Genomic DNA, 137,736 nt, shown 5'->3' on the forward strand with positions numbered 1-137,736 from the left:
AATAGATAACCAACAAAGACCTACTCTGTATCACAGGGAACTATACTTAATATTTTGTAATAACCTGTAAGTGAAAAGAATCTGAAATATATTAATAGGTACATATACAACTGAATCACTTTGCTGTACAGCTGAAACACAACATTGTAAATCAAATATACTTCAATTAAAAATAGTAATAAAAATAAAAAAAGAATTCAAATGACCCCCCACCACAAGACTGAAATAGACATGAAACTGAAGGTTGACTCACAACTTAGGCATTAATTTCTTCTATTAAAGTAGAGGTTCATGTGGGTAACCCTCTGAAAAGAACCACTCAGCATCAGTAACTCAGAAGAGGTTACAATCACTTTGCGGGAGAACTGGTCGAGGCCTTTGTTCTGGTTCTGATTAACCAGTGGAACTTCCTAGCTCTACCCGTCTTAACTTAAATAGCCCAATGACCTCCTCCAGGGCTGACAACCCACAACCCAGAGGGAACATGGAGAGCCGGCTTCTGCCTAGTGCGCAGACTCCACGTTAGCCACGCCCCGCCCTTTCCTCAACTCTTCCAGCAGGGGGCGAAGGGGGACGGTTCGGCCTGGGCCCGCCCCCCGGGGGCAGGGACGGGGGAGGCGGCGCGGAAACTTGGCGGCGGCTTTCCGGGCGCGGTGACTCGGGAAGGGGGAGGCGCAGGAGAGGCCGCTCCTCAGTCCAGACGCGGCCGCTCGCTTCTCCGAGCCCCGCGCGCTCCCCCCGGGCTCGCGCTCTGTGAGGGGGCGCGCCCGCGCGGACTCGCGCGCCCGGCGCCGCCCACTCCCCTCCCCGCGGCCGCCCCTCCCTCCGCCGGACGGCCGGCTGCGGCGGCGGCGGCGGCGGCGGCCGGGAGAGGCCCCTCCTTCACGCCCTCCTTCCCTCACTTGCAGCAGAGCGGAGCCGGCGGACGCGGCTGGGCCCTGACCCTCTCCCGGGCCATGGCCGGCAACGTGAAAAAGAGCTCTGGGGCCGGGGGCGGCGGCGGCTCCGGGGGCTCCGGCGGCCTGATCGGGCTCATGAAGGACGCCTTCCAGCCGCACCACCACCACCACCACCACCTCAGCCCCCACCCGCCGGGGACCGTGGACAAGAAGATGGTGGAGAAGTGCTGGAAGCTCATGGACAAGGTGAAAGGCCCTGCGGAGCACCCGCGGGAACAGGGGTGGGCGTGGGCGGAGGGGCTGAGGGAGGGGAAGGAAGGGACGGAGGAAGCTGGGGGAGGGGACGGGTCGTGCAAGGCTGGGGAGGCGAGGAGCCGGGGTGACGGGGCCGAGGGCTGGGGGGTGTGCGGGTAGGGAGGAGATCAGGAGGACGGGGGTCGGCGGAGGGGGAAGGGCTGCGGTTGGGAGTCGGGGGGAACGTTGAGGTGGTGTGTTTGGGGTTGCGAGACAAAGATGGGGTGGGGGCTGGGGGAGGTTAACTGGGGAGCCACCGGGGCGGAAGTCTAGTGGGGCTGCAGAGTTTGGGGCTCTGCGCAGGATGTAGGGATGTGGGTCACGGAATTGGCCCCGGGAGATAGGAGGGAGGGGGCGGTGAGGAAGAGCGCTTGATTTACCGGCTGGGACTGAGCTGGACGGGCTCTAATTAGGGAATTGGGTTTTACGGGCTCTGATGGAGAGACCTGGGGTCCTGACAACTCCGCGGGCAGACTGCTCTGGGTGAGCGTACAATTGTTTTTTTTTTTTTCTTCCCTTCTTCTCATTAAGATGTGACAGAGATAAAAGAAATGGGAATATTTAAATGGACCGAGGAAGGAACTTTCCTCCACATCTAGCGCTGGCTCAAGTTTTTCTCTTCCAAAACATTGGATGGGATCCATTGCTGGTGCTGAGATATGCACTGATTAAACCACAAGTTCTGGTTATAACCTTTATCTTCGGAGAGATACGTTGACCGAGTGGGTTAAGCAGCAGATTCTGACTCCTTCCAGAACTTCCTCCTCACACACACTCTTTGTGTTGGGTTCTACTTTTTTTGTTAATGATCCTGACTCCTTATTACAGAACCTGACTTTAAAATTGTTAGATGAGCTGCTTTACTTTTTTTTTTTTAGCAAGTGTGAAAAATAACTTCACTTTAAGCTTGGCATTTGACAGAATTTTACTTCCTTATAGTATGTCCGTATAATGAAAGGTAGTAGTTAGTCCCAAGCTTAACGGTTTGTTCCAGAGCATTCAGTTTTTCCTTTCTGTTTTTCAACATTTATCAGTAACTGATTTTTGCAAAATTCATTCTGCAGATGAAAGATGGTTAGAAGGATCAGGCGTATATTGTAAGAGAATGGTGTTATTTCCTCCACAGTAAAATTGGTTTTCTTTGGTTCCTCTCTGAGCCTAGGTTCCTCTTCTGTAAAGTTTTTCATGGATTGCTTTGGACTAGAAACAGCTAATAAAAGTGATTATGAAGCACTTGGCAGATATAAATGTGCTGTAGAAATACTTAATAAGTCCTGTGTGAATTAGCACTCCTGTAGTGCATATCAGTGGCTTCAGAAGCTACTTTTTCAGGGCTGGTTTTTCTCATGTTAAGCAATTGGTATTGTAATTACTGTTACAATGCTAATTTCATTCTTAGAAATTGCAGTAAAACCATTACAGAAAGATAGGCAGTTAAGGGAATTTTAAGTGCATTGATACTTTAAAAAAATACATTGAATATATTCAAAATCTGAAGATTGTAGGTTTGCATTTTGGGGATTTAGAGTTGACTTAAAAAGTTTCTCCTGAAATTTGCATTTCTAATTAGTTTCTCATTTGAGACACATGTATCAACCTGCAATGTATCAAGATTATATTGATTAGAGACCTCTCCTTAAAAATAAAACTTTTTGTCAAACTCTAGAGTCTCTGTAATGTAGTCCTTAAAATGGTTGCCCCGACCCCTTAAGCCTTAACTCCATCTTTTTAAAGAGTGTGTAGTATGATTTCTTCTGCAGAATGTTTAATTATTTGGGAAGAATAAAGACCTCTGTTTTGAGTCAAAGGCTTTTCAGGTTTTGATAGTTGAAGGAAAGTAGGTTTCTACCTTTTCCATTCTAGTGTAGGAAGAGCGGTGGTTTTATTCTTGTGTTGAATGTTTTGAAAGATGATTCGAAAGTCTGTGCCCTGTATCACATGTTACTGGTTGTGCTGAAATGAAAGCTTCGTTCTTCTTTCTGATGTGTTAATCCGGTAGATTTATTCTGCTTTCCAGATTTTCTGAATACCTGTAATGTTGTTAGAGTGTGCTCTTTTACTCTTGATGTTTTGAGCATAAATGTTCTCTCTTTTCACTTTATTGTTGACAGTCTTAATGTATCACTAACCCTTCTTGACTTCATGTCGTATAATACAAGTGATGAAGAACTTCGTGTTAAATCCACAAATGTCCCACTCATTTATTGAATTTAGCTCTAAGTCACCATCTCTTACCTGTTTTAACCTTGTCATTAAAGCTAGGTGAATATTATTCCAGCATATTATTAATCAGCTTATTGATTTAGTACTGGAAACTGTCTCCTCTCCTCCGTATTTGATATACATGGATGGAGAAGTTGGCCTGAGTCATGGGTTCTGGTCAATGTAGGTTCAATTTACTATTCCATTGCAAAACTTGAACTCATTGTTGGAAAAATGCTTGTGCTAGGATGCTTGTTATTAAACAGAAGATGTGGTTCAGTCTCTATAGTTTTTTTTTTTCCCTTGCCACCCCAGTATATTGTAATTGATATTTGTGAAGCTACCCGTATGTGAAGAAAGTGGCTAGTAAGGAAATAGACAGCTGGCTAGGGGGTAGAGAAAGCAATCATATAATTGCCTTAAATGTAAATATCAAGTATTTAATTTAGTGAGAGACTCAAAATCAAAATTCCATTGTGAGATAGAGTGGGAGTTGACAAACTTTCTGTCATGGAACAGATAGTAAATACTTTAAGCATTGCTGGCCACCTATGCAGTTCTGTATTCTTGGCTGCTGTTGTCTTTACAGCTCTTTCAAAATGTGAAAGCCATTCTTATCTTGCAGGTATACAGAAAAATCCTTCACGCTTTAGTTTGTCCACCGCTGAAGTAGAGCATCATGCTGGCAGTATTTTAGGTCCCTGCTGTGTTTTTATTTTAAATTAGCTTACGTTAGTAAAACCTCGAGGTATTGATTTATTTAATGGAATATAATTTATTGGAAAAATGCTTTCCTTTAAATCATAGGTTTGAAAAAGCTTTCTAAAAAGATAATCCTTCTACTACTTACCTTTTCCGGCTTGCTGTAAAAAAAAAGCACCTTAAGTAACTTCTTGTATTTTGGAAGTAAAATGCACGTAACAGAATTTATGAATCCGTATGTTTCATTGGATTGCTTTCTCCCTTCCTTTTTACCTTTCCCCTATGTTTGCATGCTCACTAAATCCCAAGGATAGCACTACGTGTAAATTCTTGCATTCCAGGAGATTCCATTATAGTGATAAGTGACTAAGTAAGGATGTTCAGTGTGATACGGGATCTCTTAAGTTTAAACATCACGTACAGGGACTTCACTGGTGGTCCAGTGGTTAAGACTCTGCACTGCAAGTGCAGGGGGCATGAGTTCAATCCCTCGTTAGGGAACTAAGATCCCACATGCCACTCAGTTTGGCCAAAAGACTTAAAAAAAAAAAAAAAAGCACATATTTCTTCTCTATCCTAACCTCTCAAGATGTAAATATCACGAGGACAACAGCTGTGATCTCTTTATCTCCTGCAGTCTCTAATCACGAGGTCTTACACAATAGTAAGTGCATTTGTAAATATTTGTTAAATGAAATTGCTTTGTGTGTCCCCAAAGGAAAACTGAAAGGAAGAGGTATAGAAGTGGTAATCATTATTAATTACATTAATTTCTTTCACTGGTTCTTTGGCAGTATCATTCCTCTTTTTTGGGTACTTAGCTTTGAAGAGGTTATGTTACTTAGTTAATAGGGAGCTTGACTTAGAATCCAGGATTACCTACCTCCTAAGGCTTAGCTGGGGCTTGTACCTTGGAAGGAAAGCTATGACAAAACTAGACAGCCTGTTAAAAAGCAGAGACATCACTTTGCCAACAAATGTCTGTACAGTCAAAGTTTTTCCAGTAGTCAAAGTATGGATATGAGAGTTGGACCATAAAGAAGGCTGAGCACCAAAGAATTGATGCTTTTTTGAACTGTGGTGTTGGAGAAGAGTCTGGAGAGTCCCTTGGACAGCATGGAGATCAAACCAGTCAATCCTAAAGGAAATCAACCCTGAATATTCATTGGAAGGACTGTTGCTGAAGCTGAAACTCTCAATACTTTGGCCACCTGATATGAAGAGCTGACTCATTGGAAAAAAGACTCTGATCCTGGGAAAGATTGAGGGCAGGAGAAGGGGAAGACAGAAGATGAGATGGTTGGATGGAATCACCGGCTCAGTGGACATGAGTTTGAGCAGACTCGGGGAGACCGTGATGGACAGGGAAGTCTGGCATGCTGCAGTTCATGGGGTCACAAAGAGTCAGACACAGCTTAGCAACTGAACAAGGCTTAGTTATTTCCTCCATACAGTAAGTTCTCAGATATACAACAGTCTTGATAATGAAAGTCATTTTTCAGAAAGTGACCTGTGTAGGTATACAACAGCAATCCTCATGCACACTTTCACACCACCATTCACACACAAAGTAGATATTTTCTTAAATGATATTAACATGATGTTTAACTAGTACCATTAAAAGAAGTATCTACTTTTAAGTTAAAGATTTGTGTCTTTTCAAATTTTGTGTACTGGTTACTTTGCATGGTTATTGTGGCGGCTTCTACATGTTATTTTTCCACGATACTTAATTCATGTTATCTGTGGTAGCATTTATCACTTTTTATTTCATCTGTCTCTTCCTCCACTAGATCTCTTCAAGATCAAGGCTTTGTCTTAACTTCAGTGCCTGTGTCTAATATATGGTATTATACTTGCTGAATGAAGCGCAGACATTTTAATAAAGTAAAATGAGATTGAAACATGCTCCCTTATTTTCTGTGTGATTAATTAGGGGGATAAGGTAGGGAATTTTTTTGGGGGGGAGTGTTGAATTAAAATAACATTTGCTAAAAGTAGTTTTTACCTTCTTTTGGTTATAAAAGTGATACATAGTCATTGTAAAAAAAGATGGTGCTGTTTTCAAACCTGTTAAGAACTCCCCCAATGAATGTAATATTCTCCCTTAATTCTTGTGAAAGGTGAGCTCACTGAGCATTTCATGTGGTTCATGATAGAAATTTTGAAGGGTTTAGGCTGGGGAAGAAGATAATCTGCTCTGTTCATTTTGTGGCTTTGGTTGAAGTTTTTGGTGACTCTTGCTATAATGAAACCTGTTTTTCATATGTTAGCTGTATATACATGGGCAAGTTGGTTCCCCAAGTCTACTTTCAGTGGAGTTCATGTTACAGTCAACCATATGAGAATGTCCACTCATGACTAACCTAGAGCATTCAAAGAAAAATGAACTAAGTATTAAAAGAAAAATGGTCTAAGTATTTGTTTGAAAACTGAGCCTAAATTTCATTCACATTTTCCAGTGAAGTTATTAATTCTGATCTCCATTAGGTTTGTTGGAAGAGGGGTATTACAACAAGCAAGTCATTGTGAAATGTTTTCATGATTAGCACATTTTGTGCTGGAAGGAAATAGGTGGGAGTAGTCAACCAGGAGCACTGGAAGCCAGCCTCAGCTCTGTCCCCACAATGTTCCTTCCTGCAGCAGCTTCCAAAAGGAGGCGGGGAAAGGGGTGATGGCATTCATGGTGCACACCCATGGGGAGTCAAGCCCTAGGAGATGGAATGTCACTACTATAGAAGCTCCTTAATCAGCAGTGACTTAGGGTCTCCCCTATGCAACTTCCAGGACGGGTGGCAGGTCTTACTCAGCGGTGTCCACTACCTCGGGCGCCTCCTCACAGCCACTCCTGACCTTCCCTGTGGCTCTGGGATCAGCCATGAGGAAATCTTAAAATGAGGCCAACCCGCTGCTCCTTCAGTGAGGGGGACGGGATCCTAATTCCTGCCTCCTTTCTTAGCCCTGGGCTTCCCTGGTGGCTCAGTCAGTAAAGAGTCTGCCTATGATACGGGAGACCTGGGTTAGAACGTGGGTTGGGAAGATCCCCTGGAGAAGGAAATGGCAACCAACTCCAGTATTCTTGCCCGGAGAAACCTATCTGAATAGCAGTATACAAATATAGCACTCTTTGTGAGAAACAGTTTATGGATCATAAAATATATAGAACAAAATGTAAGCCTACCTTTACTCTCCTACCCCTAAACTACTGTTCTCTCTAGAGGTAACCACTGTCTACTACTTGGGGTCCATCCCTCCAGTTCCTTTTTCTAAACGGCTCTGAACAAGTTGTTGCCTTCTTAGCATTTAGTCGCGAAGACTGACAGCTACTAATTCCTTATATTGTGGAGCAGTTTACAATTTCACATCTGCTGATACAGTAAAAATTTCAAAATAATGTGTCTTATGAGATCGAAACAAGATTCAGAGAAATTAAGTAAGATAAGCCACCCAACTCATAGTTTTGTTTTTTAATGTGGATCTTGAACTGGTGTTCAGACTCTTAAGTGAGTTTTATAAACCAGTGCTTCTCAGACTTTAACATAAATTCAGATCTGTGGATCTTGTCTGAATAGGTCTGAGGTGGGGCCTTAAACTCTGTGTTGCTGACATGGATCATACTTCAAGAAGCAAGGCCTCTTCCACAGTTACTTTTATTTTAGATAAGTTTGACAAATTTTATTAAAAACAAGTGGAGTATCTTATTTATGTTTAAGATATTATGTTCTTAAATTTGATAAGTGGTATATATAATGTTTTTAATACATATAAAATACATTGTTAAGCAAAAGTGGGATTTTTAAACAAAAGTGCTTCTAGAATGAAAAGATTATCTATGTTGATACAACATGTAGGTCTCCTTGAATTCTTTTAAGTTTTATTTAAGATTTTATAATATGGATATGTTATAAATCATAGTGATAGTCTTCTAGGTTGTTTCTGATTTTTAATATTAGAAACAGTGTTACAGTGACAATCTATTATGCAGTTTCTAGGTATTCTTCAGAATAAACTTCTAGAAATGAAATGTACTGGGTCAAGGGAATCATACATTAAACTTTGAAAAGTATGTATTGGCACATTGCCTTCCAAAAAATCTGCTTTCATCCGCAATCCTTGTCTAGTTTGTTGATTTAAATATGGTAGCTGATTCCTAGTTCCTTTAGGTGAAAATTGTGCTGGCACCTTTCCACATCACATTTTCATTGAACTTCTTGCTGGGTGCTAGGGAGTTAAGAATGAGCCAATGCTCACATTTACAAACTAGAGATATAACTGAAGTTATACTGGCTGAGGAATCCCAGCCCTGCTCCCTATACCCCACACCATGGGAACCATCAGGCAAATCTTTACCTAATCCTTGAGACCAGAAAGGGAATTGGAACTGGGGAGGTGCTTTAGACCAAACTGGAAACTCTATAATATCCTAATTCACAGTTGTGCTCTAATTAGGGTCTGACATCCAAAAATGATGCTAAAATAATTTAATCTCTAGTTCATGCTAAGTATTTGGTTTTGAAGTTGCATTGATAAGTCTGGGGAGAGAATTATTTTTTCCTTTTAAAGACAGAATCCATATATAAAAACTGCACAGATAAGCTGTAAGCAGATGTCAGTTGTTTAATTTCCTATTGACTGTATTTTTGTCCTGTGATTAATGTGATAAATGAAAATAATGAGATTGGTAATTAGTTGTAAGTGGCAGAGTGTTTTTAATAAATAGTGTTGGGTGGTATTTGAGAAGTTCAGTTCAGTCGCTCAGTCTTGTCCGACTCTTTGCGACCCCATGAATCGCAGCACGCCAGGCCTCTCTGTCCATCACCAACTCCCGGAGTTCACCCAAACTCATGTGCATTGAGTCAGTGATGTCATCCAGCCATTCCATCCTCTGTCGTCCCCTTCTCCTCCTGCCCCCAATCCCTCCCAGCATCAGGGTCTTTACCAATGAGTCAGCTCTTCGTATGGGGTGGCCAAAGTATTGGAGTTTCAGCCTCAGCATCAGATGGACTGGTTGGATCTCCTTGCAGTCCAAAGGACTCACAAGAGTCTTCTCCAACACCACAGTTCAAAAGCATCAATTCTTTGGCACTCAGCTTTCTTCACAGTCCAACTTTCACATCCATACATGACCACTGGAAAAACCTTAGCCTTGACTAGATGGACTTTGGTGGCAAAGTAGTGTCTCTGCTTTTGAATATGCTATCTAGGTTGGTCATAAGTTTCCTTCCAAGGAGTAAGCGTGTTTTAATTTCATGGCTGCAGTCACCATCTGCAGTGATTTTGGGTCCCCCCAAAATAAAGTCTGCCACTGTTTCCACTGTTTCCCCATTTATTTGCCATGAAGTGATGGGACCAGATGCCATGATCTTAGTTTTCTGAATGTTGAGCTTTAAGCCAACTTTTTCACTCTCCTCTTTCACTTTCATCAAGAGGCTTTAGAGTTCCTCTTCACTTTCTGCCCAACACTTCTCAAATCTATTTCTGCTTTATTGACTATGCCAAAGCCTTTGACTGTGTGGATCACAATAAACTGTGGAAAATTCTGAAAGAGATGGGAATACCAAACCACCTGACCTGCCTCTTGAGAAACCTGTATGCAGGTCAGGCAGCAACAGTTAGAACTGGACATGGAACAACAGACTGGTTCCAAATAGGAAAAGGAGTATGTCAAGGCTGTATATTGTCACCCTGCTTATTTAACTTATGTGCAGAGTACATCATGCAAAATGCCCAGTTAGATGAAGCACAAGCTGGAATCAAGATTGCTGGGAGAAATATCAACAACCCAGATATGCAGATGACACCACTCTTATGGCAGAAAATGAAGAACTAAAGAGCCTCTTGATGAAAGTGAAAGAGGAGAGTGAAAAAGTTGGTTTAAAGCTCAACATTCAGAAAACTAAGATCAAGGCATCTGGTCCCATCACTTCATGGCAAATAAATGGGGAAACAGTGGAAACAGTGGCAGACTTTATTTTGGGGGGATCCAAAATCACTGCAGATGGTGACTGCAGCCATGAAATTAAAACACGCTTACTCCTTGGAAGGAAACTTATGACCAACCTAGATAGCATATTCAAAAGCAGAGACATTACTTTGCCAACAAAGGTCCATCTAGTCAAGGCTATGGTTTTTCCAGTGGTCATGTATGGATGTGAAAGTTGGACTGTGAAGAAAGCTGATGTGAAGAATTGATGCTTTTGAACTGTGGTGTTGGAGAAGACTCTTGAGAGTCCCTTGGACTGCAAAGAGATCCAGCCAGTCCATTCTGAAGGAGATCAGTCCTGGGTGTTCTTTGGAAGGACTGATGCTAAAGTGAAACTCCAATACTTTGGCCACCTCATGCAAAGAGTTGACTCATTGGAAAGGACTCTGATGCTGGGAGGGCTTGGGGACAGGAGGAGAAGGGGACGACAGAGGATGGGATGGCTGGATGGCATCACTGACTCGATGGATATGAGTTTGGGTGAACTCTGGGAGTTGGTGATGGACAGGGAGGCCTGGCGTGCTGCGATTCATGAGGTTGCAAAGAGTCGGACACGACTGAGCGACTGAACTGAACTGAACTGAACTGGGTAGTAGTTATAGTTCAGGTCCCTGAATGGGTTTTGATAAATCAATAATGGATAATAGTAGTTAGAAGTAAAAGCCTTTTTTTCCTTGAGGCTATTACTAGTGATGATATGTTTCTCTTAAAAAATATGGGTTTCTGATTTCTCTTTGAAAAAAGTCAGGAGTTGTTTTCACTTAAATACTTCACTGTGTAGTTACACTTGTAAAACTTAAAATCTCTTTTAAGTTTCTAAGTTGATTAGTTTCTAAAATTTGAAGCTTTAAGAAGACTTTAAGAAATTAATTGATCTAATTTAATTTGTAGAAGGAGAGAGTCCCAGAAAGATGAGTAACCTGCTCAAGGTCACATAGCCAGTTAATGTCAGTCACCAGACTAGGACCCAGGTCTCTTGGCTCCTAGTCCTTTCTGCTGTACTTCCTGTTCTCTTGAGCAACTGATTCTTTAAAACTGTAATCAAATTTTCTGTGTTTTATGTATAGTTCACCATACTGAATACTTGCTTTTGAAGCAAAGTGGTTATTTTAATCATGCTTTTTATCATACGAAAAAGTTTGAAATGAAAAATGCTTCCATGGATAAGTTAAGGTTACAGAGATAAAAAAAATACTTAATCATTCATAGTCTATAAGTTATACTAAAACTATAAGCTTATAGTTTTCTGCCTAACTAGAAATTTAATTCCTTAGTGTTGTAGAAGATTCTGTGTTCAGAATAGAATTAGGCAATTTCCAACCATAATTTATTCCTATTTATTGTAATCATAGCACTTTCCAAATTTTTTTTGGTTGACTGTTGAGCCCTTGGCAGAAGCAAAGGGAGGTGTTAGGCCAGTGAGGAAGCTATTATGAATGGAGTATATGGCGGCTGTACAAGTATATTGTTGGTTTCCCGGAGCTGAGTGTGTTTCTTTTTGACATTGTTCTGAGTGATGCTGTAAACGTACAGGTAGAAGTAAACAAAAGGAAGCCATTTCTGCTATTCCAGGACTTGTAAAGCAAAATAAAATTAGTCAAATGGAGAATAGACAGGAAAATATCTTTCAGAAATTCTTTTGGTGAAGTTTTAAAGCTCAGAATGCTCATTTGTACTTTAGAGGTTAATGAAAACTAAGTGTTTAAAATTCTTTGCGACCCCATGGACTGTAGCCTACCAGGCTCCTCTGTCCATCCATGGGATTTTCCAGGCAAGAGTACTGGAGTGGGTTGCCATTTCCTTCTCCAGGGGGATCTTCTTGACCCAGGGATTAAACCCAGGTCTTCCACATTGTAGGCAGACGCCTTTAATGTCTGAGCCACCTTGTATCCCTAAGTAGTAAAGGCAGGTTCTTTTGGCTTTTGATGTTTGTTAACTATTGAGTTGAATTATTCACAAAGGCTTTGGGAAACTTTTCCCCTAGAGGCTCTAAATATTTAGGGAATTTTTTTTTGTGGAGATTTTAATATCAAAAAAGTTACTCAACCTATATACTTTCTTTATGGTCTGTGTTAGTGCTAAAGACTCAGAGTTGTCAGTGGAGTGCTGATTTTCCTGGTCATGTGATGATTTATCTTTGAAATATCTTGAGAAAAGCAGATATTTAATCTATAAATGATCTTTATGAGGTCACATTCTAAGGAGGGACTGGTAACATTCATGGGATGTACCATGGGATGGTGGTGGTTCAAAAATGTGAACTAATCAAGTGTTTAGGAGACATTTTAGACCTCATGATATTTTAAATCTGTTTGTTGTGAGGGGTAATATGGTTTTTCAGTTCATTGTCATTAACAGCATTTATTGTTTGCTTACTATAGGTTGGGCAGAACAATTTTAGTTTAGTTTTGTTATTGGAAGGAAGTATACCTTTTTTCCCAGAGGTATTAGGCAAATACTCCATTTTAGCCTGAATTCTTAATACGTTTGCTTTGAATTAGGGAGAATATAGGAGAAGACAATGGCAACCCACTCTGGAGAATCTCATGGACAGAGGAGCCTGGTAGGCTACAATCCATGGGGTCTCGAAAAGGCGGGCACGACTGAGTGACTTCACCTTCACTTTTCACTTTCATGCATTGGAGAAGGAAATGGCAACCCATTCCAGTGTTCTTGCCTGGAGAATCCCAGGGACAGAGGAGCCTGGTGGGCTGCTGTCTGTGGGGTCGCACAGTCGGACACAAAAGAAGTGACTTAGCAGCAGCAGGGAGAATATATGGGTTAGGGGTGTGTGGCCTTGGCTATAATAAATTTGGAGGGACCTCTGCTTGATTTGAACCTTTGTAGGAGTGGATACTGTAGCTTTGGCAGGTTGTTAGTCACGCTATTCTTGGGAGGCTTGCTGCCTTTTCTCTATCTTTTGGTTACGAAGTAGTCTGAGACCATACACGTTTAGAAGGCTACCTGCAGCATGGCCAGGATGGTAGGAATAATGGTGTCAGTTTCTGGGAGTTATCAAAAGGTTATGTGAGGTCTAACCTGTCTTCAATAGATAATTCCTGTGTAACCTGCAGATAAACCTGGTCAAGTTATATGGAAATGGGGAGGGGACGAGCCTTAAATGTCTGCTTTTTCTTTTTTGAAATTGTGCAGTCCCTTCATAAACACTTATTATGAGATGGGTATTATTGTCTTACAGGTAAAAACTGAGGCTCAGAGGTTAAGAAATTTACTGAAAATAAAAGACTGAAATAGGACATTCTGATGCGGCTATTTGGTATAATCTTGTTGTATTAAAACATTTCAATTCAACACATAAACACTTATATTTTAGGCTTTCTCTTACTGTCTCCTTTTTAATTCCCTGATGCTCCACATCTCTCTCTTAATGACCCTCTTTACCTTGCTCTTTACATTTTAGTCTCATTGACCTTTCTGTTCCTCAGATCCAAACCTCTTCCCACTCTAGGGCTGTTGGATTAGTTGTTCTCTCTGTTTGACCTACTCTTCTGCTGATTCTACATGACTGGCTCCTTCCTGTGATTTTAACTGAGCCTAAGTTCATCTTAGAGAAGCCTTCCCTACTCACTATGCCACAGTGTCATTCAGTATTTTCTTATTATTCTATTTTAATTATCTGCAAAGAAGCTGATATTTTTCTTATTGATTTCCTTTTGTTGTTTATTGCTTGACTCCTCTCAGATTCAGGATTATTGTATTTTCACTTCTATGTCCCAGTACCTGACATATTTGTTGAATGGGTACATTGAGAAAAATCAAAACCAGGTGCAACCTTCTTAAATATTTGTGTCTGTTTCAACCTGTCCTCACTCCCTTTCTTCCTGTTTTAGGGGAAGAAGGTGTCCCTTCTTTCTATGGTATTAGGTGTTTAGTGTTCCTAGCTGGGTTGTAGACCCCATTTAATTTATCTTCTTCTCTTCTGGCTCTTTATCCACGTGAAACACATTCCGTAGTCTCTGAAGATAAAACCTTCAGTCTTGGTCTCTTAGTCTCAATGTCACTCTCCCCTAACTCCTTCCGTGCACCAATTTAAGAACCTACCATTTTAATTTTTATTATAAATGTATATTCTCAGTCATAAATACCTGTCTTACAAATGAGATTTTGGAATGTAATACTTATAAATCAAAGACTACTTTTTAAAAATTAGTATGAGTTCATCACTCTGTTGCATTTCAAGTATGTTGTCTTCTGAGGTAGAGTCCTGTTTCTTGGCTGTGTTGTTCCCTTTTGGCTTGAAACCCTTAATAGGATGAGCCGCTTCCTAAAACACTGTTAAAATATTCATAAATCAGATATTTTTGTTGATTCAGCTTGTCTTTATTTGCTAGGCTTATATAGGGCTCTGTTTCAAAAGTACAGGAAATGATGTACAGAGGATAAAACATTTAGTTTAAAAATTTTCATATGCTCTTACATCATTTGAAGAACAATTACCAATTAAATTGGAATTTTGCAATTGTTCTAGATGGACCTAGTGATTCCAGAGTTGTTCATCGCAGTGATATTTGTAATAGTGAAGACTTAAAAACAATATTAATGTTAAAGTGGAGGGGATGGTTTAAGATGCAGTATGTCCATAGAGTACAATCATTTAGATGTCTTTAAAAAGTTTATATAAGCTTTTGGTGACACAAGAAAATAGGCATTTTAAAATATGAATTAAAGCATAGGAAGTCAGATTTCTTCTTGTACCAATGTTAGACTAGGTTGTTTGGAACCAAATAATGCTGCTGGCAACTAGAGAAACTAGAAGAGGTCAAAAAGCTATAAAGGCAATGAGGAATTAGAGGCCAGGATCTGGAAGATAAGGAAGGCTCTGAAAGGTAAGCCTGATTTTTGAGGCTGCCTTGCCCATGAGGTCATTGTTGATTCTGAAAGCAATAGGTGAAGAGGCCAAATAGAATTTTCAAAATGCTCATGTCATGGAGGACAAAAAACTGGAATTAGGGCCTGCCAAGGTGGAGGGAAACACTCTAGATTTGGGGGTCAAGTCCCTGAGGGCCTGAATTATAGGAGTAATTTACTTCTGTCTTTACAGGGAACTGAAGACTGAAACCCAGCTTTTTAATCTCAATTTTGGGTTAGATTAAGACGACCTGGAATTCCTCATGTCCCTAGCTAATCTGTTTGCTAGAAGCAAAAGTAAATCCTTTCTGGATAATATCATCCATAGCCTCAGATTATCTCTGTAATTTTTTATATACAGTGTTCAGTCCTCAATAAAAATTAGGAAGGCTTATGAAAAGGTAAACTACAATGAACAGGAAAGATTGATAATAGAAACATACAAGGGATACAGATATTTGAGCTATCAGTCATGGGTTTATATCTATGATAAATGTCCTAGAAGAATTGAAAGTAAAATTGATAATTTTGTCAGAGATCTGAAATGGTAAATAATGAAATAGAAATTCTAGAACTGAAAAGCAGAAGAACTGATTGTTAAGAACTCAGTGGTTGGGTTTAACAGCATAAAGCTGAAGGAAAAATTAGTGAAGTGGAACATAAGTCAGAAAAAAATCTAGACTGAAGCACTGAGAGACAAAAGGATGGAGAGTATGAGAGACATATGGAATACTGAGTAAAATTCTCATGCACAAGTACTTGAAATTGAGAAAGAGAATAAAGAGAATGAGGCAGAAGCTGTATTTGATGGGAAATTGGTTGAGAATTTTCCAAAACTGGTGAAAATGAAGTCATAAATTAAAGTGTTCTCAACACCGGGAAAAATCCAGAGTAAACTGCACTGAGGCACATTATTAGTAAAGCCCGAAGAAAAGAGAAATCTTATAAGCAACCACAGAATAAAAGACATTTTATATTCAAAGGTGCAGCAGTGAGACTGACAGCATGACTTTTCAACAGGAACAGTGGTATCCAGAAGGCATACCTCATTTTATTGCACTTAACAGATAATGCATGTTTTTATAAATTGAAGGTTTGTGGCAGCTCTGTGTTGTCAGTTGAAGATTAGCAATTTTTTAGTATACCTTAATATACATACCTTAATTTTTTAAAATTAAGGTATGTATATTATTTTAAAAGACACATTACTATTGGACACTTAATAGACTGCAGTATAATATAAAGATAGCTTATGTGCACTGGGGAACCAAAAATTTTGCGTGAGTTGCTTTATAGCAGTACTCCCTTCATTGCAGTGGTTTGATCTGGAAATGGTGGTATCTCCGAGGTATGCCTGTAGCTGAGGAGGATTTATAGTCCATAGCCTATACCCTAAAGGGCATAGGGTGTTCTTGAGGCTGAAGGAAAATGATTTCAGATGCAGTGAAGAGGATGAAGGGTGGTTATGTGGGTAAATATGAATGAATATTATCTGTATTAAAAAAATAGTAATGACTTATGAACTTGATATGCTATTTGGGATTAAAATGTATGATAGTAATAGCACATGACTTGAAAAGAGTAAATGGAGTTAGTGCTCCATGTCCCTTGCATTGTCTGGGAAGTGTAAAATACTACTTGATACAAGTTTTCATGAATCAGAGTGCATTTTATAATTACTAAGGTATTCATTTAAAGCGTAGCAGAAGAATATGTATTTGACAAGCTAATGGTGAAAAATGGGACAATAAACACGTAAACTAAATGAGGGCTAGAAAGGGGAGGTAAAGGAATGTGAAACAAGAGAGACACATTGGAAACAGTAAATTATTTTATTACTTACTATACTGTCAGAACTTATTAAGTGAACCATATGAAATTGGCAGTATTTGACCTGCAATAATAAGTTTCATAATTGAAGTGTAAACAGGTCAAATTAGTTAAAACCAAAGATTGTCAGGATGGATTAAAAGGAAGCCATTTATATTCTGCACAACAAAATCATGCCCTAAGTGTAAGAATACTTTTTTTTTTTTGGCGCACAGCTCAGCTTGCAGGATCTCAGTTCCCTGATCAGGGATTGAACCCAGGCCATGCAGTTGAAAGCCCAGAATCCTAACCACTAGCCCCCCATTTGTAGACTTTTTGATGATGGCTAGGAAATCCCATGGACGGAGGAGCCTGGTAGGCTACAGTCCATGGGGTCTCAAAGAGTCGGACACGACTGAGCGACTTCACTTTCACTTTTCACTTTCATGCATTGGAGAAGGAAATGGCAACCCACTCCAGTGTTCTTGCCTGGAGAATCCCAGGGACGGGGGAGCCTGGTGGGCTGCAGTCCATGGGGTCGCACAGAGTCGGACACGACTGACGCGACTTAGCAGCAGAGCAGTCTGACCGGTGTAAGGTGACCCCTCACTGTAGTTTTGATTTGCATTTTTCTACTAATTAATGATGTTGAGCATCTTTTCATGTATTTGGCCATTTGTATGTCTCCTTTGAAGATGTGTCTATTGAGATCTTCCTCTTATTTTTTGATTAGGTTTTTTGTTTTTTGAAATTGAACTGAATGAGCTGGTTTGTATATTTTGGAGATTAATCCCATGTCAGTTGCTTTGTTTGAGAACATTTTCTCCCATTCTGTGGGTTGTCTTTTGTTTTGTTTATGGTTATGATTTGTTTTTGTGTCTTAAGTAATACTTCCCCTTTGAGATCATAAAGTTCAGCAAATATTTTCCAAATTTTTTTCCTAAAATCTTCAAAGCTTTTTCTCTGCACAAAATCTTTAATTCACCGGAAATTTACTTCTTATGTAATGTGTAAGGGATATATTTTTTCCATATGGATAACCAGTTTTCCAGTAGTTTTTCTCTTTAATTGATTTGTGGGTTTGCTATTTTTTTGGCCATGCCTCAGGGCATGCAGGATCTTAGTTCCCTGACCAGGGAGAGGACCCGCCCCGGAAGTAGAAGTGCAGAGTCCTAACCACTGGATCACCAGGGAACTCCTCTTGGACTTATTTGTAATGCTGCTTCTGATACTGAATTTCTGTATGTGTGTGTCTCTGTTTGGTCTCTCTCCTTATTCATTTGGTCATTTATCTGTCTTTGGCCAATATCACATTATTTTAATTGTAAGATATGAAAGAGTCTTGATAGCCCATTGGGTAAATACCTCCTACTTCAAAATAGGCTTGACTGGTTTTCATTTCTTTTTATTCCATGTGAGTTTGGGATCAACTTGTTAAGTTCTGCGAAAAAGCTCTTTGGGGTTTTGATAGGACATGCCCTACATTTATATACTAACTTGGGGAAGAAGTGACATTTCCTTAAACATGATACAATTCTTCCTTAATTTCTGTTTTACGTTCTTCAGTAAAGTTTAATAATTTTCTTCATAAAAGTCTTGCAAATTGTTAGATGTATTCCTAGGAGCCTTAAAATTTTATTTAAGCCATTTAAAATGACGACAATTAAAATCTTGTTTTAAAATTATTTATAAAATATTTATGAATGCTGTTTTGGTTTATTGGTTTTGAATCCAGTAACCTGTTAGACTGTTTGTTTCTAATGGTTTGTCAGTTCTCCTTTATTTTAATCATGGACAGTTATATCAGCTGCAAATAAAATACATTTTATTTTTTTCTGTTACTTATATTTTTACCACCCATGTATGCATATCTCAACAATTTAATGGGATGTCTCTGTAACAGTAGTGTAATCATATATGTGTAGTGGTGTTAAGTCTAGTTTGTTTTCTGGTTTCTTTAGACCTGTTGTGAGAGGATCATCCATGTGGTAGTGTGGTGGTGGTGGTGTAGTCACTAAGTCGTGTCCAGCTCTTGCGACACCATGGACTGTAGCCTGCTAGGCTCTTCTGTCCTTGTCCAGGCAAGAATACTGGAGTGGGTTGCTATCTCCTTCTCCAATGTCGTAGTGTATTATTGCTAATAAATATACTACAGTTTATCCACTCTACTGCTGATGGACATTTGGGTTGTTGGTAGTTGTTAGTTGTTAAATATTTTTATATGTGTATCCTAGTATACCTTTCCAGGTGGAGATCTGCAGGTTGGTAGAGCATATGAATCTTTTAGCCTGACAATACAGTGCTGAACTGTTTTTCAAGGTGGTTTTATTAGCTTAGAGTCCCACCAGTAGTATTTGCAGGTCCTTGCTCCTTTCCAGTGATTAGCATTTCCAGTTTGGTGTGTGTAGTGGTAGTTAGCGTATGATTTTCATTTTAATGAAATTAAAATGATTAATAAGATCAAGGACCATTTCATATGTTTAGTGGTTATTTGGATATCTTCTTTTGTTCTTGTTCAAGTCTTTTGTTCATTTTGTATTAGGTTGTATCTGCCTTACTGATTTGTAGATGCTCTTTATATATTCTGGATATATATATATGTCTTAATATATACATATTATAAATATCTTCTCTGTTTCTGTACATGCGTTTTCACTCTTTCATGGTATCTAGAAGTTCTTTTAGAGTATAGTAGTCTTTAATATTTTCCTTTATTGCTAATGTATTTATGGTCCTGTTTCAGAATTTTTTCTCCATCATGAGGTAATGAAAGATAGTTTTCCTATCTTCTAAAGCTGCCTTTCACATTTGGGTCTAGATCCCATCTAGGTTTTTTGTTTTGTTTTGTCCTTTTTTTGAAGAGTGGATTCTTTTTATTTTCTTTATCTTAATTTTTGGCCATGCTGTATAGCACATGGGATCTTAGTTCCCTGGCCAGGGATCAAACCTGTGTCTCCTGCATTGGGAGTACAGAGTCTTAACCACTGGACCACCAGGGAAGTCCTTGATTTGTTTTGTTTATTATATAGTATAAGGTGAGGGTTTAGTTTGACTTTCTTTTCTTTCTGTGTGATTGTACCGCTACTGTTTTTGGAAAGATCATCACTCCATTGTGATAAGTCAAGAGTCTATATATGTGTGGGTCTATTTCTTTACTGAAATATACATTATTGTTCCGCTAATTTATGTTTTTCTCAGACACAGAAAAATCTATGTAAATGGAAAGTGCTAAATAAGAATAAGAATGAATACAAATTATTAACCATTATAACAAATATAAAATATACTAAACTCACAAGTCAAAAAGACAAAGATTGTTACATTGGATTAAAAAAATCTGACTATATGTTTTCTAAAAAGAGACCTACTTAAAGCTAAGAAGGCAAAAAAGTTTAAAAGAAGGTAAAATGAATTACCAGGCAAACATTCTGAGAGTCTTGCATTTAAATGGGAAGAAATGGTGTCTTGAAAGAGTTGGTTTCAACTCTCTGCTGGGTCCAAGAGTCTGTGCTCCTGTCCCCCAGTGGTCGTCAAAGCTCTAGGCCCCTACATTTCCAAGGTTTTCCTCCCAGGGCAGCCATGTTCTTATTTGTGCCTCTGGAAAATTTCTTTGTTCTGTTGTGGGATGAGCCATGCATTTCAAAGGAACTTGCTGTACTTCGTCTAGCGTTTTTTAGGCATGTGTGTGGGTGTCTCCCCCACCCCAATTGTTTAGGCTTCTGTGTGTTATCTGAACTGTTAAATACAGTTTTAAGAACCCACCCTTTCGGGGGACTGCTAAAAGTGATTGCCTGTAGGGGGGTGTTATGGATCATTTCTTATATTCTTGTGCATTTTTCGTATTTTTGCAAAAGAGCACATATTTTATAACTTTTTTAAATTTAAAAAAGGAAGTTGCCCATAAGATCCTCCAAGTAATAGTCCTTCTTTTCCATTTGTTGCAGGTGGTGCGGTTGTGTCAGAACCCAAAGCTGGCGCTAAAGAATAGCCCACCTTATATCTTAGACCTGCTGCCAGATACCTACCAGCATCTCCGCACTATCTTGTCAAGATATGAGGGGAAGATGGAGACACTTGGAGAAAATGAGTATTTTAGGGTGTTCATGGAGAATTTGATGAAGAAAACTAAGCAGACCATAAGCCTCTTCAAGGAGGGGAAAGAAAGAATGTATGAGGAGAATTCTCAGCCTAGGTAATGGAGAATACTACACAAATATTTATTCAGGTCTGTGACTGCCCAAATGGGTAACACATAGAAAGAGTTGAGTTGGCTTTAATTTTATGTCAACAGAAACAGAACGCCAAGTTAACATTTTGACTTAAAGCTGTGTTTTGTGTTAAAGATTGCCTTGGAGGGTAGTGATCCATCCCTAGCTCTGATCATTTATATACCTCTGAAAAGTGAGTGACTTACAGTCAGGAAGATGAGCTAGAGACAGGCGGTTTTTTAGAGATCCGGAAGTTTGTGGATAGGTGAGAGTTTGAAAGAAAGGAGTTGGAGTTGACAGTAAATAGTAAGGGGTCAGATTTGGACCATGAACTGTGGCCCGCCAGGCTCCTCTGTCCATGGGATTCTCCAGGCAAGAATACTGGAGTGGGTTGCCATGCCCTTCTCCAGGGGATCTTCCCCCATCTAGGGATCAAACCCGTGTCTCTTACATATGTCTCCTGCATTGGAAGGCGTGTTCTTTACCACAAGCTCCATCTGGGAAGCCTCATTTGCCTGAGCTGGTAGCATATTAAGTAAGGTTATAAATTGGGGATAATAGAAAAAAATTAGCTAGTAGTTTGGATAACTTAAAAAAAAAAAAAAAACCTAAGTGAAATGACATTTCCTTTATAGGTAAAGTAGATTTTCAAATAGAGAAGAGTAGAATACTTTTCAAATAGAATTGGCAAAATGCAGTTAATTCAATAAATATTTGAGGAACCATTAAATATTCTTTTGTAATTATTATATGCTAAAAACTGTATTGGCGGTTCCATATGTTATTGGCTTGGTTGTTGTAAATTACGTATTGGGAGAGAAATAGATTGATGGCATGTATCGTATAGTTGTGTTTTGTCCAATCGGAATTAAATATTAACTCACCTGGAACAAGTAATAAGATATAAATTCTGTTAGAACTTTTTAGGGAGTAACTTACTCTTGAGGAGTGACTTGAATTGGAAGGGACAATAATTTCTGAGGGCATTCAGTCAGTGTGCCAAGGAGTAATTTACTAAATGGTATCCTTGTAGCCTTTGATTCTGTTGGCTTAGATTCTGGGAACTTTCATCTCTCACTTAAAATTTTACCCACATCATTACTCATGTTAACTTTACTGTGACAAATGACTCAGGTTTGGTCTAGAGTATTAGAATTTTCTTCTTAAGAAGATTTCTGGTGACTGAATTCTATTTGTAGGAACTTTTATAACATCTAATTTATATGAAAATGACCTTTGTCTACTCAAATTATTTAAAATTTATGGTTTTTGTTAAAACCATGACTACTTAGACATTAATCAGTCGTTTTGTATTGCTAAATTAAAATAAAAGTAATTTTGGACTTTATTAAGTACCGTAACTTAAGAATAATTTTATTTATCATCCACAGTGTACTAGGTTCTAATTCTGGGAGGTGAAAAGAAGAGTTAAGCATTTAATTCTGATGTCATGTGATAAATGCTTTAATAAAAATATATACAAAATGCTTTGTGAACAGTTTTGCCTAGTGGCATCAGGGAATGTGGCACAGAGAAAGTATTATTTGAGCTAGATTTTGAAGGATCTTTTGAAGGAATTTTCTAGGCAGAGGAGTGAAGCAAAGGCCTTTAACACAGTGGCGTGAAAATGCAGGCTCTGTTTAAAGAACGTGAGCAGTCTGGTTTGGCTAGAACTAGGGGAGATAGATAAGCTGGAAATACAGGTTGGAGTCAGATTGTAAAGAGCTGTTTTTTGACCTCTAGAAGTTCTCCTGTTGATAACATGCTGCTATAGAAAAGGTTTTATTTATTTATTTTTTGAATTGTTGTTCAGTTGCTAAGTCATGTGCAACTCTTTGTAACCTCATGGACTGCAGCTTTTTTAAAATGATGAAACAAAAATTGTAGATTTTTCAATCTTTTTGGAGCACACTGAACATTGACATTTTATTTTTTTTAATTTTTATGACTGATAGTTCATCACTGAGAGGCAGGATAGTCTACTGGTTAAGAAGAGGATTAACTCAGTCTCTGTGGACTGCCTTAGTTTGAATCTTAACTTTTCCACTTACTTAGTGAGCGACTTCACTTTCACTTTTCACTTTGATGCATTGGAGAAGGAAATGGCAACCCACTCCAGTGTTCTTGCCTGGAGAATCTTGGATGGGGGAGCCTGGTGGGCTGCCGTCTATGGGGTCGCAAAGAGTCGGACACGACTGAGGTGACTTAGCAGCAGCAGTGTGATTCCTTGGTTTCCTCATCTGTAAAATGAGATAATGATGCAAGTTTTCTTGTGGGGAATTTGATAAGGAAATGTTGGTACTTAGAACAGTGAATTTTCTTGTTGGGAATTTGATAAGTAAATGTTTGATACTTAGAACAGTGATTGGCATATGGGTTAGCTCTTATTATATGAATCATCTTCATTACTTTTATTACTATAAACATAGATTGTTGAGTCAGGCTGTTTGTTATTAGTAAGCATAACCTAGTGGGACTAGTGATAAAGAACCCACCTGCTAGTGAAGGAGGTATAAGAAACAAGTGTTTGATCCCTAGATGGGGAAGATCCCCTGGATAAGGGCATGGCAACCCACTCCAATATTCTTGCCTGGAGAATCCCATGGACAGAGGAGCCTGGCGGGCTACAGTCCGTAGGGGTACAAAGAGTCAGACATGCCTGAAGTGACCTAGCAGGCACACAAACACGTAATGAAACGCATAAACCAGTTTGCTCTTACTACATGGCTTCACAAGATGCTTGTAAGTTCTTTTGCTTTTTTAAAAAAATCTTACTGTCAATATGTCTGTTGGTATCAATTTCATTTCCCCTGATATAAAGCTTTTAATCCACTATAGGCTTTGACCATACAACCAGGCTTGTACAAACTATATATAAAGTGGGAATAAATAAATTTGAGGTGAGAATACAATTTTTTTTAGTAAAGGAAAATATATGGATTTATGATCTTTGTGATCTGTATTTTGGTTGTTAGGAGGCTTTTTTCCTATGCAGTTTTAAAAATTGAGATAGAATTCATATACCATAAAATTCACCCTTTTAAAGTATATAATTTAGTAGTTTTTAGTGTGTTCACAAAGTTGTGCAACCGTCACTACCACTTAATTCCAGAACATTTTTATCTCCCCAAAAAGAAGCCTCATTTTCATTAGCAGCCACTCCCCATTCCCTACTCCTGCTTCTCCCCAGCCCTTGGTGATCAATAATATTTACTTTCTGTCTCTGTGGATTGCCTGTAATAGACATTTCATTTACATATGGCCTTTTTTGTCTAGCATCTTTGACTTAGCATGTTTTCCCATTCATCCATCTTATAGCATAGATCATTACTTCATTCCTTTTTATGGCAAAATTATATTTATATTGTATTTGTGTGTGTGTGTGTGCATTAAGTCATGTCCAACTCTGTGCGACTCCATGGGCCATAGTCCACCAGGCGCCTCTGTCCGTGGGATTTCCTAGGCAGGATTACTGGAGTGGGTTGCCATTTTCTTCCCCAAGGGTCTTCCTGACCTGGGGATCGAACTCGTGTTTTCTGGGTCTCCTGCATTGGTAGGCGGATTCTTTTCCACTGTGCTACCAGGGTATTTATATTGTATTGTAATTATATTTTATTGATATTATATTGACATTTTGATTACAGACATTTGGATGCTTTCTATTACTAATAATGCTGCTATGAACATTTATGCACAATTTTTTGCAAGACTATATGTTTTCAGTTCTATTGGATATATATCTAGGAGTGGAATTGCTGAGTCATATGGTAATTCTGTATTTAACATTTTGAGGAACCACCAAATTGTTTTCCACTTCAGCTGCACCATTTTACATTCCCCAAGCAATGTATAAGTGTTCCAACTTCTCACCAATACTTTTATTTTTTTTGTTATAGCCATCTTACTGGGTATGAAGTAGATACTCATTGTTTTGATTTTTGTTTCCCTAATAAGTAATAAAATGAGCAATCTTTTTATGTTTATTCTCTGCTTTTGTATGTTCTCTGGAAAAATGTCTATTTGAATCCTCTGCTTGTTTTTTTGACCTGGGTTACTTGGCATCCGGTTCTATCACTTCATGTCATGTAGAAGGGGAAAAAGTGGAAGCAGTGACAGATTTTATTTTCTTGGGCTTTAAAATCACTGCAGACGGTGACTGCAGCCATGAAATTAAAAGACATTTGCTCCTTGGAAGGAACGCTATGACAAACCTAGACAGAATATTAAAAAGCAGACATCACTTTGCCGACAAAGGTCCATTTACTGCTGCTGCTGCTAAGTCACGTCAGTCGTGTCTGACTCTGTGCGACCCCATGATGGCGGCCCACCAGGCTCCTGTCCCTGGGATTCTCCAGGCAAGCATACTGGAGTGGGTTGCCATTTCCTTCTCCAGTGCATGAAGTGAAAAGTGAAAGTGAAGTTGCTCAGTTGTGTCCGACTCTTTAGCCTACGAGGCTGTAGCCTACCAGGCTCCTCTGTCCATGAGATTTCCCAGGTAAGAGTAGTGGAGTGGGTTGCCATTGCCTTCTCCAAGGGTCCATCTAGTCAAAGCTATAGTTTTTCCAGTAGTCAGGTAATGATATGAGAGTTGGATCATAAAGAAGGCTTAGTGCCGAAGAATTGATGCTTTTGAACCGTGGTGCTGGAGAAGACTCTCGAGAGTCCCTTGAACAGCAGGGAGATCAAACTAGTCAATCCTAAAGGAAATCAACTCTGAATATTCATTGGAAGGACTGATGCTGAATCTCCAGTACTTTGGCCACCTGATGCAAAGAGCTTACTGTTTGGAAAAGACCCTGATGCTGGGAAAGATTGAAGGCAAAAGAAGAAGGGGGGATCAGAGGATGAGATGGTTAGCTAGCATCACTGACTCAGTGCACATGAATTTGAGCAAACTCTGGGAGATAGTGGAGGATAGGGGAGCCTGGTGTGCTGCAGTCAGTGGGATCGCAAAGAGTCAGACACGGCTTAAGGGCTGAACAACAACTTGTCTTTTTATTGTTGAGTTGTAAGAGTTCTTTACATATTCTGGATACTAGATTCTTATCAGATATATGATTTGTAAAACTTTATTCCTATTCTGTGGATCATCTTTTCACTTTCTTGGTAGTATAATTTGGTAGCCTTTCCCTTCTTCAGGGGATCTTCCCAACTCAGGGATTGAACCCAGGTCTCCCGCATTGCAGGCAGATTCTTTACCAGCTGAGCCACAAGAGAAGCCCAAGAGTACTAGAGTGGGTAGCCTTTCCCTTCTCCAGGGGATCTTCCTGGAGAATCAAACCCAGGAATCAAATTGAGGTCTCCTGCACTGCAAGCAAATTCTTTACCAACTGAGCTATCAGGGAAGCCCAGATTCTTATCAGATATATGATTTATAAAACTTTATTCCCATTCTGTGGGTCATCTTTTCACTTTCTTGATAGTATCATTTGAAGCAGAGAAGTGTTTTATTTATTTATTTGGTTGCTCCAGATCTTAGTTGCAGCACACAGGCTCTTAGCTGTGACATGTGGGATCTAGTACTCTGACCGGGGATCGAACCTGGGCCCCCTGGATTGGGAGTGCAGAGTCTTAGCCATTGGATCACCAGGGATGTCCCTGAAGCATGAAAGTTTTTAATTTTGATGAAGTGCAGTAATTTTTTTCTTTGGTTCCTGTGCTTTTGATTTCATAGCTAACAGCGAAAGTGACAGTGTTAGTTGCCCAGTTGTGTCCGACTCTTTGTGACCCCATGGACTGTACCTCTGTTCATGGAATTCTTCAGGCAAGAATACTGGAGTGGATTGCCATTCCCTTCTCCAGGGGGTCTTCCTAATGTAGGGATCAAACCCAGATCTCCTGCATTGCAGGCAGATTCTTTACTGTCTGAGCCACCAGGGAAGCTTCATAGCAAAGAAACCAGTACCTAATCCAAGATCATGAAGATTACAGTTATGATCATTTTGTGTTAATTTTTGTTTATGGTGTAAGGTAAGGGTCCAACTTAATTCTTTTGATTGTGGTCATCCAGTTTTTCCAGCACTATTTGTTGAAAAGACTGTCCTTTTCTCACTGAATGAAGTTGGCATCCGTGTTGAAAGTTAATTGACCATGTGTGTGAAGTTGTATTTCTGGGCTCTCTATTTTATTTCATTGGTCTATATGTCTATCCTTATGCCTTCCCTGGTGGCTCAGACAGTAAAGAATCTGTCTGCAATGTAGGAGACCTGGGTTTAGTCCCTGGGTTGGGAAGATCCCCTGGAGAAGGGCATGCCAACCAACTCCAGTATACTTGCCTGGAGAATTCCATCGGTAAAGGAGCCTGGTGGGCTCCAGTCTGTGGGGTTGCAAAAAGTCAAACACAACTGAGCAACTGACTTTAGCTTTCTGTATATATATCTTTATGCCAGTACTACATCATCTTAATTACTGTACCTTTGTAGTAAAGTTTTGAAATCAGAAAGTGTAAATCTTCCAATTTCGTCCTTTTTCTAAATTGTTTTGGCTTTTTGAAGTCCCTTGAGATTCTTATGAATTCTAGGATTAGCCTGCCAATTTCTACCAAAAGGGCAGCTGGAATTTTAATAGAAATTGCACAGGACCTTAGATCAGCGCAGGAATTACTGCTCTCCCAACAATACTAAGTCTTCGCAATCTATGAACGTGGGATGACTTCCCATTTATTTTGGGGTCTTTAATTTCTTTCAGCAGCATTTTGTTTTCAATGTACAAATCATTTACCTCTTTGGTTACATTTATTCCTAAGTACTTTACTCTTTCAGATGCTATTATATGCAATTGTTTTTTCTTAGTTTCATCTTTGGATTGTTCGTTGCTGCTGTGTAGAAAGAATATGGTTCAGTTTTGTGAAGTTTTGTGTTTGATTTTGAATCCTGTAACTTTGCAGAAATCACTTATTGGTTCTGGTAGTAGTGGTTTTCTTTTGCTTAATGGATTCTTTAGGATTGTCTACAAACAAGATCATGTCATGTGCAAATAGAGATAGTTTTACCTCTTCCTTTTCCATGGGGATGTTTTTAATTTCTTTTTCTTGCCGAATTACTTTAGCTAGAACTTCATGTGTTGGATAGAAATTATGCTGAATAGAAGTGGAGAGAACAGACATCCTTGTCTTGTTCCTGATATTAGGAGGAAAGCTTTTAGCCTTTTATCACTGGGTATGATGTTAACTGTGGGATTTTCATAGATGCCCTTTATCAGGTTGAGAAAGTTTCTATTTCTTTAATGGTTTTTTTTTTTTTAATCACAAAAAAATGTTCTAGACCTTTTATGATTTGCTCCTGGTTTTTCTTCTTGGGGAAGGAAAATTTCTGGACTCTTGAAATTCTAGAAAAAGTGAGTATCTTGAGTTGTGTTAAGGACAAGAATGCAGGCAAGCCCAAGGAGTAACTGAAATCAGGGTTGAGAATGCTGCCAGGACACTACCTGCATTCTCTCAATGCAGATTAATATCTGAATTGTAGGGAAATCTGGTCTCTGCCAGAGGCTTCCCAGGTGACTCAGTGGTAAAGAATCCACCTGCCGATGCAGGAGATGTGGGTTTGATCCCTGGGCTGGGAGGTCCCCTGGAGAAGAAAACGACAACCTACTCCAGTATTCTTGCCTGGGAAATCCCATGGACAGAAAGCCTGGCACGCTACAGTCCATGGGGTCACAAAGAATGAGACACAACTCAGTGACTGAGCAACAGCTGGCCTCTGATAAACCCAAGATGTACATCTTACAGGTTTCCACCATAGCAGAGCATCTGTGTCTTGATCCCCCTTTTGTTTTAGGCTTGGTATAGACCAATTGATTATCTATGGACCAATCAACTCTAAAAGAAAAACTTAGTTCTATGATTAATCAAACATGGGCAAAGTGTCACTTCTAAACAAGCCTGCTATGGCTTGGGGAACATATCTGTTCCCTCAAACCATGTACATGTGGGAATTTGTTCCCTGACTGGATGTTAAGGAGCTTATCCCTTAAATATTCTGTAGAAGAGTGTACATAAGTATCTCTGTATACAATACAGTTACTTCCTGTTTTTATTTTAGAGAGGATATTAGATGAATTAACCTTTCTGAAGACAAATTTGCCCTCATTCTTCTTAGACTTTGTAAAAAATGAATTAAGTGAAAACCATAAGCTGCTTTCTTGCCTTTTATCTTTAATTCTGGTTTTGCACCTGTTTTCCTTAGTGTGCAGGATGTTATAGTAGAAGCTGAGTGGGATTATATGGTGCAATTAATTTAAAAATTATCTTACAGTTTTGTCATTGTCTTATTGTAATCATTTTGGAAGTTAGATTAAACTTTTCTGTTGCATGTATATTATCTTTTTAGAGGTGGTTAAAACTGAAATTATAAAAATTTGGTGTTGTTATATTCAGCCAGGAAGAATTCAGAAATAGATAAAAGCTTATGTGCTAACCATTCATTAAAGAAAAAATAGTAATGAGTATTTTCTCTGTGGTAGACACTGCTCTAGGAGCACTGATAGAGCAATAAACAGAAGATAGTCCCTTTTCTCACGATGCTTATTGTGAAGAGTTGTACGTGACTTAATGATTGAACAACAAAATTATAACCTTATGTTCTGTCTCTTTACATTTGCTTCAAAAATATAACCACTGAACCAGTAATTGTTTGGTTTCTGGGTTATCCTCCAGTGGAAGAGTGGTGATTCACAAAGAAATGGCAGAATTTGTTACTGCTGTAGTTTTTCCCTAGTAGCCTGAAAATAGGTGTCAACAAGTATGGCAAATCCTATTGGTAGATAATGGTGGCTTAGATCTGTGTTGAGGAGTTTGGGCAGAACTTGAGGTGTTTTAAAGCTTGCATAACATGACTTGTAAATGCATTGGATTAGGTTTCTGGTTTGAGTACGTGGATGATGTAATGGGAAGCCATGGACAGGTATAAATAACAAGGGAAAGTCATGATCTGATTTTTATTTTACAGTGCTAGTATTGGCTGTTGTGTGGGAAATGGATTAGGCTTGTGGAGGTAGCAGTGATGAAAATAGAGGGAATAGGTTTCCAGATGAGATAAGTTAGATTAAGGATGAGAAAGTTGGAAGGAAGGAAAATAGAGTGGAGCTAGACTCAATAAGAATTGCTAATGGATTGGACAAGAGAATAGTGAGAAGAATGGGCAGGGAAGAATCAAGGATACTTTGTAGGTTTGTGGTCATTAACTCTGCCAACTGGTGGCAGCATTTACTAAAATGGAGAATTCAGAGTAGAGATGGGAAAAGTAAGTTGAGAGTAAGGGAAATTAAGAGTTCCATTTTGGACAACTTTAAGTTTGAAATATTCTCATGAGCCATCTAAGGTGATACATCAAGCAGGCAATTGCGTATATTAGAGTTTGGAGTTTAGAAGGAGAGATCTGGAATAGAGAGAGAATTTTGGTAATATTCAGAATAGTATTTAAAGTCAGGACATCTGGTTGGGGAGAGAAATCATCAAAGGAGACTTAAGAGGGGGCACAACTAAGGAAGAAAGTTAGAGAATAGATTAAAATAGCCAACACAGTAAAAAACAAAAACAAAAGAATTCTCTCTAAAATGGAACCCTGCTATGCTGTTGGTAGAACTGTAAATTGGTGCAGCCACTGTGGAAAATAGTATGGATATTCCTCAAAAAAAAAAAAAAAAAAAAAGGCAACTAAAAATAGAATTGCCGTATGATCCAGCAGTTCTACTCCTGGGTATTTATCCAGAGAAAACAATAATTCAAAAAAATAAATGCACCACTATGTTCATAACAGCACTATTCACAATAGCCAAGACATAGAAACAACCTGAATATCTTTGAACAGATAAATGGATAAAGAAGATTTGGAATACACACACACACACATGTACATACACATCATGGAATAGTACTTGGCCCTTAAAGAAGAATGAAATAATGCCATTTGCAGCAACATGGGTGGACCTAGAGATGATCCTATTAAGTGAAGTCAGTCAGATGAAGACAAATACTGTATGATACCACTTATATGTAGAATCTAAAATATGATGCAAGTGAACTTATCTATGAAACGAGACACTCACATTTATAGAGAACATACTTGTGGTTGCTGAAGGGAGGGAGGTGGGTGAGATTTGGGAGTCAGCAGATGCAAACTAGTATATATAGAATGGATAAACAGCAAGGTCCTACTATGTAGCATGGGGAACTATATTTAATACATTTAATATCCTGTGATAAACTGTAATGGAAAAGAATATAAAAAAGAATGTATATATATGTATGACTGAATCTCTTTGCTGTATGGCAGAAATTAATACAATGTTGTAAATAAACTATACTTCAGTTAAAAAAAAAAAATCCTTCCTTGCCCTCCTCAAATTCTCTCTAAATACAAAACTAGCAAAGGAAATAAGTAATCCATGAAAGAAGTGGATTGCAGGCAGATTCTTTGCTGCCTGAGCTACGAGGGAAGCCCTTCTATCAATTTGTTAGCGGTAAAAAATTTCCTTTTGGCCGGTAAAATCGGCAAAAGACAAAAAAAGGAAAATCTACTTATAACTAATGTTTCAAAGGAGGGGGTACAGGAATATGAGTATTCATACCTGGTTGTGGTAGAATGAAACTGGTTTAGCCTTTCTGGAGGGTGATTTATCAGAAAGAACAGAGAAGCGATTTGGGTTAAAATGCAGTTACGAAGCTATTCATTTAGATGCTGTATATAAAAGGGAAGAACTGGAGACAACCTAAATGTCCAACATAAGATAAATTACATACACAAGAGAAGATAAGGTGTGCTATGTAGACATAAAAGTTTCTGTCAATAAAGATTTTTGATAGGCAGTATATTAAAGAAATAGTAAAAATGTCAAAAGGTACACATTTCTAATTATAAGGTGAATAAGTCCTGTGGATATAATGTACAACATGATGACTATAATATTTTTATAAAGGAAAAGAGGCTACAGAATTGTATCTGTAACTAATAAGATCACATTTTTGTAAAATGTATTTAAGAAATATAGAAAAAACATGGAAGGAATGATACCAAAATATCAACAGTAGTTATTTCTAGATATTGGATTTAGAGGTAATTTTAGTTTTCTTTCTATTTATATCTTTTCTCAATTTTCTCCAACTAATATATAATCAACCAAATTATTTTTTGAAAGAAGAAAAAGACGTGATACTTCTTAGGTGACAACTTGGATTTACAAGGACAATCCTGAACTTCCCATTTCTTGTAGTAACATGATTGGTAGGTTCAATTGAGTTCAGTGAACCTAGTCAAAGTCCCAAGTTCTCAGCTCGAGAGGCTAGAGAACTGGACTCAAATGGACAGGGTGAAGTTTAATGAAGGTGAAGAGTCACATTTAGTTCTTAACACCATCCTGTACAACTATAATATGACAGCACTTGCAGACCAGTTAATCATAAATTACTGTGGTTAATTGTTAATATTGATAATAAGATCTTAAGAAATTCTAATGTAGGTGTTTGGCTGAATATTAGTGCCTAAAGTACTGTTTGTTTTAAAACAAATATCTGCATTGTCGTATAGAGCTATTGTTAATTGATATAGTTTTTTCCTCAAAGAATACCTCAAAGAACTTTCATGTATGTGGATTATATATCTATCAATATTTATCATATTCACTATTAAAACCAAGAAATTGAAAATATTTAAAATAACATTTAATAATAAGCCCATTACATATTAACATAAAATAGTTTTTAAACATGAAAACATTTTAATAGAAAAAAATTTTTTTTTCCCTTTTTTGGCCACATCACATGGCTTGTGGGATCTTAGTTCCCTGAGCAGCTACTGAACCTGTGCCACAGCAGTGAAAGCCTGGAATTCTAACCAGTAGGCAACCAAGGAAACTGACCACTAGTTCCTAAGGGAACTCCTTGGGAAATATTAAAAAAAATAAGTATCTTTCCATTTTCACAAATCTCTTAAACTGCCTCAGACAACATTTTGTACTTGGTTACATCAAAATTCATTGGTCTCTCTTGCATTTGGAATGAATCTTTTACCCATGCATCGTTTTATAGCATCATCCCTTGATCAGTTGGAAAATATTGGTTCACTAGGTTATGTAGATTTTCCAAGTGTTGACACATGACTCTATAATCACATTCATTAGTTAAACGTCATTAGAAAAGTTTCATTTGGAAGCTGTTAAGCTCATAGTGGAGGATGGGCAATCACTTGTTTTCCTTGAAGTGACAAGTCACTTTGCTTATTTTGGAGAAACTGCCAAATAGCCGAGTCTGAGTAACCATACTTTATCTATTAGTCATTCTTTGAAGCAAAAATGGTGTTCTATGCCATATGTGAAAATCCCACAGCTAACATTATACTCAGTGGTGAAAGACTGAAAGCTTTCCACTAACATCAGAAGGGATTTCCCTGGTGGTCCAGTGGCTAAGACTCCATGTTCCCAATGCAGGGGGCCCAAGTTCAATCCCTGGTCAGGGGACTAGATCCCACATACCACAATTAAGACCTGGCACAGCCAAATAAATTTTTTTTTTTTTCAAAAGAGAAATAAGACAAGGACGTCTGGTTTCACTGCTTCTATTCAACATGATTTCTGTTCAGCATATGAAGTTCTAGCCAGAGTGATTAGGCAAAATAAAAGAAATTAAAAGCACCCACATGGAAAAGGAAGAGGTAAAACTATCTCTGTTTGCTCGTGACATGATCTTGTTTGTAGAAAATCTTAAGGAATCCATTAAAAAAAGCCCACTACTACCAGAATCAATAAATGATATCTGCAAAGTTACAGGATTCAAGATCAAACACAAAACTGAATTATATTCTTTCTACACAGCAGCAATGAACAATCCAAAGATGAAACTAAGAAAAAACAATTCCAGATAATAGCATCAGAAAGAGTAAAGTACTTAGGAATAAATTTAACCAAAGAGGTGAAAGATTTGTACACTGAAAACAAAAAAATGCTGCTGAAAGAAATTAAAGAAGACCCAAATAAACAGACATGTCATGTTCATAGATTAGGAATGAGTCAGTATTGCTAAGATGTTAGTACTACCCACATTGATCTAAAGGTCCTGTGCAATTCCTGTTAAAATTCCAGCTGCCATTTTGGTAAAAATTGACAGGCTAATCCTAAAATTCATTAAAAGTCTTAAGGAACTTTAAAAAGCCAAAACAATTTAGAAAAAGGACAAAGGTGGAAAATTCACATTTCTTGATTTCAAAACTTTTACTACAAAGCTACAGTAATCAAGATGATATGGTACTGGCATAGGGATAGACATACAGACAAATGGAATAAAACAGAGAGCCCAGAAATACACCTTGATACATATGGCCAATTAATTTTCAACAAGGATGCCACGTCTTTTCAACGAATGGTGTTAGCAAAACTGGATAACCACAATTAAAAGGATGAAGTTAGACTTTCACTTTATATTACATATAAAAATTAGCTTTAAATGATCAAAGACCTAAATTAAATCGCTAAATACCAAACCCTTAAGACAGGTGAAGATCTTCATGATGTTGGATTGGGCAGTAATTTCTTGAGTTACAACACCAAAAGCACAGACCAAAAAAAAAAATTTGATCGGTTGGATTTTATCAAAATATAAAAGCTTTATCCATCAAAGGACACTAACAAGAGAATGAAAAGACAACCACCAACTGGGAGAAAATATTTGCAAAGCCTATATTACTATATTAGATAAGGGATTTAAATCCAGAGTATGTCAAGAACTCCTACAACTCAATAGAAACACACACACACAAATCCAGTTCAGAAATGAGTAAAAGATGTGAATAGACACTTCTCCCAAGAAGTTATGTAGTTGGCCAATAGTTGCATGAAAAGATCCTCCATGTCATTAAGAAAATGTGAATAAAAACCACAAGATACCACTTCACACTCTTTAGAATGGCTATTATGAAGAAAGTGAAACTAACAAAGTTGGTGAAGAGACATTGGAATCCTTTTCCATTTCTGGTGGAGATGTAAAATAGTGCAATCACTTTGTAAAGAATTTGGTGGTTCCTCAGAAAGTTGAAGTGGAATTACCATATGCTTTACTGATTCCGCTAAGTATCTACCCCCAAAGAATCAAAAGCAGGGACTTAGATATTTGTGCACCTGTGTTCATAGCAGCATTCTTCCTGATAGCCAAAAGGTAGAAACAACACAGGTGTCCCTCAGTAGATGAATGGACAAGCAATAGGTGATGTACTCATGTGATGGAATATTATCCAGCTATAAAAAGAAATGAAATTCTGATACATGCTACAACATGGCTGAAACTTAAAAGCATCGTATTAAGTGAAATAGATACAAAGAGACAAATATTGTAAGATTCTGCTTATATGAGGTATCTAGACTAGGCAAATTCATAGAGACAGAAAGTTAGAAACGAGGTTACCAGGAGGCTGGGCAGAGGGAGAGTAGGTAGTTATTGCTAACATTTCTGTTTGGAATGATGAAAAATTCTGGACATGGGTAGTGGTGATAGTTATACAACATTGTGGATGTACTTAATGCTACAGAATTGTACATTTAAAAATGGCTTGCAAAAGAAGATATTCCTCAAAAAAGCAACTTCTTCAACTAACTAAACATGGCACGAATGCTTTTTGTGAGGACAACTGTTATTACAGCGAGAATGCTTCTAGGGTACTTCTCATTTGGTCACACGTAGTATTTTTAAAAATATTCTCAATATTCAAAATCTAAAGAAATCAATGGTGTTTCCTGTTTCATCAAGGATATTCTGAAGTACAATTAGCACTTTTTAAAATTTTACTGCAAATCATGGTGATGAATACGGTGCCTCCGTGTGCAGTTCAGGGCTCCTGCCTTGATTCACCAGGACGCCAGCAAGACACAACTCACCATTGACTGTGTCTTCGGTGCAAGTGTCAACCCAGTGGAAAAGGTCAATCATGTCATGTCTTAAGTAGTAATATGGAAATAGTTTTGATGTTGCAAACTCTCTGAAAGGGTCTCAAAGACCCCGAGGGATTGCATAGCACACTTTGAGAACTAGTATATTGATATACAAGTTTTAAAAGTGCTACAGCCATGTTATAGAGAATTGAAAAGTAGTGCAAGGAAAAAGATAGTGATTCATGCTGCTGTTATTTTGATATAGTTTCTTTTAGTCTCTTAAAGAGTGACTTGATGTTATACTGTTCTAGTACTGTCTTATAATTCTGGAGCAAGGCAGGCTAATCTTAATCCTCTTTTATGTTTGAACCATTATACATTTCAAGGGAACAGAATATCAAGGCTGGTAAATAGACTTTAATTGCTGGTCCTATGGCTAGGGTGTAGCTGCTTAGATTGTTGTTTTGAGGAGTTCATTGGGTAAAGATTTATTAGAAATGTGGAATAGAAGTGTCTTTCTTGGACTTGGGAAAGAGATATGACATTGTCATAATTTGTTTTTTGTACTATTTTAGTCTAAAATTCGTAGTTTTAGAAAATCTTTATCTGATTTCTTCAGAAAAAAAATTTCCTTTTTTCCCCTTAGGGGACTCCATTTATATGTATATTTGGCTACTTGATGTCATCCCATAGGCCACTGTTCTTCATTTTTTCCCAGTGTTTTATTTTGAGGATTTTTCTATCACTGTGCTTTTGAGTTAATTAATCTTTTCTTCTGCAGTAGTTAATCTGCTGAGAGTCCCTTCCATTTTAGTTTACATGTCCAGAAGGTTACGTCTTTCATATCTTCAACATGTACAAGAACTTCTCTTCCTTTTTGTACAAATATAGTTTAAATAATTATTTCGATATTCTTGTCTGTTCTGTCATTGGTGTCACTCATGGATTTAATTCTGTTGATTTGTTTTTATCCTTACTTGCTTATTGCTTCATTTCATGTTTGCTGATTTTTGATTGGATGCTAGACATTGTTAATTTTACTGTGGTAGGTGCTCTATACTTCTGTATCCTTATAAATATTCTTGAGCTGTATTTTGGGATATAGCTGAATAGTTTGATCCTTTTAAACTTTGTTGCTGCTGCTGCTGCTAAGTTACTTCAGTCGTGTCCGACTCTGTGCGACCCCATAGATGGCAGCCCGTCAGGCTCCACCGTCCCTGGGATTCTCCAGGCAAGAACACTGGAGTGGGTTGCCATTTTCTTCTCCAATTTTAAACTTGGTTAGGCAAGGCCAGAATAACTTTAAAAAAAAATATTAACCTTTTAAAAATTGAAGTATAGTTAATTTTGTACAATGTTGTATTAATTTAAGAATATATCAGGTGTAATTTTATATATATATATATATATATATAGAGAGAGAGAGAGAGATTTCAGATTCTTTTCCATTTTAGATACTGAGTATAGTTCCTTGTGCTATACAGTAAGTCCTTGTCATTTCTTTTATGTATAGCAGTGTGTATATGTTAATCCCAGCCTTCTAATTTACCTGTGCTCCTCCATTATCTCCTTTGGTAACCATAAGTTTTTTCCTATGTCTCTGAGTCTATTTTTGTTTTGTAAAGAAATTCATTTGTATCATAAGTGATATATGATATTTGCTTGACTTCACTTAATAGTCTCTAGGTCTATCATATTGCTGCAAATGGCATTATTTTGTTCTTTTTTTAGCTGAGTAATATTCCATCTTGTGTGTGTGTATATACACAGATATAAAGGTGTTGTTCAGTTGCCCAGTTGTGTCCGACTCTTTGCAGCTCCATGGACTGCAGCGTGCCAGGCTTCCCTGTCCCTCACCATCTCCTGAAGTTTGCCCAAGTTCACGTCCATCGTATCAGTGATGCCACCCAGCCATCTCATCCTCTGACAACCTCTTTTTCTTCTGCCCTCAATCTTTCCTAGCATCAGGGACTTTTCCAGTGGGTCAGTTGTTCACATCAGATGACCAAAATACTGGAGCTTCAGCTTCAACGTCAGTCCTTCCAGTGAGTATCAGGGTTGATTTGCCTTAAGATTGACTGGGTTGATCTTGCTGTCCAGGGGACTTTCAGGAGTCTTCTCTAGCACCATAGTTTGAAGGCATTAATTCTTTGGCACTCTGCTTTCTTTATGGTCCAGCTCTCACGGCCATATGTGACCACTGGGAAGACCATAGCCTTGACTATATGGTTGGCAGAGTAATGTCTCTGCTTTTCAACATACTGTCTAGGTTTGTCATAGCTTTCTTGCCAAGAAGCAATCATTGATTTCATGGCTGCAGTCACTATCTGCAGTGATTTTAGAGCTCAAGAAGAGGAAATCTGTCACTATTTGCCATGACGTAATAGGGCCTGGTAGCTCAGCTGGTAAAGAATCTGCCTGCAGTGCAGGAGATCCCAGTTCAATTACTGGATCGGGAAGGTCCCCTGGAGGAGGGATAGGCTACCCACTCCAGTATTCTTGGGCTTCCCTGGTGACTCAGATGGTCAAGAATCCGCCTGCAATGCGAGAGACCTGTGTTTGATCTCTGGGTTGGAAAGATCTCCTGGAGGAGGGCTTGGCAACCTACTCCAGTATTCTTGCCTGGAGAAATGCAAGTCACAAAGAGTCGGACACAACTGAGAAACTAAGCATAGCACAATGGGGCCGGGTGCCGTGATCTTAGGTTTTTTTTTTTTTTTTTCAATCTTAGTTTTTTTTTTAATATTTAGTTTTAAGCTGGCTCTTGCACTCTCCTCCTTCACCCTCATCAAGAAGCTGTTTAGTTCGTCTTCACTTTCTGCCATTAGAATGGTATCATCTGCATATCTGAGGTTGTTGATGTTTCTGCCACCTATTTTGATTTCAGCTTGTAACTCATTCAGCCCAGCTCGTCTCATGGTGTGCTCAGCGTATACATTCAAACAAACAGGGTGACGGAAGATATATAATAGTCTGTAGGTCCATCATGTTGCTGCAAAAGGCATTATTTCATTCTTTTTTTTTTGCTGAGTAGTATTCCGTTTTTTGTGTGTACACACACACACATGCATACCACATCTTCTTCATCCATACACCTGTCGGTGGACGTTTAGGTTGCTTCCATGTCTTGGTTATTGTTAATAGTGTTGTTATGAACACTGGGGGCATGTATCTTCAAATTTAAGAGTTTTCTCCAGATAAATGAATCGCTTTTAATCTAGCTGCGTGCCAGAACTACCTGTACTCTCTGAATTACAAGATTCCTCCCGCCACCTCCTATGTGAGAACTGGGGCGTGTTCCTGTACTCCTTTCGTATGGGTCATCCCCAACCTCAGGTTGCCCTTTGCTTATCGGTGCTCAGCTGTGGATTTCCTGAGCTTGTGCTCTCTATGCATGTCTCTCCTTTCTTGTATTCTGTACTGAGAACTTCAGCTGCCGTGGTTTCCCCAGACTCAATTCTGTTTTCTCAACTAAAGAGATGGTCAGGTTCTGCCTGGGTCCCCCCTCCCAGTACTGAGACCTGGAAACTCCAGGCAGTAAGTGTAATCAGTCATAAGAGTTCACCTCCATTTGTTTCCCCTCTCTTAGGGATCACAGTCCTCTGTTGCATGATGTCCACAGTCTGGAAACCATTATTTTATATATTCTGTCCAGTTTCTTAGTTCTTTCAGAGAGGACATATCCAGTCTCTGCAAATTCCACCTTGGGTGAAAGTAAGAGTCTCAGTCTAAAATTTAATTTGGAGTTTGGGTTTTCCAAATTCAAATATCATTAACATTTATCATGTGATTGCTGTATGCCTGAAAAGTTCAATTGTGGTCTAATCTTTACTGACTCCCTATCTCACCACACTTATCAATTGGGCACTCTCTCTTTTATGTTGAACAAAAAGAGCATGACCTTTGCCTTTTCACTTTATAGATGTGGAAACCAAAGCTCAGAAGGTTAGACTATGTTACCCAAGTGTATGAAGTTATTAAGTGCCAGGGCCTTTTAAATTTAAGCTAGTCTCCCAAGCGTTTATTAAGAATTACTTTGGTTTTCTTGGTTTGAATTTAAAGGAATAATGATTGTGTGTTTCATTTCATATTACAGAAACGATCCCTTGGAGGCCATATTTCAAGTAGTATATGAGATGGTAAACTACATAAACTTGGGGAAGTTAAAACATTTTAATAGACCTGTCTTTTGAACAGGCAAATATTCAATATTGTGATTTACTACAGGATTAGGTATTCACATAGCAAGAGAATTTCACTCAGAATATTTCTAACAGAACATAGGCTTGATTATGCAGATAGAGAGGGAATATGAAGGTACCCTGGCCCTTGCCTCCCCTCAAAGAATCAGTGATGACTTTATAAGACCAGAGCAGTATAGAGAAGTAGGCAGTGAATGTTGAGTAGAATGTGTGAAAGCCTTTTGTAATCATTTTGCTCTAATAGTGCCAACCAACACTTGCTCTAAAACCATAATACTTGTGAAGTCTACAACTGCATTTAAATTAGGACATCTTAAAGAACAAGCTCAAAAGCTGGCTACAAGAATGTCTTTTTTGCCGGACTATAGTATACAAAGCAGCAAATGCTTGCTAGAGATACTTAGTAGTGTGAAAATGTTAGAAACATAGTAAACTTGAATCCTGGAAACATATATATATATATATATATATATAGTTTTACTTGCTGTTTATTGAACCTGAAGTGTATGTTTTGTTCAGAAAGCTTTTAACCCTATATATTAAATTTGTTAAAGAAATGGAATAAAAAACTCCCATTAGCATTTTTCTTTTCTCTTTGTTTAAGCCCTTCCCCTACTCCTTTTACATGCAAAACACTCATCCTGCTTAGCATCTAATAAAATATATCTAAATGATTTAAGGGAAATAGATGGGGAAACAGTGGAAACGGTGGCCAGTGGCAGACTTTGTTTTTTTGGGCTCCAAAATCACTGCAGATGGTGATTGCAGCCATGAAATTAAAAGATGCTTACTCCTTGGAAGAAAAGTTATGACCAACCTAGATAGCATATTCAAAAGCAGAGATATTACTTTGCCGACTAAGGTCCGTCTAGTCAAGGCTATGGTTTTTCCTGTGGTCATGTATGGATGTGAGAGTTGGACTGTGAAGAAGGCTGAGCGCCGAAGAATTGATGCTTTTGAACTGTGGTGTTGGAGAAGACTCTTCAGAGTCCTTGACTGCGAGGAGATCCAACCAGTCCATTCTGAAGGAGATTAGCCCTGGGATTTCTTTGGAAGGAATGATACTAAAGCTGAAACTCCAGTACTTTGGCCACCTTATGCGAAGAGTTGACTCATTGGCAAAGACTCTGATGCTGGGAGGGAGTGGGGGCAGGAGGAGAAGGGGACGACCGAGGATGAGATGGCTGGATGGCATCACCGACTCTATGGACGCGAGTCTGAGTGACCTCCGGGAGTTGGTGATGGACAAGGAGGCCTGGCGTGCTGAGATTGATGGGGTTGCAAAGAGTTGGACATGACTGAGCGACTGAACTGAACTGAAGTATTCAGAGTTACTATTTCTTAACTTGTTTCATTCTTATTCTTATGGTATTTTTCTTATTTACATTTAAAATAATTAGTTGAATGTTTTATTTACCCTGTAGCATTGAGCCAGATTGTAACGATCCCTTTTCTTCTATTCTTCTGATCTAACTTAAAAGGGCATGACTAAAAAGCCGCTTTTTAGTGGCTTTTTAGGAAAGGAAATCTTTCATCATTATTTCTGTTAACAGTGAGTTTGAACTGAGTTCTCTGTTTTCTTAAAAATAATTTTATTTATGTATGTATTTACGGCTGTGCTGGGTCTTCGTTGCTGCACGGGCGGGCTTTTCTCTAGTTGCAATGAGCGGACGCTGCTCTTAGTTGCAGTGTGTGGACTTAATGCAGTGGCTTCATTTGTTGCAGAACTCAGGCTCTCGGGCACGCGGGCTTCAGGAGTTAGGCACCCGGTCTCTGAGCATAGGTTCGGTAGTTGAGGCACATGGACTTACTAGTTGCTCTGTGGTGTGTGGGGTCTTCCCAGACCAGGGATTGAACCTGTCTCTCCTGTATTGGCAGGTGGATTCGTTACCACTGAGCCACCAGGGAAGCCCCAAGCTAAGTTCTCTTGACATGAAACATTGTGAAGGGCTCTTTAGGCCTGTATATGACTGAATATTACCTATTTTATTTTTTATTACTAGATTAAGGTTGCATAGATTTGATGAGTGATTAAGGCACTGCTTAATACCACAGGATCTAGGTATTTGATTTTTTAAAACTTAGAGATATACACTCATTGAAAAATTATGGGAGGGGGAAAATGTTAAGAGAAATGTCGTACATATACACTTCAAAATAGTAATAATAAATTTTATGTCATGTATATTTGTCATTACTTTTAAAAAAGAAGTGGCATGATTCAAAGGCTACTAAAATTTTCTTTATGCATATTGTGTGTTTCAAGTATTTTTTAAAATTAATTTATTTTAATTGGAGGCTAATTACTTTACAGTATTGTGTGGTTTTTGCCATACATCTACATGTATCAGCCACTGGTGCACATGTGTCCCCCAGTCCTGAACCCTCCTCCCACCTCCCTCCCCACCCCATTCCTCTGGGTTGTCCCAGAGCACCAGCTTTGGGTGCCCTGCTTCACGCATCAAATTTGCACTGGTCATCTGTTTTACATATGGTAATATACATGTTTCAGTGCTATTCTCTCAAATCTTTCCTCCTACACTTTCTCCCACATAATCCAAAAGTCTGTTCTTTACATCTGTGTCTCTTTTGCTGTCTTCATCAAGTATTTTTTTTTTTAATTTAGTTTAACTTTTGCTTTTTGGCCATGCGGTGCGGCATGTGAGATCTTGGTTCCCCAACCAAGGATCGAAACAGTCCCCCTGCATTGGCGCATAGAGTCTTAACCACTGGGCTGCCCCAGGAGTCCCAGCAAGCAGTTTTGAAATCTCGCTCTCAGTGCGTTCTAGGTGAACATCAGGCTTGAATTCATAGATGGAAGGATGAGCACATATTTTCTTGGTGTCTTGTGGAGAGAAGTGCTCAAGCACAGTTGGCTGTGTCTTGGGAGTGAGCTCCAGGAAAGGGGCTCAACCTCCTGCATTGTACCCCTGCACTCTATTTATGGGGGTCAATGTGATACGTGAGGTAAAAAGTATGTTTGGTGCCACCTCTTTATAGGAGTTGCTGAGAACCAGTTGCCTGGTAACTGGAGACTTTGGAGGTGGCGGTTCCTTGGGAAGATGTTAGGAGGAGCCCCTGGTCCTAGTTAAGCTCGTTGCCAAGCAATGCAGAAAGAGCAAGATGACCAGTCAGGGGTCAGATGCAGTAATCTGGGAGGGATGGTCGTTGTTTGTACTAAGGTAGTAACTGAACTGTGGTGGAAATAAAAAGTCACTGGATCGATAAAATAATTACATATATATACACACATACACACATTGCATATGAGTAGCTTATTCCTCTGTTTGCTATATGGGTTTACCACAATTTGTTTATCCATTGATGTACATTTTAGTTGTCTCCAGTTTTTGGCTACTATAAATGCAGCTAACAGGAAACATTCATGTCCAAGTCTTTGTGTGGATATGTATTTTAATTTCTTTGGAGCAAGTATTTAGGGTGATATGTGTATGTGTGTGTATATATATATATACACACACACATATATATATATATTTTTTAATAAGAGAAGCCTGCCACCTCTGTCCTTTTCTGACTCCATCCTACATACCCCCATACTTCCAAAGGGAGAAATTCCAAATCTTTTCAAAACGGTGTTTCAGTTTCTTTTAAACTTTTAGATGTTTATTTATTGAGATGTGACTGACATACAGCATTATGTAAGTTTAAGGTGTGCAGTATGCTGATTTGATAAAAGCTCCATTTCATTTTGATTATCCCATGTGAATGAATTAGCAGATAGGTCATTCTCAACAGTGTCCACGGCCTTATAGAGATATTCCCAAACCTATTTCCCTACTTGCTACCTCCTTCCCAAGTTTCCTGCTAGACAGGCCATAGTAATATCTTTCAGACATCTCACACTCAACATGTCTGAATACTGAATGTGTCCTCTTCATTAGCAAACCAGCTTCCTTTTCTAAGTTCCCTCGGTTAGGATTATATAGTGGTGACAGGCATTAGTTACGAGACTGACTCTCGGATTAATTTCTTTCAACCAAGGTTTCTTTCATCTATAAAATGGGGGTAAGAGCAGAATCTGTCTTAGAGGATTGTGTGTGAAAATTAATTAAATAATAAAAAATATAAAATGCCTGACACACAGTAAGCCCTTTAAAAATATTAGCTTTATTGTATATGTATGGCTGAGGCCCTTTGCAGTTCACATGAATCTACCACAACATTGTTCACTGGCTGTGAGAGAAAGTGAAAGTCGCTCAGTCCTCTAACTCTTTGCAACCCCATGGACTTCTCCAGACGTCCATGGACTTCTCCAGACCTGAATACTGGAGTGGGTAGCCGTTCCCTTCTCCAGGAGATCTTCCCAACCCAGGGATCAAACCCAGGTCTCCCACATTGCAGGGGGATTCTTTACCAGCTAAGCCACAAGGGAAGCCTGTTCATCGGCTATACTCCAATAAAAAAACAAAAAGTTTTTTAAAAAAGTATGAGCTTTATTAACATATTATTTTTAAGACCCTACTCTAGCTGCACAGGCTCAGTTTCATCATCTCTTCCCTCCTACTAATCATCTCATTTTCTTGGTTTTACTTCTGTAGTCTCTCTCACATCTGTCTTATTTTACTGCCCATTTTTTGGGCTCCCATTACCTTTCTACTGCAGTACTATCCTGATTGAGCTTGCTGCTTTTGTCATTTCCTCTCTGTTTCATCTTGTATACTGCCTTTCTTATGGCCTTGAAACAGATTCAGTGTCACCCCTCAGTTCCGAACCCTTAATGACTTCCTGCTGCATCTGTAATCTCTCTCATCTTGGCAATTAAATCTCTACATTTTGAGTCCTGCCTGTGTTACTCAGTTTTATCACATGCTGCCATGATTCTACATTCTAGCCCATGCTCAGTCGCTCAGTGGTGTCTTGACTCTTTGTGACCCCGTGTACGGTAGCCTGCCAGGCTCCTTAGTCCATGGAATTTTCCAGGCAAGAGTACTGGTGTGGGTTGCCATTTCCTTCTCCAGGGGATCTTCCTGACCCAGGGATCGAACCTGTGTCTCCTGCATTGCAGATGGATTCTTTATCCCTGAGCTACTGGGAAGCCCATGTCCATTTATTTGCTGGTCCCTGAACTTTTTTCTGCTGAGCCTTTGCTTTGGTCATTACCTTGACTTGGAATCCCTTGCCCTCCCACATTGTCTTTTGAAATCCCATCTATTCTTTAAAGTCCAAGAAGCCTTCTAAAACATACTAGTTTTAATTAATGGTTCTCCCACCCGTGCTCTTTTGACACTTTAGTCTACTTTACTCTAGTCCTCAGCAAAGTCTGCCTAAATGTGTGAGTTTGCTTTGATAACTGGTCAGGGCCAGGAAGACCTTCTTTCCTGTATTATTTGACGTTGTCTTTAACTATAGCTTTTTAATGAAACCATATTAAATTTTGTAAAATGCTGCTAATTAAATACTACTAACTAAAATACTAACACCAGAGTTGTACAGACAGAGATTCTTGAACTTGAGGAGAATTATTTTTCATGGAAAATACATTGCAGAAAATGGCAGTGATAAAGATTCTTATTTTGATGCCTCCACATAGAGGAGATTCAGTTAGATATAGAAAATTTCTTCTTTCCCAACTTTTGAGCAAAATCTTTAGTTGCTCTGTGTTTGTTCTGGGAAGCCATGTATTTGAAATGGAAATGGATGGCTGATAAATCATATACTCAGGAGTTAAATAATTAATGACAATTTGATATGCTTTTTATGTATTTGATTAGATTCTATTAGAGCTGTCTCTTCCTCGGTATATAATTTGTCTGTGTATCTGTATATTTTAAAGTTTTTTTCTTTTTAAGTTCACGGGATAAAACCTCTGAAGGTGCTTGGTAGTTTTTGTCACTTGTTGAGGGGTGTGAGAAGTTTTGGAGATTTCGGTATTATGTTACTGATGTATTTGTATATTCTTTAAGTCACTGATGTAGACAAATAGTGGGCTTCCCTGGTGGCTCAGACCGTAAAGAATCCGCCTGCAGTGCAAGAGATGAAAGTTTGATCCTTCGAGGGCATCTTCTCCAGGAAGACCCCTTGGAGAAGGGAATGGCTCCCCACTCTAGTATTCTTTCCTAAGAAATCCCATGGACAGGGGACCTGATGGGCTGCAGTCCACGGGATCACAAAAAGTCAGACACCGCTGAGCGATTAAGCACGCACACAGAGAAACAGTAATTGGTTCTCAGGGTTAATTTGCTTTTAGCTGCAGACAGATGCCCCAGTGTATGTAACGTACATGATTATCTTTCAGAATGTGGGTTGAGTAAATTCAGAGGTTATTTTGAAAGATAGGGAAGTCTGATTATATTCTTGACCTCTTTAGGAAATAATGATGATAGTACCTTAAGTTAATTTAACTTAGTGAACATTTGCTAAATGTTTCAGTGAGTTTTAAGCTGTTTTTGTCTTTTCCAAATGCACTAAAAACCAAAGATATTAACTTATAAACACTATGTTTTTATAGTGTGTGCTTTAATGAGAATATCACATTAATCATTTAAAAATAGTGATGAGTATAAGTGACCTGTTTTACATGAGTTAGGAAAGAAGGAATGTATCTGTGGGAAAAAATAATAAGTCTTTTCCAGTAGTAAGTGGAGAAGCATGGCAAATCCTTAGTGCCTTAACTCAGGTGGTCAAAGTTAATATCACCAGTGATGTCCTAGGACTTCATGTACCCTCCAGTATTATGTGATGAGATAGGCACCTCTGTGGTATTGTGACCACAAGGCTGATAACCCCAGTCAAAGCATGAGAAAAACATCGGCTAAATAGAAACTGAGACACATTCTACAAAATACATAACTGGTAACTCCTCAAAACAGTTTAAGATCATGAAAAATAAGGAATGACTGAAGAACTATTACAGACCAGGGGAGACTAAGATGTGTGGATAAATATAATGTAGTACCCTAGATTAGATCCCTGGATAGATAAGGACATTAATGGGAAAAGTAACTGGTAAACCCTGGATAAATTCTAGGGTTTAGTTAATAGCACTGTACTGATAGTTTCTTAGTTTTGACAGATGTACCACAGGAATATAAGATGGTACTATTATGGGAAACCATTGAATGAGGGGTATATGGGGGAATGCCTTGTACCATCTTTTCTGCTTTTCTGTAAATCTAAAATCCCACAATAAAAAGTTATTTAAAAAATAAGGAATATTTTTCAATCCTATAAGTTTATGGACTGTCTAAGTGCAAGGCAGTGTGCTCACTACTGCAGGGGATAGAGTGTATAAGACACCTTCACTGCGCCTGCCCTTAAGGAGTTGTCATCCTGTTGGGGAATAAGACACCTGATACACAGTGGAACATGGTGAAGCCAGTGCAAAGTATAAACAAGATGCTGTGAGGCACGGCAGGCGTGTGTCTGAGTTTGAAAGTAGACACTAAATGAAGACTGGGAATACATTTCTGAGAAGATAGCATTTAAAATGAATTTTGAATGGGCAAGATTTCTGTGACCATAGTCATTGGAAAGGAAATGATACATATCACACCAACAAGCCTGAGCTCTTGAATCACAGACCTGCTCTGTCACTAGCTCTGTGACCTGGACAGCTTATTTGATGTTACTAAAGTCTTTGTTTCTCCTTGTAAAATAGGATTAGTATTTCTGTTTCAAAGCATTATTATGAGAATTAAATGAGGTATACATATAGCTTAACAAAGTACCTGATGCATGAAAAAAGTGCAAGTGTTGGTTGCTCAGTCGTGTCTGACTCTCTGAGACCCTATAGACTGTAGCCTGCCAGGCTCCTTTGTCTGTGGAATTCTCCAGGCAAAAATACTGGAGTGGGTAGCCATTCCCTTCTCCAGGGGATCTTCCCAACCCAGGGATCGAATTCAGGTCCCCTGCGTTGCTGGCAGATTGTTTACTGCCTGAGCCCCCGGAAGAGCCTATCTGATACATAGTAAACTCTTAATGTTACTATGAGAAAGAGAGACATAGATTATTGATTTAACACCATCACCATAGGCCTGGGGCCTGGAAAATATAGAATGTTTTGGGAAATACTGAGTAGTGTATGTCTGGAAAAGTGAATCAGGACCATACTGTGCATGCTTAGACTTCTAAGCAGAGTAGCTTGAACATTTTTAGTAGTTATTGGTAAATCATTGAGGATTTTGGTATAGGGAGATTAAGGAGATTGAGTCTGTGTTTTAAGGTTGTAATAGAATTAGAGGGTCATGCTGGAGATTGTTTTGCAGGCCTGCTGCCTTTCCCTTTACCTGGTGAGTGAGATTAGTGTTTCTTCAGGTTTAAAACTATGAGATGGCTCCAAATGCTCTGAATAACACTGTCACCATGTAACTTGGGGGGTCTCAAAAGCATGACCATTAGTGTATTATCAAATACACTTAATATGTGTTAAGTAAAAAAGGTCACTGATATTTTTAGATATATTGGCTTAGTACTTTTTTTCAGTAGGTGATGGTTTTTGCTTCACCTCCCTCCTTTTTTTTTTTTTTTTTTAGCAGCTTAAGCAGATAAGAGTTAAACAGTACTTCATTGACTTCCTGTGAAGCTTTGCTGAAAGAAGTTCCGTTGTATCTATTTTTAAAGCTGATTACTGTGAGCAGAGGATGCTGCTATTGAGTTATAAATGTCATCTCAGTATGTTCTCACTCAGCGTTCTTTGGATGACACTGGTGTTTGCATATAAAGTTTTGGAGTTTAATGAATAGGAAAAGCAACACAGTTATCCCTGAAATGGTACCAGTAAATGAAATATTTAAAAGCATTGATCATGTCACTGTTAAGCAGTATGATTATTTCTCATCATCTGTATAGGTTTTACAGCTCACACCATGACTGAGTGGCAGAGGGAGTTATATTGTGACCTTATTTGGGAAATACTTGACTGCTCCAAAGTGGTATTGTATAATGGTGTGCAGCTTGTTTGTCAATCATTGTATTAAGTGTTAATCATTCTGAAATTTACTCCCTGGGAAGTATAGGATCATTGGGTCTACAGATACTATTAAAATAGATTATTGGGGTTTTCCCCACCAATGTTTTATTATAAAATTTTTCAGTCATACAGAAAAATTGGGAAAAATTTTTACAATAATTATATACCTATCACCTAGATGCTACAGTTACCTAAATTATTGTTTTCAAGAGGAAAGTTCCACTTTCTTTGCTTTTTAAAAATAAAAGTTTTGAGCTTTGAACCATTTTCACATGTGACAATATTTTCACTTAACTGGGATGATTTTTGATGTTATTTTTTCAGAAATGATAAAATTCTTTGAGTAAAATAATTCAGTACATATTCTAGAATTTAGTAGACCCCTAGTACTAGAGTAGACAACAATATTTTAATTTATCCCCATATACGGTTAGCTTTTTAAATTCCATAAGATGTAAGTTTATTGAATTTTTGCAGGCAGAAATAAAATGTACTTTTAAAAATTCTTGTTTCTTGACATTATTTCTAGCCCTCTGTCATATAAGGGTAAAGTGCTGGCTTTCTCTCATGACTTCTTCAATCTTATGCAGTTAAACTGCTGAAGTTAAGGTTTCTTTTCCAGTTTCAAATCAGTGATAATAACATACATTTATACATTTTTATAAGTGGAAAGATACCTTTGGGAGTAATTGGTTCCAGTTTCCTTATATTACATTTGAGTCAGTGGAGGCTCAGAAAGTTTAAATAACTGTTGCAGGACACAGTAAGTTAATGGGAGAACAGGAAGTACATTTTAGATTTCTGGTTGTCTTTTCCCCCTGTTTTTTGGCCATGCTACGCAGCATGTGGGATCTTAGTTCCCTGGCCAGAGACTGAACCTGTGCCTCCTGCAGCGAAACATGGCGTCCTAGCCACTTGACGGCCAGCGAAGTCCCTAGTCGTCTTGACTATTATCATATATATTTTCAAGTACTCTTTTGTAGAAAGAATAAACAGAGCATGCTTGTCAGTTATACAGTTTAGCCACTGAATGACAGCAGCTGACTATCAAAATGTAGTTTCAGAAAAAGGAACTATGAGAATATCTTTATGAATACATTGGACTGATTGTTTTGTAAGTCATCATTAAATTTTTTTTCTAGAAGATCTCAATCCCTTAATATTAGTTTCTCAAAAGTCTTTTTCTTGAAACTTTTTTTTGGGGATGGAACATTCTCATTATAACAAAAAAGAATGGTACTGTTCTCTGTACTTTTAACTTAAACATTAATAGATACACTTTAATATAGAGGGTTAATACATCTCCCCATACTATGTTCTTTTTTCCATTTCCTTTTTGCAAAGTACTTTGTGGCCAAGAGTAACATGGCAGCTTGTGTTTTAGTATTTTGTGTAATAGAAAATTCATTGGTTGGCCTCCTTTAAGGAGTTTTCTGTTTGTTTCATATTAATATAAAGGCTACTTTCCAACACTGTCTTGCTTGATCTATAGAAATGGTGATTGTGGTTTCTGTCAGGTTGTATTTATCTTTTTACTTTTGAAGCTAAAACAGGAACAGTGGTTATTTAATTTTCAATATCCTTATGTATTGGTGACACGTACATCTTAGTCCCTTTTAGCTGAAAGTATACTTGGAAAAATGTATACCATTACATTAGGCCTGAGGTACAAAGGTACTTTGGCTTTTAGAGTAGGACCCGAGGTGGGGGAGGAGAACTCACACCAGTTCTGAACCTTTTTAAAAATTGACACTGCATACTGAATCAGCATTGATTCTGGGGAAGTTGTGAGAGGACAAGAGAAAAGAAAGATGGAAGCTATAGAGTAGAATTTGCAGTTACTTAGATGTGAAGGTTAGTGTTAAGGGTAGTAAGAATAACTGCCTTCAAATACTGAATTAAAGAAAAGCTTTTGCTACCACTCAAAGTTAAGAAAGACAGGTTTTGTCTTCAGTGCATTTACAAGAAAAATTGAATAGTTGTATTCCTCTGTGGATCTTTGGAGAAATGTTAGAACACATTGTATAATTGAAGTAACTGCTGACAGAATTTTGAAATGTAATTTATTACTTGTAATAAGCCCAAATATCCATCATGCTTCATTGCTCTAAGTTTAGAAGTTTAGACAGATTTTGCTGGTTAAATTCTGCCCTGAAGGCACTGAACCATAAGCCTACTGCCTTAAAATGTTTTTGAATAGAATTGCAACTCAGACCACTTATCAAATACTCTGATCCATGCATGGGCTTTTATAGTTTCTTTTTTTTCCTTTTAAGAAGGGTGATGCTTATGGTGCATATCTCTGGTGGTTTTAAGAAATATAAGCTGGCTTTTTGGGGGATGCATCCTTGAATAGGAAAATGTTTTAAATTGATTTTCAGTAACTATTTTAGCCAGCACTTCAGATTGTTCTTATGCACCTAGTGCCATTATATCCTTGTGGTCAATAACTTTCTCCTTGTTGTGGCTTACTCCACAAATTAAAATAACTTTTTGGCCCATTATATTTTGGTTTGTGTATTTTATCTCTGATCCAGCATAGTACTGGATACCTGGTAGATTCTTAGTGGAAAATTACTTGAAAAGTCAAAGATACCGACATGGCCCAGTCACCCAAACACTGGCTTCCTACCTTCACTTCAGAATTGGCTTGAAAAAATCACCACTCAGAGAGGACTGTATACGACCATCCTCTCTAAAGACGGCAACCATACAGGCCTCTCTTCGCGTGCCCTGCTTTGTTTTTCTTCGAAGCCTTTTTCTCATACAACCCTGATACCAAGGAAATGGGAGTGCTCTAAAACCAGTGCTCTAAAACTGCCTTCAAATACTGAATTAAAGAAAAACTTTTGCTACCACTCAAATTTTGTCTTGTTCATTGTTGTATCCATCCCTTGTGCCTAGCAAATAGTATGCAGTCACATATTTTCTGGAGGTGTACTAAAGGTTAGAAATGATGCCAGAGGGATATAAATATACATCAGAAATGAATTCAGCCCTCATGTACATAGATAACTGTAGTACAGGATGGGTTCAGATGACATGGAGAAGAACTGCAGTGAAAATCCTCAGGGTATTTTAGAGGTTTGTTACTTCTAGCTAGCCTCTTAGGAAAGTGACATTTAAGCTGAGTCTTTTTCAAATTAAGGAACAAATACATAGCGATTCAGAGATGAAGAAGTGAATCAGGGTGAAGTGAAGTGAAGTGAAGTCACTCAGTCGTGTCCAACTCTTTGCGACCCCGTGGACTGTAGCCTACCAGGCTCCTCCGTCCATGGGATTCTCCAGGCAAGAATATTGGAGTGGGTTGCCATTTCCTTCTCCAGGGGAATCTTCCCAACTCAGGGATCAAACCCGGGTCTCCCGCGTTGCAGGCAGACGCTTTAACCTCTGAGCTACCAAGGAATCAGGGTAGTATGTATAAGAAAAGGTAAAATGAGAAAGAAATGCAGAAAGGCAAAATGGTGATCTGAGGAAGCCTTACAAATAGCTGAGAAAAGAAGAGAAGCTAAAGGCAAAGGAGAAAAGGAAAGATATACCCATTTGAATGCAGAGTTCCAAAGAATAGCAAGGAGAAATAAGAAAGCCTTCCTCAGTGATTAATGCAAAGAAATAGAGGAAAACAATAGAATGGGAAAGACTAGAGATCTCTTCAAGAAAGTTAGAGATACCAAGGGAACATTTCAGGCAAAGATGGGCACAGTAAAGGATAGAAATGGTATGGTCCATTTCTGGTCCAGAACAGAAGCAGAAGATATTAAGAAGAGGTGGCAGCGATACACAGAAGAGCTATGTAAAAAAGATCTTCATGGCCCAGGTAACCACGATGGTGTGATCGTGGTTACCTAGAGCCAGACATATTGGAATGTGAAGTCAAGTGGGCCTTTGGAAGCATCACTAAGAACAAAGCTAGTGGAGGTGATGGAATTCCAGTTGAGCTATTTCAAATCCTAAAAGATGATGCTGTGAAAGTGCTGCACTCAATGTGCCAGCAAATTTGGAAAACTCAGCAGTGGCCACAGGACTGGAAAAGGTCAGTTTTCATTCTAGTTCCAAAGAAAGGCAATGCCAAAGAATGCTCAAACTACTGCACAATTGCACTCATCTCACACACTAGCAAAGTAATGCTCAAAATTCTTCAAGCCAGGCTTCAACAGAATGTGAACTGTGAACTTCCAGATGTTCAAGCTGGATTTAGAAAAGGCAGAGGAACCAGAGATCCAATTGCCATCATCTGTTGAATCATTGAAAAAGCAAGAGAGTTCCAGAAAAACATCTACTACTGCTTTATTGACTATGCCAAAGCCTTTGACTATGTGGATCGCAACAAACTGGAAATTCTTCAAGAGATGGGAATAGCAGACCTCCTGAGAAATCTGTATGCAGGTCAAGAAGCAACAGGTAGAACTGGACATGGGACAACAGATTGGTTCAAAACAGGAAAGGAGTACATCAAGGCTGTATATTGTCACCCTGCTTATATAACTTATATGGAGAGTACATCATGCGAAATGTCGGGCTGGATGAAGCACAGGCTGGAATCAAGATTGCTGGGAGAAATATCAGTAACCTTAGATATGCAGATGATACCACCCTTATGGCTGAAAGCAAAGAACTAAAGAGCCTCTTGATGAAAGTGAAAGAGGAGAGTGAAAAAGCTGGCTTAAAACTCAACATTCAGAAAACTTAAGATAATGGCATCTGGTCCCATCACTTCACGGGAAATGGATGGGGAAACAATGGAAACAACGACAGACTTTATTTTGGGGGGCTCCAAAATCACTGCAGATGGTGACTACAGCCATGAAATCAAAAGATGCTTGCTCCTTGGAAGTAAAGCTATGACCAACCTAGATAGCATATTAAAAAGCAGAGACATTACTTTGCCAGCAAGGGTTCGTTTAGTCAAAGCTGTGGTTTTTCCAGTAGTCATGTATGGATGTGAGAGTTGGACTATAAAGAAAGTTGAGCGCTGAAGAATTGATGCTTTTGAACTGTGGTGTTGGAGAAGACTCTTGAGAGTCCCTTGGACTGCAAGGAGATCCAACCAGTCCATTCTGAAGGAGATCAACCCTGGGATTTCTTTAGAAGGACTGATGTTGAAGCTGAAACTCCAATACTTTGACCACCTGATGGGAAGAGCTGACTGATTTGGAAAAGACCCTGATGCTGGGAAAGATTGAGGGCAGGAGGAGAAGGGGACGACAGAGGATGAGATGGTTGGATGGCATCACCAACCCAATGGACATGGGTTTGAGTGAACTCTGGGAGTTGGTGACGGATAGGGAGGCTTTGTGTGCTGCAGTCCATGGGTCGCAAAGAGTTGGACATGACTAAGTGACTGAACTGAACTGTATATATCTGTTAATCTCAAATTCTAAATTTATTAACGCCTCCCTCAAGGAAGGTTAGTTTTAAGTCTGAGAATGTTGCTTTGAGGTGCTAGCATTTGATTGGAGAAATACAGTAGGCAGTTGGAAAGCTACCAAGGCCTAAGATTTGGGAATCTTTTGCAAACCAGTTTTTGAATCCTTGAGTTAGCAAAGGAAGATTCAAGAGAGTGCATGGAGAGAGAAAGGAAATAGAGAGCAGATTCTTCAGTTCAGAGCAGATTCTTGGGAAATAGCTATTTTAGGAGGATAGAAAGGAAAACCAAAGGAAGAACAAAAGCAAGTAGGAGAACCAAGAGAGGATGACACCGGAGAAACTAAGGAAAGACATTTTCGGGAAGAAGTAGGATTCAAACTGTTTCTTCCAAAAGGATCTCTGTTGTAACTTTGTAATATGCGTATTTTCTGTCATGTATGTTACTCTGCTGTGCTGTTTAGCATAGTTTTTTACAACACATAGTTCTCAGCAATTTAGCATATCTTAAGGGAATCAGGACTCTCTCTTGCTTATCTTTAAGGATTAACATTTGGGAAAATGTTATGTAAATATTAGGGTTTAGTGCATTGTGCAGTCTGGTGTCCTGCTGAAGACTTTGGGAAGTCATTGGGAATAATTTGTGCTTTGCAGATTTTCTATAGTATTATCTGTGAGATATATATATATATAGTCTCTGTTTTTGTTTCCTGTTTATTAAAACAGTAACTGTCCTAACCAGCAACAATTGAAGGCTCTTAAAATACCAAGAGGAAAACAATTAATGGAGTTTAGGGACTGGATAAGTGGTTGTGTTTTTCAGCTTACTTACTTGAGCTTTACAACTTACTTGAGCTATTTGGCATATGAATTATTTTAGACTGACTTCAATGAATATTGATTTTATCACTTTTTTGGTGCTTTCAGAAATAGGAAAATTAGAAAGAGTAAAACTTGATTCAAGTGCAAAAGACAGATACCAGAAAACTTAAGCTGATTTGTTGAAAAGCTGATTAGAAAGATTTCAGAAATATTTTGCAGAAAAGTTAGGGCTATAGGGACTTGGTGCAGCATTTTATCTAGGAAGGACAAAGATGGGACTAATGGTGAAAGGAAAAATCTGTGTTAAAGAGAATTTTGAGGTAATAAAATTGATCATGGATTGACTTGAAATTTTATTGTCTACTTGTATGACAAGAATTGACTTTTTAATACATAAATACTAATTGTTGAGGCAAGGGAAAATAAGCAACTGCAATAGTAGCTGGTTTGGTGAATAGCAATATCTAAGACATCTGTGTCTTGTCTGTAGCAGTACCATTAAAGATTACCGAGATAATCTGATTTAAGCACACACCTGAAAGTAGAGACATCATCTGGTGTATTGAATTGGTACTTTATAACCACGACCATTAAACAGAGGTGGTCAGGCTAAAGTTAACTTGTTAAAATATAGTAGTAGCATGTGCACTTATTTAGAAATTTTTACATGGTTTGGGTGTTAGCTTATTTATTTTTAATTTAGATGAGTTGCGATAATTTAAACATCCAGATTAGTTTATGCAAAGCAGGAAATAATATATTTTGCTTTTCTAACATCTCTTGTGAGTGAATGGTTATAGCAGTGTACAACTTCTTACACTTTTTGGTTGAGTCCTCTTTTATCTATCAGCCTAAAAAAGGTAGATTTGTTCATAGAAGTTTATGCTCAGTTATTAGGCCTGATTAATTTAAGATTAAAAGTCTTGAAATAGATTACTGTTAAAATTTTTTTTTTATTTACCTGTTAATGCCTATTTGAACGGAGGGACAGGAGTGGACTTTAGTGAATGCAGCAGTGTTTCTTGCATTATAATCACACACCTGGTGTAGTGGATTCAGCACATTTAAAATAAAAATAATTTTATGTGCTCATTTAACCATTGCACTTCTGATCATTTTTAGGCGAAACCTGACCAAACTGTCCCTGATCTTCAGCCACATGCTGGCAGAACTAAAAGGAATCTTCCCAAGTGGACTCTTTCAAGGAGACACGTTTCGGATTACTAAAGCAGATGCTGCAGAATTTTGGAGGAAAGCTTTTGGGGAAAAGTAAGTGTCAAAATAATGAATTTGAACTATGAAGAACTGAAGCTTGTGTTTTGGGTTTTTGTTTAGTTTGAAACAGAAAAATAATGAATATATGCATAACTACTTCCCAACTGGTAAGTATTAGCCTAGTTTTTTTGTTGTTGTTGTTCTGATCATGTTTGTGTTTTTCTTTCTTAAAGAAGTAGATAGACCTTTGCAGTTCTGTTGAAACCCATGCTGTTCTCTTTTTCCTCATCCATTATGCTGTTAATGAACACATACATTTCAAAGTATTTGCTATTGCAAGCAGTGCTACAGAAAGGAAAATTGTATTTCCCTTCATATGCAGGGGAGAAAACAAAATTGTATTTGCTTTCATATGCAGGAGTTTCTCAATACTTACATACTTAGGAATGGAATTGCTGAGTCAGGGGGTTTCATATCTTCTGCTTTGCCAAACATTGCCTAACTGCTTTCCAAAGTGGTTGTACCAGTTTCTGTTCCTGTGAGTAGTATGCACATGTTCCAGTAGCTCTGCAGTTTGGCTAACTCTGGTAATGTGAATTGGTATCATATTTTGCTTTATATTCTTAATGACAAGGGAGCTTGAGCACCTTTTCACATTTGTCACCTGTCTAGATTCTTTTTCTGACTTGGCTGTTTCTATTCCTGACTTGTCTGTTTTCCTATAGACTTGTCTTTTTCCTGTTGTAACATACTAATTCTTTGTTAGTCACTAACATTAGAGATGTCTGTGGCTTGTGTTTCCACTTTGTTATATTGTCCTTTTTATTAAAAAAAAAATTTATTTGGCTGTGCTGTGTCTTTGCTGTTGCACAGGCTCTTCTTTAGTTGCTGCAAGCAGGGGCTACTCTCTGATTATGGTGCATGGGCTTCTCATTGCAATGGCTTCTCTTGTGGAACACAGGCTCTAGGACATGAGGGCTTCAGTAGTTCAGGTTCCCGGGCTCTAGAGCACAGGCTCAGTAGTTGTGGCACAGGGACTCACTCAGCTGCTCCACGGCATGTGGGATCCTCCTGGAATAGGAACAAGGATTGAACCAGAAAATTAGCAGGCGGGTTCTTTACCACTGAGCCACCAGGGAAGCCCATGATTTAACTATTAACATAAATGTTCTTGAATATACTCTGAAATTTTAAATTAAAGAACTAAAAAAGTAGAAAACAATAAAATTTTTCAGTTGAATATACAGATCCTAATGTAAGTCTCTCTTTGAATGCTTTTTTTTTTTTTAATTGCAATATAGTTGATGCACACTGTTAAGTTAGTCTCAGGTATATACTGCATATTGATTTGATGTATGTTAAATGCTTGCATTATTTTAAAAAGTTGTGTTTAAGCATCAGATATAGAATAATTAGTGATTTTAAAAAACCTAGTTGAAGAGGATAGGCATGAGTTTAACTTTGTTACTTTAACTTAGTAACTATCTACTTTAGAAAAGAGTTTTAATTGCCACTTGATCTCTTACTTTCAGGCAGGTGAATACATAAAGGCAATGAGATTTTACTTTATTTATTTTTTTAATCTTGAGAAGTAGAAATCCCGCAGTACCCTTTGCTAGCCACATCTGGAGTTTAATCATTCTTTTGTTAAATAATTTCTTCTTCATTTGTATCAGAACTCTTTTCTTCCTGTACCTTAAGCTTTATATTCCTCATGTCTAGTCCTTGATAGTATGGGTTCCTCAAAAGAATCAGAGTGTTTTATGTGCTTTAAAAGGTTAGTTTAAACACAGTGAGTGAAGATCTGGCCACAGGTTACATCTCTAATACAAAAAGGATAATGTCATCTCTCTTCTTGCTTCTCTAATACAACAAATGTCTGAAGGTGAGAAAGGGGATTAACTTGTGGCACTCTGCCAAAGAAAAGTGGGAAAAGATGTCTCTATTATTAATTTACTCATCAGGAAGTTAAGACACGTATCATTTATGCCCTTTCTGTTATCAATGCAAAATATAATTCAGTTTCTCTAAGAAAATTAAAGTGGATTTTGAGAATTTAAAGAAACTGTTTTCCTTGACTGTAGTAATGCCTGGAATTATCTGCTATCTTATTCTGTGCCTTCTCTCTCACCCCACCCGAATCCTAGGACAATAGTCCCTTGGAAGAGCTTCAGACAGGCCCTTCATGAAGTACATCCCATCAGTTCTGGGCTGGAGGCCATGGCTCTGAAATCCACTATTGATCTGACCTGCAATGATTATATTTCAGTTTTTGAATTCGACATCTTTACAAGACTCTTTCAGGTAGGATGCTAAAATGTTGGCTGAACTAATTATTGCCACTTTTCTGAAGGGGTACCTTTTAAAAAAATAACATTTGGACATTTGGGAGTTTGCCTATTATAAAAGTATTTTTATTCTAGAAACTATAGTTTAAAAAAAGGTTAAAACTACTCTGTATTTTATATTCATATATATATATGTAAAAAGAGTAACTATATAATCTGCTTATTCTCCTCATATTTATAATATTTCTCTGATGTTAAATATTCTTCTTTACATCACTTTTTTTTCTTTGCATCATTTTAATGGTTGTATTTTACTCTAAAAATGGGTATAATATACTTCCTGAGTTCAGTTACTGGACATTTATGTATGTTTCCAGCTTTTTCTCTGGTGGTATTAAAATTCTTAACTAATACTGAGATGCATTGATGGTTCACAATTCCTTTCCTTTTCTAAAAATAATGTGTGTATATGCTACCTTGCATAAACCTTTGTTTGGAACTTGTTACTTGCAAATCAGGCCTTGCCCTGTTTTCTCTGTTTTTGTCTGTTGTTTAACCTCATCATTACTCTAATAGCTCTAGCAGGTTAGAGCTGCTTGAAAATTTTCTGTATTTTGCAGTTAGGCTTCTCCCTGTGTGTTATTTTCTTCTTAGCTTTTCAAAGTTTTTGTTTCCCAAACATGTTTATCTTCCCTTAAAGTAACAACAAGGTTGAAAATTGGTGACACTAAATGGAGAATTTATATTTGAGCGTTGAGGTGGTTTTTCGTTTTGTTCTTCATTGCTCTGAAGCTGGTTGTATGTTTGGAGCCGGATGGTCTGATTGATCTCTTGTTTCCTTAGCCCTGGTCCTCTTTGCTCAGGAACTGGAATAGCCTTGCTGTAACTCATCCTGGTTACATGGCTTTCCTGACATATGATGAAGTGAAAGCACGACTCCAGAAATTCATTCACAAACCTGGCAGGTCAGTGGAATGAAGCAAAGAGGCTTATTCACCTGAATTTTATTCTGTGACCTTTGCTGAAAAGGAGGAAACATGATCTTTTACTAGTTCCCCAGTGGCTACATTTCTGTGGTAGGATTGATGTCTGTTTATCAGAGGAATTGACTTATTCAGATACTATGATTTGATAAATGCTTTCAAGCCACTTAAGAATTAAGCTTTTGTGCCTTTTCCTTTTGGTGTGGAGTCACTGAAGAATCTATTATTGATGGTGTTTTTGATTTTTGTCTCTGTCTCATCTTCCACCCTAATGCAAGCATATGTAATCAAGGTTTTATTTCTCTCTGTTTTCAGTTACATTTTCCGGCTGAGCTGTACCCGTCTGGGTCAGTGGGCTATTGGGTATGTCACTGCTGATGGGAACATTCTCCAGACAATCCCTCACAATAAACCTCTCTTCCAAGCGCTGATTGATGGCTTCAGGGAAGGCTTGTGAGTACCTACTGTTGATCCTCTGTTAGAGTCTAGGAACTTAGGGCTGTGAAACTGCATCATTAATGACTTTATTCCAGGTTTTCTCTACAAGTTAAGATTCAGGAAACATATTAACAGCTTATGTTGTTTGAATTTTCAACTTCTGTAGGACTTCTGTTTTTATTTAAAAAGGATTCCTTAAGTGAAATTATTTTTTCCTCTACTATTTCCGTTGTTACCCTGAGTAGATTTTATCTTTCTTTTTTTTCCACATGTTAACTTATTTTCAGGTCTATATTAGATTTTAAAATATACAGTACTCTCCAAACACAGGGGCCTCCCCTAGAAGCTCAACAGGTAGAGAATATGCTTGCAGTGCAGAAGACACAGGAGACATGGGTTTGATCCCTGGGTCGGGAAGATCCCCTGGAGAAGGAAATGGCAACCCACTTGCCTGGAGAATCTCATGGACTGAGGTGCCTGGTGGGCTGAAGTCCAAACGGTCACAAAGAGTGACACAAAGACAGGAGTGAGCTACTACAACACTGACAACATCAGTATTGTCCTCCAGACACTGATATTCTTTCTCCAGGGCACAATGCCACAGGCTGTATTTTAATCAAGGGGTTGATAAGCTTTTTTTGTGAAGGGCCAGATAGTAAATATTTCACCAGTCTTTGCAAACCACATAAGTCTGTGTCACTTGGTGGTACAGTGGTTAAGAATTCACTTTGCAGTGCAAGGGACATGGGTTCGATTCCTGGTTGGGGAACTAAGATCCCACATGCTGTAGAGCTTCTAAGTCCACATGCTGTAACTAGAGATTTCAGGGCCACAGTGAAAGATCCCTCATGACACAGTGAAGATCTCCCATGCTGCAATTAAGACCTGACTCAGCCAAATAAATAAATAGATAAATATTTTTAAAATGTATTTCTATACCAGTTGGCAGAAAATGTTACCAGTTATTTGACTAGGCAAAATTAGGATGACTTAAATGTTCCTGATGGCAGCAGGCTCAGGCCTTCATCCTAACTTCATTTTAATTCAGCAGAATTTCTTTAGGCTATGGGTTTTTGTAATCTGTGCTAATATTTATGACTTAAGTTCCTGTTTATTCTGATATTCAAATTGATTATCAGTTGGTAACCACTAAGAATACTAACAGTTGACCAGGTATGAGAAAACTACTTGTGTTTTAAAGTGATTAGGAAACTCCATTTTCCACTACACATCATTTTCTACAGTAATGTTAGAACTGAAAGGGGTATTTCACTAGATGTCAGAGCAGTTTGATGCTAGAAGCTTCCTGGTAGTTGATCTCAGTGGCTTAATTTGCTTCTTGTTACTTTTCTTTCAAATTGGTGTCTCTTAGTGTTAAATCTAAACAAGGGTGTTTTAGGTCTTTGGTTGAAGCAAATGTCGTTTTTTTAAATTGAGAATTCACACTTTAATCTGTGGTCATCCACAGATAAAAATAGGAGTTGGTAAGTTATGGCGCACAGACTAGGTCTTTTAGTCTGTGTCTAAGATAGTTTTTCCTTTTCAGAATGTTGTTTAAAAAAAAAAAAACGAAGAATATGTGACACAGACTTATGTGGCTTGCAGAGCCTGAAACATTTACTAACTGGCCCTTTACAGGAAACGCTTGTCAACCCCTTAATTAAAATAGAGCCTGTGACACCCTGGAGAAAGAATGTCAGTGTTTGAAGAGTATCTTCTTAGAACTGATCTGTGTTATTTAATTTTTTTGAAGTACTAATAAAATCTCTGTTTGCACTTCTCCTAAATTGCCCTTTTAGAGTGAGAGAATTCCTAGATAACATTTGTCTGTATTAGTAAGCAGTGATAAATTGGCTTCAGTAGACCCCCAAGATTGGTTACTCTTTTTACAGCTATTTGTTTCCTGATGGACGGAATCAGAATCCCGACCTGACAGGCTTATGTGAACCAACTCCTCAAGACCACATCAAAGTGACCCAGGTGAGTTTTGTTTTCCATTTTAATCATATTTCTAGACCCAAGCTTCTGTATATTACTCCATAGAACTGACAGAATTATATTAAGTGAATGGAACACTTAAAACTTTAAACCATCGACTAGATTAGTGAATTTACGTGTGTGTGGTCTCTTTTTAAACCCTGTTTCTTAAAATAGAACCAAGACTAGGTGCTTTCTGTTTTACCTGTTCACTGTTGTGACACTCCGTTTCCAGGCAAAAGATTAGTATTAAAGTAACCATCTTCGGTTTTCCTGTTTTTAGCATTTATAGTTGCATTCATTCATTCATTCATTCAACAAATATTTGTAGCAGACCGAATAATCTTTTTCTTTTTTAATCAAAGGAGCAATATGAATTATACTGTGAGATGGGCTCCACATTCCAACTGTGTAAAATATGTGCTGAGAATGATAAAGATGTGAAGATTGAGCCCTGTGGCCACCTCATGTGCACATCCTGTCTAACATCCTGGCAGGTATGGATCCAAACCATGCTTTTTCTCAGCTAAATAATCACAGTGAAGAATTGGGGACTGTATATACTTTATGGATATAAAGAATGGTTTGTGGGGTAGGTTCTAAACTTTTGGTGCTTTTTTCATTTTTAGGTACTGTATTTTTAGTGGACGAATATTTTAAGAACTTTCAGATGTGTCTGTTTCCTCTCTAGGAATCAGAAGGCCAGGGCTGTCCTTTCTGCCGATGTGAAATTAAAGGTACTGAGCCCATTGTGGTTGATCCCTTTGATCCTAGAGGAAGTGGCAGCCTGTTGAGGCAAGGAGCAGAGGGAGCTCCCTCCCCAAATTATGATGATGATGATGATGAACGAGCTGATGATTCTCTCTTCATGATGAAGGAATTGGCTGGTGCCAAGGTAAGTCTACAGTTTAACAGATTGTGGCAAAATCTATCATCAGCTGTGTCCTAAAGCAGTAGATCACTTAACAATATCTAAAATACAAGGAGTAATAATAGCTAATATTTACTGAACATTTACCATGTGAAAGAGAACCATTCTAAATACTTGACTACTTTAACTCATAATCCTATACTTACCCATATTCATGTAACCCTATGAGTAGAAGCTATTATTATTCTCAGCCAGCAATTGAAGAAATCAAGGAACAATGAGGTTAAGGAATTTGCTGAAGGTCACACTACTAGTAAGTTGAGCCAGAATCTGTGGCCAGGCAGGCCAGGCATCCCGCCTTCCAGGCCCATGCTCTTACTGTCTGTATCTTAGAACTGGGTTCTACTCGGATAGCTTGGTGGAGAAAATGAAGGAGGAGTAAAAGAATTGGACCGTGTCTTGCTACTGTGACTAGAATATTTTCTACTTGTTTTTTTCTCTAGTGGAGTCTTGGCAATGGAAAGTTAGGTTTAGGCAGGAGAAATAAGGCCTTGTTAACAACTAAATAAATGACAACTGAAGTGATTGGAGGGTGGTAGGAGGTACCGTACAGAGACTAAACAAATTAGAAAGGCCCTAGTAAAGATAGAAAAGATAAAGGCCAAGAAAGGATGTGACCAAATTGTTACATCAGTGGTAGGATAAAACAGATTTATTTGCTAATTCTAAGTAAGGCAGTCACCGAAGATTTTAATAAATATAGGGCAGACAGAGGTTCTAATATGCTATCAGTTCTCTAGTTTAGGCTGTTACAGCTTTCTTAGGAGGCATTTTTTGGTGCAGAATCTTTCTTTTGTGTCAGCACCTGGCTGCCTGGTGCATGGTAGGTGCTCAATAAATCCTGAGAAGGTGGGTGGGATTCTCTTCAGTGATTGTGTCCCGTTTGTCTCTTCCTCTCTGTCCTCAATGCCACTGCCTTATTTCAGGCTCTCAGAAGAATAGGTTCTCCCTGTTTCCAGAGTCATTGATCTACAACACACACCTTGATCATCTCATTCCTTTGCCTCATGCTCTTTAATGACCTCTCATTACTTAATGGGTTAGTTGGTACACTCTCTGTTCTAGGCACTTTGCCCTGATAATCCTTTCCACTTTGTGTTTTATGGAAGCTGAATCATCAAAGATTTCTCCATGCTTTTGTCTTGATAGTTTCTATGTAATTTAGCTCAGTTTTCATATCCTGAGAAATCTTTCCAGACTATACCCTGCTTCTCCTACCCCTAACTCACACGTTTACCCAAATATAATCTAGGTCTGGCTAAGTGTTTCTGGGATACTGTGAAATGTCTGCCATAGAATTTACCACCTGGCAATAATTTATTAAAAGTATTTCCTGGAAATTCCATGGCAGTGGTTACAGTTCCTTGCTTCCACTGCTGGGTTTGATCCCTTGTTGGGTATCTGAGATCCCACACACCATGTTGTGTGGCCAAAAAATAATCATTTCCCATGGTAAGTTCCTAGAAGGCAAGAGTCACCTCTCATTTGTAATTGGCTACTCACAAGGGAGCACATAGTAATTGCTTTGGATGTTTGGGAGTTAAAAACACATTGAAACAGGAATTGGTAAATGTGTCTATGCTATATGGATAGTTGAGGAAATCTGGACTATTTGAGTACTACGTTTTAAATTTTTTGAAGTTGACCCTTACGGGTGTTCTTTTGCAAGTCTGTCTGTAGGGTGAATTTCTAACAGTCGGATTGCTAGATAAGAGTATGTCCATTTAAACTCTTTGAGAGAGGAGAGGGATATAATTAGTGCTGGGGCATATAGGAATTTCAGAAAGCAATATTATTTTGTTTTTTTTTAGCTGAAAGGTTCTATGTGGGTGTTTCATCTTATTCTTTGTACCTTATAGTTCATTATCTACTTTGTATGGATAAAATATTAGAGTAAAAATATCTCTTAACTTTTTTTGGATAGACATTAAAATTTGTTCCCTGTATTTTTTGTCCTAAGGTCACTTCTAAAGTATATGCGACTATGAGAGGACCTGCTTTGTCACATCCCAGTAGCTTGTTGTTTTGTTGCTTAATTTTGATTTGTTTTTAAAATAGTGAATCTACTTTTAAAAATATCCTTGTGATAAATACACATTTTGTTGTTGTTGTTGTTTAAAGTTGAAAAGAATTGCTAAAAATGTCGGTTATCTGCTTCCATCTCCTCCAGCTCCTATGTCCCATTCAGATTTTTCCGTTCCTAAAGCTGTTCCTTAGCCATAGGCTATACTGCTGTCTCCTGATTTTTCGATATTAGTTATGTGTTTAGAAAAGGATTGAAATCTCTTATCTTCCTCCTTCCTACTCCCTAACTTCCGACTGTAGTTAATTGGAATGGTTTTTGGTTCAGTCAGTATTCAGTGTTTAAATGATTTTTGCTCCCTATTGTTTCAAGTATATACTATAATGTGATTACTGTTGCTTTGTTTTACAACCTTCCACTTTTCTGAAATAATTGATTTGTTTTTATTTCCTTAGTTTTCAGTTTGTACCTGTCACTACCAAACATCCTCTTGATATAATTTTCTATGGAGTAAATTCTATGCACGTATTAATAAAGTAGATACTGTGTAATGTGGTATACTGATGTATGGGAGCCTGTCGTGTTCTGGCTCCAGTGTGGACTGGTTTTCCACTGGGTGTGCTGCCTTCTGTCACCCTGAGGTCTCTCTTCGCCATCATCGTGGGACGTCATTGCCTCTCATCTGTGTTGGATTTCGTAACTCCCATGTTTTTCTGTTTCTTGCTTTAACTTCCTTGTTTGAGTAGAGTATGCTCTCAAAATAGCATGCTGTGAAAAGGTGAGAGGTGAAATTTTTGAGGCATCTGATATCTTTAAAATGTCTTTATTCGGCCCTCAAACTGTCTAAATATAAACTTACTGGGTTGAAAAAAATTTTCACCTCTGTGAATTGTTACAGCCTCAGTGACTTCTAGTTTCTAGCATATTTTTGCTCTTTGGTGCCTCCTTTCTCTCTGTCCTCAGAAGCCGTAGAATATTTTCTTTATCCTTGATTCCCTGAAAAGGGTGTTGTTGTTTGGCTGGTTATGGGTTTCTTTTCTTTCTTTGGGCTACCTATGTAATGAACACTTTCTATATGGATATTTATATCCCTTAGGTCTTGCAAATACCTTTTTTTTTGTAATTTCTTCCTCGTATACACTTTTATCCTTTTCTGGAGCTTTATTATATGTTGAGATAAAACAACGTTTTAGGGATTGGTTATGATATTGAGGCATGAATTGAAGAATATGATTGATTAACTCAACCCTCTGCCCTTTAGGGATGAGAAGGAGTGATGATTGGGGAGGGGGATCAAAATAGGCAGAGAGGACCTTCCAAACTGAGAAACAACTTGAAGAAAGTTAAGGAGGTAGGAATTCTAAAATAGAGAATTACAGAAAACGCTATTGGTTAGGGAGACCAAATTAGACTCGTGAAAGCCAGGTAGGAAAGTGACATTTTATGTCATGGGAAAGTAGGAGTTACTGGTGGATGGTTTTTGAGCTAGTGAGGATTTAAGGATGGTTAAGCTGGTAATGGTGAGCAAAATGATTTGGCAAGATAAGAAACTAGAAAGTTGGGAGAATCATTAGAAGGTGGTTTTGATAAATTAGGTCTGAGGTTGGTGAGTAGAATGAGAATGAAAATATAGATATGCCATTCTTTTGTGGAAAAATAACAAGATACAGTGAAAGAAAGTGAAGTCACTCAGTCCGATTACTTTGCGGCCCCATGGACTGTAGCCCGCCAGGCTCCTCTGTCCATGGGATTTTCCAGGCAAGAATACAGGAGTGGGGTGCCATTTCCTTCTCCAGGGAGTCTTCCTGACCCAGGGATTGAACCCGGGTCTGCCCGCATTGCAGGCAGACGCTTTACCGTCTGAGCCACCAGGAAAGGTGCAGTGACTGACTAGGTATTAGTGATGGAGGGCGGTGAGTGTGGCTTCTCACTTTCTTAACCCTTGAGGTGCGGCGCTGCTCATGCTCCATTGGCGTGGAGGCCGTGTTCTTAAGTGTGAGTCAGAGCAAGCAACCTGTAATGCAGGCTTTTTCCCTCATTCCCCTCTTGGCATTAATGATAGGACTTAATATGGAGATGGTTGTGTTTCTGTCATTTTACGTAAGTGCTTGTAATACATATTTGCCTATTTTCCATCTGTTTTGCTTTCAGGAAATGCAAATGCAAAGTAGTATTTTGTATAAATTCTCGTATATCTCTTGACAGCCTACTTGGACAAGCTTATCAGCTATTCATCACCCTGCTGTGGGCAGGGAAATGGAAAAGGTTATACATTTATTTGTTTCTTTTGATTTGGCACAATTTTTGAAATACAAATTGACAAAAAAATCATCCTTTTTAATTACTGAATCAAAATAACATTTCTTTGGAAGAACACAAGATGCTTTTTAGTAATACCATCGATCACTTTATCTTATAAATCTCTTTTTTTCTTTGAATCATAATAACCTCTGGAGAGTTTATTTACTTTGATTTTTTTCTTCATTCTGCTCCTTAAGCATTATTTTCCTAGATGATTTGTTGAGAGATTAATGTGTATCCTTTTCTTTTAATACGACTTTCTTTTTTTAATCTTGAAAAGATTTTTCTTCTTCTGAAGATTAAGAGATGTGAAATCGTAAAGTTTTTTTTTTAATTGTTGGCTTGGAAGCTTCTTACAGCACAGCAGTTTCTAGATATAAGCTTTGTAGCTTGCATCTTTATGGTACTTTTGTGATTGAGAGCGCCCTCTTATGGTAACATATAAATAATTCAGAAAGCACTTCTGTAAGCCAAAGTCAAGCTCATTGGTATATTCTCTGTTCGTATTATACTTCTTTACATATTTAGGAGTTGAGAGTTACCCCTCCTCCAAACAAGAATAACCTGTTAGGAAACTCTTACTTGTATTAGGTGGAACGACCTCCTTCTCCATTCTCCATGGCCCCACAAGCTTCCCTTCCGCCAGTGCCACCACGACTTGACCTTCTACAGCAGCGAATATCTATCCCTTCAAGTGCTTCTGGCCTTGGAACTGCTTCTAAGGTAAAGCGTTATCCACTTCTACAGTTTTTTCTGATTCTTTTTTGTGGATTAGTGGAATTTGATTACTTCCATCATGCTTCCCTAGGCTCCTTCTGGCTCTCTTCATAAGGACAAACCATTACCAATACCTCCCACTCTTCGAGATCTTCCACCACCACCCCCTCCAGACCGGCCGTATTCTGGTGGAGCAGAAACCCGGCCTCAGAGACGCCCCTTGCCTTGTACACCGGGCGACTGTCCTTCCAGAGACAAACTGCCCCCTGTCCCCTCTGGCCGCATTGGAGAAACGTCATGGCTGCATCGGCCAATCCCCAAAGTACCAGTAGTTGCCCCAAATCCTAGTGACCCCTGGACAGGGAGAGAATTAACCAACCGGCATTCACTTCCGTTTTCATTGCCCTCACAAATGGAACCCAGAGCCGATACGCCTAGGCTCGGAAGCACATTCAATCTGGATACCTCCATGGTGAGTCCTGATTATTATTGAAATTATTGAAATTATTTATCTTAGTAACAAATATTTGTGGATGACATTGATGGGGAATGTTCTATGGTATGTTTTATACTGGATTCAGAGATAATATAATTCCTGTTTTCAAGAAATATATCTGTTAATATGTTTGTGAATGCAATAAGCATATTTCTGCCATGAGTTATATAAATAGAAAACATTTTAATTTTAGAGAAAGAAAAGATTATTTCCAGATAGAGCAATCATGATTTCCAGATAGAGCAATCATGAGGGCTTTACGAGAAGAGTGGCATCTGAATTTTAAGTATCCTTTCCAAAGTGGATACTGTTTTAAGATAGACCTACAATGACAGAAATGCTTAAGATGTATTGTGGAATAAGGAGTGTTTAATTTGAGAGGAGGAGAAGTTTTGTGTATCAGAGTAGGAAAGGGGGCTAGAAAGGAACACTGTTGCTAGACTAGAGGGCACTCTCCCAGAAGAATTGGAATTTATTTGGTATAAATGAAGAGTACATGAAGATTAAATTAGTGCAGTAATGTGACCAAAATGATGGCTTAAAGAGTGGAATCTAGGAATAGAATGCAGAATGGATTAGAAAGAGAATGGATTGAAAGAAGACAGGTTAGCAGTCCATTGGATAAGCAGGAGATAAGGGATAGAACTAGGGGTGGGAGCGCTGTATTCCTTCTTTTGTTGATTCTTTATGCATTTAGCAAAAAATCTTGCCCTCAAAAAATTTACATTTTACTGGAGGAAGGATAGAAAATAAACAGGATAAACTATAAAATAGAAAAGATATTGGATGCTGATGAATGCTGTGGAGAAAACTAGGGTGAAAATGGTGTAGAGAAAGCTGGAGTTGGGATAGGGAGGGACATGAAGGGGTGACATACATTTCTAAGCAAAGACTTGGAGCAACAGGGGTTGGAGGGAAAGCAGATGAGTTTGGGAGAGTCTGTGGTTGTAATCACAGAGAGGTTCCACATAGCTGGTACAGAGTAAACGAGAGGGAGACTCCTGGTCCAGGAGCAGAAGGGGGAGCCTGATTATAGATAGAGACTTTAGGGAGCATGAAACAAAGACCCGGTGAGTCTTGAAAGCAGTTGGTTGCTGGAAAAAAGGATGAGAGGTCGCATATACATATATACACATATGCACACACCCCAGAGGTTTTTAACCTGGCTAACTAGGGATAGACATGTTGAATTTGACACGAGCCATTAAAGAAGGAATTGGCCAGTGGATAGTTAGAAACCCAAGAAGAAGATCGAATTGAAGCGTAAAGTTGAGAAATGCTGTGGTCCTTAAATGAACTATGTATTTCTTGGTTGAAAGGGAAGGGGGAAGGTAACTTAGCATTTAAGTGGCATTTATGGGATAGGCAGTCTTAATTAGTGAGAATGGATTAGGTTTGACTTTCAGTGGCATCAACATAGAAAAATACGTAGATTTTTAAAGCTAGAGTGGTATTTGTGCAGACAGCCAGTTTCCTCAAATCTTTCTAGAATTAAAACAAACAATTCCCATTTCCTTGCCTCATTTTTAGATCTATCCTCCCTAACCCTTATGTTTGAACCTTCAGCTATACTTTTGTCACATATAGTAAGCCCAAAGCATGGCATTGAGGATGAGGTCTCTGTCTATATGACTGTTCTTGTTATTTTGAATAGATTAAATAAGAGGAGGAGATGCTTAGCTATATTAAGAACATTGTTTTTGTTTTTTTTTTAAACTCTTTTCTTTCCAGAATATGAATAGCAGCCCATTAGCAGGTGCAGAGTGTGAGCATCCCAAAATCAAACCTTCTGCATCTGCCAATGCCATTTATTCTCTGGCTGCCAGGTAAGTTTCCTAAAACTGGATTTCATACAATGGAGTTGATACTTTCAAACAACTTGTTTATAGGAAATTTAGAAAACCCAGAGGGTTGTAAAGAAGAAAATAAAAATCGACCTGTATTTCTATTATTTAAAAATTATCATGTATTGGACTGTTTCTTTCCATTGTTTTCTCTGTGTATATGACATACTAGGAATGGAAAAGTAGGAAGTCAAGATATATCTGGAGTAACAGGCAAGTTTGGCCTTGGAGTAAAAATGAAGCAGGGCAAAGGCTAAGAGAGTTTTGTCAAGAGAACACACTGGTCATAGCAAACATCCTCTTCCAACAACAAAAAATGAGAAGGAACTTTGAGACCAAAAAAGCAAAATAAGGTACAACATGGAGTGTATTGTGGAAAACTTCCATATAGGCAGGATATTGGGCAGACAACCATCCAGAGGCACTTGTAGCTGCACTGCATGCCACTGAAAGGTGAACGAGGGAGTATAAAGGGGCTAAAGCTAAAGATAGAATCTGACTCCTAAAGGAGAAGTGTGTCTGCAGCAATAGGAACCCAGTGGGGCGAGCTGTGGGGAGAATCTCTTGCCATTATTCCTCACAGACCATTAATCATCTATGTCAGCCGAAGCTATTCTTCAGTTTTCATATCAGATGAAACAAAGGTAAAGGTTGATAGGGAACTTACCTGGCTTGGGCATATTCCTTGTGAGCAGGCTAAAGCCTAGTCACAGAGCAGGGGAAGGCGTGGGACTGCAGGTGTAAGATGGAGCTCACAGAATGGAGCCAGTATGGTTTCAGCTACACAGTTATTCAGGAGTGTATCATTTAATTTCCACAGTTTTGTGACTTTTCAGTATTACTTTTTTTATAATTGATTTGCAACTATCTGCTGTGATTAGAGAAAATGTTTTGTATGATATTTAAAAAAATCTGTTGAGAGTTTGTGGCCTAACATATTGTCCATCTGTAAGGTGTCCTGTTTGTGCATGAGAAGAGCGTGTGTGCTGTTGTTGTTGAGTAGAGTTTTTCTGTGTTTGTCTGTTACGTCTAATTGGCTTATTGTATTAAGTCCTTTGTTTCTTTACTCATCTTATATTTGGTTGCTCTGTCCATGATTTTGAGTGGGGTGTTGGAATCTCCAGTTGTTGTTGTAGAGCTGTCTGTTTCCCCCTTCGGTTCTGTCAGGTTTGCTTCACATGTTGATATTTGGATGGTCTGTCGTTAGGTGTGTCAGTTCAGTTCAGTCGCTCAGTCATGTCCCACTCTGCGACCCCGTGAACCGCAGCACGCCGGGCCTCCCTGTCCATCACCAACTCCCAGAGTCCACCCAGACCCACGTCTGTTGACTTGGTGATGCCATCCAACCATCTCATCCTCTGTCATCCCCTTCTCCTCCTGCCCTCAGTCTTTCCCATCATCGGGGTCTTTTCCAGTGAGTCACCTCTTTGCATCAGGTGGCCAAAGTATTGGAGTTTCAACTTCGACATCAGTCCTTCCAGTGAACACCCAGGATTGATCTCAGGTGTATAAATGTTTATAATTGTTAAATTTTTCAGTTTATATAATGTTCTTTGTCTCTTGTAACCTTTTTTGACTGAAAATCTATTGTGTCTGAATATTAGCATAGCTCCCTCCTCCCCGCACCCCTTTGGCTACTATTTGCACAGAATAACTTAATCCATCCTTTGGCTTTCAGCCTGTTTGTGTCATGGAGTCTCAAATGAGCCTCTTATGAGCCTCTTATAGATAGCATATCATTGGATCATGTGTTTTAATCCAATTTGCCAGTCTCTGTCTTTTGATTGGAGAGTTTAGCTCATTTATATTTAAAGCAGTTACTGATATGGAGGGACTTCTATCATTGTGCTGTTTGTTTTTTGTATTCCCTGTAGTTTTTTGTCCCTCATTTCCTGCATTACTTTCTTTTGTGTTTAGTTTTTTTTTTGTGTGTGGTGAAATGTTTTAAGTTCCTTTCTCATTTCCTTTTCTGTATATTCTATAGATTCTTTCTTTGTGGTTACCATAGGGATTATACGTAACATCCCAAAGCTATAACAGTATAATTTGAATTTATACCAGCTTAACTTCAGTAGCATGTAAAAAACTCTGCTCCTTTACTGCTCCACCACACCCCTTTGGTTGATGAGTCACTAAATTATATCTTTATATATTGTGTGCCCCTAGTTCTTTTAAACTAGATTATGATCTAGTTCTTTTAAGTGCATTAGTTTCCTAAAATTTATACAGAAAGAGAGATTTGGAGTTACCAACCAAAGTTACAGTAATACTGGCTTTTACACTATTTAATTATGGATTTTTTTCCTTTTAAATGCATTGGTCTGTTAATCATGTAGAAAAAAAAAAAGGTACAGTTACAAACCACTCTTACCACAATACTAGCTTTTATAACTGTCTGTGTATTTACTTCTATGCACGTCTTTATTTCTCCATACAGCTTGAAATTACTGTCTAATGTTTTCATTTCACCCTGCAGGACTAACTTGGGCATTTCTTGCAGGGCAGGTCTAGTGGTCATGTACTCCCTCAGCTTTTGTTTATTTGGAAATATCTTGATTTCTCCCTCAATTTTGGAAGCAATTTTACCAGATACAGGCATACCTCAAGAGATATTGTGGTTTGGTTCCAGACCACTGCATTAAGGTGAATATTGCAGTAAAGTGAGACACCTGAATTCTTTGGTTTTGGTTTCCCAGTATACATAAATGTTATGTTTACACTATGCTGTAGTCTATTAAGTGTGCAGTTGCATTATGTCCTACACACACACACACACACACACACACACACACACACACACCTTAATGTAAAATGTTTCATTGCTAAAAAACTAACCATCACCTAAGCCTTCAGCAAGTCATAATCTTTTTACAATAGTAATATCAGAGATCACTGATTACAGATCACTATAACAAACATAATAATGAAAAACCTTGAAATAAAACGGTGCTAGTAGACTTGCTCGATATAGTTGCCACAGGTCTTCAATTTATAAAACAACAAAGTGCCGTCTGTGAAGTACAGTAAAATAAGGTATGCCTGTGTAGGATTCTTGGTTGAGAGCTTCTTTTCTTTTAGCATTTCGAATATATAAACCTTTGACTGTCTTCTGGCCTTTGAAGTTTCTGATGAGAAGTCTTCTCATTGAGGATCCTCATGTCTGATGATTTGCTTCTTTCTTTGTCTTTGTCTTTTAAAAGTGTGAGTCTTTCTGAGTTCCTTTTACTTGGAGTTTGTTGGACTTCTCAGATGTTTGTGTTCATTGAGTTGGGAAGTTTGGGGCCCTTATTTCTTCATCTATTCTCTCTGCCCCTTTTCTCTCTCTCTTCTAGGACCCCCACAGTGTGTATGTTGGTCCTTTGGTGGTAGTATGTCCCACAGCTCCCTTAGACTCTGGTTTTCTTCAGTCTTTTTTTCTTTCTGTTTATTCCTCAGCCTTGATCATTTTCATTGTTCTCTCAAGTTCACTGATTCTTTCTCCTTGCTGCTCAAGTCTACCTTTGAATGCTTCTAGTGATTTTTTTTTTCATTTCACTTGTACTTTTCAGTCTAAAATTTCTTTTTTGTTTCTTCTTAGGTGTTTGTGTCGCTATTGATACTTTCATTTTGTTCCATAGGGTTTTCTTGATTTTTCTCCACATCTTCCTTTAAATCTCATGGAAGTCACTTCAGCCGGTGTGGGAGGCACTTAGAACAGTGCAGGGAGGCGCAGCAGCAGAGGCTGCTGCTCCTGCCCTTTGTCAGCAACTCTGTGAACAGGAGCAGCAATCCGTGATCAGAACACAGATTCCCAATACTTGAGGGGCTGAGTCCTTTTTGTCCTCCTTAACTCTTGAATGTTATGTGTGGGCTGCTCCAGGAACATTTGTAGAGCTGCCTGCCCTGTGACAAGGGCTGGGAATGGATAGCTGCTACTATGCTCAGGACTGAAATTAATAGCAATTTAGCATCCTGACCTTTACCTGGCAGTTACAAGCCTTCAGCACTCTGGAGTTCCAAAATGGTTACATCAGACAAGTTCTACCATCTTCCCAGAATCCTCATTGAGTATCTGCTTTTTGTTTCGTTGCTTTCTCCTCTTATATTTTTTTCTTCCAACTTTCTTTAGGCTTTATTTGTTATTTATCTAGCTCCATGAGCTGGGTGCTGTGTTAATATGCTCAGGCTGCCATAACAAAATACTGCATACAGACTGGGCAGCTTAAGCAGCAGCATTTAATTTTCTCATAGTTCTGGCGACTGGAAGTCCAAGATGTATCAGGATGTCAGTATATTTGGTTTCTGGTGAGGAATCTCTTACTGGCTTACATGCTTGTATAACCTTCTCACTGTGTTCTCATATGGCTTTTCCTTCATACATGTGTCGAGGGAGAGGTATAGAGAGCAACAACAGGCTCTCTGGTGTCTCTTCATAGCAGGACACCATCCTGTTGGGTTGGGGCCCATCCTCATGACCTCATCCAACCTTAGTTACTGCCTCAGCTGCCCCATGTTCACGTATAGCCACACTGGGGATTCGGGCCTCAGCACAGTAGTTTGGGAAAGGATACACAGAGTCAGGCCATAGCAGATGCTATAGCTGTAAACCGCAGATTTTGATATGTCATGTTTTCTTTATCATTCACTTCAAATTATATGATGATTTTCCCTTTGTGATTTCTTCTTTGACTCATCAGTTGTTTATATGTTCCCTGATTTTCAAATATTGAAGATTTTCTAGTTATTTTTCTGTTCATGCATTCTAGCTTCCTTCCAGTGTGGTCAGAAACCATACCCTGTGATTTAAATATGTGCTACTTGTGGGACCTTCCTTATTGACTAGTTTATGGTAAATTCCATATGTGTTATTACCACCTTCATTTTATAAAAATGAATATTCTGCAGTTGTTGGACATAACATTGTGTATATGTCAAGTTTGTTAATTGTATTCAAATGTACTATTTCCTTGCTGATTTTTTTTTTTAATTTACATGTTCTGTCAAATACTAAGAGGCATTATGTTAATAACTCCACCTACAATTGTGGGTCTCTGTTTTTTCTGCTTATTTCTGTGTACTTGTATGTGTATTTAGTCTATGTAATTAGGGTACATAGAAATTGAGAATTATTGACTAAATAATCATTGTTCTTGTTACTCCATTCACTCTCTGATTATCCTTCTAACCAGCTTTAGTCTGCTTTATTGTTATCGTTCAGTTGCTTAAGTCCTGTCCAACTCTTTGTGACCCCATGGAGTTTGACTTATATTAAAATGTCTGTATCATAGTCCTAACCCCTGGACTCAGCTCTGTTTTAGTGTTTGCTTGAACTTTTTCCATCCTTTTACTTTCAACTTTCCTGCTGAAGGGATGTTTGAAGGTATGTTTCTCGTAAGCAGTATATATAGATATACTTGTTGGCTTTTTTCCCCCTTAAATCCTGTCTAGCATTTTTGTTTTAAAATATGTGTTCCCTACTCTTTGCCCCATTTTTCCTGTCTTTGCTCATTTTTCCCCCCCCTAGTTTCTTTCTTTGGGAGTAAAATAGTTTTTATTATACCATTTCACTCCTTATATTCTTTTAACAGTTATCTTCGGGATTCCAACATATACCCTTGACTCGTGATCATTAGAGTCCACTTGGAATCAGGGCCTCTTAATACTTCAAGGACATTTAAATTTCCACGTATTTATCCTCTAGTAATTTCTTCCTGCTTTGCCACCATTCCATCTGAAATCTTCCTTCTGCCTAAATAACTTCCTTTAGAGCAACAGAGGGAGAGAAAGAGGAGGCTGTGTTAGTATATCTTCTGTTAATGGATTCACTTAAATTTTCTTTGACCTAAAATATCTTTTATCTTTCATTTTTTAAAGATATTTTTTCTAAATATAGTACATTCAACCCTTGAACAATTCAGGAGTTAGGGGCACCAACCTACTATGTATTGGAATATCCAGATATGACTACAATGCACCCTCTGTATCCACAGTTTTACATCCAAATTCAACCAACTGTATGGATTGTGTACTACTGTAGTATGCATTTATGGGGAAAATGTGCATAAAAGTGGGCCAATGCAATTTAAACCCATGTCTTTCAGCACTTTAAAAATATCATCACACCGCCTTTTGATTTTTATTGTTTCTGTTGGAAACTGAGCGTAATGTTGCTCCTTTAAGGGTAATGTTTCTTTTTCTGACTACTTATAACACCTTTTTGTCTTTGGATCCCAGCAGTTTTACTATAATATGCCCATGTAGTTTTCTTTATATTTATGCTTAAGGTTTTTGAGTTTATGGATTTTGTCATTTGATGTTTTTAATCAGGTTTAGAAAATCTCAGTCACTGGGAATTCCCTGGTGGTCCAGTGGTTAGGATTCTGTGCTCTCACTGCCAAGTGTCTGGGCTCAGTCCCTGGTTGGGAAACTAAAATCCTATAAGCCGTGCAGTTGCAGTCCCATTCCCTCCAACCCCCCCTTCAAATCAGCGTGGAAAATCTCAGCCACTGTTTCCTCTTTCTTCTTTAACATGTTTATTGGAGTATAGTTGATTTTCAGTGCTGTGTTAGTTTCCAGTGTGTACTGTTTCTGCAGAAGACGGAAACAGTGCAGTCTCTCTTCTGTGACTCCAGTTACCTGAAAGGTCAGTCTTTTCATCATACCTTGTATAGCTCTTTTGCTCCTTTCCATGTTTTCCATTCTTTTTCCTCTCTTTACTTGAATTGGAATAGTTCTTACTCTATTTCACTTGCCTAATCTTTTTCTTTCTTTTTTTTTTTTTTTTTTCAGTTTCTAATCTGTCCTGGAATCCATCTAACAAATACTGTGTTTTTAGGTTCTAGACTTTTCATGTATAGCTTTCTTATAAAATTCTTTTTTCTTGAACATATAAATTTTAACTATTTTAAAGGCCATATTTCAACTTTGTCTCTCTAGTTTGCCAAGACAGCCAAAGTACTACTGCTTTTTGCTTGGTTTCTCAGAATCTTGTCCCATGCATATATGGTTTAAGGATTCACAGTAGCTCTAGGGAAAATTGCAGGGAGCATTTCAAACCTGTGTCTGATTTTTGACTCCTTGTGTCTTGGCTATCATGGTATTCCCAGATTCCAATCCCTCTCTCCTCAGTCTGTTGAAAACTACATCAAAAGCCCAAGTTCAGAACTCCTAATACGGGGCTTATTGCAGTGTATTCTCCTTGCCTCTGGAAAGAGAATATGCCTCTGCTTCTTTCTTTTGTGTAGTTTCCTGCTTTTATAGATGGCTGTTACAGGCAGACAATCAGACGATACTTGCTACTTGGCCATGGCTGTAGGGATGTAAAATGCATTTATGTTTGAGATCAATATAGTGTTATGTTTTCCCTTTTATTTTTTAAAATTTAGCATTATATATTGGGCACTTCTTCCTTTCAGTTAAAAAGTTCTTCAAAATCCTCACTTTTAACAGTTGCATATTATTACGTAACATGACTGTTGTGTTGTTGCTCAGTCCTGTCCGACTCTCGGCGACCCCATGGGCTGCAGCACACCAGGCTTCCCTGTCCTTCACTATCTTCCGCAAGTTTATGACATCATATATTTAATCATTCTTGTTGTTGGATATTTATTTTGTTTAAAAGCTTTTAATGTAGTGACTTTACTTCAGTGTGTCTTTCTACATAGCTAGAGATGGAGCCAAGGTAGAATTACTGTGACAGAAGAATGTGAATATTTCAAAGTATGTATTGCCAAAATGCTTAATGAGTAAATGGTGCAATTTTATATTTTATTAACATCAACAAAAAGAATTGTAATTAAAATTTTCCTCTTAATGACCTTTTTCTCTTTATGAAAATAGTATGTTATAAGAATATTTAAAAAACACAGGTGAGCAATGCTAAAGAAAGTTAGCAGAATCTTACCACCTAGAGTCAGACAGTAATTGGCAATAGGTAATATACTCATTGCCATTCTTATGTGTTTAGAATCAAGCTTGCTGTTTTTTACTAGGAGTTACCTTGAACATCTGAGGATGTTATATATTTCTTCTTCCACAGTGATTTTTGAATTACTTCAGGTAATTGCAAAGCAGTTCATTCTTTCTGTTTTCCTTTTCTGTTTTTTAATTCTTCCTCTTCCAGACCTCTTCCTGTGCCAAAGCTGCCCCCTGGGGAGCAGTGTGAAAGTGAAGAGGACACAGAGTATATGACTCCTTCCTCTAGGCCCGTGGGACTTCAAAAGCCAGAAGTGAAGTGGCCTCCAGAGATAGCGCAGAGTTCACGGTAGGTTCACAACAGTCCTGTTTGGGAATTCAGTTGACACCAACTCACTTACCTGCTTGGCTTGCTGCCTGCACATAGCGTTATCCAGCCAAAAATAAAGCAGAAAGATGTGTGTAGCCGCTAATGTTTTAAGCTTCTTGCAGCTGTAAGCAGTTCCACTTAACGTTTCTTCAGCATCACAGTAATTTCAAAAACATACACAGCTGTTACTCATAATAGGAGTCAATCTTATGATATTTACTAGTAGTGACACTGGTGAAGGGAGAGTGTTATCTTGATAGAATCAGGGTCTAGAGAAGTTGTGAATAAGTGACTCCTGGTAAGTTTGCAGATAACAGAGTTCTGTTTCTGAAGATCATTATGCCACTTTCCTTCCGGTCCAGAACGTGTGACTGTGACCAGCAGATCGATAGCTGTACATACGAAGCCATGTATAATATTCAGTCCCAGGTGGTGCCGTCTGTCACAGAGAGTGGTACCTTTGGTGAGTAGTCATTCTGCTACTTTATTTATTTATTTAAATTTATTTATTCATTTGGCTATGCTGGGTCTTGGTTGCAGCACATGGGATCTTTAGTTGTGGCATGCAAACTCTTAGTTGTGGCATTTGGGATCTTAATTCCCTGACCAGGGATCAGACTTGGGCCCTTTGCGTTGGAGACACAGAGTCTTAGCCACTGGACCACCAGGGAAGTCCCCAGTTTTGCTGCTTTAACAATCACTGATGTGCCGGAGGAATGAGCTGGTAATGTCTGGCCAATGAGAGCTTGATCTAAGTGGAATATTCTTAAATAATTTTCTTTGCAAAATATCTTTGATCTATGGCAGTAAAGCCCTTTTTTCTCTTTTACTTCTCGTTCACACAGCCAGTTCCATTTGGGTTTTTCATCCTTCCAGGGCCTGGCGGCCCTTGTGTTACATGACCTGGACCTGCAGTGCTGGCAGCTAGCTCCCTCTTACTCCCATTGCTTTTCAACATTGATGAAATTCTTGTGTGTGTGGGTGGTGAATACTCAATTCCCATATTAACTAGCTTACCAAGTTGAAAGTTCAAGAAGGCAGTACATACAACAGGGCCCTTTGGCTGATCTTCCAAGGTGAACTGCAGATGAAAATGTTGACTGAATGCTGTAAAGTGGTGCTTGAGTCTTGGATTTCAGTGGCTGTTAACCTTGGCCAGGGTAGCTTTTGACATATTTAGAAAAGTAGAGCTGCAGGATTGGTGCAGATTTTAGGTTCCTTGTCTCTTTTATTTCTACCCACAGGGCCACGCAGTGTTTGGCCCATAATGGCTATTCAGGAACTGATGCCATATATGCTCGATGAGTGGATGTCCCTGTCCTGAAATGTTAGAGAAGTATGTTAGAAAAAGAGGATAACTGCACAAACTTTTCTCTAGGTGACGGGAATTTGGCTGCAGCCCATGCCAACACTGGCCCTGAGGAGTCAGAAAATGAAGAGGACGGGTATGATGTCCCCAAGCCACCCGTGCCTGTGGTGCTGGCCCGCCGCACGCTCTCCGACATCTCCAACGCCAGTTCCTCCTTTGGCTGGCTATCCCTGGAAGGTGATCCCCCAACACGTGAGTCTCCAGGCTCCCTCAGGTTTACCTAGAAATGCTGTGTGGCTCCCTATTTATATCAAAACAGAGATGGCTGCCTAGTGACAGCAAGTCAGTAGCTGAAAGGAGTGGACCAAAGTGGGAGAAAAGCTGGTCCTGGGGCCCAAATTGGGAAGTTAAAGCTGGTTTAGACTTTTGAGAATTTTGCCTGACTTAGAAATAAGGTTATTCGTTACAGCCTGGCTCTGCATATGCTGGGGGTAGTAGGCTTTCTGGCTCATCTGAGCATCCGTGATGACAGTGATAATTCAGCTTGATGATTCGGAGCACACATTCCTGACTTCTAGGCCCTGTTCCGCTGGAAGGGAGGCGTACTGGCTCTGGAAAGCACACTGAGTGGGCCTGGAGCCAGCCCACATTTGGACCTCGACTGTTAAGGGCTGTCCTTCTTGCACCTGTGGCCGCTTGGAAACGCAGCGGCCAGAGTTTCTGTCACTTTAGTAACGGAAGACAGCCTTTAGGACAGCTGGTGAAAAAAGATACATGGCATCCATTGCCCAAACAGGCAGTGATTCCTTGCCACCCAGCCTTGTTTAATGCTTCTTCACTGTGACCTCGGCTTATTTCTATTCCTTGATTTGTAAAAGGAGAAATCTAGTGTCTGCTCTGGCCCCTCAGAAATGCTTTCTGACTTATTTAGGCAGTAATGCATGTGAAAATTCGGTGCTCAATGTGAAGTGTGTTGCAGATGTTGTGTGTGCAGGGCAGCGTGGTCCCCATCAGTAGGGCAGGTGCATGGTGTCTTTAGAAAGTTGTCCTGCCATGAGAGGAAGGCTGTACACTAAAACCCTTAAAGCTGTAAAAACCCAGCCGTGTGACTGAAGAACACACGGAGCCGACTGACAGTGGGTCAGTAATATCTCATATTAGCACATCGTTATTAGATGAAGCTTTCTCCCCACCCCCACCCACCTCCAGATTTGCAAATATTCTCTTTCCGATTTCTTCCAGACTTCACTGAGAGTGCCCAGGTTCCTGAGAGGCCACCCAAGCCGTTCCCTCGGAGAATCAACTCTGAACGGAAAGCAGGCAGCTGTCAGCAGAGCAGTGCTGCTGCCTCAGCTGCCGCCTCCCCGCAGCTCTCCAGCGAGATCGAGAGCCTCCTGAGTCAGGGCTACTCCTATCAGGACATTCAGAAAGCCTTGGTCATTGCCCACAACAACATTGAAATGGCCAAAAACATCCTCCGGGAATTCGTTTCTATTTCTTCTCCAGCCCACGTTGCCACCTAGCACACCCCCTCCCTGCTGCAGCTTAGAGGACCGAGGAGCCGGGAGCTCTTGCTCAAGTAGCACCTGAAAGGGCAGCTAGGTTCCTTTGGAAACTTCGCAGTGAGATCTTGCCCTGTCTGTGGGGTATCACATCTGTGGTTCCAGGATTTCAAAGCAGTGGACTGAGGACGGAACAGCTAGGAGGCTTGATTCTTTTCTTTGTTTTAGGAGTGCATTTGAAGGTGTCCTTCAGTTCCCACTTGGAAAGAGTGGATTTTTGTGAAATGGTAGCCTACCTGGGGAACAGTCCAGAAAGCAGAAGTACTGTGCTGTAAATCCTAATTGAGGACTTAAGACTTTCTTGGGTTAAGGATATGGTTGTGTGCGTTTTGTCTGTCTGTCTGTGGTTGTGTGTCCTGTGATTATAAGATTAACCTGCTGTGTGTGTAAATTCCAGGTGGGGAATTAGCACAAGAGGTTTAGGAAGGAATCTTAAAGACTTCCATCTACTGTGGTTTTCTCCCCAACCCCGTCGTGTGTTACAACTCAGACACTCCCCTCTGGCTTAGATTACCATGTGCATAGCTGAAGTCTTGTATTTTTAGAACACCTCCCCTCCACCCCCACCCCGCTCTGTCTTTTCCCTGTCTCCTCCGCCCTCCTTCTCCTTAGCGTCCGTCATTGGCAGTGGGCTTGCTGTGATCAGCCTTACTGACGCCAAGCAGCTTATAGGATGTTCTTTATAATGTGTGATGGTGTTGGTTTGTTTGGTAGATAGATGGGAAAAAAGTACTGTTGATCTGTCATTAAGGTCCTGTTTGATACTCGCAGCGAACACTGGTCACTCCGAAGCACTGTTTCTATAGGAACATTGAATCTGTTTTTAAAAAGATGTTTTAATTATCGTAATTACATAATGACTGATATGAGATAGAGGCCTTCAGATACATTCCATGCTCTCCCCAGAAAGTAGTCTGCGGGAGTCAGTTGCCTTGGTGCCAGGTATGTGTTCTAATGTAGGTCATGAGATTTTCTACTTAATGGAAAGAGGAAATCATTTGTTTCCAGCATGGCTTTCTGGCCCAAATACCATGAAGCACGTAGGAAGCTCCGTTCACACGCTCTCTACCTTGTTATACATAAAATGCACACAGCAGACAGTAAAGATTTCTCTCTTCAGCTTTTCTTCCCAGTGAATTTCAGCTTATATGGGTGTCTCCTTGTGATAATGAGCCAGGTTATATTTTCAGAGACGAGTTTTTTCTTTCCTCTTTAAGGAGTCGGGGGTATTCCTCCAGGGTAGCACAGCATTCTGCTGACAGTTAGCACCAAGCCTACACTGGTGCTGCCTGGCGACTCGCTTTTCTCTTTGTGCCTATGGCTTCGGGAATGTAGCATTTCCTTCTTCCTCCCCGTCCCCATTCTTTTTCCCTTTAACTCTCAGATGCTCTTTAGGGACTGCGTTCCCCGTGGTCTTTAGACATCGCTGGTGTAATCAATGCCTTTGCTGCACTCAGACAACATGAGAAGCCCTGCAGCTTGTGCCCTTGCCAGCTGGTAAAGAAGACTCGGAGTTCGCTGGTCTGTCCTGTGGATGCTGCCAAGGGACCTCTTGATTTCAGTTAGTTCTCTAGCCCGAGCCTTTTAACTGACTTCCCTGGCAGTGGGTGGCCTTCCTCCTGGTCAGAAACAAGCCTGCTCCTTGATAAACCCACCTGCCTCACAATCTAAAACCTGGTTTTGTCTCACAATCCAAACAGAAATGACTTTGCATCTGTTTTCTTTCCCATGTTATCATCTTTGGACTTAAAGCTTTTCCCTAACTCTTTTCTTGGCTTTCAGTTACTCGTAGATCTTTTGTTTTTCTCCTCTTGCCTCCGAGCCATTTACATTCCCAGAGTGGATGGTTTGGGGATTCTTGCTGAATTGCCCTGGTTACCCATTGTCTTCTCTTTATGGCAGAAAATGACACAGCCCCCAGCAGGTGCAGGAGGGCCTGAATCCGGGTGGAGGGGCAGAGGAAAGCGCCAGAGAGTAGGAAAGAGGACCCTAGTGTCTCCCACTCAAAGCCAGTATAGTGTTTCACTTGTGGCAGCATTCATTTTGCACTTTGTTTAGATGTGGAAGGCCTAGGTGAGGAACTAGAAAACCTGGCGGCAGCCTGCATGCCTCTGCTGCTGGAGTTTTTCCTCATCTGCAGATACCCCGTAGCCTGAAGATCTGTCAAGAGAGCAAAGCAGTGGTTCTGCAAGTCCTTCATCTTTTCAAAGTGCATGCAGAATCTTTGAAGATTATGTCCTTACGTATATATGCTAAAGGCAAGCTTATCCTTTTTTTTTCCATAATGGTTCATTGGGTCATTCAGTACTCAACAGTTCATTGAGTACCTGTGTGGTTCATTGGGTCAGCCCTCAAACTCGGTGTTGAACATAGGCACCATTGCTTGGCCTGGTACTTAGCTTGTTGGTTGTTTATCTACAGGCACTCAGGGTCTCAGACCTTTCTGTGAGAGGTTCCTTTGGGTGCTGTGAGTTCATGCCTGGGTCTGAGCCTGAGATTGCCAGGTGAGCCTCAAGCAAGTTTTTGCATGGCTCTTGTTTTGAGGATATTTCCAAAACCAAAATTTCTTAAATTTTCCTTTGAGGCACCAGTCACCCATTCTTCATCCTCAGTTTGTGTGGCAATTTTTAATTCTTTGGTTCTGCTATTGCCCTTTCACAAGTGGGCTTTGAATTTTGCCATTTGGAGCAATCACATCCCCTTTCTCCCTCTAAATTACAAATGGTTCCTCCTCTGTTAGCTATCAGGTAAGTAAGGTAAAAACCACTTTGCTGTTTTCCCTTTGCTCAAATGCATTAGGCTCTTCAGTTCAACCCTACTTCCCCATGTCTCCCTGGACTACTTTCCACAGCCCTCCTTGATGCTGGGTGGCTGTTTCATCCACTGCCTCTGCCATACTCCTTCCATTAAAGTCAGGGGTTCTCAAGGTGGAAAAAACCTGTGGGCTCAGTGATATACCTACCTCCCTTTAGGTAAATAATAGATTTGGCAGTCTGTCGTCTCAACATTTATCTGTTAATATTTATATCAATATAAATGGCCACCTGTGAGTGGCCATTCTCTCCCCTGACTCTCTCTGTGCCCCCAACCCTGCTCTGCGTGTTGTGCCATCCTTCTGTTCTTCTGCTTCTCATGCAGACTCTTAACACCAGGACCCAGGGCGTGGGATAGTACTGCTAGTATCATTTAGCTGTTTTGTGGATTTAGAAGAAAAATTAGGGGGGTTGCTATTTCTCATACTTAAAATATTTATTTCCTCTATAGAAAAGTAAAATATATTTTATGGTCCAATCAGAAACCTCACACATGAATTTTATATATTTGCTTGCAAAGTAGGGACCAGCTGTATGTTCCCTTTAACAAGATCTAGACCTTTTTTGCATGTAACCAGCAATGGTGTTAGTGCAGAATATTCTCCTACCTCACGTCATGAGAGGCAGAGAGGTGCAGGCCCTCTTCCCAAACTGTAAATCTCCTCTCTTGCTGTTGGCCTTTCTGACCCTGCAGTGACCACTGCCCATGGAATAATGATATTCTGACCATTGGCCTGGCTCTCACAGGGTGTGTGTCATTCAGCAGGTGGTTATGAGTGAATACCATGAGCCTGAAGTGCCAGCTCTGTGTTCTCCCCTGCCACCACAGGGTGGTTTACTGATGTTGAGGAACTGTACTTGGACTGTCTAGCATGTGCATTTGGCCCTAAAATACCCATTCCCGATTGAGTTGTGCAGTTTACAGTCACAGCTCTGTGCAGACGTACGTTTCCTTATAGAGCTGTCCTGGTTAAGAATCAGTTCAAGATGCTCCCCTTAACCCCTGTTACCTTCCTGTAGTTTTGACAGTGTCTGGGAGATTCCTCCATGTAAGTCTCATGGATTACCCACCATTTTTATGTGTTTACAGTCTGTTTGGTGGGTCTGTTCATCGGCTCAGAGTTGCACAGTAGGGCAGTCAAATGTTTAAGGAAAGCATCTGCCTACAGTCCCCTTTCCACTCTAGTGCCTTCCTTGATCTTTTTACTCAGCTGCTTGTATTCCTATTTCCCTTTATTAGGAAGTTTTCTTATGACCCTTCTGGGACCTCTTACCATCTCCCATCCTGTGTGGAATTGGTTTTCAATCATTCCACAACCTTTCTGCTAATCCTGTGTCTCTTTAGAAGGGCCGAAGTTGCGAGAGGAGGATGAGCACCTGTCTCTGGGTCCTGATCGTCCACCAGTTGTTTGGTCTCCCAAGATCCAGACAGTGAGGTAGACTGAACTCGGTTCTCAAAAATGTCAGCCTGTATCTCTAGGAGTATGGAGCTTAGAGACCCTGGAACTTAGTGTAAGAGTCAGCACGTAATTCTCCTGGATTTTCATGCCCTAGAAATTCGATCTGAAGTATTCTCAGCATAAAGCATTACCCTTACTTTGATCTCAGGCTACATTAGCAGCCTCATGTTAGAAAGGCATGTTGCCACTTAATGCACGGAGGAGGGTGCATGGTGGAAGAAGGTCAAGGCTGTATGTTTGACCATCCTGCTGAGCAGTCCTTCAGATACAAGAAACAGAAGAATTCAAGCAGAAGAAAGGAGGGAGTCATCAGGATGCAGAGTATCGCCCCGAACCCAGCAAAGCAGTACAGTTGATTCTGCATGGAGCTGAGAAACTTTGCAACTTGACCTTTCTCCTCCAAGTAAATCTGTTTGTCAGTAATATGTGGCCCTGAAATCAGAACCCTAGTCCTCAAGTCCTCATGACCCCCCAGTTCTAGGGAGCATGACTTTAACAGATAACCAACTCCTCTTGTTCATATTCTCACTGTCATCAGCCCAGCATATTGATCAGGTGTGGACACCCAGCCAGTCAGCCTTTGCCACACAGGGTGGCAGCCGCATGTTAGTTCAGGCGGGAAGAAGGGGCAGTGGGAAGTTCTGACTGGAGGTGAGAGAGACCCTAAATCATTTTGGGTTGGCCAAAAAGTTCGATCAGCTTGTGTGTGTGATGTCATCACGTGAAAACCCAGATGCGCTTCTTGGCCAAACCAATACTTTAGTAGTAAAGTTTACCATACTGCTTTCTCGAGAGGGGGAAGGCAGGCGTGGGACTGTGTCTGGGACATTGAAGAAACGCTTAGGTTAACGTTAACTTGGGCTACTGTCTTCACTGTTTCTTTATGGCCTGTTTTTCTTTCCTTTATGAGTCCTGGCATCCAAGATTTCTTGCCTCTTTCTACAGGACCCGTTTCTCGTGTTCCAGAGCTAGTCTGTTCTTAGGTGACATTTCTTAGCCTTCATTTAATCTCAGGTTTCTGGCTGTCTTTCGGTTTCTTCAGAGAGCAGATCACAAATCCCCTGTCACCCCTGCCCGTGGACTTCTGGGCTCTCTTCAGGTTGTAGTGCTGAGAACATACTCATTCTCCGGGCGCGTGGCCTCAGTCCTTCCATGTCCTCCTCCCCACCCTTTCATCTAGTGTTCCCTCTGCAGTGATGTCCTTAGGCAGGCCTTCTGCGGTACCTCAGAAACTACTTTGCAGTAAGAATTTATGACATTGGGACAGTTGCCAGGATGTGAATTAGGTATAGATTCCAGTTGAGAGTTGCTACTGAGAGCTCTTTCGACAGGATGCATCTGTCCTCTCTGTCCGGTTGCTTCCTTTGTCGTCCTGTAGTAAAGCCTTTATTTGTTGTTTTTTTAAAGCCATGTTTCTGCTTGCCTGAGAGCCTGTCCCTTGTTATTAATGCATTTCATAATTACTTACAACTTTTTTAAACTACTGGAGTCATTTGATGTACATCAAAGTCACCTAATAATCCAAAGATACACGCTGAGGCCCGTGGTGAAGGCTGGGGCCTGTGTGTTTGAAATTCCCTTCTAGGCTCCAGAATTCAGGGGCAGAGAGACAGCAGTGCCTCTTGCCTTCACTGAGTCCTAGGAAGTCTGGGTTGGTTTCAGAGAGGGAGCACCAATGTTTCTTGTTTCCACAAAGTAGCCCAGGAGTGAGTGGGGGAGTCGGGGTGGGGAGAGCCAGGCCTGCCTGGAGGCCCCCTGCCAGTCTTCTGGAGAACACGGTGCCAAAGGGCCAGCTGTCGACTAACAGACTAACAACTGTTTGGACATCTCGCTGCCCCTTCCCTTGTTCAGTGCTTGAGAAAAATGTAGCTGACCACTCGCTGTGTGTGTAGAGAGCAGAGGCTGAACCCCAACCTACTGATCTGGCAGTGGAACAAATCAGAGTTCTCATGCCCGGCCGCAGATTCTTATTTGGCCTCCAAAATGTGAGAGGCGCCCTTCACAAAGTCTCCTTCTGCCGCTGGATCACTTTGGGAGGCCAGGGGATCCTGCTCGGTACCGGCTGTCTGAGCCTCCCCAGGCCTGGCGCTGCTTTCATGCTGGGTCCCTGCCTGGGGTGTGTGTGTGTGCCTGCACCCAGTGCTCTCACATAGGTGCTAACGTGCCCTGTGTGTCAGTCCCCTCCTCCCCACCTCCCTCTGACCGCGTTTTGTGGCTGAGGAAGCTGCGCTTACGGCTGTCTGGAAGCTGATGAGACAGGGGACTGCGTACAAGGCTGTAGACCACGTGTATTCTCTTCCTTGGCTTCTTCCTTCTGCTGTCGCGGTGAGTGAGCCTGCAGGCGCCAGGCCCACAAGAGTGGATGCCTCCTGACCTGCCCATCTCAGCCTTGTTTTAGTGTCTTGGCCTTGGCCTCCTGCTGAAATGTGTGGCAGGGGCGTGGCAGCTAGGAGGTACCTCCTCCCTCTGCTTTCTGGCTGTGGTGACTTGGTATTTTTAACCTTATATATCTTTTTCCTTTATTCAAAACAAAACAATTTTTAGCACACTGAAAAAAAAAAAAAAAAAACCAAACATTTTGTGCCTTTCTAAGGCAGCACTGTATCCCAGGCTGCATTTTAGGACTTAATATGGAAATACCAGAGTCTTAGCTTCTCTACCTTGAGTGTCATTAGTTCTCCAGTTTAGGGGAGAAGAAGTGTCTCCGTGCGGCCGGGGTGGTGGCACCCAGGTGCAGCGGGTCAGTGGTCCCTTCTCCCAGCCACAGTGCTGAGTTGGAAGAAATGAGCATTGTACCCCAGGATGGTTTGGTTGGCTCCAGTCAGAATCTTAATTGTCAGGTTGGATGTTCTGTACTCAGGAGGAGACAGAACGTTCCATGACTGCCAGGTATCCTCTGGACCGTCTCAAGTGACCCAGCCTCCCGATCCTGTCAATGACCCAACTCCATGGAACAGTGTCGGGTGGACTCCCGAGAAGAGGAGGTTGTCTGTCTTGTCTTGTCTTTATGCTGGATCCTGAACTGGCCTAGACCTCCTGCCTCTCTCTTAAGACTTGGCTTTCCTTTCATTTGAAAACTTCAGTCGTAGAGCATTAAGCAGATAGTGCCTCTGCAGGGGTGAGTTTTCCCCTGGGCAGGGTGGCAAGGACCACGTACCGGAACAGAAGCCTGTCCTCAGTATGGTGGCCACTGTAGGTCTCAACATCAAAACTTTTCTGTATAATGACGTTTTACTTGTCTCTTTCCCTCTTCTCAGTTCTTCCTTGCCTTTAACTTAATAAAGAATTGGGAGATAGAAACAGTTCTTTTCAAAGTCCTCCTTTATTCAGGATTTTGACATTCTTGGCCTGGGTGGGGCTGGAGAGAACTTGATGCTTTCTCCAGAATGAAGAGTCCCATTTGTATATCAGTGTTAAAAATAAAACAAAAGGAAACCTTAGATGAGATTTTTGTGGACTATTTTAAAAATGTGTCATTAATATAAAAAAATTATATTAGCAGTATTTAATCATTCTCACCTGTAAAGAATAAAACAGAAGGTAAATATTCTTACAGAGAATAGCAGAGCTTTAAGAGTCATTTTCATTTTAAGTCCATTTTGTTTTGCCAATGTATTAATGTTTAGAGGTTCTGTTATACTAATGTTATTTATTAATTTTTTTCACTTCCATACACACTTAACTAAAGAGCTTTTTCAGGCACCCATGTCTGTAAAAAATATTTTTAAATAAAGTTTCTTTTGTTGTAGCAGACCAGAGTTCTTGCTCATTCCTGGGTCAGGGAATAATACCTTGGGAAACTACAGGGCCAGATGTATAACCCCACCAGTTCATCACCAGACGTCTGTTCTGCTACCTGGAGGGCCGTCTAAGTGACAAGAAAGGGGCAAAACTCTTGCCGACAGCTCACCAGACTCTGCAAGCTGCTTTGATCAGGGCAGCTCTGCTGCTAAGGAGCAAGCTTATCCTCTGTGTTAGAGCTCGAGCCCTCTGCTGAGAAGCAGAGATGACCTCTGGTTCCTGCTCCCAACTGCAAAGGGCTCTGTGTTCCTTTTGGCACGGTTCCAACTGCAGGCCCCAGGCTGCTGTGGTACCCATGATGAATAAAAAACAGTATAAGATTAAGGGACAATTAAGCTTTATTTTTCATATATATATATATATACACACACACATATATAAAAGAAACATTTTGCAAATTTACAACCTAACAAAACTGTATATATATACACACTCACACACACATACACGCAGATACACATACATGCCCCAAAGCTCTAGCCAGGCCCATTTCTCATCTCCAAGTACCATTCTCCCATTAGAACCCTGGTGCTAATATAACTTTATAGCCTTAACCCTTGTAAAGGACAATCTGGACCTCATCTCCAGCCCCTACCCCCAGCGTTCAGTCATAACGTGATTCCTAGAGAGGGTGGGGGGAGCCAAGTGAATGAGGGTGCTTGGGCCCAACGGCCTTCACTCTGGAAAGCTGTGCCCGGCATCCTCACTGACTATCCTGTAAGGAATACCACCAGGTCCTGGCTTCTGCCCAGGGAAAGAAAGGAGTGTCGCAAAAGCGACGCCAGGAGCAGGCAGGCAGCTGCTTCCATTTACTGTGGGGGGGTGTCTCCCCAGAGCTGAAGTGAGCAGCAACCCTCACCCGTGGAGAGAGGCCTGGGCTCACCGCAACCACACTTCAGCAATACGACTGGATTATGAAGCCAGCCCGGAGCAAGAAGTCAGCTCAAGATAAACAGGCTACCTAATTTGGTTGCTGGTAGTAGACAGGTACTTACATCCATAATGTGTAAAGAGAAAACAAGTTCTGTAAGAAACTCTCCTATGCAATTCTGGGATACTGAGGCCCCTCCTTGGTCTGAACAAATTGAGACCGTGGTGGATAGGTCCCCAAAGAGGGGGCCTCCAGTGCCACACGAGGTCTTTCTCAGGACAGCTCAGGTCCCAGCCCACGTGCCCTCTGAAACGGGGTCTGCAGGTGAGCTGGAGGGGGGTCTTCTCCACTTCAGTAGTCCACTTTAGAGGCTTTGGCGACCATCCTGAGTGCTGGGGAGGAGGCTGAGCAGGGAACAGGGGAGGTTCCAGGCAGGACAGGGAGTGCCATGTGATTCAGTGGCTAGTGCCTCAGATCGATGTATTTCTCTCCCTAAAGAGGGGTGAAGAGCAGAAGTGAGGCAGGAATTTGGAGACAGACCAGGGTTTAGGTGTGAGCACTAAAAGGGAGGAGGGACTGAAGCCACAGCTGATGGACTAGGTGCAGCGCCTGGAGGGAAGAAGCCAGGGTGGGGTGGGGGCGGGGGGTGGCAGGGCAGGGAATGAGAGATGAGACCCCAAATCACACTGGGCCGCACGTCACACCTAGTGATGTGAGCCACCAGCGCCGTTCAGGAAGTGGTGATGGACTGGGTCCTGCTCTTGGTCCTGGGGACTACCTTCTCCGGGGTCCCTCAGCCACCTGCCTGGCCCTACCAGCTGTGAGTAGTGTTAGGGAGACGAGGTAGGAGCTGCTCCCCGTTGGAGACAGGGAAGGATGAAGGACAGAGTTAGTGTTCAGCAACCGTCAGCCCCTGCTGCTCCCAATCCCTGAAGACTGTCAGGCTCTGGCCACGGGAACTGCCTCCTACCTGGTCTCCTGGAGCCCTCTTGTCACCGCTGCTGCCCTGAAGGAGGCCCATCTCTTCTGGGAGCTTATCTGACTTAACTTCAACTACAAATTCGCTCTTACGAGACGGGGGCAGCGTGCTGGGAGGAGGGAGGGAGGCAAGAGGTTGGCAACTTGAGGGCAAGGGAAGGGGGGGCTGTCAGGAGGGATGGGGCACTGGGTGATGACGGGCCCTTGGGTGTTCTGGGCCAGCTGGGGAAGGGCAACAGGGAAGAAGGGAAGCAGTGTGGTGGAAGGAGCTGGGTAGTGGTGGGAAAGCAGGTGTCCTGGGCGAGTGGGCCAAGGGCTGGCGGGGGAACGTCCCTGAGGAGGCAACAAGCTAGCTGGCAGCATGAGATGGGGGTTGGGTGTGCAAGATGCCAGGTACCATGCTTACATCTCTTGTTTGCCTGACCGTCCACATGGCAGCTTGCCCTTCTTGTAGAAGAAATAGAGGACAGCGCCCAGCAAGGCCAGGACCAGGACGCACACGGTCACAGCCACGATGACCACACCCTTGCTTTCCGGCTCTGTCAGCTTCTTCTCTGTTCCACAAAGACACTCAGAGTCACTCCCTGCCCCAGGCTGCCACATTACCATCACTGCCCTGCCCAGTCCAGGGCTGATGGAAGGTAGGCAGCTGCCCAGGGCTCCCCTGGGCTGGGCAGGGCAGAATGAGGATGCCCAGTCCAGCCCAGCTCACCTGTTGAGGTGCCATTGGCTCTGGCAGGGGGGCTGACAGTGGAGGTACTGAGGTTGGTGGTTCTGTTGGAGTCTGGGGTGGAAGACATGAAATGGATTGGGGTCAGGGGTGGGATAGGAATGAGCCCGACCCTGCCCCCTCTGCAGGACCCGGCCCTTACCAAGCTCCAGGAAAATGATGGTGGTGTTTCTGCCCAGGGAGTTGGAGGCCACGCACTCAGCGCCTGTCTCCAACAGCTCTGGGGTCACCAGGATGTTCAGGACACTCAGGACATTCTGTGGCTCCTGGTCTTGCTCACTTGCCTACAAGGAAAGAGAAGCAACTCAGGGGTGGGAGGGTGTCGGGCGGTGGCCACAGAGCCTGCAAGGGGACAGCCCAGCACCTGGGAGGCTGCCGTGTGCCTGCTCACCGTGCCGTGGACACTCCACACGATGCTGGGCCGAGGGTGCCCCGAGGCTTCACAGGACAGATTCAGCACTGAGTTTTCCTTCACCCACATCTTCTTCTCCCTTGATGCCATCCACGGGGGCCCTGCGTGAGGGCAGGGCGGGTTGAGACAGCACACTCTGCCTGCCTGCCACCCACTCCCACACCAGAGTGCCCTAGGGCAACAGGTGATTTCTGGCCCCCAAAGAGCTTGAAAACACTGACCAACTCAAGGGCCTCACCAAAGATGGCCACGTTGACCAGCTGGGAGCGGTTCAGTCCGGGAACGCTGGGCACAGAGGCCAAGCAGCGGTAGCCTCCCCCTTCCTCCCGTTTCAGGTTGTGTAACTGGAGCACCTGCCCCTTTGCCAGTAACTTGCCTGTCTGGGATGAGAGATGGGTCAGAGGTCACTCCCAGGCCCACCCATCCCCCCAGAGCCCTAGGCCCATCTGGGTACCTTTTCTCTCAGCCACTGGAACTGAAGGTCCTGGTTGCTCTCGGCCTCACAGTTCAGGGTGAGGCTGCTGCCCTCCTGGCTCTCAGGGGTTGCGGGGCTCACCCGGACATCAGACACATCTGGGGGTGCAGCAGTGGGGTCAGGCAGGACAGGGCGGGTTGGATTCCCTCTTGCCCCAGCCTGGTCCCCCTGTCCTGGGCCCCCAGCCCCTCACAGTTCACCACCAGCTCCTGTTGGTCGCTCTGCAGCGATGTTGTGGTCTCCAAGTCCAGGCCCTGACATTCATAGCGGCCACTATGCTCCTTCTGTGCAGGATCCAAGACCAGGACCCCGTTGTCATCCGTCCTCTCTTCCTCCATCTCCCTGGTGTTGAGGTTCTGGGAGAGGACGAAGGCATGATCAGAGCGGACCTCCAGCCACTCCTGCATGCCCGCCTCCACCCAGAACAGAGGGCCCCGCACCTGCTTGATGATGCTGAAGTGGGGCTGGGGGTTGCCATCAGCCAAACACCTGATTTCCACGCGGTCCCCCTCCTTCAGCATCCCCTCAGGCTCCACTTCCAACCACACTCTCTCTGCCGGGTCTGCACAGGCAAAAGGGACAGTTCTCAGCCCAAGAGCGGCCTCTGCGCTGGGTGGGCAGATGCTCGCAGGACTCAGCCCCATTGTGAACAGTCGGTACTCACAGAAAACAGGGACGGTGACCTCCTTAGATTCTTTCATGTGGTTCCCACTGGGCAGCCGGTAGCTGAGCTCACAGTAAAACTGGGCATCTTTGTCTTCCTTGGACACCTGCGCCTGCAGAACGCTGCGCAAGGTAAACAGACCACTCGACTCCTCCGTCTGGGATGACTGGATGTGGACCCCTGGGCAGGGAGGAAAGGGAGAACGGTTCGGTGAGTCTCCACTCCGCCTCCATCCCCACCCTGTGGCATCTTGAGTCGGGGAAGGAATGGCAGGGGAACCCTTGTAGAGGGCCATGGATCATTACGAATGCCACTTGCAACCCTTCAACCCAGCTATTTACTGCTTGTTATCTACTCCAAATACACGTGGGCACTCATACAAGGGTGTGTGCAAATAATACTGCAGTGATTTTAAAAAAAAAGAGAAAACACTCTGGACATCTACTAACCAGAATGAATGGTTAGCTAGATCATATTATAGCTGTATTATATATTACATTATAGCTCAGCCATGTGAAGTGCTGGGCAGTAGGTAAACACTCAGGTAGATCTAAACAGAGCGATCCAGCAAGATTTCCAGGACTTGTCAAAAGGGAAACAAAGTGTAGGGCAGGCCATGCCATTCAGATCGGGGTTTCTCCACCTCAGCACTGAGATCTGGAGCCAGAAGTACTCTGTGCCCTGTGGGATGTTTACAGCATCCTTGGCCTCACTAACCCCCCACCAGATGCCAGTTGCATCTCTCCATTTGCAACAACCAAAAATATTTCCAGACACTGCCAAGTGTCCCAGAGGAGAGCAAGATCAGCCTTAGAAGAGAACCACTGATTTAAGTAATAAAAAACAAAACCCTATATAGTCCTAGATATATTTACATGTGTGAGTAAGGACCTAGAAATAGGCTTGAAAGAATATATACACACTGACAGCAGAGATATTTCTGGGAGGGGGGTCTGGGGCAGGAAGGAAATTTTCCTTCCTGATTTTCTGTACAGTTTGAACCCTAATGATAATATTTTCATGGATGGCTTGTGTACTTGAAAAAAAAAAAAAAAACACAATAGTGACTTCCCTGACAGTCCAGTGATTAAAGACTCCATGCTCCCAACACAGGGGTCATGGGTTTCATTCCTGGTCGGGGAACTAAGATCCAGCATGCCTCACAGGGCAGTCAAAAAAACAAAGTAAAAGTGCAAAGCAGTCCCCATATAGTGCCACAAGCATGGCTTCTAAGGGCAGAGAGGATGACTTACGGTTCTTCTCCTCCTTCAGGGACTGGCCATTCTTGTACCAGGTGACTTGAGGAACAGGGTACCCATTCCTTCCGACACAGGTGGCAACCTAAGGAGGGCAGGGTGTGAGGCTTCCTAACTCTGTGACCTGGCCAAGCTGCCCCCTCTTAGCTCCTGCCTACCCGTCTCCCTCAACCCCGGGCCACCCCAGCAGACCTCACCTCCACAGGCTCCTCACTGTTCACAGAAATGCCCAAGGTATTGACCTGGATGCTTGGCTCCTCTGGAGCTTCTACAAGGGAGAGAAATGGGGAGGCGTGTGGGACCACTGCTTCCCATGCCCCTCGCTGCCCACAAGGCACAGACAGGGCACTCACTGTAGACACGGAGCCGGATGCGGTGCTCCTGAGCCCGGCGCTTGCCCTGGCACATGAAGATGCGGTCATCGTGGGGGGTGATGCCAGTCAGGACCAGAGTAGTCCCTTTGTCCTGGAGGCTGAGCCGGTTGTGGTACTCCCCAGGCTCGCTCTGGCCCTGGCCCTGACGCACTCGGAAGATGAGCGTCCGCTTCTCCTTGTGGACCTGAGTGGAGGCAGCAGGGCGGGGGTGAGGGTCCTGGGGCTACATGAAGGGCAGGGCCTCCCACCCCTGCTGCCCTCTTCTGCACTCACAGAAAACCAGTCCACGTGGCTGAGGTTGCCCTGGGCGTGGGAGAGGCCACACTTCAGAAGGGCCGTGTGGCCCACTTCCACCTCCACCAGCTCGGGCTCCGGCTGCTCGGCCTCTCCGGGCACACCTGGGGGGGTCGGGGGGGCACCAGCAGCTGTGTGAGTTCCAGCTGCTCACCATGCCCTTCGCTCACACCCACTTGCAGCAGCTGTTCTCTCTGCCACTTCAATGAGGGTTCGAAGGGCACGCTGTCCTCTCTAAGCCTCAACCACTCTGTATGACCTCCCCAACCTGGGGACTGGCCCTCTCCTGGCTCAGGGGAGCTGGGGATGGACATTTCTGGTCATTGGAGCAGAGACCCTGAGCACCAGGAACTCCCAGATGAGGCTGGCAGAGGGTGGGCCAAGAGGAAGGCCCCTTTCCTTCCAGGCCCCCTCCTCCCTGGGTGAGCTCAGAGTGAGAGAATGCAAGGCACGTGCCAGGCCCAGGCACACAGGCCCTTTTTGTCCCCACACCCAGGGTAAGACATCACTACTCTACCCTTTGCCCCCCAACGCCCCCCCATAAGACCCCAATGGGCAACTCTGGTCAGGAGACCCCTATCTCCTACTCCGTAAGCAGCACTTCTGTGAATTCCCACACTCTCAGGGACCCCATCCTGGGAGTCTTGTGAGTACAGGAGGGGTCAGAGTCATGGAGGGGCCAGAATCTCTCCCTGGGGTCGGGGGCAGGGGTCAGGGCAAGGGCCAGGCAGTGGGCAAGAGTGACGTCAGCGGTGCCAGTGTCCTGCCCGCCCCACAGGAGGTGATGTCACTCCATACCATCTGGTTGGACTTGGGGGCCTGGGTGGTTGCCCTGGGCTGGCTCCCATACAATGAGGGCTGATGGAGTGGTCTTCAGCCCAGAGCAAAAGCCTCAGCTCCCTGACTCGGTTTCCCCAGCGCTAGATGAACGGGGCAGGGTGGGGCTGGACCTTCTGCAGCACTGGAGCCCCATGCAGCCCCTTCCCCTCCATCCCTCAGAAAGGCTTTGAAGGCAGCAACCGAGGGTACCCCAGGGACACTGTTGGCATGGGCACGAAGCCATGGCATTGGGTATTGCCCAGACCTCCCCTTTCCCAGCCAGCCAGCGGCTAGAACCCAGGAAACGGAGCCAAGAAAAACGAGCGACACCACTGCGGCCATACAAGGGTAGGGTGAGCCCGGGAGCGCCCGGCTCCTAGGCAGTTTCAGAGAAAAACTCCGAGGTGCCGGGGCCCTTTCCCCACCTGAATCTGGTCCCATTCCGGGACGTGTAACAAGTCTGGGGCGCTCGCACTCTGGGACTCCGCGATCCCTAGTCCCTGCCACCTGTGACCCCGTCACCCGGGTAGGCGCGAGGGGACCCACACGGCGCTCCAGTTTTTGCCAACGCCCTGGCAGGGCGGGAGCCGCCGTTCTTCCCCCTCGCGCTCACCTCTAGCCTGGCTCGAAGCCCAGGCGGGAGAGGGAGGGGTCGGTGCACCCCTCCAGCTAAGAAAGCTGCGTTTTCCAGCAACAGGCGGGCGCGGAATTCGGGATTTGGGGATGCGCGGTAGCTGCCCCTCCCGCCAAGGCTCCAATCACGCTCCCCGCCCCCAGCCCCCGAGAAAGCACCTGAAGAAAAGCTCTCCCCAGAGCCCGAAGGGACTCTGCTCCACTCCTTCCCGCTGCAGGCAGCAGCCCCCTCCCCGTCTCCCCAGTCCTGCTCCCGGGATGGTCTGGAACAGAGGCTGCAAACTGGCCATAAAGAAGAGTTGTACGCGCGCAAGGCGCCGGGTGCCGGGGACCCCGAGAGGAGGAGCGCACGCCGCCGCGCAAAGCCCCGGCCCCCGTCGGGATGCGGGCTCTGCTCCCGGGCACGCTCCGCCGAAGACCGCCCGGCCGGATCGTTCGGGGTGCGGGGCCCCAGCGAGCTCACTCACCCGCGGCGCGGCGAGAGTAGCAGCAGACGGCTAGCAGGAAAGCGCAGATGAGCCCGGACCGTCCCATGCTTCCCGGCCGGAGGGCGAGAGCCAAGTGAGGGAGCTCGCGGCCGCCGGGGGCTGACGTCAGGGGGGCGGGGGAGGGGGCCCGGGCGCCCGGGCCGCCCGCCACGCCCCGCGCAGCCCACCCCCCGCCCGGCGCGCCGCAGCCCTAGGGGGCGGGCCCGGCGCCGAGATGCCCGGAGCTGCGCCGCCGAACAGCGCGGCGCGGGGTTAGGCCGGAGCCTTCCTCCCAGCCCCCCGCTAGGGAACGGACAGGGGGCGGTGACAGGTGTCTCCGAGGCGGCTGCAGGGAGAAGCTGGCCCGGATGCTGGAGTCCCGCCGGGTCAGACCCCGCTTAGCCCCAGCCAGCCCGTGTAGCCCTGGGGGACCTCCTGGCGGAGGAGCCACTGGCAGGTCCTTAGTGTCTTGATGGGGACCTCGCTCCCTTTTAAGCTCTTCTGCCCGCCGCCTCCTCCACTCCCCCAGACCTCTGCCCCAGAGAAATCGGGCTTCCCAGAACGGTTGCACCACTGCGGCGGCCGGCGGCCTGGCACTGCCCCCAAGCCTTGCAGTCCTCGCCGTTGTGAGGGAAGAACCCTGGGCCCAGGGCCCACAGAGCCAGAGGCATCTGTACTGGGGAGTGGAGACGGCGCGCCAAGGGTGGTCCCTTCACCCCCAACTCCTGCAAGTCTCAGACCAGAGGAAGCAGGGAGGGGCTGAATTCACAGGCCCGAAGTTGTCACACTTGTCCCACCGAGCCTGGATCTTGAGGTTTCTGCTTCTTCTGGCTTCACTCACTGAACCCAACCTGGGACTCAGTTTCCCCTGAATGAAGAAAAGAGGGAGAAAAATGAGTTAATGGGCACAAGGTCTCCAGCTTGCTCCCCCATACCTGTTGCTGTTGCTGAGGGTTGACAGGACACCCTGCAGCAGGGCTCTGGGCCCCCAGCAGCTGAGGGTGGGGGGTTTGGAGGAGGAATCAGAACTGACTCCAGGCTGCCCTGCCCAAGTGGAATCTGTCCCAGCGAGGCGAGGGGACCTGCATCTCCCCTTATTTCCAATGCCGGGGTCTTGGGGCCCCTTGAACCTGAACTGAGGCTCTGGGGAGTGAGACTGATTCTTGACTCATAGAGAGAGACCCCCAGCTCCCTGACCCTGGGAAAGGGGTCCACATCAGCTGGGACCCCTCTAACTGGGATGGTCTAAAGGAGGCCTGGATTTGGAATAGAGTCCTGTCCTAGGCAGGGCAGCCTTGCTGCTGGTTGGGGGAAGAGCAGGGTGAGGCAGCAAATGGGCAGGTGACTTAGAGGATGCTCCGGGATGGCGTTTTGATGACGCCGAGATGACTCTTGAGCCACATCAGCCCTCATGTTTCAGATCCTTGCTGATCCCCTCCTCCGTCTCCATTAATTTTCAGCCAGAGGCCATGCCAGGCAGGCCAAGCCAGGGGCTTGGAGCCCAGGGTGGGGGTGGGGGGTAAGAAAATGATGGTGCTTCCTCCTCCCTCAGAGTGAATGTATGGACTGGCCCAGGGCCCAGAATGGAATGGATGCGTTTGTTTTTGTCTGCAGGGGCAGGAATGGGAATGGCTGAAGGATGCTGTTTGCCCTGGCAAGCTCAGAGCTGGGCATAGTATTCTGCTTCCCTGCCTCCACCCCCCTTCCCTTCTCTTAACACCATTAACTAATCATTCTCCTCTCTCCAGGCTGAGAGCAAAGCCAGCTAACCACCAAGGACGGTCAGTTCAGAATCCTTCCGTTGTGAGAAGAGTGAAGCTAGGAGGGGGTGGTGGAGCTGCCTCTGCGGTGAAAGGGAAGTGAGGATAGAGCCCAGGGTGACCTCTGTGTCCCACACGTCCCCACCAAACTAGCACAGAGACTGTCCTTTAGGGAAGCCAGTAGCTTGGGGTGCTCTGGGCTGCCAGGGAGTGGGTGGTAGAGGTCAGGGGGCAGACAACCTCAAGAAGGCTTCATTGAGTGGGGCCCGCGCTAGGATTCCAAACCAAAGAGGTCAAGTCTTTGGAGAGGCTTCAGAGGGGACTGGAGGCAGAAGCAAGCAGAACGAGGGCAGCACAGGGTGAACGAGCGGGAAGTGGAGGGTGTCTGAGTTGGGCATCTGCAGGAAAGAGAGGAAGCAGACGGGGAAGAACTTTCAGAAAGAGAGGATGGAGGTCCAGCAGAAGGGGAGCGCCAAGGAGGCCACTGTGGGCTTTCCATCTGCAGACACTGTTGTGCTGGACTCTGTGGAGGCAGCCTTGCCCAGATGCAGGCCAGGATCAGCAGAGCCCCTGACCAGAGCCCTAAGTTCCCTGCCTCATTTCTCTCCAGAAGGAATGGGTAGGAAGGCTGCCTTCTTCACTCCCACGGCAGACCCAGGGGGTGCAGAAGGCCCTTGGTGTGTCTCTTGGGCATAAGTCTGACCACAGGTAGAGAAACTGAGGCTGCGAGGGGTGGTGGCCACTGTCTGAGTCCCTCAACTGCTGTCTCTGGGGTGAGTGGGGGCTTTCATTTCATTGTACAATGTGGGACCACCCCCATCCCCCACGTGGAGGTGGAGGTAAAAAGACAAGGCTAGTCCTGCCCCGGGGGCTTAGCCCTGCTGGGGTGAGATTAAACCCAGGAGTCCTCTCTCATAGTGGGTACAGTGGTCTCCCACCAACCCCCTCCAGTGGAGGGGCCTTAACCAGGAGGATATGAGAAGGGCAGGCTGAGCAGAGGAAGGAAGCTGATAAAGACACGTTTACATCTGCAGTAAGAGAAGGCGCTATGGGGTGGAGGGAGTGGGCCAGCAATATTGGCGATGACTGAGGCTGGGGAATCCCCCCCTCCCTGTCCTGGCCTGAAAATAGGGTTCAGTCTGAGTCTTTGGAGGGGAGGTAAGAGAATTTTTTCCAGTGTCGGGGGCTCTGAGCTGGGAGGAGACTGTGCTAAGGGAGTGAAAACACGGGGTAGGAGGAGGGTGGGGGGCAGTTGCTGCTGAGGCAGCCTCAGGCCAGGAAACCGGATACTGGGGGGCTGGGTGGAAAATGTTGGGGAAGAGATTGAATAGGGGGAAGCGGCCCCTGTCTTGGCCGGACGTGGTCTCACCCATGTCCTTCGCACCTGACTCCAGGCAGGAAGGAGATGTGGCCTGGACTGAGCTGCGCCCCAGAAACGCCATGGGAGAGGGGGGGGGTGAGTGGGGGGGGGGGGGGGGGGGGGGGGGGGGGGGAGATGGGAGGGGCTATTTTTAAACTTGGAGAAACCGTCAGTGAGTTCATCTCCACCCTGAGTGCTGGAGGAGGCAAAGGCCTCATTGTACAGGGGTCCAGAGAAGGGGCGGGGGAGGGGAGGTGGCACAATGACCGGGATTATATCAGAGCCGGTTGGGGAGAGGAGGGCGCGGGAGGGGGCGTCTCCATCACAGCTGGCCTACTGAACTCCGGGGCTGAGCCAGGCTGGGGCTGGGACAGGAGGGTTTTCCCACTCTCACAGAAGCCCCCTCTTGGGGAGGTGGGATCTGTCTCTGGCATCCGGGTGTCGCATCCTGGGGAGGGGGCTGTGGGTGGGATTCCCACAGCCTGGCTTTCCCAGGGACACTGCAGGGTCCATTCCCAGGCTCCCAGCATTCCAGCAACTCCCCTGGGAGCTGCCGGCCTCTCCTCTCAGCCCCTTCCCTGCTAAGGGGGTGGGGGGAGAGAGGGAAAAGAGGATGTGGCCGCATGGGGACTCTTCCTGGGGATTAGGGACCCATAAACCAGAGGGAGGGTTCGCAGTGAGTGTGGTGTGCAGAGGGGGACCCATCCCTCCCGTCCTAGTCCCCAGCCCTGCTGAGCCGTCCCTCGGGCCTGGACTGTCCCCTCTAGTCCTCTCCGACCCCAGGTCCCTCTCTCTCTCCACGTGGGCTGCCCTCCAGCACCCAAGGCCTCAGCCCAGGGGATCCCAGGTCCTGCCCGGGGAAGGCGGGGCATCCGGCTGAGCTTGCCCCAATCCAAACATTACCATAAATGCTCAGGCTGCTGCGGGCCGGGGAGGGGCTCAGGCAGGGGACCTTGGGGGCTCTCCGGAAGCCCCAGATCCGGTCTCCAGGCCTTTCCCAGCGAGGGCCGGTAGAGGTGATTCAGTCTCTGCTTTGGGAAAAGAAGGGGGAGCTGAGTTGAGGGTGGGAGTCGGGTGGAATTTGGGGAGAGAGCCACATGATATGGGGAGTCCATGAGCACTGCCTCCGGGGGTGGGGGTGGGGGCGCAGTGACCTCTGATGAAGGGGAGGGGAGGATGATCCAGCCAGGATTTCAGCTTTGGACAGGGCTGGGGGCTCCTGTCAGCTGTGATAAAGGATTGTCTTGCTTCTGGTCCTGGGTCTCTGCTCTCTGGCCTCTGAGGACCCAAACATCTTCCCACTTCTTCCTCCCATCCTAAATTTGGAGAACAGAGCAAGCTGGGGGCAGGGAGGAGGGCAAAGGGCCAGAAGCTGGGAGCCTACATCTCTCCCCCTCGGGGAAGTTCACATCCGCTCCCCAAAATACCACCACCCAGGAGGAGGAGTGTCCCCAGAGAGCTGTTTAAATTTTGACTTCGAGTTGTCCCTGAGGAAGGGCCTATAGGAAGCCTAGTGATCCCAGTTTCAGCTACACGCCCGGAGACACCTAGAGCTATGAACAACCAGGGAGAGCACCCCCGGAGACACCTAGAGCTATGAACAACCCAGGGAGAGCCCCGGAGCAGGGGCCCTTGTCCCATGGCACTCTGGCAGGGCCTGTGACCCCTTCTGTTGTTGCCACAGCTGGCCTTGGAGGTTGCCAGAGAGGTGGGGGGAAGGGAACAGCAAGCCGGCGGTGGGGGGTGGGGCGCAGGGCGGGGAGAGGGACACTGAACCCTGTCTCCAGGGTCCGAGGCCTCAAGGGAACTTGAAAAGTGGAGAAAACACAGGATTTGGAGTCAGAGAAAATCCCCAGACCAGGTCAGACTGGGCCTGCGTTCTCCCTGGCACCTTCCTTCTATGTCCCGATCACACTGGAAAAAGCTAGTTCAGCTCTGGTCCCCAGCGTGTGAGCACGCACATGTGCCCAGGCCCTTCAGTCGTGTCTGACTCTTTGTGACCCCGTGGGCTATAGCCCGCCAGGCTCCCCAGTCCGTGGGATTCTCCAGGCAAGAGTACTGGAGCGGGTTGCCATGCCCTCCTCCAGGGGATTCCTGACCCAGGGATCAAACCCACATCTCCTGCATTGTAGGTGGATTCTTTTACCAACCGAGCCACCTCAGAAGCGCTTGTCTCCAATACCCGGCTGTAACTCCATGAAGGAATTGGTGGCTTTGAGATCTCCCTGCCACTTAATTAACTAATCTTGGGTGAGTGGCCAAACCAGTGACTGTTGAGAAGGGACATGGCAGTGCTCAGAATGAGAGAAGAAGCTACGCATAGCTAAGATTTTCACAGGGCTGTACAACTCAGCCCATAACTTAAGGATCATTTTCATTGCTAATGTTTATCTTGATCTTTGCAACAAAAAATGAGGAAACTGAAGTGAAAAGAGTTACATGACCTAAAGTCGCACAGCCTGTGAGTAATGGAGCTACATTTTTTTCAGTGGGTTAAAATACGCATAACCTAAAACTTACCCTTTTAACTACTTTAAGTGTACAAGTCAGTGGCATCAAACATGCTCACAATGTTATGCAGTCATCACCCTTGTCTAGTTCCAGAACTTTTTTGATCACTCCAAGGAACTAAAAGTTGAACCAAGATTGATCCATCTCTCAAATATGGGCCCCATACCTGTGATAATTTACAGCTGGATTAAGTAAACACATCATGGAAAAGAAAGCAACAGATTGAATACCAACGAATTATGTGGTATAAACAGGAAATGCAACAGGGATTCGTAAGAGGGAACATCTATGGACGGTGCCTGCACTAGCCAGGAAAGCCTTGCTGGAAGTGTGGAGGCTCCAGCGAAAAGTCAAGTTTAGATAGGGGAGGAATGAGGCTAGATCATTCCAAGCAGAGCAAATGGCACAGACAAGGAGAGGAAGGGTGAGACTGAAGAAAGGGACACACACAGTGACAACTGCTTCTTTGGTATTAAAGAGTTTCAGCATCAGCTTCTGGCTAGAAGGTCAGGCTGATGTGGGGAGGCCGGCAGACATGAATTGCTGTTTGCACAGCCAGCTCACCGCTTTCACTTTCATTGTATGTTTACTTAGAGTGTCTTGAGGAGAGCTTCAGCCACTGCTACCACCTATTGGCACCACCTTCATACAGACAGCTGGTGCTAAAATAAAGTGTTACACGGCGAACTAGAGATTCAAGAGGGTAGAGGGTGCATCCACGGGAAAGGCTGGGCAGATGAGGTGGGATAAAGTCATGGGAGGAGGAACTTGGATCTTAAAATAGAAGAGGCAGTGGGGACCCACTGCAAGTTCTTGAGCAATGATGTAATGAAATTGGAATTGAGGTTTATAAGGCTTTCTGCATCCTAAAGGGAATCATCCCAAAGGAAGTCAGTCCAGCCTAAAGGAAATCAGTCCTGAATATTCAGTTGAAGGACTGATGCTGAAGCTAAAACTCCAATACTTTGGCCACCTGATGCGAAGAAATGACTCATTGGGAGAGACCCTGATGCTGGGAAAGATTGAAGGCAGGAGGACAAAGGGACGACAGAGGGTGAGATAGTTGGATGGCATCATGGACAGGATGGACATGAGTTTGAGTAGGCTCCAGGAGTTGGTGATGGATAGGGAGGCCTGGCGTGCTACAGTCTTTGGGGTTGCAGAGTCAGACGACTGAGCGATTGAACTGAAGGGTTTCTCTATTTCTTCTTGCCTGAGAGCGCCCCCTGGTGCCCCTAATTTAAAGTGTTCTCTCATCTCACGGAAAGCAGGTAGGATGGGGGATGGAAAAACAGAATCGATCAGTTGGAGAAGCCAGAGTCTTAGGCTTCATTTCAATTCATCCTGAGTGATGCCAGCACTGCGGTACAAACAGAGGTGACGTGTGCACAGAGAGGGTTTGCTTTGAAGGAAAAGGGCACTGTGGCAGCTCCTTTCTCTGTCTCATCATTGAACTAGGATGTCGTGTGTCAGATACTAAGCTTGGGGGCGGAGGATGGGATCGTAATTAAGACAAGGTTCATGGGCTTAAGAGGTTTGTACTCTAGTGAGGGAATGCGTGCTCGGTTGCTTCAGTCATGTCCAACTCTTTGTGACCCCATGAACTGTAGCCTGTCAAGCTCCTCTGTTCACAGGATTTTACCAGGCAAGAATACTGGAGTGGGTTGCCATGCCCTCCTCCAGGGGATCTTCCTGACCCAGGGGTCAAACCTGCCTCTCTTGCACTGCAGGCAGATTTGTGAACCCTGGGCCACTGGGGAAGCCCTAGTGAGGGGGACTGACAAGTAAACAATTAGAATATAATGTGCAAGTACTAGGGTGCACAAATGCAAACAGTTACTTAACTCAACCTTAGGTGGCCAAGGAAGGCTTCCTGGAAGAGTTGACATCTAGCTTCATTTTAAGGGATAATGGCAGGTAACCGGGTAAATAGGGTATGGTAGCATCCTCTGTGCAGGAGACGGCTAGTGGTTGGTTCATATCCTGCAAGGGAGGAATGGATTTAGTGAGGAATGAGGCCAGATTACAGCGGATTTGTAGACCCTGATAAATGGTTTAGCACAGGAGGGTGTGTATAAATGGTTCGAGCAGGGGATCTCCTGCCAATCAGTTAAGATCCATCTGAGTTCAGGCACAGAGGGACAGAACCAAAGGTCTCATTTTTCTTCTTTTTTTTAACTAATGAATTAGGCTGTGCCAGGTCTTAGTTGCCTCATGCGAGATCTTCGTTGCCAAATGCAGGATCTTTTTTTTTTTTTTTTAGTTGCAGCATGCAGGATCTTTTTAAAATTGTAGCTTGTGGGATCTAGGTCCCTGACTAGGGATCAGCGCAGGCCTCCTGCATTGGAAGCGTGGATGGAGTCTTAGCCACTGGACCACCAGGGAAGTCCCCCTAAAAGTTCCACTTTCTAAGGTCCTGTCTCCCCTCCCAGATCTGTCCTGTCTCTTGGTGACTGAGGTTGGAAACCTCCAGCCGCTTCTGAGGAGGCTGCTGCTTACCTGGGTTATACCTGCTCTACCTGGGGTATGGCCTTATTTTAACTTTGAACATGCCAATCCATCTGATCATAAAAGCTTCACACTAGAATAAAACATAAGCTTGGGAGGAATCTGGTCCCTTGTGTCACCCACCATGACTGAGATTCTCTTGGCAGCCTTCTCCCTCTACCACATCTGACTTGAGATGGGACACAACACTTCTGAGTCCCCTATCCACAATCCTTGAATTAACTCTACTCAGTGGAGTACTGCACAGCTGTTAAAAGGATAAGGACACTCCCTATATGTTGATATGGAATGATCACTGGAATATAATTTTATTTATTTATTTATTTGAGGCTCATTGACATTTTTATTAAGGTATGGTTGGTGTGGAATATAGTTCTAAATTTAAAAGCTTGATATATAGTGCTATATGTGGAATGCTACCTTTTGTATAAAAATAGATAAATATTTTTATATGATCAACATCTATTTGTACTTTCAAATAGAAGTAATTAAAGGACCAAAACCTCCAATACTTGTGTGGCCAGGTCAGATATAAATGAAGGTTCACATATTGTATGTCAAGCTGTTTAAAGGATGTTGCTGCTGCTGCTGCTGCTAAGTCACATCAGTTGTGTCCGACTCTGTGGGACCCCACAGATGGCAGCCCACCAGGCTCCTCTGTCCCTGAGATTCTCCAGGCAAGAACAATTTGAAGGCTAGCTAACTCTTAAACATGCTCTGCCCTCTTACCTTGACAAATAAGCTTTCTAATGACAAAATTAAAAGATATGTAATGGCACAGTGTTTGTATGACTTAATGTCAGCAAAATATTCAAGATAATTTAACTTAATTTTCATTATGCATGCCTGGGTGTCCTCAGGAAGGGCCAGCAACGTTTGGATGGATAATAAAGTCACGTGCAACTCATAAGTTATTATATAATATTCCATTAAATAAAATGTTCTTGTCTTCATTTTGGCAAAATCCCTAATTACTTTGTATAATAAAAATCTCATAATGCATATTCTATTGCTAGGAATGCCAAGTTAATTTACTTTTCTTGAGTTGTTGTTTTTAGCTGTTTTAAAAAATAAATTTCAATTTAGAGAAATGTTGCTCCAAACTGAAATTATTACTAACAATTTTAAAGCAATACTTGGATTCATAACTGAATCATAAATTTTGCACTTCACATTTAAACATTATAAAGGAGTCACAGATAATAAATATTTTATCCCTGAAAATACTTTTTCATCATGTAAGTCTTTATCATAATAATTTTCAACAGCCTTTAAAGCAATATCTAGATCCATTTGCTGTTTAAATTTTACTGCTTGCAAATTATTCAATGCTGAGCTCTTATTTAAAAAAAAACACCAGAGTACTATTTTGTTACATTTCTTAAAATCTCTCTGCAATTGAAGCTGTAATTTGAACTTGGCCAGAAATTAGTCTCAAGAGAAATTAGTTTGGGGATTATTTGCAAGTGAGTCTTTTCCTTTATTCCCTTGCAAACATTTTTATTTCCTTGTTTTAGCTTCTCTTTTTATATTTTAATTTTATTTTGAAATAATTTCAAACATTCAGAAAGGTTGCAGAGATAGTGTAGACTCCCTGTATACTCTTTACTTAGAATCAAAGATGATTATTAATGTTTTGCAGATTTTGCTTTTTTCTTTTTTGGCCAAGCTATCTGGCTTGTGGGATCTTAGTCCCTCTACCAAGGATTTGAACCCACACTCTCAGCAGTGAAAACTCAAGAGTCCTAACCACTGCACCACCAGGGAATTCCCCAGATTTTGCTTTTTATTCTCTCTAAATTAAAATTTATATTAAATTTTAGCTAAAATTTTTTATTTGATGTGTGTACCTATGTATAATTATTCTAAATCATGAAAGTAGATTGTATATAGTGTGCTCGTAGGTCCCTTTATACTTCAATATTTCCTGAGAAGAAGGATATTGTCCCATATAATCACAATACAGTTATCCGATTTAGAAGATTTAAACTGATACAAAACATTAGTCTATAATCCATATTCCAGTTTGACAAGAGTCCCAAACGTCCACTGTGGTGCTGATCTTTTCCCTCTAGAATAGGATGCAGTCCAGCTTTCTCTACTATCTTTAGCCTTCAGGTCTCGTTATTTCCCTATAATCTGCAACGGTTCCTCAGACGTTGCGTTCATATTTGTCAATCCGGGTTTGTCTGTTGTAATCTTGTGCATGAAGTCGGGTTATGCAACCCAGGCTGAAATATTATATAAGTAATACATACGTTAGCATCCTGTAATGGTTCTGGCCTGAACCAATTTTTACCATGATGGCTTTATTTATTATGATTTTTAAAAGTTTTGGCTACACCCCATAGCATGTAGGACCTTAGTTCCCTAATCAGGGATTGAACCTGCACCCCCTGCATTAGACCTGCAGCATCTTCACCACTGGACCCCTCGGGAAGTCACTCTGATGGTTTGAAATGACAATTTTCGCCCGTCAGCCTCCCTCCTTCTGTATCAGTCAGTGTTCCTTTGTAAACAAGAGCCCTCCTTTCTAGTTTTTTGTTTATTTATATTCTTTGTAATATATTTGGACTCATGGACTCCTATTTTATTCAGTGGGTTTTATTCCATTACGGTCCTTATTCATTTTGATGCTGAAATCAACCCAGATGTGGCCACCTTTGATCTGGCTTCTGCATCCTCTGACACAGCCACCCCACCCCCACCCCCAGTCTGCTGGCCCCTGCCCCATAATTTTTGGTGCTACTTAATTTCTGGCAGAATTTTCAACCTTCTACCTTCTCTATCTCAGCCACTATAATCAACTCTTTTCCCCAGGAACCCTGTTTCTTTTAGTGGGGGATGGTAGAAACCAACATCTGAGTACTAGGTATGCTTCTTGCTACTAGGGTCTTATTGCTTCTAGGTTCTTTCAATGGACACACATAATCACATATACTATGTATATAATACATCTAAGCTAATATATAGTATATCTAATATATATATATTATTATTATAGAAAGCATGAGTTTATACTGGTAACTTACCATTGTGATCCAGTTTCATGCGGTTCTCTACCTTCCTGTATTTCATATTCATGTCTCCCTTTTTCCAAACAAAGAACTCTGGCTCCCAACAATATTTCAAAATTGTCGTACACAATAAAAAGTAAGCCTGGTGAAGTGAGTTCAAGAGGTCTTTACTTCCCCCCGGCTGAGGGTGTGTGGTATGCTGTTAGTCGTCCAGGCATGTCCAACTCTTTGTGACCCCACGGACTGTAGCCCACCAGGCTCTTCGGCCATGGGATTCTCCAGGCAAGAACACCGGTGTGGATTGCCATTCCCTTCTCCAGAGGGTCTTCCTGACCCACGGACGGAACCCGGGTCTCCTGCATTGCAGGCAGATTCTTTACAGTCTGAGACACAGGGTATACTTCCCTCCTTGCTATGTGGTTATATCACTCATATGAAATTCAGCTGGGTTCATTTGTTTCTGTTTGCATTCAGCTTCTTTTTTTCTCATATTTTGATTTAGTTTAATATTTTAAGTGTAGGAGATTAACATGCTTCTAAAAGTCAAAATGACACAAGAGGATTCCCTGGCAGTCCAGTGGTTAGGACTTGGCGCTCTCACTGCTGTGGTCCAAGAACTAAGACTCCACAATCCATACAGGCGGGGCCAAAAACAATTTCCAATATTTTGCAATTATAAATAATGTGACAATAAATTTTCATTTTGTTGCAAGCGTCTTAACGGTATATTCCTAGAGGTGGATTTCTGGGTCAAAGGGTAAAAGCATAGGTAGGGTTTTTTGTTTGTTTCTTTAATTGTGATAAAAAAAAAATTTGTAAAATTTAACTCCTTTGCCATTTTTAAACATACAGTTCAGTAGTGGTGAGTGCTTTGCTGTACTCAGTCTTTTCAGTCGTGTCTGACTCTGCGACCCCGTGGACTGTAGCCCACCAGCTCCTCTGTCCAGGGCATTTTCCAGGCAAGAATACCGGAGAGGGTTGCCATGCCCTCCTCTAAGGGATTTTCACGACCCAGGGATCGAATCCGTGTCTCTTATATCTCCTGCATTGCAGGCAGATTCTTTACAGTCTGAGCCACCAGGGAAGCCTGGGGAATTGCAAATTAAAACAGTGAGATGCAATGCACACCTATTGGAATAGCTAAAGTTCAAAAACACGGGCAACACCAAGTGCTGGAGAGCATGTGGAGCGATAGGAACTCTAATTCATTTCTGATGGGAATGCAAAGTGGCACAGCCACTTTGGAAAACGGTTTGGAAGTTTATTATAAAGTGAAACATACCTTTACTATAAGATCCATTAATCACGCTCCTTGGTATTCACCCAAATGAACTGAAAACTTATTTCTACACAAAATCTCCACATGGGTGTTTGTAGCAGATTTATTCATAGTTGTCAAAACTTGGAAGCAATCACGATGTCCTTTAATAGGAGAACGGATAAACTGTTAGCTGCATCCATACAATGGAATTATGCAGGGATTAAAAAGAAGTGGGCTATCAAGTCACAAAAAGACATGGAGGAAGCCCGAATGTTTATTGCTAAGAAGCTAATTTGAAAAGACTACATACTGCATGATTCCAGTGATGTGACATTCTGGAAAAGGCAAAACGAAGAAGATGGCAAAAAGATCAGTGATGGCCATGAAGTGGGGCTGGAGGGGAGGCAAGAAAGGGTCATCCTTGTGGAACACAGGGGATTTTTAGGGCAGGGAAAATACTTTGCATGATATTGTAATGGTAGGCCATGGTATAATACATTTATCAAAACCCATAGGATCTACAGCAGATTTCAGGGTTTTTTTAAATATTTATTTTTATTTATGTATTTGGCTGTGCTGGATGTTCACTGCGGCATGTGGGAATCTTTAGCTGTGGCATTTGGAATCTAGTTCCCTAACCAGGTATAAAACTCCACCCCCCTGCATTGGGAACTTGGAGTCTTAGCCACTGGACTACCAGGGAAGTCCCTATAGGATGCACCACATTAAAAGTGAACACTAATGTAAACTATGGACTTCAGTTAGTAATAATAATGTATTAGTATTAGCTCATCAATTGTGAAAAAACAAAGAAACTAAAACAATCAAACTTAGGCTTAGATTCGTTAAACTCTTCTCAATATTATTAAGAAACAGTCCCTCTCAAATATCTGTGGGTAGCACACATTCAAGAATAATTTCATTTTCCACTTGGGACCATGTGGAAACTATTTGAGAGCTTCTGTTGTTTTGCTTAACTCTTCAAGTTCTTTTAGTATCATGTGTTAATTAAGTCTACTTGTTTTAATAGCATTTAGCCAATATTCTCATCATGTGTCCAAGAGTGTTGTAAAGTCAAATGTGATATGTGTTTTCCTAAGATATTTCATCTTTGGGAAGATCCAGAAAATTCTGTATATAATCTTTTTAATGCTCCAAAGAAAGCCATGATGACCACAGTTGAGGTCAGGTCATAGTAACAAATAACTATGTGCCATACATGGCATATGGCACAAAAAAACGTTTCTGGATTTTCGTGAAAAAAATGACCTTGTTCATCTTTATTTTTACTAACTGTGTCAATCGCATTATCAACTTACCTTCAACATCCTTTTAAATCAATGCCTAAAATCGTAAGTTGCTTTTCTTCAGTCCTTCCTGTAAATCAGAATAGGACTAAAGCCAATAAAATCGCGAGCATGTTTCATCTAGACTCACATATAGACAAATTTTTAAAAATATGAATTAATATTACAAATGTTCCTCAGCCACTATTGCACATACCACATTAATTTCTGAGTACTTCTGGAACCACAAATTGGAACAGGAGGAAAAGCAAGAGGATTTGACTAGTTAATTAATGTATTTCTTTTCTTCCCTAAGTGCTTCAGTGGCTGAAATCCTCCCCTGGCACAAACCATAGAACTTTGTGTCATTTGGATACAGTCACCTCATGTTTCCAGGACATGGGTTATGAGATGTGAAGTGCTTCTCTGGGCCTGAACAGTGTTATTACTAGAGCCGATGTTTAGGGTTTGGGTTCTCCTGTACCAGTGCCAAGCCTCAGATGCCGACTGAGAGAGGAAAACAGTTTTCAGTGTGTTTGCGATTTGTGGAGCTTAGGGTGTTACTCGCAGGGAACAGGGTGGAGGGGCCAGGGTGAGAGCAAACTGTGGAGCCCTATACCCAGGTCACAGGACAGAAATCTCTGCCACTAATGGAGCCCTGTATCTACCGCTGCCATAAGCCTTTGGATCTAAACTAGCCAGTTCCCTGACCCCATATTAGGTAAAATACCCACCTAATGCATCCTAAAAAGTGAAGTGTTAGTTGCTCATTGGTGTCTGACTCTTTGTGATTTCATGAACTATAAGCCTGCTAGGCTCCTCTGTCCCTGGAATTCTCCACACAAGAATACCAGAGTGGTTGGGTAGCCATTCCCTTCTCCAGGGGATAGATCAAATCTGCATCTCCTGCAGGTAGATTCTGTACCATCTGAGCCACCAGGGAAATGACCATAGTATCTTAACCAATCACTAATACCACGCTAGTAAAGAAATGCTCGAAATTCTCCAAGCCAGGCTTCAGCAGTACATGAACCGTGAACTTCTAGATGTTCAAGCTGGTTTTAGAAAAGGTAGAGGAACCAGAGATCAAATTGCCAACATCCGATGGATTATGGAAAAAGCAAGAGAGTTCCAGAAAACATCTATTTCTGCTTTATTGACTATGCCAAAGCCTTTGACTGTGTGGATCACAATAAACTGTGGAAAATTCTGAAAGAGATGGAAATACCAGACCACTTGACCTGCCCCTTGAGAAACTTATATGCAGGTCAGAAAGCAACAGTTAGAATTGGACATGGAACAACAGACTGGTTCCAAATAGGAAAAGGAGTACGTCAAGGCTGTATATTGTCACCCTGCTTATTTAACTTATATGCAGAGTACATCATGAGAAACGTGGGGCTGGAAGAAGCACAAGCTGGAATCAAGATTGCCTGGAGAAATATCAATAACCTCAGATATGCAGATGACACCACCCTTATGACAGAAAGTGAAGAGGAACTAAAGGGCCTCTTGATGAAAGTGAAAGAGGAGAGTGAAAAAAGTTGGCTTAAAGCTCAACATTCAGAAAACGAAGATCATGGCATCTGGTCCCATCACTTCATGGGAAATAGATGGGGAAACAGTGGAAACAGTGTCAGACTTTATTTTGGGGGGCTCCAAAATCACTGCAGATGGTGATTGCAGCCATGAAATTAAAAGACGCTTTCTCCTTGGAAGGAAACTTATGACCAACCTAGATAGCATATTCAAAAGCAGAGACATTACTTTGCCAACAAAGGTCCATCTGGTCAAGGCTACGGTTTTTCCAGTGGTCATGTATGGATGTGAGAGTTGGACTGTGAAGAAAGCTGAGCGCTGAAGAATTGATGCTTTTGAACTGTGGTGTTGGAGAAGACTCTTGAGAGTCCCTTGGACTGCAAAGAGATCCAACCAGTCCATTCTGAAGGAGATCAACCCTGGGATTTCTTTAGAAGGACTGATGCTAAAGCTGAAACTCTAGTACTTTGGCCACCTCATGCAAAGAGTTGACTCATTGGAAAAGACTCTGATGCTGGGAGGGATTGGGGGCAGGAGGAGAAGGGGACGACAGAGGATGAGATGGCTGGATGGCATCACCAACTTGATGGACGTGAGTTTGAGTGAACTCCGGGAGTTGGTGATGGACAGGGAGGCCTGGCGTGCTGCGATTCATGGGGTCGCAAAGAATCGGACATGACTGAGCAACTGAACTGAACTGAACTGAACTGAACTGAATGCACCCTTCCAGTAGGAATTTTCTCAGTCTTGAGGCTATAAAAATTGCCCTTGAAAGGGGCTGGATTTCTCTTGAGCCAGCTCTCTGTTCTAACTGTCTCCCACTCTAATAAACTTTAGTCTCTTCTCATTCTGCCTCATATCTGGAAACTCTTTTCCAACCCACACACAGACCATGACACAAAACTTTTAGGAATATACCTTTTCATATAGTTTGACTTTGGGGATCTGGTAAATGATCTGCATAATTAAAAGGCCAAATTAAATCAAAAAGGAAAAAAATATCAAACTCTTAAGACCATGGCAGTGATATGGATTTTACTGAACACATGATGGGAAGATAAAAGGGAGGGTTATAGGAGACACAGTGCCACAAAGCAAAACTCCTAAATTAGACAGTCTTTCTGGTTTCACCCCATCTCTTCAAACCTGAACAACCTCTAAAAACCCCCTCTGTTGTCCCAGCTCATATCTCTCACCTAGCAGCACAAAAGCCCTGCATTTGGCACAACAGCAGAAACCAGCTGTTGTTGCAGCAGGCCCCTGGGCAGATGCCTGAGCATTTTAGACCATACCGCTATATCTTCCATGACACAATTCTGCAAGGATAGTGCCTCCAGGCATTAAGTTTTCTCCAGATCTGGTTTATTTTTTCTCAATCACTGCAACTCACACTCATCAGCAATTTGAACTTCCTCCCTAAAGTCAGTTGCTGTTCGTTCTTTCTTTTTTGAATTTAATTTTATCTATTTAATTAATTATGTATTTATGTATGTCTTCGTTGCTGCGCACTTTTCTCTAGTTGCAGAGAGTGGGAGCTAGTCTCTAGCTGCAGTGCACGGCCTTCTCGTTGCAGTGACTTCTCATATTGCAGAGCACAGGCTCTAGGGCATATGGGCTTCAGTGTTTGAGGCTCCCAGACTCTAGAGCTCAGGCTCAATAGTTGTGGCACATGGGCTTAGTTGCTCCGTGGCATGTAGGATCTTCCTGGATCAGGGATTGAACCCACCTCTCTTGTGTCGGCAGGTAGATTATCACTGGACTACCAGGGAATCCTGGTGTTAGCTCTTTTGACCAATACTCTCAAGTCTTCCAGCCTCCAAATAGAAGATGGGGATTTCCCTGGTGGTCCAGTGGCTAAGACTCCATTCTCCCAATGCAGGGGACCTGGGTTTGATCCCTGGTCAGGGAACTAGTTCCCACATGCTGCTACGAAGGCCCAGAGCAGCCAAATAAATAAAAATAAACATTAAAAAATATTTTCAAATAGAGATGACCCCTGCTTTGGCAACAGTGGGTTTGAACTAGCTGTTATCTGAAACACAGTCCTGGAAGAGAAAGAAATATTATCAAGTCAGTAGAGATAGTGCTTAAGTCCAAACCACAACAATCACCTCAAAGGGAGTGTTTACAACCTCTCAGAATCAAGGAGTGCTTTGGTTTTCTCAAGCAGTGGGGGGGAGGGGGGTGTCATCCCAGCACTTCATTTGCTCTGTGGTCACATGGTACTTTATATTTCTAGCACAGGAATGGAGAACATTTTGCAGTAATTCACCCACAGTAATTTACCCAAAGAATGTTGACCACAGGTAACCTCTGGCTGTCTCCTGCTGGAATGCCAACAGAGTCAAAGTCTGTGTCTTGTTTAAGGATGTCTCAGATCACAAAGGTGAGGCCTTGGTCCCAGGCTAATGGAAATACTGTCTTAGAGGATCCTGCCAGCTTCAAGGTCTTTCTCGGTGCAGAAAGCTGGCTGGGTAAGTACACACAGTGTAGGCACAGCAAATTTGCTGAGTTTGATTTTGGACACATTGAGTTTGAAGCACCAGTAGGCTATCCAGCAGCTGTTCAGGAAGCAGCTGGAACCTGAACTTTGAAAGACAAATTCAGGCTGAAGACACAGATTTGGGAATCATTGGTAGAGAGGAGAGGGGGCCATGGTGAACACAGAAAGAAGACAGGAGAGGGTAAGGTCCAGAGGCCAAGGGTGGAGGAAGTCATTGGTGTCAAGTGCTTCAGGAAGATAGATTAAAAACACAATAGTATTCATTGGACAAGTAAAATTTTTGAAGAGGACAGGTTATGGGTGGTGGGATCAAGTATCTTGAAGAGGAGATGGGCATTTTTGCTAAGCAGACTGTGATATGGGCAGAAGGTTAAACAAATCTTTATATTATTCTCCTTTGTGTAGAGAAATGAGGATTTTGTGGCTAAAGTTTAGAGGGAATTGGGGGTAGAAACAGACTATTCAGTATATCAAACAACAATGGAGGACTTCCCTGGGGGTCCAGTGGTTAAGAATTTGCCTACCAATGTAGGCGACATGGGTTCGATCTCCAGTCCCGGAAGATCCACATGACAAGGGGCAACTAACCCTGTGAGCTGCAACTACTAAGCCCGGGCTCCACAACTACTGAAGCCCACATGCCCTAGAGCCCATACTGGGCAACAAGAGAAGCTGCCTCAATGAGAAGCCCGAGCACTGCAACTAGAGAGAGCCTGCATGTAGAAATGACGATCCAGTGCAGTAGAAATAAATAAACAAATAATAACAATGGAAAGTTGGAGTCTGGTGGCTCGAGAAAGAGGGGAAATCTCAAAAGGAAGAGGAAGACAAAGGGAAAACATGTCTCAGAGAAAACATGAAGTTGGGGCCTGACAGATGTGAGAGAGAAGCTAGACAAAAACGTGGGGAGTTTAGAAATTGCACTATGTTTTAACCTGTACTGGGAGCCACCTGTCTCGAAAAGGTGTGAATATTTCAGCCTTGAGTCAGTGGTGCTTTGGGAAAGAAAGGATTCAGGCAGTGTCCAGGGTGGGGTGATGGAGACAGTTTAAGAAGAAGTCTTAAAGACAGTTAAAGAAGAGTTTAATGTGCCAACTAAAAACTGTCACTAGCCACTAGTCACTGAACTTTGACATACCCTGAAGGGAATTCAGAACCAAGAGCAGGAATGAGGCACTCTGTGCTCTGGTAAAAACAGGCAGAACAGGCCTTCAGATAGTTATTTTCAGGAGGTTTTATGAACCCAAATTCTTGCACCTTCTTATATCTAAAAAAGCACTACAATCATTAATGGAGATATCTGCTTCTCATGACTAGCAGCAAACTTCCTGTGACCAGCAGCAGCCTTCTGTAAAAACATGCGTGAAAAGATTGCAAGTCTGCCCAATTACCTACCAAAATTACGTATATATATTCAGCTCCCCTCTTACCTCTTCTGAGCAGTTCCTCAGAACTATCCGAGAGACTGTCTGCTGCCCTATAGTCCTCGTTTTACCCTAAGTAAAACTTAACTCACAACTTTCTTGTGGTGCATTGTTTTCAGTGGACAAATGCAAGCAGGAAATTAAAGCAACAGAGGCCAGGGGGAGGCTCAGACCCCCAAGTATCCTTGGCTTTAGTAGAGAACACCAGGCTCTCAATGTATTTGGGATAGGATCTTAGATATTTTGAGTATTATTTGAATATTTTTAAAAGGGATAAAATTTTGAGGCCACTACTAAGGCTGTCCAGGTGTTTAAGTAAACAAATGAATAGGGCCTGGGCTAGGAGTGTGAGCTATTTCCGGCCTGTGACCTCTTTTTCTTACTGACAATGGGGTAATCTCCTGAGGATGCTGAGAAAACGTGACAGAGCTTGAGGAAGCAGTTTGGAAGTAGCAGCTTGGGAATCCCCTATCACAATCTGGTTCCCCTTAAACTGCTTGTGAGCAGGCAGGTCTCAAACATTTTTTGCATCCCCAGTGCATGTGTGGCAGCTCAATACACGACGGAGAAAATGGATGAATGGAGGAGGACAAGTGACTGAGTCTGGCTGTGGAGGCGGTGCAATCCTAAAGCCTGGTTCAGAACAGTGACCACCAATCCGGACTTTAAAAAAAATCAAGGCTGGCGGCGAAGAGAAAGAACAGCGCCCGTAAGAGCCCAGTCCAAAGTCCTGTTCCTTTAGAATCCACCTATCAATGCAGGAGACTCAAGAGAAGCGGGTTCGATCCCTGGGTCAGGAAGATCCCTTGGCGTAGGAAATGGCAACCCACTCCAGCATTCTTGCTTAGGAAATCCCATGGACAGAGAAATTTGGCAGACCACAGTCCGTGGCGTCGCAGTCTGACACGACTGAGCCATGGAACACTCACACAGTCCTGCTCCTTTAGGGGGCGGGGCTGGGGCGGTTCGCCTCTGCCCTTCAATTGACCAATCCCCGCCTCAAGGGGGCAGGGATTTCAATCTGTTTCCGCCCCACCTCTGTAAAGCACTGAATATGTTTGGGCGCCGTTCAAACGGACCAATGAACGCTCGATGTTTCCTGAGGTTGAGTCTCACCGATTGGCCAGAGTTCGTTTCCCCTCCCTCCTTGACATGCCTCTTGCCCCACCCCTTCTCACACAAGATGGCAGCGCCCAGCGGAGTAGAGGCCGCGCCTGGGGTTTGCTGAGGCTCGCTCCCTTCCTTCCTGCTCCCTTGGGCGCAAAGCGCCGCGAGCCCAGAGAACGGGGGCCGGGAGGGGACAGGGGCACCTGCGTAGCTGGACCGCGAGCCTGCGCCCAGCCTGCGCCGCCCCCACCCGGCCCCGGCCTGGCCCGATCCCTTCCGTTCCCGGTCTTCTCTCGATCTGACCCATTGCCCGGCCGTGGTACGCCACCAGCAGGCCTCCAAAGCTGAGATTTTCCCTCCAGCCCGGGATCACTTCCACGTTAGAGATGTTTGGCTTCTTTCTTCCCAAACAGACCGCCTTCAAAACCGGGAGTCCTGGACCGGCACCTGGCCCTTTTTCCCTCCCCTGAGACTCCACTTTTAACCCAGTTCTTCCTCAGTTTCTCTCTGATTGGAGAGACCGTTCACTTCCCTTCCAGATTAATCCGAGGCTCCTTCAGCCCAAATATTGACAACCCTGACACCCCCCTCAGCCGGGAGCCAGACTTCTCTGGGACCACCCCATAGCCCTATCATGGAGGCTGTGTACTTGGTAGTGAATGGGGTGGGCCTGTTGCTGGATGTGCTGACCTTGGTGCTGGACCTCAACTTCCTGCTGGTGTCCTCCCTCCTGGCTTCCTTGGCCTGGCTCCTGGCCTTCATCTACAACCTGCCACACACGGTACTGACTAGTCTTCTGCACTTGGGCCGTGGAGTCTTACTTTCACTGCTGGCCTTGATTGAAGCTATGGTCCGCTTCACCTGTGGGGGCTTGCAGGCCTTGTCTACGGTACTGTACAGCTGCTGTTCTGGCCTGGAGAGCCTAAAGCTCCTGGGGCACCTGGCCTCCCATGGGGCGCTTAGGAGCCGGGAGATCCTCCACCGGGGTGTCCTCAATATGGTCTCCAGTGGCCATGCTTTGCTGCGTCAGATCTGTGACGTCTGTGCCATCACCATGAGCCTAGTGGCCTACGTGATCAATAGCCTGGTCAACATCTGCCTCATTGGCACTCAGAACTTCTTCTCCCTTGTGCTGGCCCTGTGGGATGCAGTGACGGGGCCGCTGTGGAGGATGACAGATGTAGTGGCTGCCTTCCTAGCCCACATTTCCAGCAGTGCCGTGGCCATGTCCATCCTTCTCTGGACCCCCTGCCAGCTAGTGCTGGAGCTCTTGGCCTCAGCTGCCCGCCTCCTGGCCAGCTTTGTGCTTGTCAATTTCACTGGCCTGGTGCTGCTGGCTTGCGTGCTGGCAGTGACAGTGACTCTGTTGCACCCAGACCTCACCCTGAGGCTGGCCACCCGGGCGCTCAGTCAGCTCCATGCCCGGCCATCCTACCACCGGCTCAGAGAGGATGTTGTGCGGCTCTCTCAGCTAGTTCTGGGCTTGGAGGCCTGGCGCCGAGTCTGGAGCCGTAGCCTGCAGCTGGCGAGCTGGCCAAACCGGGGAGGGGCCCCTGGAGCCCCCCAGGGTGGCCCTAGGAGGCTGCCCTCAGCCAGGACATGGCGACAGGATGCTATTCCTGAAGCTGGGCCCCGATTGGAGGCAGAAGAAGAGGAGGTCAGGATGGCCAGAGTGACGGCTGCCCGGGGCCGGGAGAGGCTCAACGAGGAGGAGTCTGTAGCTGGGCAGGACCCGTGGGAATTGCTGAAGGAGCAGGAGGAGCGGAAGAAGTGTGTCATCTGCCAGGACCAGAGCAAGACGGTGCTGCTTCTGCCTTGCCGGCACCTGTGCCTGTGCCAGGCCTGCACTGAGATCCTGATGCGCCACCCCGTCTACCACCGCAACTGCCCACTGTGCCGTCGGGGCATCCTGCAGACCCTCAACGTCTACCTCTGAAGGTTTCCTCCCTCCCTCCTGCCCGCCCCTCCATGCTCCACGCAGCCACCTGTGCTCAGGCCGCGTTCACACCTGATCTCTGGTCCCGGCCTGCATCCCCTGCTGCCCCCATAGTCATTGTGCTGAGTCTCTAAGCTGCATCTCCAGGACATTGAAATGGGAAACCCTGAAAGACTGTGACTTGGGTAGGGGCAGGGTAACAGCTTTTCCTTACCCTGTGTGTCCCTGTGATGCCAAGGGTGGTGAGGGTGTCACTCTGCAAGGCCCTGGAGACTGTTCACTGTGGATTCCCCTCCAGCCAGGGCCCACCCTGATGCCAGTGTTGGGGACTGCCCCCGCTTCGCTTCTGGTTTTTCTGTTGCAGGTTTGTAGGTTCTCTCCCTGCATCCTCCCCACTTCCTTCCCAGCTTCTTCAGCCATGCACATCAATGTCATTTGGATATTTTGGCAATTCAAGGGCCTTAGAATTATCTTGAACATTTGCTTTCAGCTGGAGCTGCTATGCTCTGGCCGGCTTTGAGGGTAGTATCTCTCAGGTGCCCTTTGAGCTGCTTCTACCTGTCGTGATCTTACAAGGCTCCCTCCTTACCTGACCCGACAGCTGGGGTCAAGAATTACCCCGCAGGTGTGTGTGTATATGTGTATGTTTGCACCTGGCTTTGGGACCATGTACCCTCTGATACCCGGCATCACTGGGAACCTCAGGAGGGATAACCAGATTTCTGTTCCTCTTCCTTTCACTCCCCACATCACAGAGAAAAAAATGACATTCCCCTTCTGTCCGTCTCTCCCTGCCACTGGGGAGGGCAGACTGTGCACATTTCACTAGAGTCCAAATACAGAAGGAGCCAGGGCTGAGGGGCATGCAGCTCCCTGAGGGATCCGTCTGGCCCAGGATCCAATGAATAAAGTGTTACAGCTCTGATGGCCTCTGTGTGCATCGTCACAGGGGTGAATGGTTGGTTATGGTAACGGATGCTGCAGCAGGGTCTTTCAGTCCCAAGTGTAGTTGATGGGGGAATTGGCAGGGGAAGAGCTGGGATAGGGTGCCTTGGGGAGAGCCCGTGCCCTGTGTGGCTAGATTTGCTTTTACCTTCTCCAGTTTGTGCCCTCTCATATGCATGACTTTTGGAAAGCTCTCCCTGTCTTTTCCAGGCTTCCCTGGTGGCTCAGTCAATCAAGAATCTGCCTGCAGTGTGAGGGACCTGTAGGGTTTGATCCTTGGGTTGGGGAGATCCCCTGGAAAAGGGCATGGCAACCCACTCCAGTATTCTGTCCTGAATCCCCATGGACAGAGGAGCCTGGCGGGCTACAGTCCATGGGGTTGCAAAGAGTCGGACACGACTGAGTGACTTAAGCATAGCCCTATCTTTTCCATTTTGTCAGAATTGAGCCCTCGGAAAGAGGAATGTGAACTTACCCATTGAGCAAGTTTTCCCTCTAGTGCCACTCTTTCCAGGAGAGAACTTAGGGCTCCTGCTGCCTGGAGTCCAGTCTATCCTGAGATTCCTGAAGGAGTTGATGTCTTTGTGTCTCTTGGCAGAGAGGTGCTATGATGGGCTGGAGTATAGCTGCGGGGCCTCCTCTTGGAGAGCTGGGAGGCCTGTCTCTAGATCATGCAATGGGCCCAGTCCCCATTGGTCATATCAATCCTCACATGACCTGCAAAGGGGTGGGGGTGGGGGGCAGGACACTACCCCATAATTGTGTGTTAAATGTAGGAGCATAATGCCAGGGACAGCCTTCTGGAAGGACGGGAGCGGGGAAAGGGGTAGGTCAGGAGGAAACGCTGAGGAGAGGCCCCTCCACTTTTGCGTTGAGAGCCTGAGCTGATGTGGGCCTGGCAAGCCCGGGTTTGTTAGTCATTGGGTTAGGGGCGGGACAAGACAGAGAGACTTGAAGGGGCTCTGAGGCTAACCTCAGACTTAGTGGCGCGGCCTAGCACAGTGAGGGAGCGTTCCCCACATCCACCTTGGAGTGGAGAGGCCTGAGGAAGGGCTTTTCTGCCCCCCCTTCCCCCAACCCTGGAGGGCGAGATGACCAAGGGGAGGCTTAGTTCCTTCCAGTCTCTGTTTAATGTGAGGATAAACATTTTATGAGAGAAGATAAACTTCCTGAGTTGGGAGCAAATGACCCCATTATCCCCCACCCCATCTGGAATCCTACAGGGAGACCCCAAAACCCTTCCTCTACCTAATCGCCCTGGTAGCCAGGAGCTCAAGCTATCTAGGGTCACTGCTGCATTCTGGAACTAGGGCGCCCCCTTGTGGCCATCTCCGAAATGACATCTCTAGACAGCCAGGGACACTTCACTCCCCTGGCATCAGGGACAGAGAAATAGCGTTCCAGTCATCCAGGAAACAGGCACAGAGCCAGAGCAGCCATGGGTGAAAATCCCAAGTTCCTTTTTGTTGGTCAGGGCAGGGATGTGTGTGTTGAAGCTCCAGCCAGTTCTTATGACATCTTTGAGTTAGAAAAAGGTGTGCCTTCTTGGGTGGCCGGAGTCCCCCACCAGGACACCATCCCTAGCAGGGCGTTCCTGTTCACAACCTACACTGCTTGGGTGGCAGCTCCGTGGACCGGCCTCTTCATCACCTGGGCCTGTTTTCTGTATCTCCTGAGCCATAGCTCCATCTAGCCTAAGAGCCCTCCCTTCTGCCTGAACACCCTCTCCCTCCACCCTGCTCCCTTGTCTCCCCATTCTCAGAATCAAAGCAGCTCCACCAGTAAAGAGAGACTGAAGCCAGTAGGAGGGTTTTATTAGATTTATTGAATGATCTCTGAGAAAAAGGGAGCAGGAGGGGTGAGGGAAGACCCAGAGAGACAGGGGACCAGAAAGCGAGCACCACACCTTGGGGCCCCGGGCCAAAGCAACTGGGGGTAACTACCAAACTCCTTTGATCTAGGGCAGAAATCCAGCCACTGCCCCATGCTGACAGCCCTGATCTCAGCCTTGATCCCCATTCCCTGCCGGCAGCAGAACGGAGAGGCCCCCACCCCACCTCTGCAGTCATTCAGGACATTCCAGGGGGCCAGCCCTCCCGGGTGATGAGGCCGTCGGTGTCACCCCCTCCTCCCCTAGGAGTGAGACAGCATGAGCTCACTTTCCAGTGGGCATCAAGCGAAGACAGGGGAGTTGTGCCAGTCAGAATACACTAGAAATCCAGAGAAGGTGCTGTCTGTCTTGATGCTGGCGTAGATACCAATATAATCCCCCACGCCCACCTGTACCCACACCTGGTCTTCAGGCTCTAGCCTCACCATGGCGCCCCCGGAGAGCGAGGCTGGCTTGGGCCACCCCCCGAAGAACTGGAAGAAAGAGGCGATAGACTCGCCATTCTTGACCAGATCAAACTGCAGGCTAGCCCGGTAGACGGTGGCGTGGACGGCGAAGTAGTAGACCCCGGGCACCTGGCAGGTGAACTTGCCGGTGACGGCGTCGTAATGTCCCTGCTCGTTCACCAGCACGCGGTCGAAGGGTAGGGGCGCGTCCGACGGCGGGGGCACCCGGCTCTCAGAGCGCTTAGCGCTGAAGGCGGAGCGCGGAGGCACCGAGCACTCGCCCGCCGGCCCGGAGGCCCCCATGGGTCCCGCCTCTCCTCGCGGCCCGGGCTCCCCACGCGGCCCCGGGAGGCCTGCGGGTGGAAGGGGGAGGGAAGCAGAACGGTTAGGGTGCGCCCGCCGGGGTCCTCCCACACCCTCCCTCAGCCTCCCAGCCGCCCCTTCCCGGCTGGGGCCGCCCTGCGCCCCAGGGCCCCCGTCCCCGCTTCCTGCGGGGCTCGGGGCGGATCTGAAGGTCCCAGGGGTTCCGGCTCCCGCCGCCGAGTCACTCCTCTGCGGCTCCCCGATGTGACGGGGTCGGGCGGGACAGAAGCGGCGCCCCCTGGCGTGAACCCCTAGCTCGGGACCCCGCGGGCAAGAGCCGGGCCGCGCTCACTGGAACGTCCCCACCGATTGCCGCCGAGGCGCCGCTTACCCGGCCTCCCGCCCTCGCCTTTCTCTCCCGGAGCCCCGGGCGCGCCATCGCGGCCGTCGCGGCCGTCGCGGCCCGGCAGGCCCTGGCTGCCATGGTGGCCCGGCGTGCCGGGAAGGCCCGGGTGCCCCGGACACAGGCTGGGGATCTTGTTGTCGTCCAGTGGGGTCGAGCCGGTCGCCAGGCCCAGGAGCAGCAGGGCGAGGAGCGGCCTCATGGCGCTGGCACGCGGAGCCCGGACGCCGCGGGCCTCTGGGCGTCTGTGGGCCGGGCAGGACAGGAGTCGGGACCAAGAATCCTGGGACCTGTCTCGGTCCCCACTCCCGGCGCGGCCGGCTCGGTCCCCACCCCACTGCCGTGTCCCTGAGCGAGGCTGAGTGGCCGCGTGGGGAAGAAGAAGAGGGGTCCCTAGACCCGGGAACCTCTAAAGCCCCGCGCCGAGGGAAGGATAGACCGGACCTCCCTCCTCCAGCCCCGGCCGGCGCCCAGTCTTTCCCACAGTCCCCACCCCCGGCCCCATCTCCCCGCCCCACTCACGCCCCTCCCGGCGCCCGGGGCTGCTCGCTCTCTCCGTGGCCTTCCGGGCTCTCGCTAATTCAGACCCTCCAGGTGACCCCAGCGTTGCCTTCCCTGCGCTTCTCTCCAGCCAGTCTCCCCTTGCTGCCGGTGTCTCCCTGATCCTGGTTCGTTCCTTGCCGGCTCCGCTGTGCTCCTCCCAGACTCCAAGAGGAAACCAGTTGCTCGGGGGCCAAGAGCCCGGGCCGGGAAATAGCAGGGAAATAACTCGTGGTGTCGCGCGGCGGCCGGCCAAAGTTTGGGGGAGAAAGGAGGGAGAGGTTTGAGGCGGGCACAGAGAGGCAGAACTATTGACAGCTCAGGGCATCCATAGCTCCAAGGAGCTGGAAGCAGAGATGATGCCGCTACAGAGACCAAGGATAACAGAGACCAAGGATAAATCCAGGAGAAACAGAAGCTGAGAACTGAGGGTGGAGGGTTCTAGAACAGTAGACAGCTGGATGGCCAGGGCTCGGAACAGGCCCTGCCGCACGACTAGACACGAGATGACATTTTCTGTTGAATAAATGAAAATGTCAGAAGGCGGGGTGATAGAGAGCCTGAAAAACTAGATGGGAGATGAGAAAGGCAGAAGACAGGAAGTCAAGGTCAGAGACTTGGGTGGGAAGGGATCCAGATTGTCAGTGGTACAGCGTGGAGTCAGGCCAGCTGTTTGCAGCAGCTGGGGAAAGTAAAGGGATAGGGGAGGATCTGGGACGGTGGGAGGGCCCCACTGGCCCCACTGAGGGCTCCTCTTCCCCTCCTTGGGAGGACCCGGAAGTGGGGGGGATGGGCAGAGTTCCATGCTGGGCCCCTTGCCTTGCTCCCCTGCCTGCCCACCCTGATGGGCAAAGGAGGGTGTGTAGCAGAGGGCAAGGGCCCCGCCTCGGGTCAGGGCTGGGCACAAGCCTCCAGGCCAGCTGCCTCAGGCAGCCTGTTGCAGTTGAAGGGCCAGGGGGTGCCCAGTAGCACCAGGCCGGACTGACACCGCCGCTCTGCCTCCTGGCAGACAGAGCGGCAAGGCGGAAGGACGCTGCCTAGTGGGGTGCACTGGGGCACCAACAGCCCGCAGAGGAGCCTCCGGAAATTCTGGTAGCAGGGCAGGCTCGTCAGGCTCTGTGGAAGGAAGAGAGGAGCCCTCAGGCACCCGGCTCCCCAGGTTCCCTCCCTTCCTGGGGGCTCCTCCTTATCTCTGCCTGGAGTACCTTGTAACCTCTGAGGACCTCCACCACCTCTTCCTGGGTGGCCATGCCCACCCAGATGTTAGGGAAGGCCGTGGTGTTGTAGCTCAGACCGACGCACATCTCCACCTGGACAGGCTCACAGGCCAGCTCTGCAGGGAGGGGCGGGGAGGGTCACCCTGGGGAGCACTCACTGGCTGTGTGACTGGGGACAAGTCACCTAATTACCCTTTATGGGTTAGATGGGGCTTGTTGTCAGAACCAAAGGAGATAATATGGAAAGAAAGTGAAAGTGTCAGTTGCTCAGTCATGTCCGACTCTGCGACCCCATGAACTGTAGCCTGCCAGCCTCCTATGTCCATGGAATTCTCCAGGCAAGATCCTGGAGTGGGTTGCCATTGTTGTGAGAATCAAAGGAGTTAACACAGAGAGATGCCTTATATACATGTTGAGGGTTCCTGTTCTCAGGAGCCTACTCCAAGCATCTTTCGCCAGCCCCGGGCATCATGCAGGCACCTCTGTGATCTCAGGGAGCAAGGGTCACCGACATTGGCAGAATCACTAGCCATCTGGAAGGAATTCCCCAGGGCTCACCCACATCTCTGAGGCGGGCCCTGGAGAGAGCCTCTCTGTGTGGCAAAGGCCGGACTGGTTCTTGAAGCCTGAACCATCGTCTCCCAGATTCCCATTTGTCTTGGGGGAACTCTAAATGTTGTTGCCATGGCTAGGGGAGAGTCCCTTCAGGATTTGGTAAAGTGGTCTAGAGTCTGAACAGGGGGCCCTCAGCCCCCATCAGGAAGGATAGGGATAATGTTAAGACGTGTGCCCGTGGGTTTCTCTGGGTGGGCACCCAGCCTTCCCAGGCCTGCCAGCCCTGCCCACAGTGCAGGGCAGGCTCCTCACCTGGGGGTGGGAACAAGGGGCTGCTGCAGTTGTCATTGGCGCAGTCTTGCCACGTGCTGCACATCCACTGCAGACTCTTACACCCTCCATCCTGGCAGGAGAACTCTCCGGGCCTACAGGGGCCTGCAGGCACGGGGGGACATGTCTGAATCCCCATGGCCTTCACTGTGCCCAGACCAGGGTCTAGAACCCTTCCCCATTCTTCTGGAGGCGCCCCTACCGCCCACACCCAAGCGCCCAGGGCCACCTACTCTCTGTGGCGTTGAGGGCCCGGTAGGTGGCTGAGAAGCCCCCAACACTGAAGCCATGGTCTGTCCTAAAGAGCACTGCCAGCTGGTGGTGCGAGGAGATGAGACGTGGGGGCGGCTCTGCTCCACAGAACCTGTCCAGAGCAGGCAGCAATCCTGGCATTGGGCCCCCCTGGCTGGGCGAGCATGCATGAGGCCTCTTGCAGGCCCGGGGGGGGAGCTGGGTGTTCTGGACAATGCCAGAGGGGATGGGAGGCATAGTCATTGACTCATGGGAGGAAGACGCACATGTTCAGTAGACAAAGTACTAGACACACTGCTTGAACTTGAGCCACTTCCACCTAGGGAAAATCAGTGAGGGTTCTGGGGGAAGTGGAAATGGACCCAGGAGAACTGGGAGTGGGAGAGGCCTGGGGAGGGCTTCCTAGAGGAGGCAATGCAAGGACTCGAGGCAAGAGGGACAGGCACAAAGGTGCGGAAGGACAAGCCTCTTTTTAAAAAGTGTGACAGCGAGGAGACCTCTAGCTTGGTGCAAGAGAGGACAATGAGGCTACTGAATGGGGGTGGTAATTTGTGGGCAGCCTTGTCGTCAGGCTGTGGAGGCGGGGTGTATCCTCGGCTCCTCCCATGGCTCTGCCCTGTACCTGTCCAGGAGGCTAAGGGCCCCAGAGTTGTGGGCCTCATACACCTCCACGTAGTCAGACTTGCACTCGTCCTGAGCTTCCAGGCTGAAGTTGTGGAAGAGCAGTTCGATGCCATGTCCAGCAGGCACTGAGATATGCCAGGTGCAAAGCTGGGGGAGGGCACAGGTGGGGTAATTTATGGGTTCCTTTTCCTGTTCCAATCGGGGTCCCCAGGCTGAACTCCAGACGGGCTTTCCCTGGTTGCAAGTTGGGTAGGGAGTGGGCAGGCTTGGCCTACACCACTCTCAACATTGTTGGTGGAAGGGCCTTTAACTTGTCTGGTCTCAGAGATAAGCTTACCCAGCACAGGAGCTGGGTATCTAGTAAGCACTTAATAATGTCCCCTTCCTGTTTGCTTGATCTCTGGTCTTTCCAGGTACAAGGAGTATCTGCCATGCCGTTCTCAATCGCATTAACCCCGTTGCTCAGGTGTGCCCACACGTGCCCCACTGCCCTCCCCATGGAGCACTGGCTGGCTTACCTGTTGGTGAGGGTACTGCTGCAGGTAGCTGGGAGCAGAGAAAGTGCCCTCAAACCCAGTCAGGTTCCCCCCACACCCTGTAGAGAGGAGGGCAGGAGGCTCATGAGTTTGCTAGGCTCTGTGCCTTTCGCCAGTGGGCCAGGCAGTGATGGCGGTGAAGAATCTTGTCTGTGCCCATGGGAAACAAGTTCTGGGTCAGAAGGATGACCAGGCAGGTTTGGAGCTGGGCCAGGCTGGGAGGGGTCCAGCCTGCACCTGGATCAGACAGTACCCGCCCCGAGGCTGATCGGACCTGTACCTGAAAACTTGGCACTGCAGTTGGTCTCATCACTGCCATCAGCACAGTTGGCAAAACCGTCACACACCGAGTCACGCAGCAAGCAGACGAACTGGTCACAGGGGAACTCCTCGTGGGCACAGCTCCCTGGGGGTAGGCATCTGGTAGGCATCTAGAATCTCTGCTGCTTTTTTAGGGCTGGGAGCAGCTGGACTTGGCTAGTTTGATGGGTAGCTGGGCATTTGGTGGGAGAACACTCACCGTGTCCAGGGGCCACAGCCTGGTACCAAGCATGGAAGCCAGATCCTTCCACACTGCTGTCAGAGACGAAGGCCAGCCGGAGGCGGCTGGCGTTGGTATTGAGTGTAGGGGGAGGCACCCTCCCACATACTCTGCAAGAAGCCAGATTGGGGGTGATGGTGGCTCAGAGCTCAGGGCAAGCAGGAGTGGAGCCTGCCTGGGCTCTGTGGTCCTCTTTCCTGAAGCCCCATCCTGGGGACGATGTGTCAAAAAAGGTTCCGTTCCTTTCCAGCAGAGCCGTGACCTCCCTGGCAGCTGCTTGTCCATCCTTGAACCATTGATTCATGGGAAAGACATGTGGGAGCTCCAGCTTCCAGATTTGGAAGCCAAGGTCAGAGAGGGGAAGTGACCTTCCCAAGGTCATATAGTAAGATGGTGGCAGAGCTGGGCGCAGAGGCCAAGTCTCTCCATTTCTTCCTCCCAGTCAAGAGTTTCCCTCTGCACCTCCCTGGTTCTGCCCTCCAGACAGTTGTTCAGGACAGGGATGAGAGAGTGGGGGTTGGGATCTCCGGGGACAGAGGAACCTACCTGAGGAGGGGGCCTTCAGGCTCGGGAGAGATTTCCAAGCGATCGAAAAGACAAGAGGCCACACTCTCCATGCTGAGAGTTTCGATCTTGAGCTGTATTGCGTGGTCTGTGGCCACCTGGATATGCCACACGCAGTGGGCGTTGGGGGGGTAAGGGTCTGGGTAGTTGGGGCTGCTGAAGAAGCCCCTTGGGCCGGGAAGGAGGCCCCCACAGGCTGCAGAGATGGAGGTGAGCGATCAGAGGTCAAAAGAAGAGTTTGTTTGTTTTTTTTCTCAAGGTGCCTCTTCCTGCATGCCCCCCTCCTGCCATCTTGGGCCCTTCTCCAGGAAGATCAGCCCTGAGTACTCACCGGACTGGGGTGCAAGGCTCACTCCTGCCTCCGGTTGCCTTTTAGGGGTTCCAGTTGCCTGGGAGGTGGTGGTGGAGGTGGCAGGGGTAGTGCCAGTGGTGGTGAGGCCTCTGGAAGGCAGTGGACGGTAGGTGGCCCCTGGTGGGGCTGTAGCCTGCAATTCTGGAGGTGACAAGATGGGGGAGGGGCCTCAGAGGCTCTGGATCCCTCGGGGGCATGGGCAGAAGAGCTCCTGGGGTCTCATCCTAAAGCCCAGCAGGCCCTGGGGACTTACGGGCCAGGATGATGGCCACCAGCAGCCCAAGCAGCAGGAGCAGCAGGCCGGCCAGCAGGAGGACACACAGCCAGGAGAAGTGGCAGTCTGGCTGCAGCCGTCGGGGATGCCGACCTGCGGACAGGCAGGGCGGGGTTTTGAGAGCCCTCTCCCTAGGGCATCCCTCACCTACCACCCTGAGCTGCCAGGACTTTATTGTCCTACCCCCAGGTCACCCCCTGAGATGGTTACCATGCCAGGGAGCTCGGGCGCTGCAGTTGGCGTCCTCCCGGAGGGTGGGGAGGGGGCAAGATGGCTCTGATTCAGGCTCGAAAGCAGGATTGCAGAACTCAGTCTGAAGGGAGAGATCTGAGCGCTGAGGGCCGGTGGCAGTGCTGCCTGGCAGGTGTGCTCATGGGGCACAGCAGCCCTAGGCAGGCGTCTGGGGCTTGTGGGAGCGGCCCTGGTGGCCCTTACCTTGCTCAGCTCTGTCGTTTCCACACAGAGGACGATATCTGAGCAGTCCTTCATGGCTCAAGGCTCTGCATGGCTTTCTGGAGTCCCTGTGACAGCAGCGCAAGACCCCAAAGAGCCCACTTCCTGCCCCAGTCCCCCTCTCAAGGGGCAGCCTCTGCTCCCTGAGGCCGAGGGCAGTCGGGCTAGACCAGCTCTCCTGCTGCCCTAGGCAGACTGGCTCCGGTCGCTTTCTATTCCGTCTCTGTGTGGGGGAAGGGACAACAGCCAGAAGGAATTCGCAAAGGCATGGAATGGTCCCTTAATCCAACTCAGCTGAGGATGCTGAAGTCGCTGCCCTGGCACACAGCAGGGGTCCTTAAAGGCACAGGCCATGGCTGAGGACACCCTGCACAGGAAGCTGGGTGCTCTGTGCGGGCTGTGGCTGGGAGAGGGTCACCCCCTTTCTTAATCTCACTGAGGTGTTGAGTGAGTGCTGGGAGGTAAGGGGGGCAGTGGGGCAGTCCTGGAAGCATGAAGGAGCCTTCAAAGCCAGGTGTGAGGACTTGGCAGCTTCAGAGCCCGAGTCCTGAGGGCCCTGGACAAAAACAGCGGCCTTCTGCTCCTTCCAGGCTTCCCAGGTGGCTCAGGGGTAAAGAATCTGCCTGCCAATGCAGGAGACGGGGGTTCAGTCCCTGGGTGGGGAAGATCCCCTGGTGAAGGAAATGGTAACCCGCTCCAGTATTCTTGCCTGGGAAATACCATGGACAGAGGAGCCTGGTGGGCTACAGTCCATGGGGTTGCAAAGAGTCAGACAACAGTTTAGCGGCTAAACAACAACTGCTCCTTGGCATCTGGGTGACTGAGGCATTACCCAAGCTGGGTCTTTGAAAGTCCCCCTAAAGCACCCGGGTGCTCAGGGACAAGAACATGGTGTGGGTGGGACATGGTGTGTAGGGGCTGCTTGTGAACTCGAGGGATTGGCTGCTGCTTCCTGGGTCGCTTCAGGCTGCAGGAGAAAGGACAGAGGAGGAGAAGGTGCCTGAGGCCTTGGGCAGGGTCAGGGGAGGCCCTTCAGATGGGCTGTGAATTCTGGTGGGTGGTGCCATCTGCTGTTGCAGGATAGAAAATCTGCCCTCTGCAAACTACATCACTCTGTGCCTCTCTCTCCAGGAGTGAAGTTCTCCTGGAAAATCCCCGCCTGGCTCAGCTGTCCGCAGGGAGACTGGAAAGGGATTGTCATCTGTTTTGACTCGGCCACGCTCAGGCTGAGTTGGGCAGGGCAGGAGGTGGGGAAGCAGCGTATTTTTTTTCTACGGTTTGTAGAATGTCTGTTACATGCTAGCCCTGGGTGAGAGGTCCTAAGTGCAATTTCTCTCCTTGAATCACTGTGAGGCCGCATAATCCTGTTACAAATGATGGCCTACGGCCCCCCAGGAGGTTCAGTAACTTCCTCAAGGTCACACAGCTGGTGAGATACCGAGACAGGAGTTGAACCCGGGACTGGGAAAATCCAATATGCACATTTTCTCAGACACACCTCTGTGCCTCTACACTGGCCCTAGGCAGGTTGGTGACGGGGGCGGGACTAAGTGAGGAGCCCAGCAGGGAGAGAAGCGAGGAGGCTGAGTCTGCTGTGGCCCTGAGGCAGCTCTCCTCACACGCACACATCCAGCCCTTCTCTCTCTCTTTTTATTTATTTTAATTTTTTTAAACACCCAAAACATTTTTGTATTGCAGTATATAGCCAATTAACAGTGTGATAGTTCCCAGTGAACAGCAAAGGGACTCATACACACATATACATGTATCCACTCTCCTCCCAACCCCTCTCCCATGCAGGCTGGCACTTAACGTTGAGCAGAATTCCCTGTACTATACAGGAGGTCCTCATAGGTTATCCATTTTAAATATAGCAGTGTGCATCAGTCCATCCCAAACTTCCTAACTACCCCTTCCCCATGGCAAACATAAGTTTGTTTTCTTATGTCTGTGTCTCTCTTTTTATTTTTTTAAAAAATATTTATTTGGCTGCGCCAGGTCTTAGTTGTACTATATCTTTGATCTTCGTTGACACATGTAGTCGCTTTAGCCGAGGCATGTGGGATCTCATTCCCTGACCAGGGATCCAACCTGGACCCCTGCACTGGGAGCTAAGAATCTTAGCCTCTGGACTACCAGGGAAGTTCCCAGTTCCTCTCCATTCACCCGCTGGAGAGCCCTGGGGCATTTTTGTCTAGAGGAGAAAGCTTTCCTGGGTCCTAAGACTGGACTGTTTTTAGAGGGTTTAAAAGGTCAAAAGTATTGTCCATAAATAACACAGGCATGTTAATGGCACCCCACTCCAGTCCTCTTGCCTGGAAAATCCCATGGACGGAGGAGCCTGGTAGGCTGCAGTCCATGGGGTCGCAAAGAGTCGGACACGACTGAGCGACTTCACTTTCACTTTTCACTTTCCTGCATTGGAGAAGGAATTGGCAACCCACTCCGGTGTTCTTGCCTGGAGAATCCCAGGGATGGGGGCTGCCGTCTATGGGGTTGCACGGAGTCGGACACGACTGAAGCGACTTAGCAGCAGCAGCAGCAGCAACACAGGCATTTTTTTGTCCTTCTCCCTTTCATTCCTGAGCACACAGCATGGTTTCATGAGGCTGCCTGATGTGAAGCAGGTGAGAATCCAGCCAGGTGTTAATGAGATTTGCAAAAATGTAAATACTATCCTTCTTCAGCTCTTTTTGTTTTGGAAAATGTAGTTTTATTACTCAGCCATTAAAAAGAACCCATTTGAATCAGTTCTAATGTGGTGGATGAAACTGGAGCCTATTATACAGAGTGAAGCAAGCCAGAAAGAAAAACACCAATGCAGTATACAAACGCATATATATGGAATTTAGAAAGATGGTAATGATAACCCTGTGTGCAAAAGAGACACAGATGTATTGAACAGTCTTTTGGACTCTGTGGGAGAGGGCGAGGGTGGGATGATCTGGGAGAATGGCATTGAAACCTGTATATTATCATATGTGAAACGAATCGCCAGTCCAGGTTTGACGCATGATACAGGGTGCTTGGGGCTGGTGCACTGGGATGACCCAGAGGGATGGGATGGGCAGGGCGGTGGGAGGGGGGTTCAGGATGGGGAACACATGTACACCCATGGCGGATTCATGTCAATGTATGGCAAAACCACTACAATATTGTAAAGTAAAAAAATTAAAAAATAAATAAAACTGAGGTTAAAAAATAAATAAAGAAAGAGTCCAAGCATGACTGAAAAAAAAAAAAATTTAAAGGGAATTCCCTGGCAGCCCAGAGGTCAGGGCGTCACTGGTTCGATCAGGTGGTTTAAATCTCTGGTCACAGAACTAAGATTCCACAAACTGTGTGGTGCAGCCAAAAAAAGAAAGAAAAGAAAGAAAACGTTACTTATGTTAGCATATAAAAGGCTTACTGTTATTTTAAAATTTTATTTAAAAAATAATAAGTATTTGGATTCCTTTCAAATTTTAACATGGTAAATACTGATAGCTATAACGGGCAGGGAGACTTCTTGAAAGAGGTGGACATGTGGTCTAAAGTTGAGAGTTGAGGGACTTCCCTGGTGGTTCAGTGGATAAGACTCCGTGTTCCCTATGCAGGGGGCCTGGGTTCTATCCCAGGTCAGGGAACTAGATCCCACATGCTGCAACTAGGACCTGGCTGGCATAGCCAAATAAAATCTCTTTTTAATTAAAAAAAAGTGAGAGAATTGAAAAAGATTTTAGTAGGTAAAACTTGGGGGTTGGGTAGGGATTCCAGAAAAGAGGGGCTGCTTAGCACTGTGGGCCTCAGGAGCCTGGGTTGTAACCCATTTTAAGCAGGGAGTGGCTTGGTCAGAACCGGGTCTCAGAACAGCCCCTGTTTGTGAGAAAGTGGTAGAAAGGAGGCAAGGGGGAGGCAGGCATGGCTGGAAGCTTCTCTCTGGTTTTGCCCTTGCCCATGGCCATCCTTCACGACACCCTTTGCAGTTGGCTGCTTCGTGAAAGTATTCCTAGGAGAAAACGTAAGCTGAGCAAGGCACCAGGGCAGGGCGGGATGAGGGCTCGGCTAAACGGACAACGAGAGAAACAGAACCTAGACCCTTCATTCATTGACTCATTTGACCCTCATAACAGTCCTGGGAGGCAAGAAGAGGGGGGCGTTTTTGTTCCTATTTTCCAGATGTCGCTGAGGCACCAGAGTTGCACAGCTGGCAAGGAGCAGCACTGGGTTTCAGAGCTGGGTCTATTGGATTCTGATTTTTCAGCTTTTGTTCCTTTCCTTCCTTTCCTTTTTTATTTTTTTCTTTCCTTCCAAGTTTTTTTCTGCAAACCGTGTAGAATAGCAGGGGCGAGAGGGCCCTATGGGCAAGGACCCTGTGTGTGTGGAGGAGGCCTGGGCCTTGAGGCCCCCGGGAGGTTTTCTGCTGGTGGCCATCGAGTCCCAGGTTCTTGCTTCATTCTTCGCTGCCTCTTGGGCTTCCTTTTCTCCTTTGCAGGCCCCAGGCCTTGGCTTTCTTGCCTCTTCCTTCTCAGGGGTGTCCCCACCTCCTCGCTGCCTGCAAGGACTTTGTGTCTCCAGCCCTCCCTTTTCTTGCCCCTACAGGGGCAACTGCATGGACTTTCCTGCCAGCCACTCTGGATAAAACTAACAAGCTAAGGGAAGTGACCCCTTTTCTTGCTCAGGCGATTTCCAGACTCCCAGAAGCTCCACTGGGCTTTTGCTTCGGTTCCTGCAAAAGCTTGGCCTGCCTGGCTCTCTGTGGCCCCTCCATAACCAGGAAGGGCAAGGCCAGCTGAAGTTAGCTGTCACCTTCTACACTCTGGCTCACTAGCTCTCCCTCCTACTGGGCCTTTGACCCCAGACCTCCACTCCTGCCAGATTGGCTTCTCTCTGGTCCCTGGCACACACTGTACCCACCCTGTCTCTGTCCAGGCTTGTCCTCTGATCTGAACACTTTCCTTTTGCTTGCTCCCAGGGCCAGCATTCTAGGCATGCATTTGGACTTAATTCTCCTTTACTAAGGAGAAGGCGATGGCACCCCACTCCAGTACTCTTGCCTGGAAAATCCCATGGATGGAGGAGCCTGGTAGGCTGTAGTCCACGGGGTTGCGAAGAGTCGGACACGACTGAACGACTTCCCTTTCATTTTTCACTTTCATGCATTGGAGAAGGAAATGACAACCCACTCCAGTATTCTTGCCTGGAGAATCCCAGGGACCGGGCAGCTTGGTGGACTGCCGTCTGTGGGGTCACACAGAGTCGGACACGACTGAAGTGACTTAGCAGCTCCTTTACTAAGTCTGTCAAAAACTCTCTCCTCTCGTTATTCACTGCCATCTGTACCCTTGACTCTCACCCCTCTGGTTCCTGGATCTTTAGTCTCTAGGAGCCAGGACGACTGCAGCTCTATCCCAGCCCACCCTCTGCGGTCTCCAAGAGGAAGGTCACACCAAGTGCCAGGAAATCAGAAGAGCTCAGCCCTTGGCTTATGGAATGCCCAGACAGTGCTCTGCGTCACTAACTCTGTGTGGTTTGGGCGATGCTGTACTGTACTTATTGCATTCCTGAAGAGTCAGAAACACTCTGAGCGGCCAGGGGAACTCGGCATTTGCCAAGGATCACTCGCTATGAGAATCTTAGTGGAATGTTGATGGCACAATCCTGGAAATGGAGGTGAGGCTGGGGGAAATGGACATCCATTGAGTACCTACTATGTGCCAGACTCTCACAGTCACAATTCTGAGTAGCTCTTGTGCACAGATTACAGAGGTGGAAACAAGCCCAGAGAAATGAAGTACTTTGCTTGGATTATGAATGCTGTTCTCTCTGCTGCCCCATCTCCTGCCCAGGTGCTCATTTGTGCCTCTAGAGTGGTAAAGGACGGGACCCTCAGAGGTGCGTGGGCCCAGGTATGCAACAGATCGTGCTGGTTTGCTCTTGGCTGTATGAACGTGTAAGAATCCCATGGACAGAAGGGCCTGGTAGACTACAGTCCACAGGGTCATGAGTTGGACACGACTGAAGCAACTTAGCACGTATGAATGTGTAAAGTGAGCGAGTTCCCAGGTTACTGTTGCGCTCAGCTGAACACAGGGTTGGGTAGTTTGCTGCAGGAAGCTCTGAAAAATGCTGTCAATTATTTGATCAAAACAGCACTCAGATGGAAAGAGAGCTGGTGGGGAGTCAAGATCCCCAAGTTGCGTCCTGTCCCTGCCACCGACAAGCTGGTGGACTTGAGGTGTCTCTAGAGCACGTGTCCTCCCTGGCAAGATGAGAACTTGGACAAAGTGACCGACACAGTGACCCCAGTGGAAAGCAGGATGCATTTTCTGAGCACTGGCTTCTTTAAAACAGATAGACTCTAGGAAATGGAATCAGGGAACCATTTGACTTGCATTTAGGGAAAAAATGACTTAGAGTGAGAACATTTGAGTTGAGACCTTTGAGAAACTCTGGTCCAATCTCCTTAATTCAGAGATGAGATACCAAGGCCCAGAAAGAGGGAGGTTCTTGCTCAAGGTCACACAAGAGCAGGAGCAAGGGGAGCTTCTCCTCTAGGGAGAGGCCTGCTGGGAGGCCAGCAAAGAATGGGGACCGCAATCCCAGTTGCTAGGAGGCAAAGCTGACAGGTGAGGAAACATGGCCATAGGCTGTTTGGGGACCTGTGCAGCACTAGGACCTGTTGCCACGGGGATGAGAAAGCACCACAGTTTAAGTATACAAGGAAGGGCTGGGAGCAAGGATGGGCGGAGCCCCCGTCCTGGAGGGGGCCCTTACCTGTAGTCTGTCTGCTCCCCAGTAGAAGACAACAAAACACACAGGTGACTTCTATGTCTCGTGAGAAATTGGTCACAGAAGAGGTAGAGCACCTTACGTGGATTAGGGGCTCAGCCATCCACTTTGCTCAAGCCTAATGTTTCCATTTGGAAGGTCATCCTGTTCACTTGTGGTCTAGGGGAAATTATCTTTCCTAGGTCAGGCCCCTGCCAGCGCATGTTTGGGAGAAATCTCTACCTTGAGTCACTGTTGTTTTTGATCCTACTCAGGAAATGCCCAGACATACCGCTGTCTTGGCCCAGGAGGTGTGACGGCAGGTGCCACTGTCTCAGAGAGGGAGGGGGAGGGAGGCCTTGATTTCTGTGTCTGGATCATGGGTGGCAGTTGTTCCTGGGAAAAATCCCACTAAGACACTCTAAGCTCAACTGGTGGAGACTTAAGTTTCCCAAGTTCTAGATCGGTGATAAAAATGGAAAATCTGAACAGAAAAAAGAGAAAACCCAAGGAACCAAGTCCCTGGGGGTGCCAAGGAGGTCCTTTCTCCAAGAAGTTCAATCTGGTGATGTCTTGAAAACAGTAGAGAACACTTTTAATGTAAACGCAGCTGTTTCCAGGTATTAGTGGGGCACGTTGAGATGTTTCATATGAGGACCAGGCCTTGATCACTCCACACCCAGGCATAGGCCACTCTGCTCTCAGAGCAAACCATGCTGTCTGTATTCAGCCTCTGCTGGAGATCTGTCTTGGCTCGTCATGGGTCTGTAGAGGGACCCAAGTTGTCAATAGAGAACCACCAGGGTGCCCATACCAGCAGTTAAAAAACAGACAGACCATTTAGAGAGAGGTCTGTTAGAGATTTCCTTGGTGTGAAGCCAGGGTTGTGGTTACATGGGAGAAACACGCTGAGGTGTTCAGGAGTCGTAATAGGATGCCTCACCCCCTAAATGTTTTGCCCCAAAGAATAAAGTGTATACATAAACAAATGTTAAGTTAAAATATCGGTGAATCCAGA

The 137,736-nt window shown here is 44.0% G+C and overlaps 5 protein-coding genes and 1 non-coding gene across 8 annotated transcripts; 2 read left to right on the forward strand and 4 right to left on the reverse strand.

Annotated features, from left to right (window-relative positions):
- Positions 1-867: 867 nt before the first annotated feature.
- On the forward strand, positions 868-89,507 carry CBL (Cbl proto-oncogene). 2 transcript variants are annotated; one of them, XM_040258135.1, is made up of 17 exons: positions 868-1,145; positions 20,703-20,950; positions 56,259-56,405; positions 58,499-58,655; positions 59,483-59,604; positions 59,938-60,075; positions 61,953-62,040; positions 62,403-62,534; positions 62,729-62,932; positions 67,197-67,256; positions 67,884-68,015; positions 68,101-68,481; positions 70,237-70,331; positions 78,451-78,591; positions 78,975-79,075; positions 79,991-80,173; positions 81,164-89,507. In XM_040258135.1, exons 1-17 carry the CDS (start codon positions 957-959, stop codon positions 81,442-81,444), a joined length of 2,799 nt encoding a protein of 932 aa, XP_040114069.1. In that variant the 5' UTR covers positions 868-956; the 3' UTR covers positions 81,445-89,507. The 2 variants fall into 2 exon arrangements, with proteins under 2 accessions (XP_040114069.1, XP_040114070.1); XM_040258136.1 differs by lacking the exon at positions 67,197-67,256.
- Positions 19,685-19,757, reverse strand: TRNAG-CCC. Its single transcript has one exon. It is a non-coding gene; the product is annotated as a tRNA-Gly (tRNA).
- Positions 89,060-97,633, reverse strand: MCAM (melanoma cell adhesion molecule). Of its 2 annotated transcripts, XM_040258149.1 has the most exons (16): positions 97,531-97,633; positions 95,591-95,715; positions 95,297-95,501; positions 95,141-95,211; positions 94,941-95,028; positions 93,688-93,867; positions 93,464-93,585; positions 93,217-93,379; positions 93,003-93,121; positions 92,787-92,928; positions 92,528-92,649; positions 92,279-92,420; positions 92,119-92,190; positions 91,813-91,960; positions 91,399-91,516; positions 89,060-90,920 (listed from the first exon to the last, which is right to left on the reverse strand). In XM_040258149.1, the coding sequence occupies exons 1-16, from the start codon at positions 97,595-97,597 to the stop codon at positions 90,891-90,893; spliced, it is 1,914 nt and encodes a 637-aa protein (XP_040114083.1). In that variant the 5' UTR covers positions 97,598-97,633; the 3' UTR covers positions 89,060-90,890. The 2 variants fall into 2 exon arrangements, with proteins under 2 accessions (XP_040114083.1, XP_040114084.1); XM_040258150.1 differs by lacking the exon at positions 91,399-91,516 and having other exon boundaries at positions 97,531-97,629.
- Positions 97,634-117,624: 19,991 nt separating this feature from the next.
- On the forward strand, positions 117,625-120,667 carry RNF26 (ring finger protein 26). Its single transcript, XM_040258183.1, has one exon. The coding sequence runs from the start codon at positions 118,441-118,443 to the stop codon at positions 119,740-119,742; it is 1,302 nt and encodes a 433-aa protein (XP_040114117.1). The 5' UTR covers positions 117,625-118,440; the 3' UTR covers positions 119,743-120,667.
- A 1,825-nt stretch (positions 120,668-122,492) lies between these two features.
- On the reverse strand, positions 122,493-124,805 carry C1QTNF5 (C1q and TNF related 5). The gene is made up of 3 exons (XM_040258197.1): positions 124,253-124,805; positions 123,719-123,975; positions 122,493-123,377 (listed from the first exon to the last, which is right to left on the reverse strand). Exons 2-3 carry the CDS (start codon positions 123,930-123,932, stop codon positions 122,860-122,862), a joined length of 732 nt encoding a protein of 243 aa, XP_040114131.1. The 5' UTR covers positions 123,933-123,975; positions 124,253-124,805; the 3' UTR covers positions 122,493-122,859.
- A 356-nt stretch (positions 124,806-125,161) lies between these two features.
- On the reverse strand, positions 125,162-130,004 carry LOC120876349 (membrane frizzled-related protein). Its single transcript, XM_040258171.1, has 13 exons — positions 129,951-130,004; positions 129,726-129,828; positions 129,495-129,608; positions 129,221-129,382; positions 128,872-129,085; positions 128,305-128,435; positions 128,065-128,190; positions 127,767-127,843; positions 127,247-127,395; positions 126,606-126,736; positions 126,355-126,477; positions 125,476-125,603; positions 125,162-125,386 (listed from the first exon to the last, which is right to left on the reverse strand). The coding sequence occupies exons 1-13, from the start codon at positions 130,002-130,004 to the stop codon at positions 125,162-125,164; spliced, it is 1,737 nt and encodes a 578-aa protein (XP_040114105.1).
- Positions 130,005-137,736: the final 7,732 nt, after the last annotated feature.

The sequence above is a fragment of the Oryx dammah genome, unplaced genomic scaffold, assembly GCF_014754425.2.
Source record: "Oryx dammah isolate SB20612 unplaced genomic scaffold, SCBI_Odam_1.1 HiC_scaffold_17, whole genome shotgun sequence".
Taxonomy (NCBI): Eukaryota; Metazoa; Chordata; class Mammalia; order Artiodactyla; family Bovidae; genus Oryx; species Oryx dammah.

Coding starts and splice junctions, on each gene's coding strand:
- CBL (XM_040258135.1), top strand. CDS start 957: ATGGCCGGCAACGTGAAAAAGAGCTCTGGGGCCGGGGGCGGCGGCGGC. Junction 62,535..62,728: donor CCTGTCTAACATCCTGGCAG/GTATGGATCCAA, acceptor TTTCCTCTCTAG/GAATCAGAAGGCCAGGGCTG. Junction 80,174..81,163: donor GGAAGGTGATCCCCCAACAC/GTGAGTCTCCAG, acceptor GATTTCTTCCAG/ACTTCACTGAGAGTGCCCAG.
- RNF26 (XM_040258183.1), top strand. CDS start 118,441: ATGGAGGCTGTGTACTTGGTAGTGAATGGGGTGGGCCTGTTGCTGGAT.
- LOC120876349 (XM_040258171.1), bottom strand. CDS start 130,004: ATGAAGGACTGCTCAGATATCGTCCTCTGTGTGGAAACGACAGAGCTG. Junction 126,478..126,605: donor GGCCCTCAACGCCACAGAGA/GTAGGTGGCCCT, acceptor CCGTGCCTGCAG/GCCCCTGTAGGCCCGGAGAG. Junction 125,604..126,354: donor CCCCTTGTTCCCACCCCCAG/GTGAGGAGCCTG, acceptor CCCTCCCTGCAG/AGCTGGCCTGTGAGCCTGTC.
- C1QTNF5 (XM_040258197.1), bottom strand. CDS start 123,932: ATGAGGCCGCTCCTCGCCCTGCTGCTCCTGGGCCTGGCGACCGGCTCG. Junction 123,378..123,718: donor AGGCGAGGGCGGGAGGCCGG/GTAAGCGGCGCC, acceptor TTCCACCCGCAG/GCCTCCCGGGGCCGCGTGGG.
- MCAM (XM_040258149.1), bottom strand. CDS start 97,597: ATGGGACGGTCCGGGCTCATCTGCGCTTTCCTGCTAGCCGTCTGCTGC. Junction 95,212..95,296: donor CATCCGGCTCCGTGTCTACA/GTGAGTGCCCTG, acceptor TCTCCCTTGTAG/AAGCTCCAGAGGAGCCAAGC. Junction 92,191..92,278: donor CATCATTTTCCTGGAGCTTG/GTAAGGGCCGGG, acceptor CTTCCACCCCAG/ACTCCAACAGAACCACCAAC.